This window comes from Schistocerca americana, chromosome 2, assembly GCF_021461395.2.
Source record: "Schistocerca americana isolate TAMUIC-IGC-003095 chromosome 2, iqSchAmer2.1, whole genome shotgun sequence".
Taxonomy (NCBI): Eukaryota; Metazoa; Arthropoda; class Insecta; order Orthoptera; family Acrididae; genus Schistocerca; species Schistocerca americana.
The window spans coordinates 403,987,319-404,131,497 of record NC_060120.1 but is presented as its reverse complement, the minus strand read 5'-3'; positions in this window follow the sequence as shown (position 1 = coordinate 404,131,497).

The window sequence follows — 144,179 nt, the reverse complement described above, 5'->3', positions numbered from 1 at the left end:
GGCTCGCTGAAGTACCTTCAACCTGCAAGCTGCCGTCCTCAGTGGTTGGGGCAGGGGAGCGAACTCACGGCCTCCCGGGCGCGGGGCTGACTGTGGGCACTGAACGAGCTGCACTGGGTGGACGGCCGGATCTGCTAAGGCTCACTACAACGACGGAGGTCGGCTGCTTCACTTCGGTGCTCTACATGAAGCCCACGAGTTGCGCTTGAGGGAGCAGTCAGCCGTGTTCCCAGCCACGGGCGCAGTTAACACACACGGCGGCCATTTAGCCGCAGCGTGAATAGGAGCACTATGTCCTCAAGAATGGGCGAAAGGGCACCGACGTTGCAGATCGCGGCATTGGCATGCTCTGCGGCGCCATGGCCGAGTTCAGCAGAACGCCCACTGTATACCTTAGATGAAATAAAGTCGATGACACACTTGTCTCACCCCCAAACCCTACCTGTCGGTATTACAACTCCCCCAAGTTCGGGGGGGGGGGGAGGGGGGGTTATGACAGTTTGCTGTCAGAAGAGGTCGTTTCGCTTTCCAATACAGTACGTTGCTTCGGAAAGTGTCCGTCCACTTCCAACACTACGTTTTCGTGAGAGAGTTGCTTTTGGTGAGTGGTGAGTGAGGCAGTGGCACTTGACATAAGTACCAGCTCAGCATACTGTGGTGCGGTGAGTCTCAGTTTAATTCATACTATTTTTTATATTTGCTCTCGTTGTCAGAGCTGGTTGTATGAGCTAGTGTACAAGGTGTTTAGAATTACTTTTGTGAAGTTACAGGAACCCGTGAACTTGTGATTGTTTGGAGATAATAGTGTACGGGATAATGTAGTGAAGTGTCCCCGCCGCCACAGAAGTATCCTAGTCGTTACTGTAGTCTTTTACCATAGGAAACCAGGGAGAGGATGTTACGGCTGGCCGGTATCCTCTTTCTACAACACAAATGCAGACATAGATTAACCCGGTTCTTTACTTACATGAACAGATAACTGCCACTTAAATAGAGTCCATGTGTTGTGGTACAAGCTCATCCGATTACTCATCTTCCAGACGGTATCAGTAATATTGCGGTTACATTAATCGGGTCGCTATATTCTAGCGTAGCCTGCTGAACTATGCCGCTCTGCAAATAAATGACTGGAGTAGTGCATCGAGTCAGTGACTGAGTCAGCGTGTTAGTGACTGAGTGACTGATACCCTCCGCTCAGTGGCATCGGCCTAAATACACTACTGGCCATTAACATTGTTACACCAAGAAGATATGCAGATGATACACGGGTATTCATTGGTCAAATACATTATACTAGAACTGAAATGTGATTACATTTTCACGCTATTTGGGTGCATAGATTCTGAGAAATCGGTACCCAGAACAACCTCCTCTGGCCGTAATAACGGCCTTGATACGCCGTGGCATTGAGTCAAACAGATCTTGGGTGGCATGTACAGGTACAGCTGCCCATGCAGCTTCAACACGATGCCACCGTTCCTCAAGAGTAGTAACTGGCGTATTGTGACGAGCCAGTTTCTCGGCTGCCATTGACCAGACGTGCTGGCCAGGGCAGCAGTCGAACATTTTCTGTATCCAGAAACTCCCGTACTGAACCTGCAACATGCGGTCGTGCATTATCTTGCTGAAACGTATGGTTTCGCAGGTATCGAATAAAGGGTAGAGCCACGGGTCGTAACACATCTGAAATGTAACGTCCACTGCTCAAAGTGCCGTCAGTGCGAACAGGAGGTGACCGAGACGTGTAACCAATGGCACCCCATACCATTACGCTTGGTGATACGCCAGTATGGCGATGACGAGTACACGCTTCCAATGTGCGTTCACCGCGATGTTGCCAAACACGGATGCGACCATCATGATTCTGTAAACAGAACCTGGATTCATCCGAAAAAATGACACTTTGGAATTCGTGCACCCAGGTTCGTCGTTGAGTACACCATTGCAGGCGCTCCCGTCTGTGATGCAGCGTCAAGGGTAACCGCAGGCATAGTCTCCGAGCTGATAGTCCATGCTGCTACAAACGTCGTCGAACTGTTCATGCAGATGGTTTTTGTCTTGCAAACGTCTCCATCTGTCGACTCAGGGATCGAGACGTGGCTGCACGATACGTTACAGCCATGCGGATAAGATGCCTGTCGTCTCGACTGCTAGTGATACGAGGCCTTTTGGATCCAGCACGGCGTTCCGTAATACCCTCCTGAACTATATTCCATATTCTGCTAACAGTCATTGGATCTCGACCAACGCGAGCAACAATGTCGCGATACGATAAACCGCAATCACGATAGGCTACAATCCGACCTTTATCAAAGTCGGAAACGTGGTGGTACGAATTTCTCCTCCTTACTCGAGTCATCACAACAACGTTTCACCAGGCAACGCCGGTCCTCTGCAGCTCGTGGTCTTGCAGTAGCGTTCTCGCTTCCCGCGCACAAGGTACCGGGTTCGATTCCCGGCGGGGTCAGGGATTTTACCTGCCTCGTGATTACTGGTTGTTCTGTGTTCTTCATCATAATTTCATCATCATTGACACGCAAGTCGTCGAAGTGGCGTCCACTAAAAAGGACTTGCAAATCGGCGGCCGCACTTCCCCGCATGGGGCCTCCCGGCCAACAATGCCATGCGATCATTTCAGTTTTGTGGTTGAGAAATCGGTTGGAGACTTTCCTCACGTCAGCAGGTTGTAGGTGTCGCCACCAGCCCCAACCTTGTGTGAATGCTCTGAAAAGCTAATCATTTGCATATCACAACATCTTCTTCCTGTCGGTTAAATTTCGCGTCTGTAGCACGTCATTCTGTGGTGCAGCAATTTTAATGGCCAGTAGTGTACTTGGGGTTGAGAGGGCGTTGGCAGTGTTTTGCTTACGAGTCTGTCTCTGGCTTCTCTAGTGATAGGCGCGTTTGATCGAGCGTCTAGAATCGACCTTCGCACCTTTACTGACCAAGGTGCTGGCGACAGCTTAAGCCAGCACATTCCTCGCCCCAACTCCCTCCCCTGCCCCTGAAATGCCGAACCTTTGCGAGCGACAAAGGGGACGGAAGCAGCTCTCTTGACGTAGAGATGAGCTGGAAGCCGTGACTGTGGAGGATGGTGTGCTCTCGACTGTATCCTGCCGTCTGACTTGCGAGGCAACAGGAACATCCTCCAGAAAACTGCTGCTAGGGCACACGTCCAGCCCTGATGGCGTGTCCTGGGGCGATGACGGGGACGGTGACGACGGGTCTGCGTCCATCGGGCTGGCGAGCGGGGACGGCGAGGGCGAGGGGGTATCGTCCATCCGCGCCTCCTGGAGTGCTCTGGTGGCACCAGGAGACGGCTGCGAAGGCTGCACGGTCCAGTGAATGTGGGAGAAGAAACGCAGCGGAATCACAGGGCAAATGACACGCACGCATTTGGTTCTCATGGCGGCGCTGCAAACCATCGGGGCCTGCAATATGGTACACAAAAGAGCCAATGCGTTCCTGCTTCGCGCCTCTTACCCAGCGCCCACAGTAGCCATAAACCCTGAAAAGCGATTCTTGCGGATCGTTGGCGGCGCCTGATTCTGCGGTGGTTGTACCAAACGTCGAAAATGGAAGCACTGCCGAAGGGCAAACGCAGATACTTGAACCGACCTAAGAGTGTATTTACACAGTCTTCATTCAATGTAATTTGCAAGTAGGAATAACGCAAATCTATCTTAGAAAATAACGCCCTGCACCAAGCCGTTCCATCGTTTCCTCTGGGAGAGGTAAGGGATAAGTGACCTCTCTCTGGGTTGACTGTAGATTTGAAGTCAGCACAATTTCAAATGATACCAGAAGGCTTAGGCAACAAGACGAGAGGACTTGCCCATTGACTAACTTGAATGGGAGCAATTACTCCGTTATATTACAATTCTTTCAGTACTCTGGCTACTTTGTCTCTTAAAGCAATTAGAACGTGGCGGGCACGGAAAAACTTAGGCTGTGCATTGGCTTTCAACGTAACATGCGCTACAAAGTTATTAGCTTTTCTAATTCCTTCTGAAAAATGTTCACGAAATTCTGTAGGCAACCTAGCTACAATTCCTTTTGATGGAAATGTAGACACTGAAAGTACATTGTCTTTGATGCTAAGTCCAAACAAATCAAAGGCACCTATACCGAATATGCTCTCACTGTCTCTTGATTTCAGCACAGTAAAATTCACCGCCCCAGTGTGAGATTTGTAAGTGGAAGGCCAACTACACTATCCAAGCACTGGAATTTCCTGACCGTTGTAAGCAGTGAGGTGCTTGCTAGATCTAGAAAGGCGTGGTGAGCCTAACTGTCCGTACTTGACGAGATTAAGCAAAGTTACTGAAGCACCTGTGTCCAACTGAAAATTCACACGACAGTCAGTAGTTCGTAATGAGACAAATAGTTTGTTAGAATGTCGTTGCGCAGCACTACGGTGAGGAGGAGCCACAACCTTAGCTTTACTTTTGTCAGAACCTGTTGTAGGTTTTGAAAACACAGCGTTCACTGCATGGGCTCGAGCCTGTTTTTCTGGGAGCGTGCAAAATTGGCGCTTTTGTGCCGTTGCAGACAAACTGCTTGGACATGGCCCTTTTTTCCACACGCGTAACACGTTGCGTTACGTGATGGGCGGTCCTGTCTCTTATGTCGAGCAAAACATCTAGGGCAAGTCTTCACTAAATTCACAGGTTTGTTTACAGGACTACGTGTCTATCCGCACGGCTGTGTACGCGCTCTTTGTGGCTGCGGCAGTCAGTACAACGGGCGACTCGACCTGACAAATCGGGACCTGATAAAACTTATCGGCCGCTATGGCACCACAATCATATAGATCTAAGGTTTTCAGTACTTGAGGAAGTCATGGATCAGAGTACTACAAGATCTGTTCAAGTATTCTACTAATTCTACTATCTGGGCCACTGAATGTTATAGTATCACGTATCATGTGATCACTGTAAAAGTTGCCGCAACTACACTAAAATTTTCTCTTACTAGTCATGCTCGTTAATTCTGTGTACAACTGGCGGTAGGACTGTTCAGGCCTTTTCTGCAAGCGACAGAAGTGATACCTAGCTGCGGCAACTTGCTGGTTATAATACTGAATTAATGCAGCGATTACTAGGTCATAGCTGAGTTCGTCGGGAGGCGCGGTTGGGAATAGTTTTGTATTAACCTGAACACTGGGAACCCCGCAATCGATTGTAAGTATCGTAACTTTACAGTACCCTGAACACGATGAACTTCCCAATGCGCGCGGAACTAAGCTAGGTATTCGAGTCATTCCTCTCCTGTGTCGTTAAATTTCCAGAATAATGGTCTGCTGATCGGCGGCACTTGTGTGGCTGTTTGGTTGGTCGGTTGTGCGGCCGACGCAGCTTGTGCAGCCAGTAGTTGTACCATCGTCATTAGGGTAACCATTTTGATGGTTCTGAAACTGAAAAACTTGTGTTGCATGCATCACATTGGCGCGGGGCAGCGGCCGGAGGTATGGTTAATTCATGGTTTACACAAATATGTAGAATCAAAAACCAAACAAAGCCTCTGATAAGTAAAATTTGATTAGTTATGCGGGGCCCTACTGCGATACATGCAAGAACGGAACAACAAATTAGGAAACACGTGAACAAGTTCACTCCTGCGAGCTAAAACACAAGAGAATAAGCAAAATCGTCAGCCAAGTCAATTAACTTTGATCGCCACTGGACTATCCCATCCCTGTCGCAACTGTAGTATCGTTGTCGTCAATGTAGAGTTTTGTACCGTACGAAACAAGGGAGAGGATGTTATGGGTGGCCGGTATCGTATTTCTACAATACAAATGCAATCGTGGATTAACTTGGTTCTTTATTTACATGAACAGATAGCTGCTACCTAACATCAATAGAGTCCATATGTTGTGGTACAAACTCATCCGTATTAGTCCTCTTGCAGACAATATCGGTAATCTTGCTATTACATTAATCTGGTCGCTTCGCACTGGCGTAGCCTGCTGAACCACGCCGCTCTGCGAATGAGTGACAGACGCTAACATGGAGTAGTGCGCCGAGTCAGTGACTGAATCAGTAAGTCAGTAACTGAGTGAGTAAGACGATCCGCTCAGCGGCAGTTGCCTAAATACTTGAGGTCGAGAGGGCGTTCACGGCGTGTTGCTTACGAGGCTGTCTCTGGCTTCTCTTGTGATAGGCATGCTCGTTCGAGCGCCTACCATCGGTCTTCACGCTACTTCTTTGCCGACCGTTGTACTGGCGACAGCTGACGCCAGTGCATGTAGTGCAAGGGAGTGGTTCGTTTTGTGACTTGTCTGGCCAGAGTTGCCGTGTACCAGAGCTGCAGCGGCTGTTTGTTCTGTATGTAGGCGTACTATTCAACTTTCTAGTAGTTTTATTGAATATAAAATGGTAATGATTAGCCAGAGGAATTAATTGGTGTTTACATTTTTTCTATAGCGTTGGAGTTTGTGATTTCCCTTGTTTGAAAAAGAAATCGGTTTTATTAAGGTGAAAGTAGAGTATACAAAATAGTGGAAACATGTGCCAAGTGCTACTACTGCATATACACTTGCTGCTTTAACTCAGCAAGCATTAACAGAGCAATTTGAGAGCATGAACGAGAGTAATTTCGAACTTAATCATGAGTTAGAGGCTCGTAAAGAGAGTCGTGGTCAGTCGCAATCGGAGTCTCCGTAAAGTAAATCGCACTGAGAGTGCCTTCTGTTCTGTATGACTTGGCAGTGGTCACATTGATTAATCCCTTATCGGGCAAGGCAATGGGACAGTTTTCGTAAAGGGTATTAGGGACACAGCGGAAGCAGATGGGTGGTCAGATAAAGTAGCCCTGTATGTTGGTAATTTACATTTGGTGGGGGACGCCAAAGCATATATTGTCCTCCATGAGACACTGAGTAAAGCACATACGAACCAAAAGTAAATAGCAGGATTGTGCCAGAGGTATTTAACAACCATTTCTTAAGTGTAGGTGAAAAACGTGCTGAGAATATTAAAAAAAAGCCAAGTAGTACATGGAAGAGTGAGCTTTGAGAAATCTTAGTCAGATTAAATTTCACCTAACAACCTGTTGTGGAATAAGGATAATCATTAAATATATGAAAAATAAATGTTTCATTGGAGTAGATGATAAGGTATTAAAATAATTTACAGCTGATGTTCTGCGTCACATACGTAATGCATCACTAACTCAAGGTATTTTCCTAAACGTTAAAATATGCCGTTGTCAAGCCCCTCTACAAAAAAGGGGACACCACATATGTCAATAATCACCTTACAGTGTTCTTGCATACAGTATTTTCAAAAATCGTCGAGAAAGTAATGTACTCAAAAGTGGTTGCCATCTCAACAGTAATGGGATACTTAGTAAATCAGAGTTCGGATTCAAAAATTTTGTTCCTCTGAGACAAGAATACACGAATTCGTTGCCAAAATATACAGTCTTTGAATAGTAAAATGTCATCAATAGGAATTTTCTATGATTTATCCAAAGAATTTGACTGTGTGAGCCATGACATTATGTTACGGAAATTACAATCTTATGGTATAAATGGAAGATCATATGAGTGTATTAAGTTATATCTACAGAACCAGAAGCAAAACTCTCTTTATATGGTTTAAGTGATTTAAAGAAGTTTACCACTTCATCTAACTGGGGTGAAATTACATTAGGTGTTCCACAGGGTTCGATTATTTGTCCCCTACTTTTCTTTGTGTATGTGAATGACCTCCCTTCGTATCTGAAACAAGAAGCTAATCTGACACTGTTTGCTGATGATACAAGCATCATTATTAATCCAGTAAGAGAAACTCTAATAGAAAATGCTACAAATAATGTCTTTGGAAAAGTTATTGATTGGTTTTCTGCGAATGGGCTTGCTCTGAACTTCGAAAAGACACACTACATCCAGTTTTCTACTATAAGGATTACAGTTCCTTCAGTACATATTCTCTGACTCCTCCAGTAATGGTTCCACCTTCTTTAACTCGTTGGTCCTCTCTTTACTTAACCTCTCTACCTTTTTCACTCCAATACTGTTCATCAATAATTTCATCTCACTAGCTTGTACTTTGCTTTTCTCTCTTCCATTCATAACCCAGGTTTCGGATGCATATGTCAGGGTCGGGACATAGTATGACAGTTATATAACCTTTTTACTGATTTGGGATACATCCTCGCTCCATCTCAGGCTTCTGACAGTCTTGCAAAATGCTTCTGCTTTTCTGCCCGCTCGTTTATTTCTCTGTCTTTTTTTCCATCTTCCTGTACCAGGCTTCCTAGGTACTTGAATTCTCCACTCTCCTCAATCGTTCCCCTCCAATTGTTATTCATTTTTTTTCGTAGATCCATATTTAAACTGGATGAGGTGAGGCAGAGCTGGTATAATTTTTATTAGAAAGGAAATTCCTCCAGCAGTGCTTAATATTTTATATTTACTTCGCTACCAGTTTCGACGTAGCATCAACGCTATCATCCGGCCCGTACACTTTGATGAAATCAGTTGTGTGTGGCTCAGTCTAGAAGACGTGCTCACATGGATGGCGGGCAGTAGCACAGTAACATTACTGAGTTACTGCCCGCCATCCATGTGGAGCACATGTGAGTGACATTATTGGGGAAAAAGTAATCCAAGTTAGTGTGGATAGCTTTGACGGAGGGGAGATGACTCTGTCAATGGGTTCAGTAATAGTCATTCTGCAAGTATTGGAAGGTGAGGACATCAATAAATTGAGCCTAGAGGAAAACTACGAGCAAACCGTCGATAAGGAAGTGTTACAAGGGACTGTAGATCATTTGAAGTGCACTGATCAAATGGCTATGGAGAACTTGTTGTTGAGGTTTAGTGATTTATTTTGTGCGAAAGGAAGGTTACCAGCAACTTCGCTGATGCATCACATACCGGCAGGGGATAGCGCACCAATTTATAGGAAGCGATACCGTATCGCAAAGCAGCTGCAACCACTGGTAGAATAATTTATTGAACAGTGATAGTCCCTGGGGTGAAATATTGTCATCGTGACAGAAAAGTCGGCGGTCGAGACACGGAAATACAGATTTAGCTGTGACTACAGATATCTAAGCGCGCGAACCATTATGCATGCTTTCCAATTCCAAATGTCATGGAAACTTTAGATAACCTGGTTCGGTGTCGGTTCTTAACAACTATGGACCTCAGGAGTGGATACTATCAGTTGTAGATGACGCCTGAAAATAGGCCGAAAACACTGTTTACCAGCCGAGCAGAACATTTTCATTGTAAGGGCATGCCATTGGGACTAAAGAAGCGCTGGAAACTTTTCGGATGTTGTTAGATGGGGCACTGAGAGGATTAAATCCAAAAACTTGTCTGATTTACGTCGATGACATAACTGTCTATTCAAAGGACTTAACGGAACACGTTTGGAGAATCCCTTTAGGAGACCGAGATCGGTACGTTTAACGTCAAGTGTGGACAAGTGACATTTTGCATAAACTCAAGTAAACTATTAGGGGAACATGATTAGTGAGTATCACGTATAGACCTGAATTCGTCTTACAGACGCAGTTCAAAATTATCCAATACCACAAGCCGCTAAGCGGGTACTGTCGTTCACTGGCCTCTGTAATTATTAGAGACAGTTTGTGAAAGACGTTGTGAAAATAGCCGGACCTTTGAACAAGCTACTGACGAAGGGGAATAATTTCCATTGGTCATAGGAATGTCAGGAAGCATTTGAGAAATGGAAAGAAATATTTGTTTCAGAGGCAGGTTTCTCCAGATTTCGAGAAAGAGTTTACCCTTTCGTGTGATGCTTCAAATGAGGCAGTCGGTTGTGTTTTGGGACAGATGGTAGATGGTCAGGAACATTCAGTAGCTTACGCTTCAAGGCAGTTAAACGAGTCATGGCGCAAGTACTCAGCAATGAAGAAAGAGATGTTAGTGGATCTATACGGTATTAAATATGTTTCGTGTCTTCTGTCTGATAGATCACGCCTCATTGAAATAGTTGCTTTATTTGAAAGATCCGTTTAATAGATTAACTATGTAGGCACTTAAGCTCAGTGAATTAGAGTACGAGGTGATCTATAAGCTATAGAGATCTCACGCAAATGCAGATTCGTTAAGCCGCTGGGTAGGTAAGGGCACTGAAGAGTGGCAGCAGGCACAGGTACGGAATAAGGAGTGCTAGCCACTTAAGTGACAGGGTTTGTAGCGTAGGTCGACGGGGTGTGGACCATGTGTGGTGGCTCCAGAGGGTGTTCGGAAGGACGTTTTGCAGCAAGCTCACGATAAAATGTGATGGGTGACATGCCTTTGACAGACGTGTAGCAGAGCAGTTATAGTGGACGAACAGGAGGCGCGACGTGGAGCAGTATCTTAAGGACTGTGTGCCATGCGCACAGAGGGCCGACATCACTCATCAGAAAGTACCGCTGCAAAGGTTACCAGAGGCATTCAGTCCATTTTCGGTGTTGGGGTTGGATTTCCTTGGGCCATTTAATGAAACACCAGCAGGATACAAGGATCTTCTCACGATCATCGATCATTTTTCTCGACTTCTGGCAAAGGTTCCGATGCCAGACTAACGGGATACTAGTGTTGCGCAATCGTTAGTGAACAACTGGATATTAAAGTTTGGGTTGCCTGAAACCACAATTATGGACCAAGGTACGAATCTTAGGTACGAATTTTGTCTTGATTTTAATGAAGCTGTAATGCCATGTCTTAAGTATAAGGAAGTTACAGACGAGTCCTTTTCTTCCGCAGAACAATGGGAGAAAGGAACTAATTCATAAGACAATTGCAAAGATATTGAGCTATTACGTAGGTTCCATAAACGACGATTGCGACATCTAAGTACCATATGTACAGTCTGCCTATAATTCTAACGTTCATACTGCAATGGGCTTGTCGACATTTAAAGTGGCGTACGGCGGGAAAATACCATCTCCCTTTGACTTTTTGATTCCTATATTATGACCAGATGATGAGTCAGTGAGGAAGTTTGCTACAAGAATTAGGAACGTGCAAAACGCAAACAGGAAGGTGATAGAACGCCAGGAACAACCAAACATACGCATGGGAAAGTTGTCGAAATACCTATTGGGGCATTGAGTACCTGTCACTATTCGCTACACGTTAAATGGGTAACCGAAGAAGTTTTTAACAAAATACCAGGGACCTCACCGGTCAACCTGAAGATAAAGCTCCCTACAAAAACGTCTGTCATACACGTCAGTCGCATAAAACCGTTTGAAGGAATGGTAGAGGGGATACAACAGTTCTTGGCAGCCAATCAGGAGGTGAAACTTATAAACGTTAAAAGGAAGGAGCCTGGAGGTGGTGAGCAACGTAATGTGCACGATATGCCGTATAGGTTAAGGTCAGTAAGTAGAGTGCATAATTGTAATCTAATTTATTGGATTTTTTAAAAATTTGGTTGAGGGTGACTGTGTAATTTGTGATCCGTCGCGGGGGGGGGGGGGGGGGGGGTAAGTACGGACTGATATGCGGAACATATGAAGAGAGTTTGTTTCTGGGGGAAGTAAATGGGACCAGTAGTGGAAGGGAGCTTCTGCCAGCAAGAACATACTTACAGAGGATGGGTACTCATTGGTTATAAGCTGGAAATTGTATGGTTGTTGCTACGAAGAGGGCTGATCGGTAGGGTTGAAAAATCTCAAGCTTCGGGAAAGTGGAATGATTATCAATGGCACGACTTGCGAGGTAGTCGCGACGGGTTATCGTCCGCCGCTGCGCTTAGAGGCTCAACTTTATGACATTGTCGCGAACTACCTTGTATTGGCCAGAAGGATCTCCAAGGGTGTTACCCGTTCAAAATTTAAATTGCACACTCAATCCAGACATACAATGAAGGCTTTCACGACCGGATGCTTCAGCTGCTGAGAATTTTTCCGGGTGCTATGGCCGTGGTCCATGGAACTCTTCTATCCCTGACGTTTCGTCCACCGCTACGTTGGACATATTCGCAGATGCTCCTGGTTGTGCTTAGTCTTCCCGACAGTCGGCAATACTCAGCACAACCAGGAGCACGTCCGAAAATGTCCAACGTAGCCGTGGACGAAACGTCAGGGATAGAAGAGATCCATGGACCACGGCCATAGCACCCGGAAAAATTCTCAGCAACTCAATCTAGAGTTTTTTCAGTCTCTGGACAGGTTAACACAGTCTCAGCAAGGCGGAATTTCGATGGAACAAATAAGCCAAGAAATAATTCCGGCAAGGAACATTGGCACGAAGTATTAGTGTTGAGCGTACTGGCCACGAGCTGTGGCGTGTTTCTAGAGGTTTTTGCATACTGCATTTCAGAGTGCGACGAAAGAGGGCACAGGCTGTGGACGCGCCAACACACCAATTACCAGTATAGTGGTTGACCGGCATTGGTCGGGGAAGCAACTACTTTTAAGGTCTTAATTAGTGTCTAAGGTCATGATAAGGGATACATGGTAGTAGTAAAACGCAAGCAGAAATCCTGTATGGTGAATTCGGGTGATTGTTCTCAATGTAAATTATTAGAGTTAACGCAGTTCAGTAGGAGCACGACGTTAAGGACTCAGGACTAATCTTCTCGAAAGGGAGGATATACGACCACATCTCTATAATACAGTAATCAATTATGTAATATATGCCGGCCGCGGTGGTCTCGCGGTTGTAGGCGCACAGTCAGGAACCGCGCGACTGCTACGGTCGCAGGTTCGAATCCTGCCTCGGGCATGGATGTGTGTAATGTCCTTAGGTTAGTTAGGTTTAAGTAGTTCTAAGTTCTAGGGGACTGATGACCACAGAAGTCCCATAGTGCTCAGAGCCATTTGAACCAATTATGTAATACACTTTAATTTTCACGTCTGAAATGTACAAAAATGGTGTAATTTATAGTCCTCCCTCATCCAAAATCTTGAAGTTTTTCAATAATGCATCAGCTCATAAGGCATCACTTTAAGGAGGAAGAAGATTATGCATCTTGTTCCACACTGTAAAGAAGTTAAGTGGTGATCCTGGGGGGCTAATACTGTTCCTACTAAATTTGCTGAAGGAATTCTCTAGATTACTTACAAAAGAAAAGTTTTGAGGCAGTTTATAACCTTAATCGGTATGATTTATGGTGCCAATTCTCTGCAGAAAGTTGAAAGACTGTTTTTCCAATAATCAACTACTGAAGAATAGCAAGATCTAATTGTAACCCACAACACGAGATAAATATTCACAAAACACACCCAAAGCCTTATGAACTGACCAAGTATCATTTACTGGGGACGAAGGTCTTTAAACTATACCGGTATGTTTATTGTGTTGCAATATTTCAGTGGTATATTTTCGTTAAACACAAGCAGATATTGAACTGCATGAAGCAAATGTGTAAACGTGGTCAAATTTCCACAAACAGAGACGAAGCTGAAGTACTTCTTTGTACCGCAGGTTTCTGATCTCGAGAGGAAATTCGATGTTTGCATCAAAACCGAATTATTTATCAAAAGAAGCAAATATTTCGCATACAAAAAGACAATAACAGATCGTGTTTCATAATACGCAAATGAAATTACATCTCTGACCACGAATGAGAATTTCAGTCTTTGCACTAAACTGAAATTATTTCGCAAAATATGGAAGATTTCGAGTGTAAGACGTACACGGCACTACCATCGTTACTTAATTAATGTGTAACATTATGATAAATACATATTGTTTGCATATTTCGAGTACTGATAAAACTTTTTGATGACTAATAAAGTCCAATTGCTGTACCACACCTTGCAGGACATGAAAATTGTCCGCATTACTTATTAAAATGCACGTGAATGACTTATTGACACTACTGAAACAAATCATCAATTATCCAAAGAATGAGTTTAATTTGCTCTTTGTGCCTCATGTTAAATTTACCAAAACATATAAAAAATTCTACAACAATACAAGTTCACATGAACACATGCAAGAACGATAATTACTACATTAATGGTGAAGCTCCATCTTGAAGTGATAAAACTGATCACATTGCCATTAGTTATTTCTAATAAAACATCGAACCTTTATTTGTAGAGTTTCAGTCTACTGCACTGACATGTCATATTAGAATCTAGAAATTAGTGGTAGCTCTACTACGCATCTAACTTTACAGACTAAAGTTCCCTCATCGATGACAATAGTTTTATCTTTGTACGAAAGTAAGGAAGTAAGCACAAAATGTTTATCTTCTTCGGCTATCGAATAGTGTAGGCGAAGTGACACTTTAGCGATTTCATCACAGTTTAACAGAAAAATTGTAGCAAATTGCCCCATTTACAGCCATTTTGTAACACACTGACTGTAATTAAGGTCAAACTGATCCTAAAAAATGTATCTAGAACCTTCGAATATATGCTTAAACCACTTAATTGTATTTTTACAAAAAAAGATCTATACATCATCATTATTTAACTAAATTTTGGTATTCAGTTTACATAGTAATTACCATTTCCCTGAAGACATGTTTTATGCTATTGAGGGAACAGATGAAGACAACCATTAACACAAATACAACTGGGGCCATACGGTCAGCTGACAAGGCGTCTGTATTTGCCCTGAAGGCAAGTGAGGCAGTGATGGTCAGCTGACAGGGAGACTGTCATTACCACACATGCAATTGTGGTGAAGTGATGGTCTACTGATATCGTGATTGGCACTCCTCTAGTAATGGTGTTTGTTAGAACAAGTGGTAATTAGTTGGAAGTGGTTGGAATAGGGCAGAAATACTCAGACCTAGATTGGAAGGGTAAATTAGTTCACATAATTATCATGACTACCATTACTCAAAAACCAAATGTGACAGTTATTACCACGAATTAATATTGAGTGGTGCCCTACATGTTAAAACGGAATAGTAACTATTTGACGCGTGTTTCACCAGAATAGGAACAAATCTCACTCTACGTTACAGAAACACTGTAACAGACTATACTATGTTACATTGAAATCGCAACAAATCGCCTCACATTTCACGAACATGCAGCAAATTGCCCCATCTTAGAGTAAAAATGTAACAAGTTACCCCATAATATTGTAACAAATTACCCCCTTCTGCAGCAAAACCGTAACAAATATCACCATGGAACTGAAACAGTACCCCAAGCATCCAACAAAATTGTAAGAGATTCCTCTATAAATCACCATTGTTACAAGAAATTGTAAAGAATGTCCCTATTCATCACCACTGTTAAAAAAAAGTAAAAAACCACATCATACATTATAATATACAAAATTGTAACAAATTGTTCCAGTCATCACCGACTAAGTAAGTTGAGACTTATTGAAGCAAACTGCTAACTGTTAAAAACAGACAAATGCGATTAGTCAACAAGTAGACACTTTATTTTAGAAATCGAAATGCTTAGTGATACTCATCTTGGTGCCGATCGATCCTTATCCACGATCTCAGAAACCACATCTCCTTTGCTATGTTATCTTCTTGCCATCACTATGGGTCACTGACCTCGACCACGTCTCAGTCCATGATGGTGGCATCCATGAAATCATGTGGATGTTCATATTAGTAGCAGGTAAAATACTGCACTGTGATCGGTTGATCTGTTTCATTACTATATATTGCCACTGTGCTGTCCTGAATTGAGCCATCTTTGGGTTTTCACTTCATGAGGTCAAAGTCAATGACCAATGAATTATATCACAAAAATTTCATAGAATGGAGGATTTGTCAGTGGTTTGCCTTCTGGAAGACATCTCAACCCATTGCTTGTTCCGACAAGTCCCAAATTCCCAGAACAAGTCTCACTCTGCGTAGTCAGTGATGTATGCAGCACTTTCTTACAATTTTATGCAGCTACACTAATGTGAGGGGAGACTGCCTTTTACTTCTGTGTTACACTGGTGCTGTAAGCGGCTATTTATTACGATTTTGAGAACAGTAGTGATTTATAAAGTAATATGTAACAATTGGATGTTTGGGATGCAGTTTCAAATCCACTGGGCATTGTATTTCTATTTTACATACAACATTACATAATTTCTTACGAATTTACTCTAATAAACTGCTTTTTGTTACAGTATCACTCTAACAGTGAAGGAAAATGGTTACAAATGAAGATATTGTTACAATTTTATTGTAACATAGAGCTGTTTGTTACAGTTACGCTATAAATTTCAACAGTTCGTTACATTTTTGATATATCATGGCTAAATTTGTTACAATTTTGCTTTGACGTTGGATCAGTATATTACAATATTTCTCCAGCATCAATGAACGTTTTACATTTCTGCTGTAATTCAGTTTTTTACAGTTTTACTGTAAATGTTGATTTTATACAGTTTCACTGTAATGTAGGGCAAGTTTCTTAGAATGAGTGATGCTGACACGAGGAAATTTGTTAAAGTTTTGTTATAACAGGGGGGATTTTGTTACTATTTTTCTGAAACAGGGAGGATAATTTCTTACAAATTATATGGAATATGAATTAAGTTGTTCCACTTTTGCAGTTACATAGATAACACAACGAAGTATTATCTAGGTGTGAAGTATTTGTGAAGTACAGCTTCTCCGTGGTCGAAATCCGGCTTGTTCTGATATGAAAAATGGTTTTACCACATCAGATAGTCTGTCAAAAGTCGTTCTTTCTAAGATTATATATAAATGACTCAGTGAGGAGATTGGTCGGTAGTTCTTGGGATCGCTTGCGTTCTTTACCAGGCTTGAGTATTGCAATAACTCTGGCTTTTCTATACAATTTTGGGATTTTGTAGTAGTTGATGCAATTGTTGAATAAGCACAAGAGCCATTGCTTACTGGCAGCACCAAATCTTATAAGTTGTTCAATGCAGATGTCATCCATACCTGCCGCCTTACCAGTTTTGCATTTATTCAGTGCTCTATTGAGATCTGCCATTGTAGTATGGTAAGAGAGTATACTTTTCTCCTGCCAGCAGTAACAAGGCTCTAGTCAAGGAAAAGCTTTCTCCATTCAACTCAAAGCCTGACCGAACCACCTTCGAACTTTAGAGTCAATTAATGGCCTTCCAGATCCAGCCACCTTGCAGGGTGGATGATCCCGACCGAAAGCCTCCCATCAGGTCACGAAGAAAACTGGTCAATATGGAAGACCCCCACAAACTGCGTTCTGGAGTTGGGAGAACGAAGACCAACTTGTAAAAGTGTGGATTTATGCGACTCCACAGTATGTGAATGTGGTGAAGAGCAGACAATGAGTCTTCATCTTGTCTGCGGCCTATGCCCAATGTCATGCTCGCCAAAGAATGTCATCTATGCCACCAAGGAAGCCTGTGAAGTTGCTGCATACTGGTCAAGACGCATGTAATTGTAATTGTAATGCTTATAGTAACATGTTTTGGAACATTTTGTGTAACTTTTAAGCAATAGTGTGTGTTTCTGACACTTGCTAGCTGACCATAGTTGCCTAGTTTATATTACAGAACAATGAAATATAAAAAACGGAGAAATGTCTCCATAAAGGCACTTCCTATGTTACAGAACAATTCGAGGTACAAGAAGTTATTAAGATAGTTATGGATGACGAAAATTTAATTATGATGGGAGACTGGATTCCAATAGTAGGAAAAAGAAAAGAAGGAAAAATATTAGGTGGATGTGCACTGGGACAAAGGAATGAAAGAGGAAGCTGCCTGGCATAATTTCGCACAGAGCGTAGTTAAATCATTGGTATCATTTGGTTTAAGAATCGTAAAAGACGGTTGTATATTTGGACGAGACCTGGAGACTATGGTGTGTTTCAGACAGCTTATATAATTGTTACAGATTTTGGAGTGAGACTAAATTATAAGTCATTTCGATGGGCCGATGTGGACTCTGACCACAACTTATTGGTTATGAACAGTAGATTAAAACTGAAGAAATTGCCGAAAGGTAGGAAATTAGGGAGATGAGACCTGGATAGGTAGAAGGACTCAGAGGTTGTCGACAGGTTCAGAGGAAACGTTAGGCATGGGAAAGCAATACAGTAGAAGACGAACTGGTAGCTCTGAGAGATGAAACAGTGAAGGCAACCAAGGATCAAATAGCTAAAAGAACAAGGCCTAGGAGGAAACCTTGAATAATAGAGAAGGAACTGAATTTGATTGACGAACTGAGAAAACATAGAAATGAATCAAATCAAGCAGGCTAAGGGGAATAAAAAAGTTTAATAAATGAGACTGACAAAGTGCAAAATTGCTAAGGAGAAATGGTTAGAAGGCAGATGTAAGGATTTAGAAACATATTTCACTAGCGGAAACGTAGATACCCCAACAGGATAATGAAAAAGGTCTTTAGAGAAAAAAGAAGCAGCTGTATAAACATAAAGAGCTCACATGTAAAACCAGCCCTAAGCAAAATAGAGAAAGCTGAAACGGGGATGAAGTATACGGAGGGTCTACACAAGGGAATTGGGGGAAGAAGTATACAGTGTGTCCATACAAGGGCGGTGAACTTGAAGGAAGTTTTATATAGATGGAAGAAGATGTAGATTAAGATTACATGGTAGATACAATATTACTAGAAGAGTTTTATAACAACAACAAGGCCCCTGTAGCAAACGAGATTCCATCAGAACTACAGATAGTCTTGGGAAAGAAAACCATGACCAGACGCTTCCATCTGGTGTGATCTGGTGTGCAAGATGTATGACACAGGCGAAATACCCTCAGATTTCAAGAAGACTGTAATACTTCCAATTGCAATGAATGCAGTTGTGGTAGGTGTGAAAATTACCAAACTATTAGTTTAGTAGGTCATTGTTGCAAAACACTAAACCGAATTCTTTACAGAAGAACTGGAAAACTGGTAGAAGCTAACGTTGGGGAAGATCAGTTTGGATTCCGGAGAAATGGAGGAACATAAAAGGGAATATTTATGCTATGACCTACCTTATAAGTTAGATTAAGGAAAGTCAAATCTACATTTGTAGCATTTATAGACTTAGAGAAAGCATTTGACAATGTTGACTGGACTACTCTCTTCGAAATTCTGAAGGTATCAGGGGTAAAATGCAGGGAACGAAATGCTATTTACAACTTGTACAGAAACCAGACGGCAAATGTAAGAGGAAGCAGTGTTTGAGAGGGGAGTGAGAAAATGCTGTAGCTTATCCCCGATGTTATTAAGACCGGATGTTGAGCAATCAGTAACGAAAGCAAATGAAAATTGGAGTAGGAACAAAAGTTTGGGGAGAAGAAATAAATAGTTTGAAGTTTGCCATTGACACTGTGTTTCTGTCAGAGACATCAGGACTCGGAAGAGCAAATGAACGGAGCTGACAGTGTCTTAAAAGGAGGTTACAAGAAAAACAACAACGAAAGAAAAACATGAATAATGAATTGTAGTTGATTGAAATGAGGTGATTCTGAGGGATATAGCTTTGGGAACGACGCACTTAAAGTAGTAGATGAGGTTCGCTATTTGTACAGCAAAATAACTAATGATGACCAAAAAATAAGTTCTACCTATCGATTGATTATGATCCTACAGGAAGTGTGTAATGGAAATCTTTAGAGCTTCTAATTTCCTCCTCCTTACGTTAAAAAATAATCAAGGGAGTAAGATGACGTAACTAGGTACCAACATGACTGTATGGTCTTCCAAAATTTCATAACAATGTCTGCCAGTCAGGTGATTAGTAAGCAACACTGGGGCTTCTAGATATGATATAGCCAAACATCTCGCTTCTTCGCTGAGACCATTGGTTGGCAAATGCTCACATCACATCTTAGCTCATGTGACATTATCACTTTACTGTGGGCTCTCCATCTAAACATTTTGGGCCGTTTAGTTAGCTTTATTGGGTACCACTTTTTGCAGAGGTCGCTCTCACAGATATCTTAGCTCTGACTAGAAATAAGTTTCAGATGGACAGCACTATTCTGCTTCGACACATCTTTTCCCAACTTATTATAAATTCAACGAAGAATGTTTGGCACAAACAGACAGATGGAGTTACCGTGGGCAACCGTATAGTAGCCAAACTTCTATGCTGGATTTCGAGGAGAGAGAATTTGAATCAGTCGCCCATAAACCAAGTGTATCTTGGAGATTTGTGGATTATAGTTTCATAGTGTGTCACCACTGAGAAGATAAATTAATGAAATTTCTACGTCATCTCAACTCGATTCATAACAACATTTGATTCACTACGGCAATATAAAAGGATTGTGGTCTGTCTTTCTTGGATTTCTTGTTTAGAAGGAACTATGATGGGGGCATCTCACTCCTACCGTTCTATATTTACAAGCACCAAGTTGTCATCACCCGTCACAAACTGTCCGTGCTGAAAACAACTTTCACACATACTGAAATAGATAGTTTGTCCACCAAAGCGTTCAGGCAAAAATGGATATCGTATCTGGCATAGTAACAGGGCACTATCAGCTAAAACGAAGAACCAGGAAGCGGATAAAGAGGAGAGCACGCTGACTAAATCCTTAGTTTTTATTTCTATTGGTGGCAGCATTATTATCAGTGAAATTCGTTTTCCTCTCACTACCTAAGATTTCCGACCTTCTGGCGACAGTGAAGGCCGACTTGTTCCTATTGAAGACCGGAATTCACATAATGCCGTGCCATTGTGGTGTTCCAAACATATTACAGATTACGCACTTCGTGAAAGAACGCTGCACTGAACATGAAAGCAGCACCCGCCTTTGCAATCTAGCTAGGCCGCTAATGCGAAATACTGTACGAGGGCGCGCTCAAAAGTAATTCATTTTAATTTTTTCTGTGAATACTATTAAATATATTTAAATAAAACACTTGTTGTCTACAATCTACAACTCTATTCTTCGTGTCTACATATTTATTTCCCGACATAGTCACCGTGACGGCGAACATAAACTACTGGCCATTAAAATTGCTACACCACGAAGATGACGTGCTACAGACGCGAACTTTAACCGACAGGAAGAAGATGCTGTCATATGCAAATGATTAGCTTTTCAGTGCATTCACACAAGGTTGGCGTTGGTGGCAGCACCAGCAACGTCCTGACATGAGGAAAGTTTCCAGCCGATTTCTCATACACGAACAGCAGTTGACCGGCGTTGCGTGGTGAAACGTCGTTGCGATGCCTCGTGTAAGGAGGAGAAATGCGTAACATCACGTTTCCCACTTTGATAAGGGTCGGATTGTAGCCTATCGCGATTGCGGTATCGTATCGCGACATTGCTGCTCCCGTTGGTCGAGATCCAATGACTGTTAGCAGAATATGGAATCGGTGAGTTCAGGAGGGTAATACTGAACGCCGTGCTGGATCCCAACGGCCTCGTATCACTAGCAGTCGAGATGACAGGCATCTTATCCGCTTGGCTGTAACGGATCGTGCAGCCACGTCTCGATCTCTGAGTAGACAGATGGGGACGTTTGCAACACAAAAACCATCTGCACAAACAGTTCGACGACGTTTGCAGCAGCATTGACTATCAGCTCGGAGACCACGGCTGTGGTTACCCTTGACGCTGCATCACAGACAGGAGCGTCTGCGATGGTGTACTCAACGACGAACCTGGATGCACGAATGACAAAACATCATTTTGGCGGATAAATTCAGGTTCTGTTTACAGCATCATAATAGTCGCATCCTTTTTTGACGACATCGCGGTGAAAGGTCGTTGGAAGCGTTTATTCGTCATCGTCATACTGGCGTATCACCCAGCGTGATGGTAGGGGTTGCCATTGGTTACACGTCTCGGTCACCTCTTGTTCGCATTGACGGCACTTTGAACAGTGTACGTTACATTTCAGATGTGTTACGACCCGTGGCTCTACCATTAATTCGATCCCTGCGAAACCCTACATTTCAGCAGGATAATGCACGACCCCATGTTGTAGGTCCTGCATGGGCCTTTCTGGATACAGAAATCGTTCGACTGCTGCCCTGCCCACCACATTCTCCACATCTCTCACCAACTGAAAACGTCTACTGAATGGTGACCGAGCAACTGTCTCGTCACCATACGTCAGTCACTACTCTTGATGAACTGTGGTATTGCGTTCAAGCTGCATGGGCAGCTATACTTTACACGTCAGCCAAGCTCTGTTTGACTCATTGCCCAGTCGTATCAAGGTCGTTATTACGGCCATAGGTGGCTGTTCTGGGTACTGATTTCTCAGGATCTATGCACTCAAACTGCGTGAAAATGTAATCACATGTTAGATCTAGTATAATATATTTGTCGAGTGAATATCCGTTTATCATCTGTATTTCTTCTTGGTGTAGCAATTTTAATGGCCACCAGAGTATTTCTCCACGAAGAGATCAGTTTATGATAAGGTCACTGTAGAATGTCTGACTTTGTTGACAGAGCCACATCGTCTCTTCTGTATCGCTTCATCACTATCAAAGAGAAGTCCTTCAAAATGTTGTTATATTTCTTAAAGAGATAGTAATCGGATGGGACCAAGTTGGGACAGTTTGGGGGATTATCGAACACAGTAAACCAAAGGCGTCAGATTGTTGCAGATGTCTCAGCACTCGTGTGTTGTCTGGAACTGTCACGCTGAAGGAGAGGGTGGTCCATGTGTGGAAGTAATCTTGGAACTCGAAACTCGATTACGGCATGCTGTTTCTCACGTGCCGACCTGGTTATGTTTCACAGCACCACGTTACACGTCACAATTTGGAGCACTCTAGCAGCAGCTTGCTGAAAATCTGTAGACTAGAACTATAAAGATGTAGAATGTTAATAAAGTTTGTTTCGTTTAAAAAGCTTTAAGAGTTTTCGTACAGAAAATTCGGAGGCATTCCTTTTTAGAACCATCTCATATTTCCACTGGTCATTCAGTGCAGTGTGATAAAACGATTATTCTGACCACAGCCACATATTTCTGGGGCTCCGTTATTTAAGAATTATTTGTAGTCTTTCGAATGCCAGCATGCGGCTGCATGCAAAAGTACATCGTTTCGTTCTGTAAGCTGACGCATCTTCTCATTAGAAGCGACTTATTCTCTATTTCCTCTGTGCTCTTTAGTTAAAACTCCTACATTACGTGCGTGTTTGTACATTTATTATGGACAGTTCTGCTCTTTATTAACTTTCTAGCATCTTCGTGAGGATAGAACCTGTGATTTCTGTGCTCACATGCGAGCTGAGTTGGTGACCCTTGGTTCGCTCACCGTCTCTCCTGACACAGACGATACAGCTGCTAAGCAGTCCCAACAGGTACACCACTCATACAAATATAGTTGGCGGAGATTTCAATCTACTCTCGACGCGCTGGTGATAACACATATTCAAAGCCGGTGTTAGGTATAAAACATCGTCAGAAATTGTACTGACGGGTTCTCCGAAAATTATTTTGAGCAATTAGTTCTGCAACAAATATTGCAAAAAACATACCTTCCTAAGAGACTCTCACCACGCCTTCATTTCTGACTGTGTAAGCGTAGACCAAATGTTGTTTGAATTCAAAGAAATAGTAGTGACAGCAGTTGAGACATATATGGCAAATAAACTAATAAGAAATGGTACTGACACACCATGGCAAACAAAACAGATTAGAAAGTTGTTGCAAGAGCAACGAAAAAAGCATGAAAAATTTGAAATAACACAAAACTCTCAAGATTGGGGAAGTTTTACTAAATTTCGAAATTTAGCGCGAACTTCATTGTGAGATACTTTTAATAATTCTCAAAACGAAACTCTGTCTCTAAATATGGCAGGAAACCCAAAGAGATTGTTGTCGTATGTAAAGTACACCAGTGGCAACACGCTATCAATACTTTCATTCCTCTACAATAACGGTGATGTTACTGAAGATAGTACCACTGACATAAAGTAACTAAACACGGTTTACCGAAATACGTTCCCCAAAGAAGACGAAGTAAATGTTTCAGAATTACCTTCAAGAACTGTTGCGACAATAACTTACAAGTGTATGCAGGGTGTTACAAAAATGTACGGCCAAACTTTCAGGAAACATTCCTCACACACAAAGAAAGAAAATATGTTATGTGGACATGTGTCCAGAAACGCTTACTTTCCATGTTAGAGCTCATTTTATTGCTTCTCTTCAAATCACTCATTTTGTTACTTCTCTTCAAATCACATTAATCATGGAACGGAAACACACAGCAACAGAACGTACCAGCGTGACTTCAAACACTTTGTTACAGGAAATATTCAAAATGTCCTCTGTTAGCGAGGATACATGCATCCACCCTCCGTCGCATGGAATCCCTGATGCGCTGATGCAGCCCTGGAGAATGGCGTATTGTATCACAGCCGTCCGCAATACGAGCACGAAGAGTCTCTACATTCGGTACCGGGGTTGTGTGGACAAGAGCTCTCAAATGCCCCCATAACATTACCTGCCAGACGTCACAATTTGTAGTAGTTGACAGAAAGTCATCAATTGGGCCAACTGGCGGTGAATAGAGGACGTACAGTACATACTGACGAAACTAAAATGAGCTGTAACATGGAAATTAAGCGTTTCCGGACACATGTCCACATAACATCTTTTCTTTATTTGTGTGTGAGGAATGTTTCTTGAAAGTTTGGCCGTACCTTTTTGTAACACCCAGTATACAGGGTGTAGTGTAGCAGCTTAAGCAAATGAAGTCAAGGCCCATGGTCCAGATTGTATACCTGTCATGTTCCCTTCAGAATACTCTGATAAGATAGCTCCACACTTAGCAATCATGTACATTCGCTCAGTGGCCAAAACATCTGTACCTAAAGACAGGAAAGTGGTACTAGTGACAACAGTACCCAAGAACGGAGATATGGTTCAAATGGCTCTGAGCACTATGACACTTAACATCTGAGGTCATCAGTCCCCTAGAACTTAGAATTACTTAAACCTGACTGAGCTAAGGACATGACACACATCCATGCTCGAGGCAGAAGTCGAACCTGCGACCATAGCGGTCGCGCAGTTCCAGACTGTAGCGCCTAGAACCGCTCGGCCACCCCAGCCGGCCACGGAGATAAGAGTGATCCTTTAAATTATAGATCCATATCAGTAACATCAATTTGCAGAGGTATCTGGAGCACACACTGTGCTCGAACGTAATAAATTACTTCGAAGAAAATGATTTATTGACAGACATCTAACATGAAATCAAAAAAATAGTTCAAATGGCTTTGAGCACTAGGGGACTTAACATCTGAGGTCATCAGTCCCCTAGACTTAGAACTACTTAAACCTAACTAACTTAAATACATCACACACATCCATGCCCGAGGCAGGATTCGAACCTGCGACCGTAGCAGCAGCGCGGTTCCGGACTGAAGCTCCTAGAAACGCTCAGCAACAGCGGTTGGCCATCATTGATTCCGAAAACATCCTTCTTGTGGAATGCTGCTAGCTCTTTATTCTCACGAAACAATGAGTGCTGTCTACAGGAGGTGTCAAACAGTTTTAATAATTTTAGATTCCCAGGAGATTCTACACACAGTTCCTCACAAGCGACTTCTAATCCTATTGCGTACGTATGGAGTTTTGTCTCAGTTGTGCCGCTAGATTCGGGATTTCCTGCCAGATGTCACAATTTGTAGTAGTTGACAGAAAGTCATCGAATAAAATAGAAGAAATATCTTATGTTCCCCAACGATGTGTTATAGACCCTCTACCGTACTTGTTCCACGTAAACGATTTAGGAGAATATCTGAGCAACCCTCGTAGACTGATTGCAGATGTTTCTGTTATATACTGATTTGTAAAATCATCAGATGATCAAACCCAATTGCAAAATGACTTAGACAAGATATATGCAAGGTGTGAAAAGTGGCCATTGACTATAAATGATGAAAGATGTGGCATCATCCTCATGAGTACCGAAAGGGCCACACAAATCTTAAGGCCGTCAGTACAGCTAAATACTTAGTGATTACAATTAGGAACAGCTTAAACTGGAACAACCACATAGGAAGTGTTGCGGGGAAAGCAAACCAAAGGATGTGACTTATTGGCAGAACACCTAGAAAACGAAACAGCTAAAGAGGCTGCTTACACTGCGCTTGTGCACCATCTTCTGAAGTATTGCTGCGCGGTATAGGATCCACATCAGATAGGGTGATGGAGGACATCGAAAAAGTTCAAAGAAGGTCAGCTCGATTGGTATTACCCGAAAAAGGTGAGCGATCTTTCATTGCGGTAGGATCTTCTCATGAAATTTCGGTCACCTACTTTCACCTCAGACTGCGAAACTAGTTTTTGGCGCCCGCCTACACAGGAAGAAACTATCATCTCCACCTTCGCGAAAGCTTCCGAACTATCAGTTTAATAAATCATAGAGCAAAACATTAACACGAAGAATGGAAAAACTGCTAGAAGTCAACCTCGACGAAGATCAGTTTTTTCTGGAGAAATGTAGGTACAAAGAAGGCAATACTAACTCTACGACTTTTACTGGAAGAGAGGTTAACGAAAGGCAAATCTACGTTTATAGCATTTGTAGACTTAGATAAAGCTATCGACAACGTTGACTCGAATACTCTCTTCAAAAGTCTGAAGATAGCAGGGGCTGAATACAGGGAGCAAAAGACTATTTACAACTTTACAGAAAACAGACGGCTATTGTAAGAGAAACTGTGGTTGAGAAGGGAATGAGACAGGTTTGTAGCCCATCCCCAGTGTTATTCGATATGTACATTAAGAAGTGCAAGAAACCAAAGAATAATCTGGGTTAGCAATTTAAGTCCAGGAAGAAGAAATAAGAACTCGGAAGTATGTCTGTAACATTAAAATTCTGTCAGAGACAGCAAAGGACTTGGAAGAGCAGTCGAACCAAATGGACAGCGTCTTGAAAGGAGGATGCAAGGTTAACGTCAATATGTATCTATATATATGCCTGGATGTGTGTGTTTGGTGAATTTTTCTGAAAAGGCAGGCAGAAATTTAGGTATTAAGACAGAAGAATTTTGGCTGATGATGCACAATTTTTGGTGATGTAAGTGTGTATCAGAATTCTGCTGGTATAGCATCTCGTCCCTGCATTGAGGCAAATCCCTTGTGTGTGACATGCATTTCTACTGAGCCTGTATGACCTTCAGCCATCTGTTTGAGGTCAACGTGCCCCAAAATCAACGTAGCAATTCTACTCTCAGTTTGTACGTTTGTCACGAAGACACACTACATATCTGCTTTCATCAGCTGTAGAAACTAAACAATTTCGAAGAGGAAGTTGGCACTTGACTTATGACACTGCTCAAAATATAGCAGTATAGAAGGGAAAGAAGGAAAATAAGCTTTACATCTGGTGGTTGCCCATGTCAGCCAGAGATTATTCAAACTTCTACTGAGAGCTGTAGTAAGAGCATTTCAGCTCTAATGTCTCCATGGGCTGGCCTACCGACTGCTACTTGGAAACATCCACTTTTAATTTTTCTTATCATATTTTGGTTCTTGGTTTTAACACTCTACATTCCTCCCTTGACTGTTGTCTGGAAAACTGTAGCAAAGCCATTTAGGGAGCTAGATATATAAGTATATAATCTTCTGTTCAATAGACAATTAGCTGTTGATACTGAGCTCTCTTAATCTTTCTTTCTTGCCTTTCTCCTTACATACTTGAATTATGTCCTGCTGTCGAATTTTTATTGTAAATACCCCGAGCCGTCAACAGACAATGATTATTATGTGAAGAGCGAAACTGCGAACTTGAAACGACTCAGTTGTATATCAAAACCAGAAGCTACAAATAGTTAAGGACAGATCAGAGCAAGTAGACAATGACTGTTATTTGACAAATGTGTTCAAAGGCTCTGATAATTAAACTGAAGTAAAAGCATATCCGAAACAGGCAGTAATATTACTCGAGAACACACTAGAACAAAACCCGTTGGTGAGACGCTACTTGTCAAATACTTCCAACAGCTCTGAAAATTACAAGTTACTTGTTAGTATATTTAAACTAGAACGCAAAAATAATGAAAAAAATGGTAGAAGATAAACACAAGTAATATCTGTTCTTTAACATAAGTATACAAGTTCCAGATCTTAAACTCAATTCCGGAAACCGTACAACATTCCTCAAGGAGCGCCAGCTAAATTAACTGATGCAATAAAGGAAGATGAAATAGCTCTCGCAATAAAAGCAGGTCGTAACTGCAATTCTGGGCAAGACGCAATAACCTGGTTCCATGTCAGATCAGCCAATACCCTCATCCCATCGTTTACTAGACTCTAAAATCAACCTTACAGTTAGTTGCATTCCAAAAGGAACTGTTAACAATGATGTCTCAAATGTTTCAGAATATCCTTGCAATTTGTAAAACGGAAAAAAATTGGAAGGTACGGCAAACCAGCGAATTAGAAAGTTCGCACATCATCTTACTGTCATCCCGAGGCACACACTTGGTTTAAGAAAATTAGTCATCAGGCCCAGTGTTCGGTATCAGTCGTACGAAGAGTAGCTACAAAGTACTAGTCATCACTTTGAAATATAGACTAATGTAATTAAAACTTTGGTTGTTTGCAACCATATGTCTGCTGTTATGGTAGAAATAACTGCGCCTAAGAATGACAGCGGGCCTCTAATGGAATGGCACCGTTGGTACAGTGTAGTATCGTTTAGTAATTCGTTCTCCGCATTAGAAGGAGAACAGCGCTTCAACAATTCATGTTGAATTGGCAGAAATGTAAGTCAATTATGTAGCTTCATATGAAACATTATGTAACACCCTGCTACACTTCCTGAAATTTTATCGGCTACTTCTGGTAATTTGGGTGGTTTTGCTGTTCTCGTAGCGTAAGATACGAACTGGAGAATAGTAATAAAATTAACCCTTCCATATTTGCGATAATGGCGTTTATTTTAACCCGTTTTTTAATAAAAGTTAACTGTTTGTAAATCGCATTTGAATACTGAAAAGGTTGTCGTCGATTTTAGGGAATGTCGGTGTTCGACAACACAACAATCACCTTTAAGTATACTTAGCAGGTTACCTTAGTTACCGTAAAATAATTCATTTTCCGCTAAATCACAACGTCAGTGTTTACAATTGAACAAATAACCTCATCTTGACTGTTTTCCTTTAGAAAATGAATAATAATGCCTACAAAATTCCGTTGCCAGTCATGACGGGATATATTTTGGAACAGTCCTTTCAGATGAACTTAAAATATTTCTTGAAATTTTCCTTTATAGAATGTAAGTTTACTTGTAGGATAAGGATGAAGATTGCAAGACATTTAATGCCAATCACTTTTTCAATCAAATTAACGAAGCTTTTCTAATAGAAGTGAAGTTATTCGATTTGCCTTATGAAAGAGAAATTAAGCTCGTCAGTTCTACGGTATATTGATAATTCTTACTTTATGGACCGTCTGACTGCAATTGAATGAAAGACAATTTTCGTGTCGTGCGCGTTTCACCTTTAATTTCTTTAAGGCATCTTCAGTGGCCCATAATATGTACGTATTTCTGCTATTTAGTTTACTTTTTTGTCAAGGTACCTATAGGTTATAAACTGTTCTGATGGCTGGTTTTTGCTATTATGAAGTAATATTTTTGAACTGCACTTACAGTTTTCGTGGACGATTTACTACATATTACGCTCCTGTTCCATTTTTGGTGTTGTTCCTCTTGTTATAAATGCCAATTTGCGGTTTTTCTCCCACATTTCACAACACTAGGAACTGAACACTTATCTTGATGCAATGTTTTGGTTTGTTTTGTAGACTGTCAGATGTTACTGCCAAAGATCTAATGTTATTACCAACTTTCGAATGTAATTATTGAAGTAACTGTGATCGTTTTGTGTATGCATTTTGTATGTGTGTGTGTGTGTGTGTGTGTGCGTGTGTGTGTGTGTGTGTGTGTCTTTGTTTGTGTCTGTGTGTGCGTCCAGAAGGCGAAGCGGGGAGTTTATCTATTTTAATTTTTTTTAATGCCTTACAGAATATAAAGCCGAAACGAGTATGACACGAAAATTGTGTTTCATTACGTTGTAGTCATACCGTCCATAAAGTAAAAATTATCAATATACCGTAATATTACACGAAACTGAGGAAGACAGGACTACAAAAGTTGAAGATGTTAAGCTGCAATGCGATCTTGGGCAGTTATTGCATAATTTTCTTCTCAAGTTACGACACACTGTCAAAGGTGTAACACTGAAAAGTGTATATAAAATAGACATAACTTACTTGTAAAAGATGATAACACAGGTTCCTGTTATTATTATAGTATTGATTCCTGAAATACACATCGCCACGCTCTTCGAAGTATGTCTCTCTATTGTGTAGCAACTCATTAGTAAAAAATAGAAAGTCTAAGTCTTGCCTGTAAGCCGCAGAGCCGTTTTGTGTATCGCAGACATTGGCTTACACGGTATCTTCACGTCACGAATTAGACCAAGCCCGGTATATTATCTACCTCCTTCAAGAATGCTTATGTCTGAGTGGTGCAGCGCATTTCATTTTTGCATGGAATTATTTTGCGTTCAAGGCAGCTTACTGCTGCAAAAGGTACTACAGCACCATTTTGTACCATAAAGAGCACCACATTTTTGCTCTAATATAAATTCTACATACAGTGCACTTTAATGTGAACTGTAGTCAATCATTGGTTGGTAGCGACTGTGTCTGCTACTGTTACCTGTTGCTCTGAGAAAAGTCATCAAGACACCAATAATCAAGGTGAATGGTTTAGAGATTAACAACCGTAGCAGTTTATCTAGTACTTCGATGCAGACCACACTTTCTTTAGAATAAGTTGGTCTTCCGGCATGAGGATAACTGACACCGTTTGGATTGTTGAAAATATTTTCATATACAACAAAGTTATAGTGCAATAAACTGTTAACTACAGAATATCTTTTCAGCAACCTAACATTATAGGTTTCATAGAACCAAAGTATCAGTCTAATCGACAGGGATGTATTATTATTACACACAACACAGCACAGAAGAGTTAATGTAATGCTGTTTCCTTGCAGGTAGTTAGATGGAGCAGACGCTTCCAGTGAGGTCAAACAAATCTGAATGGTGAAGAAGAAAGTGGAAGACAATATTTCTGTGAGGAATTGGAATCGCAATAACGAACCCTCCCGCTCGAAAAGTACTGTGTGTATCATTATGATACTGTGGTAAAGGTGGAATGCAAGCAGTTGAAACGTGACGAACGACTACTGCCGAAATAAACGGAGACCTGACCGTCATCTTGGAAGGTGCTGCATCTTTATTTTGGGGTACAATGATGTGTCACTTGTAAGGTACCCCTTATATGTTTTCAAACCTCATTTTATTTCCCTATTTTCCGGATCTGCATTTCATAGCGTGTCTGCAGGTATCAGCAGCACTCAATGAACTCAGACAGTACTGCACGGCGCTTAGCAGAAAGTAATATTTCAGTTACCACCTGGCTACTTCGTAGCCCCTAGACCATCTGGTTGACGTTGCAAGTAGGCAGTGGGGTGAGACGCTGTTTCTAGCTGTGAGAGAATCACTTGACATCAGCGCACGATACGTAGGAAAACCACAACCATTCTGGCGCGACGCTAGTGAGTTTGCTTCATAAATATTTACTGACAGAAGCCAATTTGTCCACTACGGATATTAGGAGAATCCTACAGGTCATAAGCAATTTCTTACAACAATATTACGGCGCAAGGAAGCAGTCGTTTCAATAAACAAATGACAGTGTTTCAGATATCGAATAAGTATGAACAGCTACGCTGTTTTTCGATTGTAAATACGAAATACGGGTGGCGCGTCGGAGTCGTCCGTCACCAATAGGATGCCTTTCGGACTAGGCCTGTCGCAAGAACGTACTCTCAAAAAATTGCTGGTTTTGAGTTAATATGTGATATATGGTTTCATTGCTGTCCCATTGTGGTGCTTTTCGTAAATGAACACATCATAAGGGTATCAAGGAATGTTATTTCAAGTAATATAGCTTCCTGCGTCATCACTTACAATTACAGGATATGGAACTGAGCTTTCCACAGAGTCCCATGGCGCTTGTACTACAACTGCGATAGACATCAATTACGAGAGCTTTGCGGCAAAACAGGTAAGGAAGAATCCTATACGACGTCTACTGGAGATAATCCAAGAGCGGGCAGTAGTAATCTCTGCAAATAACAGTCATACTATACTCCGGTTACGACATTTTCCATGCACTCACTTAACTAAACTGAGAAACGTCAGGAGGTTTAGGGAAGTGGAGAGATATTGCCCATTGACAGACTATGCGCGTCATGAGCAAACTGTCACAGGAGCATACTACAGAAATCTGACATGGTTGTAGGAGTCAGTCGAGACGAAGTGCAGCGGTAAGTTATTCAAGGGGGTCTTTCGCTCCACGAGACCATCCCAAGACATAGGTAAACATTCTGCTTCTTTGGACTGCCGAATTTTAGCTCATCTCCCCCCCGCTGAGCCCACCTCGGTCCCCCGTCATCCTCTTATTCTTCTGTCATGGTGGCACCAAGTGACATATTCCTCTTTTCACAGGTAATGAAACACCATTGTGTGGCCGGTAATTTTATAACGGCGACGAAAAAACTTTCTAGGGAGAAGGTTTCCAGAACAGTCAAAATGTAAATTTCTACAATGAGAGTTTCCTCCAAATCATCCATCGCTGGGAAAAATGTGTCGCATCGAAGTATGGATACATCTAGAAGGTCTGATACCAGGACCAAGCAGATGGTCGCAGTTTGACTTTGCGAACTCATGTTTACAACTTCATGACTACCATTCATCGCCTAGAGGACGACTGAACTGAACCAACCGTTTCCTGACATTACAAAAATAATGCTTTCATTACAAGTATCGGACCATGGAATATTGGGTCTCTAAATCGAATAGGTATGTTAGAAATTTTAAATAGGGAAATGGATAGCTTGAAGTTATAGGAAGAATTTCTTAAGTTCTGTGGTAGGGAGACCAGGACATCTGGTCACAAAATGAGATAGGGTTAATGAAGTACTGGATTTAATGACAGTAAGAGAATGGAAATGGAGATAAGCTACTAAAACAGCATTACAAGCACGCTATCGTAGCCTCGATAGAGGTGAAGGTAACACCCTCGACAGTTTCACAAGGTTATATACCGACTAGATCCACAGATGGTGAAGAGTTGGAAAAGTATATGGTTAAATAAACGAATTATTCATACAATGTTAATGAGAGGAAAATTTAATTATGGTGTGTCACTGGTATCCGTTAATGGGAACAGTACGAGAAGAGAAATTGTAAGAGAACATTGACTGCGAGGAAGAAAGTAAAGAGTTAGTTGTCTGGTAGTATCTTGCACAGAACATAATTTAATTATCGCAAATATTTTGTTTAAGAATTGTGAAGGGAGACTATATACATGGAAGAGACCTTGGGATAATGTTATGATTCATAATAAATACATAATGGTAAGTGAGGTTTACAAGCCAGTTAATGATCCCTAATGCATTTCCAGGAGGATATAATGACCACAATTTATTGTTGATTAATTGCTCATTAAAACTGAAGGAACTGAAAATTTTAGGAAATCACGCACATGGGATCTGGATAGACAGAAACAACTATATGTTGTTGAGGATTTCAGTGGGAACGTTAAGCAACGTTTCACTGAAACGGTGGAGAGGGTACAACTGATGAGAAATGGTGAGCTCTGAGAAATGAAAAGGGGAGACAGCGAAGGACCACACAGGTAAAAAGAGGCCTGAGCCATGTGCATGGTTTTATCGATTCCTGTGTTTGAGGCAACTCTTTGCCTAGCGTTGTTTGGATACAGCTTTCAACGCATCCAGTGTGGTGACACCCGGCGCAGGTCCACAAGATACTAAGTGCGCATAATGTGATAGGATCGAGTTTGGGTGGTACGCTGGAACTTCGCGTGGTATACCGTCTTATACCGTGGTGTTTCAATTTTTTCACCGGGCAAACCACTATAACTATATTCCCATAATTGCAACTGATACCTACCTCACTCATCAACTCATCTTCATTATAACTAGCATTACCATTTACACAGGCATACTATTAACATTGATTTCACCATCTATTTCATGATTAATATCGTTAACAGCAGCGCATCTTCTACTCTGAAGAAACTTACACGTACTATTTGTAAAATTCTCCACATCCTTCACAAAGGGCATAAACACATGTTACCACCTCATACTTCCTTTCATTACTATTAATTTACTTGTTCATTAAGTTCATGATAGTATCAGTACCCGTACATCCTAACATGCAAAAGTAATGTACATCACTCTTCTGTCTACCACTGGTTTTCAGTACTTACTTCCCTCTAACTTACACAACTGCCTGCTTCACTACCAGGACTACCCGCCCTCTTGCTTGCAATCGCTTGATGAGTTGCCATTTCCATCACCGTAAATGATAACAGCCAAACAGTTTCAGGATAAAGATTTATTGAAATACTTGATCACGGTTTCGGTGTATCTAAATATACCTTCATCGAAAGTAAAAATACACTAAAATCACACCCTGCAGTGGAGATACAGAACACAATCGTGACAAAGGTGTCGTCCGTAGTTAAAATTAAGTGTATCTCCACTTCAGGATGTGATGTTAGTGTACTTTTGCTTCTGATGAAGGTATATTTAGATATACCGAAACCGTGGTCAAGGATTTCAATAAATCTTTATCCTGCAACTGTTTGGCTATTATTGTTTACCGTAAAAATTTTCAACAGTTGCTGCTTCAGCCATGCTTAAAATTTAGAAAGTTTTCTTTCCGTTAGCTATGGCTGCTGATCAAGAAGACAAATGCAATGCAGCTGTGGTAGTACTTAAATCAAATGTCTCATATGTTGCCTCTGCTGCTCCGTGTTCAGTGTGGCGCGAAGCGAAAACCGACGCTTCGGATCATCACCTGCATGCTGGAGTTGGCAGATGTCAGAAGGGTTGTAGTCCACAGACATGGAGGCTGAGAGAAGTTGTGGCGTAAAGTTGCGGCGCTACAGAGACACTGTGGGAAGGAGTCGCAGAGGAGTTGAGAAGCTGGCACCGCTAATATTCTGAAGTACAGAGCCTGTGGTGCAGAAGTGCTGCATCATGGAGACGTTTTGGTGTGATCAGACAGTGTCATGTACACTGGGGTGCGAAAAATCGTGGAGTACCTCCTAATATCGTGTCAGATATCCTTTTACCCGACGTAGTGCACCAACTTGACATGGCATGGCCTCAAACAAATCGCTGGAACTACACTGCAGAAATACTCAACTATGCTGCCACTATAGCAGTCCATAAGTGCGTAAGTGTTCCGGGGCAGAATTTTGTGCACGAACTGACCTCTTGATGATGTCCCATAATACGCTGAGAATTTTGTCGGGTGATCTGGATGACCAAATCATTCACTCGAACTGTCTAGAAAGTTCGTGGGGTCTTCGCCACACTCTAAATCTACCATCAGCGATTACGAACTGAAATAGGGACTTATCTGACCAGACCACGGATTTGCAGTCGTCTAGGGTCCAACTGATATGATCACGAGCCCAACAGAGGCGCTCCAGGCCACGTCAGGCTGTTAACTAGGGCACTCGCATCGGTCGTTCGCTGTCACAGTGCATTAACTCCACACTTCGCTGCGCTGTCATACTTTCGTTGTACATTGTACATTGATTTTTGTGATTATTTCACGCAGTGCTGCTTGTCTGTTAGCACTGATAACTCTACGCAAACGACGCTGTTCTCGGTCGTTAAGGGAAGGCCGTCAGCCACTGCGTTTTTTGAGGTGAGAAATAATACCTGAAATGTGATATTCTCGGCACACGCTCTGACACTTTGGATCTCCAAATATAGAATTCCCTAATGATTTCCGAAATGGGATGTCCCATGTGTCTAGCTCCAATTACCATTCCGCGATCAACGTCTGTTAATTTCCGTTGTGTGGCTATAATCACGTCGGGCACCTTTTCACTTGTATCACCTGAGTAAAAATGACAGATTCGCTAATGCACTTCCCTTTTATACCTTGTGTATGGAATACTGCCGCCATCTTCGGGCAGCCGCTATCCCTTTACTTTTGTCACCCTTTCTGCAGTTCTCAGATGCTGTGGTATGGAGACTGTGGCGTGGAGAGACTGAAAATTAGAAATGCGGCATGGAGAATGTGGTGTAGATACTGTGGAGCAGAGACTTGGCAGTGCCTGGACGTGGCGGCATGGTGACTACAGCACGGATTGCCTGTGGAGACTGTGGCTGCGTTTGTACTACATCATGAAGACTGTGGCTCAAAGACACTGCAGTGTGGAAATGTGGCAGCACTGGAATGCTGCAGCACAGAAACACGACGCTGCATGGCAACGTGGCAGCACTGACGCACTGGCGGAGACTGCAGAACAGAGACATTGCGGCACGTATATTGCAGTGCAGATGCACTTTTAAGACAGCAGCATGGATGCACTGCAGCACAGAGAATGTGGTGTGGAGACGCTGAGGCATGGAAACCCTGTGCAGCACAGAGACTGTGGCAGGGAGATGACGTGGCACAAAGACTGCGATAAAAATTGTGACAGTATCCTTTCCTCTGGGGCCTGTTCTGGTTACTATAGAATACAGATAGTGTAAACTTTGACGTCGGGCTACTAAACCCGCCCAAAGATATAAACAACCATACATGAGCAGTGCCTATTAGACGGAGGGGGCCGACAGCCGATCAGTTCCAGTCATTCCACCAGAAAGGAGGTACTCGGCTCGTGGTATCTATAGTTCAACCATGCCTAGATGGTCAATACCGCAGTTCTGTCGCCTCCGCATTGTTACTTTGTGCCAGGAAGGGCTGCCAAGAAGGGAAGTGTCCAGTCGTCTCAGAGTGAACCAAAGCAATGTTGTTGGGACATGAGGAGATACAGAGAGACAGGAATTGTCGATGACACGCCTCGCTCACGCCGCTCAGGGACTACTACTGCAGTGCATTACAGCATGGATTGTGGCTAGGAAGAACCCTGACAGCAACGCTACAGTGTTGAATAGTGCTTTTCGTGCAGCCACAGTACGTCGCGTTACGACTCAAACTATGCGCAATAGGCTGCATGATGGGCAACTTCACTCCTCACGTCCGTGGCGAGGTCCATCTTTGCAACCACGACACCATGAAGCGCGGTACAGGTGAGTGCAACAACATGCTGAATGGACCGCTCAGGTTTGGCATCACGTTCTCTTCACCGATGAGTGGCGCATATGCCTTCAACTAGACAATCGTCGGAGACGTGTTTGAAAGCAACCCGGCCAGGCTGAACGCCTTAGACACACTGTCCAGCGAGTGCAGCAAGGTAGAGGTTTCTTGACGTTTCGTGTGGCATCATGTGGGGCCGACATGCGCAGCTGGTGGTCATGGAAGGCGCCGTAACGGCTGTACGATACGTGAATGCCATCCTCTGATTGATAGTGTAACCATATCGACAGCATATTGGCGAGGCATTCATCTTCATGGACGACAATTCGCGCCCCCGTAGTGCTCGTCTTGTTCAAAATGGCTCTGAGCACTATGGGACTCAACTGCTGAGGTCATTAGTCGCTCGTCTTGTGAATGGCTTCCTACAGGATAACGATGTCGCTAGACTAGAGTGGTCAGCATGTTCTCCGGACATGAATACTGTCGAACATGCCTGGGATAGTTTGAAAAGGGCTGTTTATGGACGACATGACCCTACAACCACTCTGAGGGATCTACGCCGAATCGCCGTTGAGGAATGGGACAATCTGGACCAACAGTGCCTTGATGAACTTGTGGATAGTATGCCACGACGAATACAGGCGTGCATCAATGCAGGAGGACGTGCTACTGGGTATTAGAGGCACCGGTGTGTACAGAAATCTGGACCACCACCTCTGAAGATCTCGCTGTATGGTGGTACAACATGCAATGCGTGGTTTTCATGAGCAATAAAAAGAGCGAAAATGATGTTTACGTTGATCTCTATTCCAGATTTCTGTACAGGTTCCGGAACTCTCTGAACCGAGGCGATGCAAAACTTTTTGATGTTTGTAAATGAACTTCTCCTCGTCCATGACAACGCAATGCCTCACATAAGTTTGCACACCCGAGAGGAGCTCACTTAACTTCCTCATCCATCCTACAACGAGGATCTCGCACCAGCTTGGCCCAATGATGGATGAATCTTGCGGGAAGCAGTACTTGGATGATGGGGAGGTTATTGATGCAGTAGGATGTTGCCCCCTTATTTGGATGTGATAACATACACATATGCGGATGTGATGTATACAGAAGTTACTGAACTGAAACTCTTGTATTATTTTTGCCACTAGGTGGTTTGTGGTCCTAAGACCTCCTTTGAAACTTGAGTATGTTCTTGGGAACAGGTGAGAAGTCTCTGAACATGTTGATTATGTCTTCGGATTTATATGATTTTGGGAACATCGTCTGTATACGTCAGTTGCCTCTTATCTGCAGTTGCATTGTGCGTACTACCATATGGGGATGTTTAAAATTTTCTATTTGCGGGATCCACAGCCTCCATATGCTTAATAAACATAAATACGGTCCGCAGTAGGCTGTAAGTGATTTTTATTTAATTGCGCAATTTTATCTAAATGTGAGGTGTGTAAAGTTTTGTTATGTATGTGATGCACGCTGATAATGTAGTGCTTTTCAGTGTTGGTTTTACAAGTGCTCGACAATGACACGTAATCGAAATTAGCTAATCGAACGATTAAATAAAAATCACGCTGCAATCTACTGCGGACAATGTTTACGTTTATATGTGGATGAGTCGGTGTGGTGTGGATGACCAAGAGAGTAAGACGAAATAGCCTACCCTGTGCTCTGCTTGCCTATTTCAGAACTTGGTCATGTGGCCCAGAGTCTTACTCAACATAGCAACTTACAGCTCGACCAAATTGCATGAGATTGCACATATTATAACATTTATACATTTAAATATGTACAATATACAACCTTGCTTACACATTTTTCACCACAGCAAATGTAATGGTTTTATTCAGTTTTATGCACCACAGACGGAATTGCACAAAACCCAGCCAACAGACCACTTTATTCACATTGGTGTTGCATTCCTCCGTTACACAAATTACATTAAGTTACCAAACTCTGGATAACCATAGGATTGATAGTATAATGGAACAACACCCTCATGCTGCCGATAATCGTTTGCGCACGCGTGGAGAATTCATTGTTTTCGCGTCTCTATACGTTTCCTTAAATAAACATTTCGGCATTGTTTAAGAGTAACAGAAACTTCGTCATTCCTGGATGACATTAAGATCTTTATAATTGTGTGTCACACGGATATAATGCGTTTGTATCACTTTTATTCACTTTATAAACAGTATATAGTGAGAATATGAATGATTTTGTTAATGATAATTTTATACGTATGGTAAGAATTTTAGCAAGCTTGCGTGACCACCACAACTTCGACAACGACTTTCCATTTTTCGTAGTTAGTAGGGAGGTATTTTTAGTATTTTCAGTGAATATTTTTTTAAGATTGTCAGTTTCTGGGACCTTTCGCCTCTTAACTTTAAGCATGCAGTGGCGTACTCTACCAACTCGGGACATCTACATCGCTGAGCTGCTGTAACAAGCCGAGTAGTCCCCCACGTTCGTTCACAGCGCTCTGCATATGCGTTGGTACTCTGCCCTGTGACTTATCTCGCCCTGACATTTTACGGTAACTTAACAGGCCTACAGCGATCAAGCAAAAACCCTTTTTTTTACACATAATGCCTAGCAGACTAACCACTCCTGATGTCACTGAGTGTGGTCCTCTTATTGCACCTAAGGAAACGCTAAATGCGGAAGAAAGTTGACACATTTTACATCACAGTGCATTGTGTGCAGCACAGGAAAATTTCGGAGATGATGATTGTATTAGCATGGAGGATCATCCTGTCGTATAGCTACATCTGTGGGGCAATGGCTGTGGACAATAACATTCATGAAAAGAACCGGCCTACTTTGAATCCGACCTGAACCGTACGCCGCCCATTTGGGGGAGTTAGAGTGTCAACTTTTTCAATCCATACCCAGGCATTCAACTACTTTCTATGGTACTTTCTCCTCAGGATGAATGGACTGCAATTCTTCCAGGGACACTCTGCCACCTCACTGAATGTGTCCCAACGGGTATCCAGCCAAAAAGTGGACACATTCTATATCAATGTCCGTTAATCGCTGTCCGGATTCTCTTCGCTGCATAGTGTAAATAGCACTGTTCATGTTTATCCTGAATTTAAATTTATTATTTTGCTGTTAAGTGACTGGCATTCCCTATCACACTTTTCCGTACATTTGATTCTTTTTTTTCTGAACACGGTATCTACAAGCTGCCCGCTGGTATCAGCGTCTGGTATAATGATTGGGATTTCCACCCCCTTAGCTGTAAGGTAAGAGCGTTTGACTACAATGCTGCGGGCACGGATTCGACTGGGTCGCACATTTTCTCCGCTCGCGGACTGGGTGCTGTGTGGTCCTTATCACAATTTCATCATTATTGACAAGCAAGTCATCCAGTATGGCGTCAATTGAAACGACTCGGCGGCGTAACCTCCCCAGGCTGGGACTCCCGGCCCAAAACACTACACGGTCACTTCATTTTAGTTTACTTGACAGAGGTAACGGAAGCAGACTGGTAACAACTGAAAAGGATGAATTATGGGAGACAGAGTAATGAAGTGCTCCATGGACTGGCTGAATGGCGTCTAAGCGTCTCGCAAAACCATGTACCTGTTGTTAAAAAGGAAACCTAGCAAGAAACCCTAAAATAAAATTAAATGATGTGCCGCTCAGCAGAGCATCATTAACGAGATATCTAGAGTTATTCTTGGACGAAAGTCGTAACATTGCACTTCACACGGAGGACGCAGGCAGAAACGCTACAAACGTGAGAAACAAAATTATAATAATTGCATATAGGTAATCTCGGCTTCCCATGAAAATTATAGCAAACTGCCAATCTATCATAACATCAGTCATAGGACGTGATGGGAGCTTTTTGGTGTATAGATTGCAGTTTGTGACGCCAGCAGCCTCTATAGTGAGAAGAGCTCAACGATTAGTGCCACTAAGATTACTGGTTATAGAAAGGCAATCTAGTGGAAGTACGAAGGATACTTGGAAATGAGGCTGATACGAAAAAAGCAATAAAAGGTCGCATATTACAAATATGGCAAAATGAATGGTACGCTTCGGTCACGGACTGGAGGGCATACGAATTACTCCCTAACATCAGACAGGGACTTAAAATCAGATTCTTTAAGCTGTCGAGTGGACTGATACATTATCTGACCAGTCATGACCTGTATGCTACATATCTCTACAAACAAAATGTGATAGTTGAACCTATGGCCTTGAGGGAATTCCAGAAAACACTTTGTGGAACTGTCCTCTCTAATAATGGCTGTGAGGCATTAAGAATGTTGGGTCCCAAAGCTGCACTAAAGAGCTAGATAACCTCGTGCATCTTTGACGATATTGCAATATCCAGGATGCCAAACTAAGATTTCACGAGGAATTCCACCACACGTCTGCATGCTGCCATCTCATCTTGACAACATACTCTGGAGATGGAGAGAAGACAGTTGAGACCGGCGAACACTGAATGAAATGGTTTCTAGAGAGTTTACATTCCGTTGGTGCAAAGTGATCATGGACATGTAGATTCTAAAATGTAAGATTGTACCATGGAATACTTGCTACAGCGAAAACGCTGCTGACGTACTGACGTAGGCCCAAGGAACCAAGCAGACGTTGTCTGTCGACCAGGATAATATGAGGGGGGATACAATAGCGAAAACAACAATCTGTAGCTTACATGCACCAAAACAAATGAACAAAAACAGAAAAGAATGAGATTTTCACTCTGCAGCGGAGTTTGTACTGATATGAAACTTCCTGGCAGATTAAAACTGTGTGCCGGACCGAGACTCTAATTCGGGACCTTTGCCTTTCGCGGGCAAGTGCTGTACCAACTGAGCTACCCAAACACGACTCACACACTGCCCTCACAGCCTCACTTCCGCCAGTAACTCGTTCCATACCTTCCAAACTTTACAGAAGCTCAGAAGTTTGGAAGGTAGGAGACGAGGTATTGGCGGAAGTGAGGCTGTGAGGACAGTGTGTGAGTCGTGCTTGAGTAGCTCATTGGTGGAGCACTTGCCCGCCAAAGGCAAAGGTTCCGAGTTCGAGTCTCGGTCTGGCACACAGGTTTTAATCTGCCAGGAAGCTTCATATCAGTGCACACTCAGCTGTAGAGTGAAAATATCATTCTGGAAACATATCCCACGCGTGGCTAAGCCATGTCTCCTCAATATCCTTTCTTTCAGGTTCGCAGGAGAGCTTCTGTAAAGTATGGAAGGTAGGAGACGAGGTACTGGCGGAAGTAAAGCTGTGAGGACGGTGCGTGAGTCGTGATTGGGTAGCTCAGTTGGTAGAGCACTTGGCCGCGAAAGGCAAAGGTCCCGAGTTCGACTCTCGGTACGGCACACAGTTTTAATCTGCCAGGAAGTTTCTAAAACAGAACAGATTACAACACTGTCCTTGCGTTTACAAGACCAATGTCAGCCTCTATTTGTACTACAGCAGCTGTACACGGTGAGACTGCCATTGGAGAGACGCAAGTCCAATCTCGTGGTTGTTGAGCTGAAGTTCACAAACCCGATTCTTTCAGATGATGTCTTAGTGGCAGTCGAAGCTATGATCGTGGGCTCGTGTGATCTAGACGCTACGCTGAATTGTGAAGGTGACCCTCAACCACTGAGTTCGCAATAAAGGATGTACAACGTTTTACAAAGGGACGCTGTATAATTTTCTAGCTGTAGTGTCGTTACGTACACTTCACTTTAAACTTCATTAGCTACAGTTTAATATCACACATGGCAACTAAGGTGAGATTACACAGAAGATACTTATTACGCACATATGTGACCTCATAATAACGAACTTGAATATGCAAATATAAACCCTGAGACTGACTGTAATTAACTAATTAACGAAAGCCTCTTCCGATCTGCTTATCACGGAGTCTACCATGGCCGATTCTACTTTTAATGCAAGAAATCAACGATTAATGTAATGAAGCCCCCCCGCCCCCCCACCGCCGCCCCCCCCCCCCCCAACGCACACCCACCTATGACTAACGTGCCAGCTCTGACCTTCATGCTGCGTCACAGTGCCAATCAACGCCTCAGAAATTTGGTTTCACTACAAACGTTGACAGAGAAAAATCACAGCATCAAGAAGGAATTGTGCGACAAGAACGAAAGTTCGTAGACTTGTTTCTATATCTGGAAGATCATGGTTATTCATATTCAGCGACAATGCATAAGAGTGGTGCTAGTGGCGCCACTATGAGGATGCGAATCAGCTTTGCTTGAAATACACGCTGTAACGGTCGCATGCGTTAGTTACCTTAGAGATTGGACAAGATGAGTTGAGGTTAGTGCAGAATTCCCGTAAGGCGACAAAGCCTCCATTATCAGCACCTCACTGAGTTTCAACGAGTATTTGTAATGGGGCTAAGACTAGATGGATGTTCCTTCTGCGGTATTTCAGAAAGACTTGACAGAGATGTAGCCACTGCACGTGACTGCTGGCAGCGGTGATCACGACAGTCTACAGTTGCAAGAAAGCCAGGCTCCAGACCACCATGTGGTACTACCAAAAGGGAAGACCATCTTGTTCGCCTTTGGCTCTAGCAATTCGCACTGCATGTGCAGCAGCAGTTTGAGCAGCACTTGTCACCACAGTGACATAAACGATTTATTTTAATGACAGTTCCGTGCCAGACGCCCTGGCATTTCACTGATGCCAAAACGCCTCCATTTGCGACTTCAGTGGTGTCAAGCGCGAGCTCACTGGAGGGCAGGGTGTGGGTCTGTTGTGTTTTCTGATGGAATCTGATCCAGCCTTGCTGCCAATGGTGCTACTGTGTTGGTTATAAGGAGTCCAGCTGAGGACCTGAAACCAACCCATCTGCACGCTAGATACATTGGACCTACACCTGGAGTTATTATTTGGCGTTCTACTTCGTATAGCAGTTGGAGAACTCTCGTGGTTATCCCACGCATCTTGACTCAAAAACATAAATCTGTATGTCAGCCTCGCGGTTCGAACTATTGTCCTGCCACTCATGAACCGAATTCCAGGGAGTGTTTTCCAACTGGATTATGCTCCCCCTCCCCATTGTAACTCAATGGAGTGTCGACATATTGTCTTCGCCTGCACGATCACCACATCATACCTCCAATCAAGCACGTATGGGAACTCTTCAGACGACATTTCCAGTGTTATTTACAAAGTCGTTTAACCGTTCCTGTATTGCCGAAGCAGGTGCAACAGGCATGGAACTCAACCCCACAATCTTACTTCAGGCACCTGTATAGCACAAAGTACGCTCGTTTGCATGCTTGCATTCAACATACTGGCGATTACATACTATCAAATTTGCAATGCCTCATCTCACGTTTAAATTAACATGTGATCGTGCAATTTTAATTACTTAAATATGTTATCTACACAAATGTATTCTCGAATTGCCATTACATTAGTTATATTTGGTGCTGTGAATTTTTTCCCGTCAGCTGCCTAGCTCAGCCAGTAGCGTTGTCTTACGTGGCTGAAGACAAGTGACGATAGCCAGTTGCCATGCTGGGAATGTAACGTCACCCAACACTGCCACGTCATCCAACACCATATTCCCTGTGTCTCTTAGAGTAGTCTGGCACTGTATTGCATAACATTACATAACAGTAGGTACCCATTATTTGACACACGTGGTACAAGATTCTGTAGAACTGACAGTAGTATTAGTAGTTGGGTAGCTGTATATGCGTTTCATCGTTCTTTTGTAGTGGTAGCAGTAATTCTGTTACTGGTAACAGCATTCCTTTAGTATTGGTTTCACTTTTATTAAGTGCTACGAATAAATAATTAATATATACATTTGTTACCATCCACGAAAATATGCAATGTATATGCTGTTTCAACTAGTCAGATTACATGTTGTAGTTATGAAGAATAAGTAAATAAATAAATAGTAAAATAATATTTTTGGCATGTCGATGAAGTAGGTAGGATGGTGATAAGATCTGGAAGATATTTGAGTGGAAATTTCCAATAATAGTGGAGTGTATGCGTGGCTTCCAACTTGGTCGTCTTGCCTTTCCCACGGAGTCGGCGCGTGCCTGACGTCACAGTTGCGGCGCAGCTAGAAGCCTGAGGGGTGCTCCAGGCGCCGCGGCGGCTCTCCAGGAGGGACAAAGGAGGCGAAGAAAACCTCGCGGCTGCCGCGAGTGGCGCCAGGTTTGTTAGCCCGGCACCTGCCCGTCTGTCTGCGGCGCGGCCTCGTTACTGCCAGTGGCCGCCCCGGCCAGCCGCACCAGCAAACGCCGCCCTCTTTCTCCTGGCGCGCCGGAATGTGGGTCTCATTACCGCGGCACAGGGTGCCGAACCTCAGCCGTTGTGTACTGTGGAGCGTTTCCAATGTAATTATGGGAGTCACGATGGCGACTAAAAGGCGCGAAATGACCACTTGATGAAAGAAGATTATTATTTCTGAAAAATTAGTTCTCGGAGTATGTAGGGTACAGCGGAGCTACTCTACTGACAGATCTGATCCGACTGAAATAAGAAATTTTGCAACAGTGCACTAGTTCCTCTCAGAGACAAGGCCGTTTTGCATTCAGTTTGTGTCTCTGTGTCACCGTGTGGTTGAAGTTAGGGTATTTTCTGTTATGCTACTCGCGGGACAGAAGAACTAACTCTAGAGGTAAGCGACTTGTGATGGATTATTTCCATAGTACATACAGCCGAAGAAATTAAGGTGGCCGCGCGGGATAAGCCGAGCGGTCTGAAGCGCTGCAGTTGTGGACTGTGCGGCTGGTCCTGGCGGAGGTTCGAGTCCTCCCTTGGGCATGGGTGTTTGTGTTTGTCCTAAGGATAATTTAGGTTAAGCAGTGTGTAAGCTTAGGGACTCATGACCTTAGGAGTTAAGTCCCATAGGATGTCATACACATCTGAACATTTGAATAAATTAAGGTGCGTCATGCACAATAACGTGAAATTTAAACTTTTATTACTACATGAACACAGGTAATCCACTGTGTGTATCAACAAATATTGCGTGCATATTCCGCAAATGTCTGATTTGCCACATTTTTCGAAATGTCTGCACATAGGGCTATTTGGTCCCTTACGCGTGGGGCTATTACCTCTCAGTCGAATTATTTGCTTAATTGGCGTTTAATAACGAAATTCCAGAGAACACGTTTTCTTGGGGTTTTTTTTCGGAAAGAAAAGAGACAAGGCCTTCTTTTCGAAATGTCTGCACATGGGGCTATTTGGTCCCCTACACGTGGTGCTATTTCCTCTCAGTCGAATTATTAGCTTAATTGGCGTTTAACTGCAAAATTCTAGAGAACACGTTTTCTTGGTTTCTTTTCGGAAAGAAAAGAGACAAGGGCTTCATGGACCAGGAAAGACATGAAACAAGCTGTAACAAGTGTCATAGGCAGCTGCTCTGGATAAAGTGCCAGGAATCTGCCACATGGTTTCACGAAGTGTGTGGGGATGCAAAAGGACGAGAAACGTTTACTTTTGGCAAATGCTTGTGATTTTGACACTAAAATACACTGGTCGGTATAGCCTCTTTACCACATGGAATATCCCCACCATTTTTACATATTGTGGTTTCCGCCTTCCTGAGATGTTCGTTTAATACTTCGTTCGTGTGAAGGAATTTCATCATTTTGTGTACTGTAATGTATTCACAATAAAATACCACATTTGTACGACACTGATAGATTTTTAAAAAGTTTCATCTCATGTTATATAGGGCTTACAGTTGAAACGATCAGAATAGCCCCACTGTACCTTACAACAATGAGGAGTGGCGATGTTGCCGTCACAGCTGCCCGACAATGCTTCATGAACAAGCCAGGTACGAATGTAAATCCAAGAAGTACGGCCACAAATACAGAAATGCTGTAGGCAGGGAGGAGCTGGAGAGTGAAGGTGCCTAGTTACAAAAGTGTAACATATGAAGCACAAAAGACAATTTATTTACAAAACAGATACTGCAATTATTTGTGTATTTCCTTAACACATCTGTGCTAAGGAGTACTGAGACTCTTCAATAAAAATAAGTAAAATGACAATACAATTTTACACATATAAACTCAACAACTGAACATAGGATAGGCAACAGTTGAGTTTTACCTCTTCTGCAGTTCTGTTCCAACATGATTAAACAAGCACATATGAACTGAAACACAGAGATGACATTTCCGTTAGCAAATATTACTGACAAGGCCCCGCAGGCGTTAGCTGGGGTAGATACAGGGGAAAACATCAGACAACGCCCGAAGACCAATACCTTGAATACGGGGAAGCTATGGGGAGTACAGGCAGGCACCGTTTCTCTAATAAAAGTGTATTTTTTTACCTTTAAAATTTTACAGCTTTGTTACTTGGTTTTAAAATAGTAAGTGAACATTCGTTATCACGAACAGCAAAATCCTGAATATAATTTCTTAATGACAGTTCCTGAAGCATCATTTAACTAACAGTCTGTTGAATAATAACAGATCAAAGAACAGCTCTCATAATCAATTTACAGTGCTTACAACTGAAAATCCCTTTTGAAGCAAAGGAAAAGAAATACAAAATTGCATAATTCAAGGTTAAACAAAAGGTTCCAACGCCACATGGCTACCAAAATTTCCCTAGGTACCACCTGTGATCTCTAAAGGCAAAGAAATATTAATCACACAAATGTTAATTTAAACAACAACTTAAATGCAATAAAATCTTATTACTATCAATGTACACTCAAACCCCCTAGCCTCTACAATGCGCACCGTATAACAAAATATTTTCCTTCCTTTTAAACACTGTACACCATAAATCACCCTACATGTGATGCATATGACGCCCAACGACTTATGACAAATAATCAAACACAGATGTTATAATTAACCAGGTATGTAAATCATTCCATTTCAAAATAAATCAAGGAAAATACACAAATCAACTTTTAAGCTCAGTGGTTACATCCTTTAAAAAAGTATACAATACATATGTTCTTATTTCGACGTGGCCATGTGCTGTTGTGCACCGTGCTGTGCTTCAGGATCACATGCGGCATGAGAAAGATTTCCCACTATACACAGGGCGCCACCAACTTACACAGTTGCATACTGGGATTATACGTCGATGTAGATGTGGCTCGCAAAGCTTAAAACGGGCGAGAGAGTAGATGCTGTACTACTGAACACTTCGACTATACCGCACCGCATCAAACAGCAGTACGGTGGGACAGGCAAGAGACAAATCGAGAATTGTTGCAGATCAACCTCAGGAAAGGCAGTAAGAAAATATTTGTGGCTTTAAACTCTTGGGAGGGTCATACCAAACCACATTATGAGGTCCGAAGCTAAATTATGAAAATACTAATGGCTATTTCCCCACGACAAATAAAATCGTAAAATACCATAAGATGTGAACTGCAATTAACACGATTAGTAAGCGTCCAACTGAAAAGCTCCACAGCCAATCTTTCCATTACAACAAACACTTAACAGGACCTCCAAAGTTTACTCGTGGTCACTACCACAGTGTCAAATTACTCGTTATATCTGTAGACAACAGAGTTTAATATGCTGAGGGCCGACTTAGGTTTCTTAATAAGACAAGCAATGACTCGGACCCTCACTTGGATCCACCTTCGATCCAAAACAGCCATTTATTTTAAAACAGGTAAATAGCTGCCAATGGCGATATCAACGCTCTCTTCCCAAACAGTGTTCTAACTAGAGATTTCAGTACCGAAGCAAAGCTCACACCACTCACAAACCTCACATACGCGCCACCAAAGTGCACCATTTTAGAATTCTTATGTTCACCTCATACACCAAACTTGCCGTAATTCTTCGTCGGAATCCAAGGGCAGAACTAAGAAATCACTTCTCAGCCGCTGAATGAGCACACGATGACCGTCATTGGGACAACACCAGACCTCCACACTAGGATCTTCGAGCCCACGGCGTTCCGTCCCAAACCGCCTGCTACCGCGGGGCCCTTAGGCCAAGCGGCCTTGCCCTCCGACACCGGGGTAGCTCCTCACGCACAATAAAGAGCTAACTCCCCGCACCCCCTTCTTCCTCCTTCTGTCGCCTCGCTGCGCGCGGGAAGCCAACTCGCCAAAGATTTGCGGTGGCCAGAGACTCCACTCCGATCTCGATACTGACATCGCGGGTGATTTTAAAAACAAAAAATTAAATAGCGATCCGCACCGGGTCAGAACGATGAGCCATTATTAAAGAATGCTGTAAAATAAATAGGCAACGGTTAAAGGAAACAAAACACTCAGACGGTATCAATGACAAATAATTCAATTAACCCTGCACGCCCAAGCTAGTGCTAATAATACTCCTAAATTACAAATTGTGGTCGCATCCAATGAAGGGGTGTAATTGTAACATCAACTGACAGAGATCATTAGCAGTGTGCTTTGCGTGATTTCAGATTCCACCAAAAGGCATGTAAATAAAATTTGAAATTAAAGGCCCACACGGTTTTAACTAATACAACTGAACTTGCCTTCAAGCTGAGTACACATTACAGGAACCACGCAAAATATTAATAAATCATCAAGAGTGCACAAAGGAAACAGTAGCAAACGAGAGTGGTATAAACACAAGTTTATCGATATTACAACCGGTAAGCGTCTCTTAACAAACCTTTGATTAATCGACACCTAAAGCACAGTATAAGAACACCACAGCGCAGCAGAAACCTCCATACAGCGTCACGTACAGTTTCCTCATTAAGAGCTCACAAAACAAGTCCATATGACTCTGCCAGTCCATACTGCCGGTCATTTCTGTAGATATGACACAGCAAACACATTGCCAAGACTGTCTTTCCCCTGTTTCGAGCGTCGTGTTTCTCAGGCACATAACTGAGGACTGGCAATGTAGCCTTTCGCTCAAGTGCTGCTTAAATCAGGCAGTTTCTCTTAGCGTCCATGTTTTACATAATCGCCAGGAACTGATGTCGGATGTGCAACAACTATTTTTGACCTATTTTGTATCTGTATCGATATTTCTATGTCAATTTGTAGTATTACCGATGTATCTGTCATGGAAATTCTTTGACTTGTACATATATTACAGTTATGAGAACTTTTGAACGATGTATTTCAAATTATGCTTGTCAATTTAAGTAACTACTGAAATGATTGTCATATAATGCACTGTAAATGAATTGGTCCATAGTTAAGGAACGTAGGGTTGAATGTAAAAGGACAACGTAGTTTTAATTAATGTAGTGAGTTTAAATAACTACTGAAATGACTGTTATATAACTGTAAATTACTTGGTCCATAGTTAAGGAACATAGGGTTAAATGTAAAAGATGTGGGGAAGCCGCGCAACTACCGAAGTAACCTGGCGGAGTGGAAAAGACGTGGCTGACGCGCAAGTGGCAACTAGTCCTTTGTGACGGACGGGTAAGGAGTGTGGGCTGAGCAGTGCTGTGGTTAACATCTCATTAGCAGTAGCGGATAATTGTGACACATATTCCTTAAGGTTTTAGGCCAGAAGAGCTTAACGGCAGCATTTATGGGCTTCGGATGCTGCATTTGGTGATTGTTTACATATGGCATTCAGTAAATGGACCAGGTATTTGTGAAACTTGGTTATGATAGTAATCGTGGCGTTGCTAAAAACACTATCTTACACCCGTGATTATAGCAAATCACAAACTTGGGCCGGAAACCTATTCAAGTGAATTTAATTCCCAGTGTTCTAATTTATTATGATAAAGTGGTTGAATTTGAATTTAATGTTGTGTTGTCAGTTGCACAGAAAAATTATATTTTCGATTAGGTCAAAAGACTGCTTATGAAAGCACATTTGTTATTTAAAGAGTTATAGTTTGTTGTGTTTTACTTAATTAATAATTAATGATAAGAATACTTACCATTTCCCGTACATACCGATGTAGGTTTGTTAACGAGCATGGTTTATCAAACCATGAAAGTTTAAGGGTCCTCGTGTACTAAGTTAGTTAGTTAATGAAGCAATGCAAAGGCTCCTTCAGAGACAGTGTAGTTAGATTTTCATTAGTTGCTTCAAACGGAGTTTAAGAAAGAATTATTTACTATGTTATCTACTGTAATGCAAGTCGGTTAATTCACAGGCATAGAGACCCTGTACTAAGCAATGAAGTTATAGATTATGATCATTAGCAGACCGCCCTGATTTAAATTCAAAATCATTTCAAGTTTCTTCCTATTCAGTATTTCCACTAGTGTCATGTGTGTCGGTAACAGGGTTATAAATTGTTACATCTAGTTCATTTAAGGTACGTATTGTTGAGAGGCATATGTTACTGTTTACTGTCTCGTTGGCCATTTGTTTGTCAGTAGCACATTTATCTGGAAGGTTAGGTTACTGTGTTGTAGTATGAACAGATATAAGGAAAGAGTTTAGTGTGTGTGTCGAGGAAGGTTAGGGTAGTCTTAGCACTGCCTTCTGCTTTATCATTTTGCTTAACACAAGAACGCCTAATCAGGCTGGCGACTGGTTTTAATATGTAATGTTACAACTTGCTTTTATGCTGGGAGAATGTCTATTCGTGACCCACCGTTTGCTGTTGGTTATACTCTGCAGGAGTGTTTCGGAAATGAATCCTAGTTTGATTGTTCTGTTTCTATTAGGTTATCTCACCGTCACAACTCTCAAAAATTCCTCGCAGAGGTATAACGTTAACATCGATTGCCGTTTAAGGTGTTCAGTGGTACCGTTACAAATGGCCACCTCTCTTTACCAATGAGCAACAACTGACACCAAGGAAATCTTGGGCGGGGTTAGTTCGACGCGACGGACGACACGAGTGCCCTCTGGTGGGATGCTAAGCAGGCTGTTTCTTGGCTACGAGCAGAGATGCCAAACATCACTTTCCATGCAGATCGAAAGATGCACAGCTCAAATACACTGGCGGAAAGTGTAACTGTAACTGCTTGAAAACTTTTACGGACCACTGACACTCAAGTATTCTCATGCCTCTTGGATATATTAATTATAATATAATCCTTGTGCAAGCTAATTTTCAGCACAGAAAACCGCCACTCCTTTAGATAAAGAACTATGTGACTGTATGATAGATACTTGGTGTGTCAAACAAGCCTGAAATATTTCAGATAAAGGTCGCAATACAGCACGCCCAGAGAACTTGCGAGTGAAGACTATCGCCATCTTTCGGACATTGATATAGTTTCAGTACTTGATTTCAGCGACATGGAAACATCGTGCCAACACCTTGGATGGACAATGGCCTCTGCAGTGACGAATGCAGAACGGCCTTTGACGAGATAGTCTCAGCACAATAGTGTGACAAGAAGAACTGGTATAGGTCGTTCTAGGAAGACTACAGCACTAGATGATGATTGTTGGACTGTTTCTGTTGAGGAGATGGATAACAACAGCTGAAATCTATGCAGAGTTTACAGCCAGTGCCAGCACGAACCGTAAGGGGCAGATTATTGGATGCTGGGTTAAGACCTCGAGTAGCAATGCGTCGTCCACTTTGTTTCTTTCTTTTTTTTTAGTGAGTCAGCAGACTTCTGACTTGTTTGATGCAGTCCCCACGAATTCCTCTCCTGTGCCAACCTCTTTGCCTCGGAGTAGCACTTGCAACCTACGTCCTCATTTTTTTGTTGTGTGTATCCCAATCTATGTCTTCTACGTACTCATTTATTTGCTGTGTGTACCCCAATCTCTGTCTTGCTCTACAGTTCTTGCTTTTTACAGCTCCCTCTATTACCGTGGTAGTCATTCCACGATGTCTTAACAGATGTCCCATCATCCTGTGCCTTCTTCTTTTCAATGTTTTCCACATATTCCTTTCCTCTCCGATTCTGTACAGAACCTCCACATTCATCAGATTATCAGTCCAGCCGGCCAGTGTGGCCGAGCGGTTCTAGGCGCTTCAGTCTGGAACCGAACGACCGTTACGGTCGCAGGTTCAAATCCTGCCTCGGGCATGGATGTGTGTGATGTCCATAGGTTAGTTAGGTTTAAATAGTTCTAGGGGACTGATGACTTCAGATGTTAATCCCATAGTGTTCAGAGCTATTTGAACCATTATCAGTCCACCTACTTCTCAACATTCCTCTGTAGCATCACGTCTCAAATGCTTTGATTCTCTTCTGTTCCGGTTTATCGACAGTCCATGTTTCACTACCATGCAATACTGTGCTCCAGGCATATATCCTCAGAAATATCTTCCTCAAATTAAGGCCTATTGTCAGTGCCAGTCTGCTTTTGATGACCTCCTCGCTCCGTCATCATTGGTTATTTTGCTGCCTAGGTAGTAGAATTCCTTAACTTCATCTACGTCGTGAGCATTAATCCTGATGTTATGTTTCTCGCTATTCTCATTTCTGATGGGTCTCATTATTTTGTCTTTCTTCGATTTACTCTCAGTCTGTATTCTGCACTCATTACATTGTTCAGTCCATTCAGCAGATCATGTAATTCTTCTTTACTTTCACTCAGGATAGCAATGTCGTCAGTGAATCTAATCATTCATATCCTTCTGCCTTGGATTTTAATTCCACGCCTGAACCTTTCTTTTATTTCCATCATTGCATCAGACTGAACAGCAGGCACCTAAGATTACGTCCCAGTTTCACGCCCTTTCTAATCAGAGCATTTCGTTCTTGGTGGTCCGCTCTTATTTTTCCCTCTTGTCTGCTTTAAATACTGTATACTGCCCGTCTCTCCCTACAGCTTACCCCTATTTTTCTCTGAATTTCGAACATCTTGCGCCATTTTATATTGTCGAACGTCTCTTCCGGGTCGACTAATCCTAGGAATGGATCTTGATTTTTCTGTAGCCTTGCTTCCATTATCAAATGTAGCGTCAGAATTGCCTCTGTGGTGCCTTTACCTTTCCTAAATCCAAAATGATCTTCGTCTAACACGTCCTCAAATTTAATTTCCGTTTTTCTGTATGTTATTCTTCTCAGCAATCTCATGCATGCGCTGTTAAGCTGATTGTGCCATAATTTTTCAGCATTTTTCAGCTCTTGCTGTGTTCAGAGTAATGTGGAAGATATTTTTCCGAAAGTCAGATGGTATGTCGCTAGACTGCATTCTACACAACAATGCGAATAGTCGTTTTGTTGCCACTTCCAGCCCCCCCCCCCCCTCCCCTCCCTATGACATTAGAAATTCTGATGGAATGTTATCTATCTCTTCTCCCTTATTTGATCTTAAATCCTCCGAAGCTCTTTTAAATTCTGAATGGAGAATTGGATCCCCCATCTCTTCTAAATAGACTCTGCTTCTTCTTCTACCACATCAGTATCGAGTGTTTCAATTTAATCTTTCCACTTATCCACTGTCTCCCTTGGTTTTAACAAAAAAAAAAAAAAAAAAAAAAAAAAAAAAAAAAAAAAAAAAAAAACTTCAAATGTATGGGAAATATTATGGGACTTAACTGCTAAGATCATCAGTTCCTAAGCTTACACATTACTTAACCTAAATTATCCTAAGGACAAACACACACACCCATGCCCCAGGGAGGACTCGAACCTTCCCCGGGATTAGCCGCACATTGGATTTAACATTGGATTTCCTGTTACACTCTTAATGTTACTATCCATGTTTGCAATTTCATCGAATGTTATTTATTTTGAGTTTCCTATACGCTGAGTCAGTCCTTCCGACAATCATTTTTCTATTTCAGTTTCTTCACATTTTTCACGCTACCGTTTCGTCTTAGTTTCCCTACAATTCCGATTTATTTCATTCATCAGTGATTTGTATTTCTGTATTCCTGAATTTCCCTGAACATTATTGTACTTCCTTCTTCCATCGATCAGCTGAAGTACTTCCTCCGTCATCCATCGTCCACTAGCGACATAACAATGGCTACTTGCACGGTATGAGCGAGGAGTCAACTGGGACACAGAGTAGCATTTTATGGTTTTTAACGACGAGTCTCGCTTTTTTTGTGGCAGTCAAACGATGCTCCGTCCGTAGACCACCTGGTAAAATGCTGCGATTCTCGAGACGTTTATCTCACCAGTTCCTGCAACCATTATGTGGGGAGCTGCTGTATATGTAAACCTTACTGATTTGGCAACTATTGAATGTACACCCAATATTCCTATCACACTGATTACTTCCCACTATGTGGCATGCATGGTTATACCCTCCAAAATCAGAGCACTCAAGCAATGATCCAGTACGATAATAGAAGACCCCCACACCTCAGTTCACACCACAAATACCTAAAGGACTGTAGGAGTCCTTGATTAGCCTGCCTGGTCCCCAGATTTGTCACCTGTAGAACATGTCTGGGATGAGATGGGATGATGTATACTTTCATATTAGCTTCCAGCCAGATATCTACATTAAGTAACCACAGCACGCGTTTCAGTCAAAGCAAGAAACGCTTCGTAATGACATTTATAGGTTGTTTGTTTGTCTGCCACAACGAATACGTGTATTCGTGCCCGTGGGGGATCACACATTGTGATTCATTAGTGGCAGAGGTCTCTCTCATACTTCGATACTAATGACCACAACAGACTTACCCACTCAGTTTAAGCGAGTCCAGGTTTCTTTTGCAATAACAGTAAAGGCAGCTCATGTCTGGATATTCATGTAAGTTGGAATTGATTTAAGATTAAAGAGTCTTTCGCATGATCAGTTGAATGTGGCCCTTTCACGAACTGGTGTTTCAGAGAAATAGTACAAAAAACAATTGTATTCTGAATTTTTGTAAGCGTTTAAAAACAGCATTAACTCTTGGTATCACGTATTAGTACCAGCCCACGGACGTGACAGGAGTGGAATTGCAAGCTTCCGTGAAAAGCCGAATCAGGGTCCGGCGGACTCAGCGGAGTGCGCTGAGCCTCGCTCTCTAGTGGCTTGGACCTCGAACGCCCTCTGTCGCTGCAGCAGCTAAGGACACTCGTTCTCGGAACCACATCACTACCGGAAGTTACGCAGATGCAGTCTAATCGCGACTCTGACATCGTCGTTTGTGCCTGAGTACAGAGACTCTACCTTGATGACATGGATAGCTGGAACCTAGGGTTGTGTTTGAATACAACTCGCACTGTTCGAGAAGTTTACGTCATAGTTCGGAAAATCTCTGGTTCCGCTAGACAGCTTAATTGGCCTTTTGTAGATACAGTACTATCATAAGAACCCATAAATAACTTTGAAATGCCGACTAAAATATGTTCTCGGGTGCAGGTAACCCGTAGCAATGACAACTAATATATAAATGAAAGGTTTGCAAAGAAGATTCTGTAAAGTTATAAAGCTTTTGGTCGTCCCGCAATCAGGTGATGCCTGATTGTATTGCCTCCAAGACGGATCTTGCCCCTATAGCTCATTCTCGTTAAAAAAAAATTGCTGTCACTTTATTACGACGTATTTCATCTGTTCATCATTTAATTTTTGACTGTTTTATCTGAATTTTGTCGTTTTGTTTTCAAACTGATTAAATCTGATAACGTTTTTACGTCTTATTTTAATACGTGAACAAGGTTTGAATTCCAGAATGAGATTTTCACTCTGCAGCGGAGTGTGCGCTGATATGAAACTTCCTGGCAGATTAAAACTGTGTGCCCGACCGAGTCTCGAACTCGGGACCTTTGCCTTCGCGGGCAAGTGCTCTACCATCTGAGCTACCGAAGCACGACTCACGCCCGGTACTCACAGCTTTACTTCTGCCAGTATCTCGTCTCCTACCTTCCAAACTTTACAGAAGCTCTCCTGCGAACCTTGCAGAACTAGCACTCCTGAAAGAAAGGATATGGCGGAGACATGGCTTAGCCACAGCCTGGGGGATGTTTCCAGAATGAGATTTTCACTCTGCAGCGGAGTGTGCGCTGATATGAAACTTCCTGGCAGATACTGGCAGAAGGTAGGAGACGAGATACTGGCAGAATGTAGGAGACGGGATACTGGCAGAAGTAAAGCTGTGAGTACCGGGCGTGAGTCGTTCTTCGGTAGCTCAGATGGTAGAGCACTTGCCCGCGAAAAGCAAAGGTCCCGAGTTCGAGTCTCGGTCGGGCACGCAGTTTTAATCTGCCAGGAAGTTTCAAGGTTTGAATTCCTCATTTGCAGCCTACTTAGTAAATCATTACCGTCTCTCACATGCGAATGATATATTGTACTGGGTTCAGTCATGTAATATTTTTTGGTGGACAAAATTTTCGTCTTTGTCTGGTGCCTTTACTTAAAATCCAGTATAGATGTTTATATATCCGTAAATACTTGTAGTGTATGAGAACGCGTATTGTAAATTTGTTCAAACACAATAAGAGTTTGTGCAGTGCTGGGATCTAATGCTACTTTCTCCAAGGATTCAGGAAACTGGAAAATTTTAAACAGAGCAGTAACTTATTGTTGTGGTCAGTTCGTTATTTCTCACGTGTCCCTTTCCCTTACACCTGCGCAGCGCTAGTGAACTGTCACGTGGTTGTTTGAACAAGCCCAATACTGTATCGAGAGCTGTGCCGTATTGGGAAATTTCCAGCCTCTTCGAACGCAGGTATCGTTTTCCCAGCCCAACTGGACTCAATTGCTTGTTGCATCATTGCTAATGAGTCGTCGTGCGTTTGGAGAAATGCAAGTTAAGTAAATCTTTGTTTGTTGTGTTAACTTGTTCGCCAATTATTTCTGCTTCTGTCCATTTTTCCTACGACGACAGTTACCTCACTAACTCACCACTCTCAAGCCCAATTCACCGTTGTGCACGAAATCATACACATCACCGGGCGGCGAGTAATCGAACCTACATGTGGCGGTCTTCTTGCTGTTCTGTCGTCTATTTGATTCGTTCTTGCTGTTATTGGCGTGGTTTTTTTTGGTTGCTTTGGTTGTTTATTGCTTAATTGTCCTGTTGTATGTGCGTGGCTTACTTACGATGATTACTCGGCCGCAATAGGCTGCTGCGCCCCCTGCAGTTAATCTAACTCAGTTTATTCACTTTCAGAGTTAACAAATGGGGAACTGGTTTAATCGCCTAATCGCCTCATGACGGCACAATGGACTTCACGCAAGACGCCGGAACAAACGCAGCCCCACCACCAACAGTGTCTGAGTATGTCCCTCAATTTCGTGAATTTGACGAGACGAGGTAAGTGCAGTACAACGTGCACATCGAAGCTCATCACACACCGGGTACTGACAAACATTCTTATATTGCCCACAGTAAGAGTGAATGTGTATCACTTGTGTACCAAACTATTTCCCATGTCCCGCCGTGAGCAAGTGGATTACGAGAATTTATTGCAGGCAATCACAAAGTGGTAAGAGTGCTGGGTACTAAGCAACAAGGAGAGGCACACCGTGAGTGAGTGACTGATTTGCAAGGCCTGGCTAGATATTGTAGATCCAGATGTGACTGTGGCACTTATTACTGCGATACCATGGCTTGTGTTGGCATCACGCACAATGTAGGTGATTCACGAAATCGGAAACAGATTCATAAATACGCAGACTCTTCGTTGCAAAAGATTCTACAGATTCTAAATTATCAGAATTCTTGGGAAAGTGCAGCAGACAGTTTTGAGGTAACGCCTGCTTGTTAGTAGATAGCCGCGGCAAACAGGCCTCGCCACCGTCGTGCAAACAGCAGTCCAGCCACAGCCTTGCGCTCACTTAAACACGTGTTGCATCCAGCACAGGGTGTGAAGTCTTGTCCTCGCCTATCTTTCAACTTGCGTGAAGCGATTTGCTTTTTTGCGGCAAACGGGTGCATGTACACTCTGTGTGCTTACAGAAGTGTAAGGTACCCCATTTCGCCACTCCTCCACGCAAATCTAAGTCACAGACAGTGTGTAATGTGTTTTCAAAGCCCCCCACTGTGTCAGTAGTGCAAAACAGCAGTGTAAAAGCCGTTCAGGAGAGGCTCCCACTCTTCTGCAATGGCACTTCTAGACAACCACTTTTTGTGTCTCTTTCTACTGTTGTAGGATCAGTCCATTGGCGATTTGACACTGGCGCTTCGGCAACTATCTCATCCGTAACATTTACGAATGCCTTGGCAATACGCTGACGACGTATAACAGCTAAGACATTCCTGTGTTAGGGGCTTGTAGCCCGACTGCAGTCTTCCGATATGCGACGAAGACAGTGAAATGCTTAGTTCTTTGCTCCGGAGACATTGCAATTATTTTGGTTTAGAATAGTTTTTCTGGGTTAAGCATTCAGAAAGATGTACTTTCTGTTTCTTCTTTTGATCCTCGAGACAGTGTTGCTAAGGTGTGTGCAGAATTTCAGTATTTGTTTTCTGAGGTTCTAGACAAAGCCAATAATTTTGTTGTCCATGTCACAATGAAGGACAATGCATAGACACGTTTTGTTAGAGCTCGTCTTGTTCCTCAAGCTCTTCGAGAACAAGTGGCTCAAGAACTCCCTGATTTCTAGACCAATGAGGTCTTAGCACCCATTATTGCCAGTTAGTGAACGTCCCCTGTAACTATTCCAATGAGACCGTCCGGCAGACCCCGGTTGAGCGACGATTTTAAGATAACTGTGAATCTCCGAACAATAATTACCAATTACTCCTGGCCTCACCAGGCAGAGCTGATGGATAAATTAGGCACCAATTGTTACTCTTCGAAAATGATTTGCTCGATGCTTACTAGCAAATCCCTTTGGATTAGCAGTGGCAGCAGTTCGTTGTCATTAGTATTCATCTGGGTCTCTTAAAATTTCTGAGATTGCCGTTTGGCAGTGCTACCGCACCTGTCGTATTACAACGATTTTTGGAGCAGCTGACTGCAAAAGTTTCTTTTCGCTCGAATTATTTAGATGACATTGCCACCTCAGGTCGCACTCCTGAAGAACAGATTAGCAATGTTTGCACTCTGTTTCAAGGTTTGGCCGGCCGGGGTGGCCAAGCGGTTCTAGGCGCCTCAGTCCGGAACCGCGTGGCTGGAACCGCGCGGCTGCTACGGTCACAGGTTCGATTCTTGCCTCGGGCATGGATGTGTGTGATGTCCTTAGATTAGTTAGGTTTAAGTAGTTCTACCTTCTAGGGGACTGATGACCTCAGATATTAAGTCTTATAGTACTCAGAGCAATTTTTTTTTTTTTGTTTTTTTTTTTTTTTTTTGTTTCAAGGTTTGTATGTAACTCAAATCAAATGTGTGTTTTCCTCAGAGTGAACTTGAGGTACTTAGAACATGTCAGGGTGTTCACCCATTGCAATCACATTTGCTTGCTATCCGGACCATCCACACCCCCCCCCCCCACCCCCCCACCCCCCATGCAATGTGCGGGAATTGCACTTTGTGTTAGGAAAGCACCAGTATTACGTCTGATTTATTCCTAACACCGCTTCAGTTGCGGTTCCCTTGCACCGCTTGCCCTGGACGAAAGCGTGTTTTGTTTGGTCGCAAGCGTTTTCAGTGTGCTTTCCAGAAGTTGAAATATGCTTTGCTTAGCGATGGATACCTTGTTTATTTTGATCCAGCCAAACCCGTGGTCTTGGCTGTGGATGCTTCCGCTTACGGCATCAGTGCAGTTCTGTTGGCAGGCCGATTGGCTTTTCTTAGAAGTTGTTGAACGAAACACAATGTAATTTTGGGCCAACTGAAAACGAGGCTCTCGCCCTTGTGTATGGTATCACTGAGTTTATCAGTACTTCTTTGGCAGAAAAGTTCTGATCATCAACTTCTACAGTCTTTGTTCACCGCTTCGCAGTAGTCCCAACTCGCACTGCGCAGAAGCTGCAACGGTGGGCTGTTCGTTTCTCAAATTACCAGTATGAGATTGTATATTGGCCGACCTCTAAGCCCGCCAAAGCAAATGCTCTTTCCCGCATCCTGTTGACCCAGATTCAACATTCGATGAGTCCTCTTCTTCTTGGTGCTACACTGATGCACAAGACACAGTTGTTTTACAATGCTTTCCGCTTAATCCCCGGAAAATTTCCCACGCCACAGCAGTGGACCCTGATTTGTAAATTCTGTTGTAATGCTCGCAATGGTTGCCCGCATTCAGGCGAACAGATTTGTAGTTCTGTGGTTCACTGATATTTTGCCCGTCGGAATGCCTTTGCATTTCACCAAGGCGTCATTCTGCTTCGGACTGATAATTACTAGTCACGCGTTGTGGTTCCGTAGGCCCTCCATCCTTCCAAGCTTCGTTTGCTACACCAAGGTCACTGAGGCGTCAATCGCACAAAGCAGGTGTCGAGACTTCATTGCACTGGGCATGGTCCGGATGCACAAATTGAACAGTTGACTTTTGAGTGCTAAGCCTATGCTGAACAACAGTCAGCTCCGTTTTAGCTGCAAGCCAACGTTTGCCCTTTGATTTCGCTGGTCGCTGCTGGAACACACGTTGACCCATCGTCGTTGAAGCGTTCAGCTAGTTTCCCTTCGTGGTTCCTATGCACTCTACAACGGCTCGTCCCACAATCCAGGCCTTGCCGTCGATCTTTTGCCTCCAGGGATTGCCTGAAGCGGTTGTGACTAACAAAGGAGCTCAATTTTGCTGCCAACGAGTCTGGACAGTTTTCTACCGCCTTCTGGCTCGAGCACATCACGAGTACAACATCGCAACTTGCAATCCAAAGGCGAAGCTGAACGCTTCGTTCGAACATCACATACATGGCATTAGGCTCTGTTGCTCTTCTTGTCTTCCTACCGCTCCCAACTACACGACGCATCATCACTGGCGGAGTCGTTATATGGACGACATCACGGCAAGTTGCTTCAGTTGCCGCACCCACCACGGCGGGTGGCTCCCATTCCTCTTGGACAGGCAAAGTACGAAACTAATGATTCGGTCTTTTACAGATTCTACCTTAGACGGAGACACTGGGAGCAAGGGACCATTTCTGACACATTGGACGTTCTATGCTTTTACTACGGGTCCGAGAGGATTACTGCGGCGACAATAGAATCATATTTGTCCTTGTGAACAACGTGAGCCTGCTTCAGGCTTTGTGCTTTCAGATCTCGTGGACGCAGCAGCTCTCGCTGCAGCACACTCCCATGTGCCCAACGCCATCGGCACCAGTCCAGGAGCCGTTGGGAGTCGACTTCCTATCATAGTGGTCGCCGTCTGGACAGCCACCATCTTTTGGGGATGCACCCCTCTTCCCGGCGGCTGTATCATGTGCTGGCCCGGTCCCCCCTCTCCACCCGCCACCTCACCGTTGTCGTTCATCTTGTATACTACACGATGACGGCGAGGAGGTTTGAAGAGTGGGGAGGAGGGAGAGATTTGGTATTACATATCGATTCACTTAACGGGTGTCGCAGGGACAGTGGAACTACAAGTTGTCTTCGAGACGTCGTTCGGTGTCTGGTGAATTGAATGGAGCACGCACGCTGAGCCACACCTCCTGCAACTCACGACCTCAAGCGCTCTCTGCTGCGCGACATGGCAGGACCCCGCAGCAGCTGCTCAGCCCTCTCGCACTCGCAGCCACATTCACAGTAGGGGCTCATAAGTACACATTGTGGATTTTTACCAATGTTGAAAATCAAATAAATCAGTGTTTTAAATTACTATTGACACCCTTGAAGTAATGTTTGTTTATGTATTAATGTATGGTTTGCCGTAGTTAGTAACTGTAATAATAACATGCACCACATATGTGAACAGCGGTTCTACGCGCTTGTCTGGAACTGCAGGACCGCTACGGTCGCAGGCTCGAATCCTGCCTCGGGCATGGATGTGTGTGATGTCCTTGGGTTAGTTAGGTTTAAGTAGTTCTAGGGGATTGATGACCCTAGAAGTTAAGTCCTATATTGCTCAGAGCCATTTGAACCATTTTTGACATACGTGAACAAGGAAGTACTTGTTTTTGATAAACTTTGTTTAAGGTTTATGAAATAAAGTTTAAACTCCCACTACTCTCCATTTCGCATTTTTGTGTACGTGGAGTTTTTCTGATTTACTCACACAAGTTATGCTTATTATACACTTCATTGCTCAATATTGTTTAAGCTTTCACTACTCTCCATTTCGCATTTTTGCGTGCGTGGGAGTTTTTGTGAGTTACTCACACGACGACTTATGCTTGTTGTACACGCCAATGTTAAATGTTTGCTTGTTGTCATGCTTATTTGATTTAGTCACTTTCTCATACAACGTGTCTGGTATGGCAGGCCCTCCTGGTAATTGTTTTTTTTTTCTGTTAGCACTTAAAACAGAGTTCATGTTGACAGTGCATAGGGAAGCCGACTCCTGTACAGTAAATGACCAACCCCAAACACAAACTGCCGTTTCAGGAAATAATTAAATTCAAGTAGTACTATCTACCGACTCTGGCTCTTGACTAGAATACAAATGAGGTGCTGTGACCCATAAGGGCAAAAAGCACACCGTTTCGACTCCACAGTTAAGTGAATATCAGAGGAACCAGTGAGACAACTTTTTCGTGAATGTTCATGTATAGGTATGTATATTGTGGACCTACAGTACAGATAAACGTGACTTATTAAGATCGACAGATGGCAGAAGCATGAATAAATGCTACAATTTCACAATTGACGATGATGTACTTTCCGGTTCTTAGACTCTCAAATGGGTTACTGTATAAAAGAAACCAAAACTTAAAACAGTGCGTCTCATTCAGAATCCCACATACTAGGTTTTTCTATCAGTATTATATACCGATGTACGATCTAGTTTTACTACATAGTGAATGAATTGTCATATCTGAGGAATCTGCTACCGTCTACATCTACATCTACATCTACAATTATACTCCGCAAGCCACCCAACGGTGTGTGGCGGAGGGCACTTTATGTTCCACTGTCATTACCTCCCATTTCCGTTCCAGTAGCGTATGGTTCGCTGGAAGAACGACTGCCGGAATGCCTCCGTGCGCGCTCGAATCTCTCTATTTTACATTCGTGATCTCCTCGGGAGGTATAAGTAGGGGGAAGCAATATATTCGATACCTCATCCAGAAATGCACCCTCTCTAAACCTGGACAGCAAGCTACACCGCGATGCAGAGCACCTCTGTTGCAGAGAATTCCACTTGAGTTTGCTAAACACCTCCGTAACGCTATCACGCTTACCAAATAACCCTGTGACGAAACACGCCGCTCTTCTTTGGATCTTCTCTGGTACGGATTCTACACTGATGAGCAATACTCAAGTATAGGGCGAACGAGTGTTTTGTAAGCCACCTCCTTTGTTGATGGACTACATTTTCTAATGACTCTCCCAATGAATCTCAACCTTGAACCCGCCTTACGAACAATTAATTCTATATGATCATTCCACTTCAAATCGTTCCTTACGCATACCCCCAGACATTTTACAGAAGCAACTGTACCAGTGTTTGTTCCACTATCATATATAAAGAATCCTTCCTTCTATGTATTCGGAATACATGACATTTGTCTATGTTACGGGTCAGTTGCCACTCCCTGCACCAAGTGCCTATCCTCTGTAGATCTTCCTGCATTTCGCTGAAATTTTCCAATGCTACAACTTCTCTGTATACTACAGCATTATCCGCGAAAAGCCGCATGGAACTTCAGACACTCTCCATTAGGTCATTCATATATACTGTGAAAAGCAATGGTCGCATAACACTCCCCTGTGGCACGCCAGAGGTTACTTTAACGTCTGTAGACGTCTCTCCATTGAGAACAACATACTGTGTTCGGTTTGCTGAAATCTCTTCAATCCAGCCACACAGCTGGTCTGAAATTCCGTAGGCTCTTACTTTGTTTACAAGGCGACAATTCGGAACTGTATCGACCGCCTTCCGGAAGTCAAGGAAAATGGCATCTACCTGGGAGCCTGTATCTAATATTTTCTGGGTCCCATGAACAAATAAAGCGAGTTGGATCTCACACGATCGCTGATTCCGGAATCCATGTTGACTCCTACAGAGTAGATTCTGGGTTTCCAGGAATGACATGATACGCGAGCAAAAAACATGTTCTAAAATTCTACGACAGATCGATGTCAGAGATATAGACCTATAGTTTTGCGCATCTGCTCGACTAATCTTCTTGAAAACTGGAACTATCTGTGCTCTTTTCCAATCATTTGGAACCCTCCGTTCCTCTAGAGACTTGCGGTACACGGCTGCTAGAAGGGGGGCAAGTTCTTCGCGTACTCTGTGTAGAATCGAATTGGTATCCCGTCAGGTCCAGTGGACTTTCCTCTATTGAGTGATTTGAGTTGCTTTTCTATTCCTTGGACACTTATTTCGATGTCAGCCATTTTTTCGTTTGTGCGAGGATTTAGAGAAGGAACTGCAGTGCGGTCTTCCTCTGTGAAACAGCTTTGGAAAAAGGTGTTTAGTATTTCAGCTTTACGCGTGTCATCCTCTGTTTCAATGCCATCATCATCCCGTAGTGTCTGGATATGCTGTTTCGAGCCACTTACTGATTTAACGTAAGACCAGAACTTCCTAGGATTTTCTGTCAAGTCGGTACATAGAATTTCACTTTCGAATTCAATGAACGCTTCACGCATAGCCCTCCTTATGCTAACTTTGACATCGTTTAGCTTCTGTTTGTCTGAGAGGTTTTGGCTGCGTTTAAACTTGGAGTGGAGCTCTCTTTGCTTTCGCAGTAGTTTCCTAACTTTGTTGTTGTACCACGGTGGGTTTTTCCCGTCCCTCACAGTTTTACTCGGCACGTACCTGTCTAAAACGCATTTTACGATTGCCTTGAACTTTTTCCATAAACGCTCAACATTGTCAATGTCGGAACAGATATTTTGGTTTTGATCTGTTAGGTAGTGTGAAATCTGCCTCCTATTACTCTTGCTAAGCATATAAACCTTCCTCCCCTTTTTTTATATTCCTATTAACTTCCATATTCAGGGATGCTGCAACGGCCTTATGATCATTGATTCCCTGTTCTGCGCTTACAGAGTCGAAAAGTTCGGTCCTGTTTGTTATCAGTAGGTCCAAGATGTTATCTCCACAAGTCGGTTCTCTGTTTAACTGCTCGAGGTAATTTTCGGACAGTACACTCAGTATAATGTCACTCCATGATCTGTCCCTACCAGCCGTCCTAAACATCTAGTGGGACATAAAACGAGTGAAGGCGGATAAAAGCCTGTTGCAGTGTGCTACCAGCTGGTGACTCTGATCTAAATTTCCAGTGGAGTACTAACGGTTAGCTGTGCACACCGTGAAATGTACACGTTGCTTACCAGATCCTTACGTATTCAGCCCGTCAGGAAATTACGTCATGCCAGTTGCGGACGCGCAGAAGCTCCTTAAAACGAGCACAAGTAAAGCTGTGCTCGCGACCGTGCTGCCAAATTTCGCCGACTCAAGAGGAGTTTAGCGCGGCAGCTTTAGTGGCCTGTGTTTCAGATTACCGCATCTACAACACGTTTAACAGCACTCTAAGAGAAATAACCAATAAATCCGGTAGGTGTCGCAAGCTAGGGTGTTCACGTGTTCTTGTGCTCTTATACACCAGCCGCCACTAGCCACATCGCTACAGGTTGCCTACTCTTGGCACAGATATAATCGTTTGCACTTCAGTACACAGAGTCTCTTCCCTGTTGACATCGACAGCTGTATTCTACCTCTTCTTGCATCATTTGTGATGAGTCTTCCTGAATTTGGAGAAATACGAGTTACGTTGATCTTCTGTTTGTTGCGTTAACAAATGGTTCAAATGGCTCTGAGCACTATGGGACTTAACATCTGAGGTCATCAGTCCCCTAGAACTTAGAACTACTTAAACCTAACTAACCTAAGCACATTACACACATCCATGCCTGAGGCAGGATTCGAACCTGCGACCGTACCTGTCACGCGGTTCCGGACTGAAGCGCCTAGAACCGCACGGCCACCGAGGCCGGCTTGCGTTAACATGTTCGCTAATCATTTCTGCTCACGTCCTGCTTTCCCATCTTACCCTTGTGTATGAAGTCGTGCACCGCATAACCATATAAATGAAAACAAAGGAGTCTTTTTCATCCTTATTCTGAATGATTTTGCCGTCTGTTGCGACAAACGTCGGTCGCCTTGTTACCTTATTTCGTAATTATCATCAAGCAGGCAGTCTCCAGAGAAACATTTAAGATGTGGAAAAATGCGTATAAGGGAATCATTCACTTCTGGTTCTAGGCAAGTCACAGATATGATTGTGTTTCTGTTGTTTCTTCGTTTAGAGCGTTAAGAAAAAGAATAAGTATGTGTTATATGAGGAGGTCATTTCACGAGGTATCGCGTTTATAAATGCTTCAACGAAGTACACGCAACACAAATCAAAATATTGAACATTCCTAGTCAAAAGCATAATCTTCCCTTAGAACATGTGCTAAAGGGCACCCATACTCAGTAGCGAGAGGATACTGAAGTGTAACTTCTTTTCTGCATAATCAGTCGTAGTTCTTTATCGCCGTGACGAACTTTTGTTGTTGTTGTTGTCTTCAGTCCAGAGACTGATTTGATGCAGCTCTTCATGCTACTTTATCCTGTGCAAGCTTCTTCATCTCCCAATACCTATTGCAACCTACATCCTTCTGAATCTGTGTAGTGTATTCATCTCTTGGTCTCCCGCTACGATTTTTACCCTCCACGCTGCCCTCCAATACTAAACTAGTGATCCCTTGATATCTGAGAGTATGTCCTACCAACCGATACCTTCTTCTAATCAAGTTGAGCCACAAATTTCTCTTCTCCCCAAAAATGGTTCAAATGGCTCTGAGCACTATGCGACTTAACTTCTGAGGTCATCAGCCGCCTAGAACTTAGACCTAATTAAACCTAACTAATCTACGGACATCACACACATCCATGCCCAAGGCAGGATTCGAATCAGCGACCGTAGCGGTCGCTCGGCTCCAGACTGTAGCGCCTGGAACCGCACGGTCTCTTCGCCCCAATTCTATTCAATACCTCCTCATTAGTTATGTGATCTACCCATCTAATCTTCAGCATTCTTCTGTAGCACCACATTTCGAAAGCTTCTATTCTCTTCTTGTCTAAACTATGTATCGTCCACGTTTCACTTCCATACATGGCTACACTACATACAAATACTTTCAGAAAAGACTTCCTGACACTTAAATCTATACTAGATATTAACAAGTTTCTCTTCTTCAGAAACGCTTTCCTTGCCGTTGCCAGTCTACATTTTATATCCTCTCTACTTTGACCATCATCAGTTACTTTGCTCCCCAAATAACAGAACTCATTTACTACTTTAAGCGTCTCATTTCGTAATCTAATACCCTCAGCATCACCCGATTTAATTAAACTACATTCCATTATTCTCGTTCTGCTTTTGTTGATGTTCATCTTATATCCTCCTTTCAAGACACTATCCATTCCGTTCAACTGCTCTTCCAGGTCCTTTGCTGTCTCTGACGGAATTACAATGTCTTCGGCGAACCTCAAAGTTTTTATTTCTTCTCCATGGATTTTAATTCCTACTCCGAATTTTCTTTTGTTTTCTTTACTCCTTGCTCAATATACAGATTGAATAACATTTGGGATAGACTGCAACCGTGTCTCACTCCCTTCCCAACCACTGCTTACCTTTCATGTCCTCGACTCTTATACCTGCCATCTGGTTTCTGTACAATTTGTAAATAGCATTTCGCTCCCTGTATTTTAACCCTGCCACCTTCACAATTTGAAAGAGACTATTCCAGTCAACATTGTCAAAAGCCTTCTCTAAGTCTACAAATGCTAGAAACGTAGGTTTTCCTTCCCTTAATCTATTTTCTAAGATATGTCGTAGGGTCAGTATTGCCGCATGTGTTCCAACATTTCTACGGAATCCAAATGGATCTTCACCGAGGTCGGCTTCCACCAGTTTTTAAATTTTCTATCCTACCTGCCCGACCCCTGGAACGCCAGTTTTCTTTCTCCTGATAACAAAGTCCTCCTGTGATGTCCCCGCCCGGAGATCCGAATGGGGGACTATTTTACCTCCAGAATATTTTACCCAAGAGGACACCATCATAATTTAACCATACAGTGAAGCTGCATGCCCTCGGGAAAAATTACGGCTGTAATTTCCCCTTCCTTGCAGCCGTTCGCAGTGCCAGCACACCGAGGCCGTTTTGGTTAGTGTTACAAGGCTTGATCAGTCAATCATCCAGACTGTTGCCCCTCCAACTACTGAAAAGGCTGCTGCCCCTCTTCAGGAACCACACATTTGTCTGGCCTCTCAACAGATACCCCTCTGTTGTGGTTGCACCTACGATACGGCTATGTGTATCGTTGAGGCACGCAAATCTCCCCACGAACGGCCAGGTCCGTGGTTCATGGGGGAGTGGGGGGGGGGGGGGGGTGACGAACTATAGAGACATATAATTCTCCAATCGAATGGTGAATCCTCCTCTAAATACGAGGGATGTCCAGTAAGTAATTTCCGATCGGTCGCAAAATGGAAACCACAGGGAAAATCCTGTAAAGCTTTGCACAGATGCTTGGGCATTGTCTCTAGTATGTCCGGCGATCGTGTCGCGTCGCTCTTTTCAATTCTGAGCTCACAGTGAGCACGTAAAGATGCGTAGGGAATAGCGTCTCCCGCCAAGTATGAGGGCCAAGTTAAAGATTTCGCCTGTGTCATGCAGCCCACGTAACCCAACTGTTGAGCAGTTCCTTCTTCGTAGCAGTTCTCGGCAATGAAGACGCTCCTGCAGCGTTTCTGATGAGAAGTGTTTGATCACCCACAACACAGTTCGTAATTGGCATTCCCTGAGTCTCATCTGTGCTCACAAGAACCGCTGGCTATAAAGACAACACTTTTACACAGACAACGAGCTGCAGACCAGTGCAGATAACTGGCCGAAAGCACAGGCGGCTGCTTTCTATGACGAGGGTATTGGAAATTTGATACAACACTACGAGAACACTCGAAGTTGGAGCGGCGACTGTGTAGGGAAGCAGATGGAAGGTGTACCTAACTGTTCCAAATAAAACGTTTCTGGTTTTCACTGTGGTTTCCATTACGCGACCGATCGGAATTTATTTTCTGGAACCCTCGTATTACATTCGTTAAGACACTACGTTTCTGCGTACAAAGGACATTTATAGTTTTCATTTAGCCACGTTGCACATGTCATTGATGTTATGGAGTTCTTAAAGAGGAATAACTGCCTTCTAGTCGTCTGTGGCGGTTTTATCTCCTATATAACTTTCTCTCGTGGGCTAGCAGTTTTAATACACTAACTTTTAAGCTTTTGTTGCAAACATAGCGCTGTATTTTCCCTCCGAAAATACAGTAGATACAACACACTGGTGAACGCCAGCTGCAACGGTGACCAATACGTTGGTTTTCTAAGGAACGTGATTACGCGGTCACGTAGTTTGATTACTAAACAGTTTTCCTGAACAAGAATTGAAAAACAGTCCCTTTCAAAAATAATCTCACATTTCTTTCTTAGGTCTTAGGTTACTGGGAAAAACAGTGCTTTACAGTAACAACAGCAGTCAGTTTGCTGCAGACATCACACGATTCATGGGTTTCAGATGTGTGGGGTGGGAAAGGTATCACGTGTGCGTGGTACTTGTTGGACGCGCGTGGCTGCAACAACGCCCGAATGGACGAGGTGTCCCTCAGCAACGACTCGATCTGGTGTATAAACTTACGCTCACAAAATAAGTTTTAGTAGCTTTTTTTTTCAGTGATCAGTCTGCTGAAGGGTTTGATGCCGCTAGCCACGAATTCCTCTCCTGCGCCAACCTCTTCATCTCAGTGCATCACTTGCATTCTACGTCCCCAATTATTTGTTGCGTGTATTCCAATATCTATGACAATATTTACCCTCTACAGCTTCCTCTAGTATCATGAAAGTTTCATCGTAACAGATGTTCTATCATCCTGTTCCTTCTGCTTGTCAGTGTTTTCCATATATTCGTTTCCTCGCTGATTCTCCGGAGAACCTTATCAGTCAACCTAATTTTTAACTATCTTCTACAGCACCACATCACAAATACCTCGTTTGCATTTTGTTCTGGTTTTCCCACAGTCCGTATTTCACTACCATAGAATGATGTGTTCCAAACGTAGATTCTCAGAAATTTCTTTCTCAAATTAAGGTCTATGTTTGATAGTGGTAGACTTCTCTACGCAAGGAATGCCATTCTTGCCAGTGGTAGTCTGCTTTTGATGTCCTGTTTGCTACTTCCCCCATGCGTTATTTTGCTGCCTAGGTAGAAGTCCCACTTCTTGATCACCAATCTCGACGTTATGTTTCCCACTGTTCTCATTTCTGCTACTTCTCATTACTTTCGTTTTTCTACTGTTACTCTCAGTCCATATTCTGTACTTATTAACTGTTCATTCCATTCAGCAGTTGCTGTAATTGTTCACTTTCACTTAGGATACAAATGTCACCAGAGAATCTTATCATTGACATCCTTTCACCCCGAATTTTAACTCCACTCTTGAACTTGTCTTTTATTTCCGTCATTGCTTCTTCGATGTATGGACTGAACAGTAACGGGGACATACTACATCTCTTACACCCTTTTTAATCCGAGCACTGCCTTATTCTTCTTCCAATCTTATTTTTCTCTCTTGGCTCTTGTATATATTGTATATTACCCGTCATTCCCTACAGTTTACGCCTATTATTAACAGAATTTCGAAATTCTTGCTCTATTTCACACTATCGAAAGCTTTTTCCAGGTCAACAAATCCTATGAACCAACATCAGAACAGGCCCCTTGGTAGTTTCTATCTTTCCTGAAGCCAAAGTGGCTGTCATCTAACTGACACCCTTGACCAGTCTTCTGTATATTATTCTTGTCTGCATTCTGGATGCTTGAGCGGTTAAGCTGATTGTGCGGTAACTCTTGCAGCCTTCAGAATTGTGTGGATGATGTTTCTCCGAGTGTCAGGTAGTATAGTGTGAGACTCGTGTATTCTACACATCAACGTGAATAGTCTTGCAGTTTTCAGAATTGAGTGGATGATGTTTCTCCGAATGTCAGATAGCATACGGTGAGATTCATGTATTCTACACATCAACGCCAATAGTCGTTTTGTTGCCACTTTCCCTAATAATTTTAGAAATTCTGATGGAGTGTTATCTATCCCTTCTGCCTTATTTGATTTCAAGTCCTCCAAAGCTTTCTTGAATTCTGATTGTAATACTAGATCCTTATCACTTCTAAATATACTCCCGTTTCATCTTCTATCACATCAGACCCATATTATCCCTCATAGAGGTCTTCAATGTACTCTTACCACCTATCCGCTCTCTCTGCTGCATTTAACAGAGGAATCCTCACTGCACCCTTAATGTTACCACCCTCGCTTTTAACGTCACCGAAGGTTGTGTTAACGTTTCTATATGCTGTGTCAGTCCTTCCGACAATCATTGCTTTTTCGTTTCCTTCACATGTTTTATGTAGCCATTTCGCCTTAGCTTCTGTGCACTTCCTATTAATTATATTCCTAACTGACTTGTATTTCTGTATTCCTAGAACTCCCTGAAAATTTTGTACTTCCTTCTTCCATGATTCAACTGAATTATTTATTCAGTTATCCTTGGTTTCTTCGTAGTTGTCTTTTCTTTTGTATTTCTGCGACTGTCCTTTTTAGAGACGCCCATCCCATTTTCACTGAGCTGTCTACTGACCTATTCCTTATCACAGAATCTATAGCCTTGGAGTACTTCAGCTGTATATCTTCATCCCTTAGCACTTCCATACCCCACTTCTTTGCGGACTGATATTTCCTGACTGGTCTCTTACACTTCAATCTAGTCTTCATGACTATTACGTTGTGATCTGAGTCTATATCTGCTCCTGGGTAAACCTTACAATCCATTATCTGGTTTCGGGATCTCTGTCTGACAATGATGTAATATAACTGAAATCATTCCGTATGTCTCGGCCTTTTACAAGTACGCCTTCTCCTCTTGTGATTCTTGAACAGAGCATTTGCTATTACTAGCTCCAATTTACTGTAGAACTCAACTAGTCTGTCACCTCTCTCATTTCTAGTACCGATCCCATATTTTCACTTTGCCGTTTCCTTTAGTCCTTTCCCTTCAGCCGCATTCCAGTCACCCAGTGGCTATTAGATTTTCATCTCCAATTTATTTACTGAATTACCCTTTCGATTCCTCATATACTTTCTCTGTCTCTTCATCCTCCACTTGCGACTTCCGCATGTATACCATAACTATCGTTGTTGGTGTTGGTTTGGTGTCGATTCTGAGAACAACCCTATCACTAAACTGGTCACAGAAATTCACTCTCTGTTCAACTTCCCTATTCATAACGATCCTACAACCATCATACCGTTTTCTGCTGCAGTTGATATTACCCTATACTCATCTGATCAGAAATCCTTGTGTTATTTCCATTTCCCTTCAATGAGCCCCGCAGTGTCTACAGCTACCCTTTTCCTTTTCGGATTTTCTAGCTTCCTTGCCATTTCTAAGTTTTTACATTCCACGCCGCAGCACGTAGAACGTCGTCTTTTTGTTGGTTATTCAGTCTGTTCGTACTGGCCGTCTCCCCCTTCGCAGTCCCTCCCGAAGATCGGAATGGGGGCTATTCCGGAATGTTTTGCCAATGGAGGGATCATCACGAAGCCTTCTCAGTTACAGGCCATATGCCCTGTCGATACGCATTATGTGTCTTTAATGCAGTGGTTTCCATTGCGTTCTGTATCCCCATGCCGTTAATCACTGCTGAATCTTCCTGCGTACAGCGGCCGTTTCCCACCCCAAGGACAAGAGAGTGCCCTGAGTCTCTGTCCGCTCCTTTACCCTTCCTGAAAAGGCGGTTGGCTGAATGAGGGTGTCTTCATAGGCGAAATGTCTTCGGCCGCGATTACTGGTGGCTTTCATTCAAAATTTAAGCAGTGGTGGTATTCGAACCTGGGACCAAGGACGCTGCCCATTAACCACGAGGATTATCTACGAAAGATAAAAATGTATCATATATGGCGTAGGTGTGAGACTTATTCCGTAGTGTGTGTACGCTGAAATCCCCTTTCTTCTTTCTTCCCTCGTGAGCTGCAGACCAACTAATGCTTACCCAGAATAGAATGATGTGACGTGTTGTGAGAGAGACGAACGGCTCGATACCGGGATAGAAAACTAATAGATGTGTTTCTTTATAAAGTAGATTTGTATTCGGGTGTGAGGCCCAATCTGAATGCGAGACATAATTTTCGATACCTTATCTGCCACACGCTTGATGATATGGAAAGTACTTCAGTACTCCGTTGACTTGCTGTAGGATGCATGAGGCTCCTACAGCTAGTGCGAAAATCAAACCGGTCGCATAGTACCCTAGCTACTCATATTACTTAACGAAACTGTCACATTGCCGGTACATTAAGTTGACGGTAGTTTTAATGGATACTTTTGGAACAGAAAAGGCTTATTTGTAATAAAACATTGTAGCAAGTAGAATTAATGCCTTAATATAAGCTTTTTTAAGATCTGAAGATAGCAAATGTGACTGAAATCGATTATGATTTCTTCATAAAAAAGTGATTATGTAAACAAGTGAAGAAAAGTTTTAAAAAGTCCATCGCCAGCTCCTTAAACGAAATATTATTTTTCCAATAAATTCGCAACAGTTAGCTTAGTGTTGGGTCTAAGGAGAAACAAGTTCGGAGTGATGCACACTGTCACAAATGTCGTCGCCGATAGACGACGACGTCACCAGAATATACGAGCATTTTAAAAAACAACGATAAATGTGTGTGTGTTTTTGTAAGATTTGTTTTCGAATGTAATTTAAGAAAGAGATTTATCTAGTTAGCTAGTTGATGGAACATCAGTAACGACAACGTTTAGACAGTAAAATCTTGCATTCTGAAATCTTTTTCCTACAGAGAATCAGTTATGTTGGTAGAGTTTACATGGGTTATTCTAATGAGACCTTCCTGAAATGATTGTATGATGGGAATTGCTTCAGGGCACGTAACTTCAAAAGTATACTGTGTTACTATAAATAATTTTTTCGTTTCCTCAAAAAAATAGTCATAATTAAGAAATTATACGGTTAAAACCCCCTCTACAAAAATCAGTTCATGGATAAACGTGTATTATGAAGCTCTCTGGACCTAATTACACCATAAAACAATAAACAATTAAAAAACGAATAACACGAATGAACAGAAACCGGTAGATCTGACGTGCATGTCCAGGAAACAAGGATTACAATTTCAGAAAAAATGGTTCATTTATTCACGATAACGAGTTTGACAGACTGAACGAGTCACTAACCAGTTGTTCAACCTCTGAAACTTATTCTAGCAATTATTCGGCTCGGCAATGATTGATATTGCTGAATATCGTCCTGTGCGATATTGCAGCATATTATGTCCATAGCTGGTTGGAGAGCCCTGCCCATAATGCTTCAAATTTTGTCAATTGAAGGCAGATCTGGCGCTCTTGCTGGCCGAGGTTGTACTTGTAAGTACGAAGGCAGGTAGCAGGAAATCACACCGTGCGTATGCGCGTTATCTTGCTCAAATGTAAGTACAAGGTGGCTTGTCATCAAGGACAACAAAAATATCGTTGACGTAGTGTAAAGTTGCAGCAGTTGACAACCAACACACTCCTGTCATCATCATCATCATCATCATTAATTAAGACTGATTATGCCTTTCAGCGTTCAGTCTGGAGCATAGTCCCCCTTATAAAATTCCTCCATGATCCCCTATTCAGTGCTAACATTGGTGCCTCTTCTGATGTTAAGCCTATTACTTCAAAGTCATTCTTAATCGAATCCAGGTACCTTCTCCTTGGTCTGCCCCGACTCCTCCTACCCTCTCCTGCTGAACCCATGAGTCTCTTGCGTAACCTTGCTTCTCCCATGCGTGTAACATGACCCCACCATCTAAGCCTGTTCGCCCTGACTGCTACATCTATAGGGTTCATTCCCAGTTTTTCTTTGATTTCCTCATTGTGGACACCCTCCTGCCATTGTTCCCATCTACTAGTACCTGCAATCATCCTAGCTACTTTCATATCCGTAACCTCAACCTTATTGATAAGGTAACCTGAATCCACCCAGCTTTCACTCCCATACAACAAAGTTGGTCGAAAGATTGAACGGTGCACAGGTAACTTACTCTTGGTACTGACTTCCTTCTTGCAGAAGAGAGTAGATCGTAGCTGAGCACTCACTTTGCTACACCTCGCTTCCAGTTCTTTCACTATGTGGCCATCCTGTGAGAATATGCATCCTAAGTACTTGAAACCGCCCACCTGTTCTAACTTTGTTCCTCCTATTTGGCACTCAATCCGTTTATATCTCTTTCCCACTGACATTACTTTCGTTTTGGAGATGCTAATCTTCATACCATAGTGCTTACATTTCTGATCTAGCTCTGAAATATTACTTTGCAAACTTTCAATCGAATCTGCCATCACAACTAAGTCATCCGCATATGCAAGCCTGCTTATTTTGTGTTCACACATCTTAATCTCACCCAGACAGTCTATTGTTTTCAACATATGATCCATAAATAATATAAACAACAGTGGAGACAGGTTGCAGCCTTGTCTTACCCCTGAAACTACTCTGAACCATGAACTCAGTTTACCGTCAACTCTAGCTGCTGCCTAACTATCCATGTAAAGACCTTTAATTGCTTGCAAAAGTTTGCCTCCTATTCCATAATCTCGTAGAACAGACAATAACTTCCTCCTAGGAACCCGGTCATATGCCTTTTCTAGATCTATAAAGCATAGATGCAGTTCCCTGTTCCACTCATAACACTTCTCCATTATTTGCCGTAAGCTAAAGATCTGGTCCTGACAACCTCTAAGAGGCCTAAACCCACACTGATTTTCATCCAATTGGTCCTCAACTAATACTCGCACTTTCCTTTCACCAATACCTGAGAAGATTTTACCCACAACGCTGATTAAAGAGATACCTCTGTAGTTATTACAATCTTTTCTGTTTCCATGTTTAAAGATTGGTGTGATTACTACTTTCGTCCAGTCTGATGGAACCTGTCCCGACTCCCAGGCCATTTCAGTTATCCTGTGTAGCCATTTAGGACCTGACATTCCACTGTATTTGATGAGTTCCGACTTAATTTCATCCACCCTAGCTGCTTTATTGCACTGTAATCTATTGACCATTTTCATCACTTCCTCAAATGTGATCCTATTTCCATCATCATTCCCATCCCATTGTACATCGAAATCTGAAACATTACTGATCGTATTTTCACCTACATTGAGCAGCTCTTCAAAATATTCCCTCCATTTTCCCAAGGAATCCACAGGATTCACCAGCAGTTTTCCTGACCTGTCCAAATACTTGTCATTTCCCTCTTACCTCCCTTTCGAAGACTGCTAATTACACTCCAGAATGGTTTTCCAGCAGCTTGACCCAAAGTCTCCAACCTGTTTCCAAAGTCTTCCCAAGATATCTTCTTGGATGCTGCAATTATCTGTTTGGCTTTGATTCTTTCTTCTACATAACTTTCTCTGTCTACCTGAGTTCTAGTATGTAGCCATTTTTGATACGCCTTCTTTTTCCTTTTACAGGCTGCCTTGACTGTGTCATTCCACCAAGCTGTTTGCTTCATCCTACCTTTACACGCTACTGTTCCAAGACATTCTTTAGCCGCTTCTAGTACTGTGTCCCTGTACCTTGTCCATTCCTTTTCCAATGACTGTAATTGACCACATTCAACTAACTGGTACCTTTCTGAGATCATTGTTATGTACTTGTGCCTGATTTCCTTATCCTGAAGTTTCTCCACTCTTATCCTCCTACATATGGACCTGACCTCATGCACTTTCGCCCTCACAATACCAATTTCGCTGCAGATTAAATAATGATCAGTGTCATCAAAGAATCCCCTGAATACACGTGTGTCCCTCACAGCCTTCCTGAATTCCTGATCTGCTATTATATAGTCAATGACAGATCTGGTTCCCCTGCCTTCCCAAGTATACCGGTGAATGTTCTTATGTTTAAAAAATGAGTTTGTGATTACTAAGCCCATACTGGCACAGATAGCCAAGAGTTGCTTCCCGTTCCTGTTGGCCTCCATATCCGCTCCAAATGTACCCATAACCTTTTCATACCCTTCTGTTCGATTTCCAATCCTGGCATTAAAATCACCCATGAGTGGAACACTGTCCTTGTCTTTTACTCTAACAACTACAACACTGAGTGCATCATAAAAACTATCCATCTTATCTTGATCTGTCGCTTCACAATGCGAATATACTGACACAATCCTAATTCGCTGTCAAATCTATCCATATCAGTCGTTCGTTTACATACCTTATTGCAACTACGCTGGGTTTCATTTCTTTCCTAATGTAAAGCCCTACACCCCATTGTGCTATTCCTGCTTTGACTTCTGACAGACCTTGTATTCTCCCACTTCCTCGTCTTTCTCACCCCTTACCCGAATGTCACTAACAGTTAAAACGTCCAGCCCCATCTTACTTGCAGCCTCTGCCAGCTTTACCTTCTTCCCAGAGTAGCCCCCATTGATATTAATAGCTCCCCATCACATTACCATTTGTTTGCCCAGTCGTGTCATAGGAGTCCCTGGTTTGTCAGTTAGAGGTAGGACTCCGTCACCTCCATAGGTCCGAGGCATTTTGCTCTGATTGTTGCCAGCATCATATTTAAAGTACCAGGGAAGCAGGTTGCTAGCCTTACTTGCCCCGAGTCCCATTGAGTTTTACCTCTAACGGTTGAGGGACTAACCGGTGGATTTGGTAGTCTTTGCCGTATGGGCACAAAGGTGACCACTACTAAGAATATGTCCGAGATGCCCAGCCTTATTCCAAAGTAACTGGTATCCCGACTGTCGGGACCACTTACTCGGCCACTCATACGTTGCCCGTGGTTCATGAACTAGGACATGACTACAGGAACTCACACCATGAACCACAATCTATCCTGTTATGAAACAAAATGGCAACCCAGACCATCACAGCTGGTTGTCAGGCCGTACGGTGGGTTACTGACAGGATGGTATTCCATCCCTGTCTGGGCCGTTTCCAGACGCGTCTTCGGCCTGAATTCTCTTTGACTGCAATAGAATTGTCTCGCTTATAACTGAGCACCGATTATCAGCGAAGACGCCCCGGACAGAGGTGGGATACCAACCTGACTGTCGCCGGCTATACGATCCGGAAACCAGGAATGATGGGAACATTTACAGGCTCAAAATTATTGAAATCGTCATGACTTCTGAACAGTTTGCGTTAAGAGTTCAAACTGCACGGTTGGCCGCGGGTCATGATGGGAATTAGTATGATTTGATTTGGTTTAGTTTTGCGGCGAAGTCTACTTTCATTCGGATGGGTTCGTTAATAATCAAAATTGGCGCATTACGGATACTGAGAACCCGCATTTTTCCATCGAGAAGTATCTTCACCTTACCGGGTGACTGTGTGGTGTCACGGAATAATCGGAGCCAAATTTCATGATGGCACGTTGACTACCGAATGATACGTGACGCTTTTGGAAGATGATTTCATCCCCACTATCCAAAGTGACTCTCATTTCGACAAGATATTATTCATGCAAGACGGAGCTTGACACCATGAGAGCAGGAGAGTACTTCATGTCCTGGAGGAGCACTCTGGGTATCGCATTCTACCTATGGGATACTCAGAAGCCAGTGGCATGGGCCTCAATTGACCGCCATATTCATAGGGTCATAATTATTGAAATCGTCATAACTTCAGAACGGTGGATTCTGTGCGGCTGAATTAAAGACAAACTGTACACCAATAATCCCAAAACTATTGCTGAGCAGAAAACAGTCAATCTGGAGTTCATTGACACGATCGGTGTCCCGACACCACTGAACTGTTCATAGTAACAAAATCTCTGTCCTGCTTTTCTATTCATAACGAATGCTTCTGCTGTTATACCATTTTGTGCTGCTGTTACTATTACCCTATACTCATCTGACGAAAAATCCTTGTCTTCTTTCCATTTCACTTCATTGACCCCTACTATATCTAGATTGAGGCTTAGCATTTCCCTTTTCAGATTTTGTAGCTTCCCTGCCACTTTCAAGCTTCTGACAATCCACACCCCGACTAGTAGAATGTTATCCTTTCATTGGTTAGTCAATCTTTTTCTCACGGTCAGATTCCCCTTTGCATTCCCCTTCCTGAAATCCGAATGGGGGACTAGTGCGGAATATTTTGCCAATGCAGACACCATCATGTCACTTTTTCACTTACAGGCCACGTATCATGTGGATACACGTTATGCGCCCATAATGTAGTGGTTTGCATTTCCCTCTGCATCCTCATCCCGTTAGCCATTGCTAATTCTTCCGCTATTAGGGACAGTTTCTACCCAAGAGAGTGCCCTGAATCTCTGTTCGCTCCTCTGTCCTCTTTGACAACGCCATTGACAGAATGAGAGTGAGGTGTTATGCTGGAAGTGTTCGGCCGCCAAAGTTGATTATTAATAAAAAATTGAGTAGTGATGGGTTTCGAACTCGGGACCGAGACACTACCCCTAGATCACGTTTTATTGTCCTTTGTGGCAGGCCACTATGGGCCCTACATTTCAGTAAGATTATGCCGACCAGTACGGGGTGAGAGTTCTTAATGTTGGTCTTCGTGCTTCCCAAACTGTACATTGGCAAAAAATTTCACTGGATCTCCCCCAATTAAGTACATTTGGAGAAATATGGGTAGGGCCCTCCATCTATGTCGTGATTTTGATTGTCTAACGCGCCAATGGACATTATTTGCCATTATGTTCCTCTGGAGGACAGGCAACAACTCAGCCAATCAATGGTGAGCCGAGTAACAGTTTTCATAACGGTCAGAGGTGGACCAACGCATTATTGACTTGCTCAGTTTATGAAGGTCTTTTGTCTTGAAAAAGAAAAACACCCAATGTTTCTGATATTACGAGGCCTGTTCAGAAAGTAAGCTCCAATTGATTGCCAAATTGAAACCACAGTGAACATCAGAAATGTTTTACTTGTAACAATTAGCTACACCTTTCAGCTACTCCTCTACGTAGTCGCCGTTCTGACTTTGACTTTTGTCATAGCGTTGTACCAACTTCTCAATAGCCTCATCATAGAAGGCAGCCGCCAGTGCTTTCCGCCAATTCTCCACGCTGGCCTACACCTCGTTGTCTGTGTCAAAATGTTGTCTTCAAAGACAGCGGTTCATGTGACCAGAGATGAAACTCAGGGGGAGACAATTGCGGACTGTATTGTGGGTAATCTCACATTTCCATTTGAAAACGATGCAGGAGCATCTTCATTGCCCCTGCAGAATGCGGCTGAGAATTGTCTTGAAGAAGAAACAGCACGACAGTTATGTAATGTTAGCTGCATAGCTTCAGGCGAAATTTCTCACCAGGCCCTCGTACTTGGCGGCAGACACTATTTTCTAGACATCTTTACGCACTCACTGCGAGCTCAGAAATGAGAAAAGCGACGTGATGGTAACTGGGGTTATACTAGAGACACTACCCAACACATCTGTGCAAAGCTTTATCGGATTTTCATAGTCGTTTCCATTTCGCGACCGATCGGAGCTTACTTTCTGCACGCCCCTCGTATATTCAGTTGCTTGTCTGTACACTTACACTACATTTACAGATTTTCGTCCCATTCGTAGAAGTCCTTTGTGGTTCGCATTTTCTTTTCTTTTCTTCTCTCTCTCTCCTTCTGCGTGTATAATTATTATCAGAAATACAGTTGCGTTCGAGAGGAAACTAAAGAGATTGTTTACTAAGTAAATTAGTTCATATCTGGCAATATTTGTGTAATACTATTTTTGTTCAAAACTGCCCTAATTCAAGTTTTTGTGTATCGATTCTAATGGTTGACGTTCGGCGTGACTTCGGCCCTTTCACCTACGTAATAAAATGAAACGGCTACAGCCGTCGTTTTCATGTTGTTTTATTATAGCGCAACCACGTTCGGAGACTCTACACCATCCCCGTGACTTAATTGACGCCGAGTACGTGAACTTCAATCGTATACACGGTCCCATCAGTGCCCTATATCTATGAACTGGCTTCAGAATAATACTGTAAAAGCCATGTTAAGGCTGCAACCATCGCCTACTCTGTAACTAACAAGTGCTATGCAAATGGGCAGCTCACACGAAAATACCATGAGAAAATAATTGAAAGCTATCTGGAGGATGAATTACGACGGTTTTTTGTAAGTAGGGATTGGAGATAACCCGTTATGATGAATACGTCTAGTTTTGATAATCTATTGCTGTTGGCTGGACGTAATACTATTGCTATTTGAGAGCTTCAGTCTCAGGGTCAGTATGAAGCAAATGCATGTAAGTGTTCATACATCTACTGTTTGTAGATAGTATTGCTTAGCTTTATTCAAGTTTGCCGGCCGCTGTGGCCCCGAGCGGTTCTAGGCGCTTCAGTTCGGAACCGCGCTGCTGCTACGGTCGCAGGTTCGAATACTGCCTCGGGCATGGATGTGTGATGCCCTTAGGTCAGTTATTTTTAAGTAGTTCTAAGTCTAGGGGACTGATGACCTCAGATGTTCAAATAGTTCAAATGGCTCTAAGTGTTATGGGACTTAACATGTGAGGTCATCAGTCCCCTAGACTTAGAACTACTTAAACCTAACTAAGCTAAGGACATCATAAACATCCATGCCCGAGGAAGGATTCGAACCTGCGACCGTAGCAGCAGCGCGGTTCCGGACTGAAGCGACTAGAACCAAACGGCCACAAGGGCCGGATCCTCAGATGTTAAGTCCCATAGTGATTTGAGGCGTTTGAACCATTTTTTCCCCTATTGAAGTTTATGTTCAGAGGTATTCACCCAACCAATTTCTGTTATAATGCAGTTTACATTAGCACTGTAATGTTAAAGCATTTCTTAACTTCTAAAACTAAACAGCACTTGAATGAAACCTTGTTACATCCCCTCACCACAGACTCTTCGAAATAGGATGAGCGAACGTCATTCTCGCGATGTAATGACCCAGTGTTAGTGCCACACGTGAGCGGCAGTTACTTGTAATGACGGTTCCAGCTGGTAACCATTGCTCTCAGCACAGTGGAGCGGTCAGCGCCGCCCGTCACGCCGCAACTAATGGGGTCCAGCGCGCAGAGTCTGAGGCGGCGCCCACTGCGCGTGCGCCGAACGTCCAGCCGCCGGCTATGACGTATTACGGGGAGACCCCGTCCGCACCGCTCCACCGCAAGCCCTTAATGAATAATTTCCGCGCGGAACTAAATCAGCGTAAAATTAATTTAATCTGCACATCGCCCTCAAAGGCGGCACGCAGTTGCCCGTTACTGCTGCTCGGGCGCAGATAAAAGTAGAGGGCCGTGCAATAATGTGCGTGCGCGTCTGGGTGCGTGGGCAGAGAGTGCGTGCGAGCAGGCGGGAACTGCCCGACCGTCAGCTCATCGCGCAGCCACCGCCACTTTTGCCAACTCGCACGTCCGTCTGGGGCCGGCCGCTCTCAAAGCGGCGGTGCACTTGGCTCACCGAGACGTGTGCTCGAGAGTTGTTTCCAGTTTAATATCTACTCAGGCGCGCCGAATCCTCCGCAAAGCCCGCCACTCGAATTCGCCGCACAAACACGACGCCTGAGAGTATCAGCGGCGGCGCTGTTCCCTCCCCAGTGGGCGGCGGCGGGAACCTGCGCTCGGACACAGACGTAAATGACAGTAGCGGGAGTAGCAGTGACGTGCTTGGCTCTAATGGCGCCAATCTGCCGGCAGCCAAGTACCTCACAATTTCGTTCGCCACAATTTATTGATAAGCAATAAACGTTTTGCCGGATCGAACAATAGGTCACAAACAAGTATAAAAATCTCATTCCGGCCGTTTGTTTAACCTCTCTTGCAGCACTCTCGGCAAATGTATTCGCTGACACTCAAATTATAGGTACTATAAACATCAGACGACTTACAGGGAACAAATTGTTGGTAACAAACTGTATGCTTTCAACAAAAGTTTTCCGTAACCAAACCACACAATACGAGAGACAGTCGCTTTGAGAGCTGGTAAAAGTTGGTTTTAAGTGACCACATTACTGCTTGTAGCCTACCGATTTACGAACTGAAAGATAAACTGTATTACATGTAGATTGGCCCGTCCGGTTGGCCGTGCGGTCTAGCGCATGGCTTTCCGGGCGGGAAGGAGCGCCTGCTCCCCGGCACGAACCCGCCCGGCGGATTTGTGTCGAGGTCCGGTGAACCGGCCAGTCTGTGGAAGGTTTTTAGGCGGTTTTCCATCTGCCTCGGCGAATGCGGGCTGGTTCCCCTTATTCCCCCTCAGTTACACCATGTCGGCGATTGCTGCGCAAACAAGTTCTCCACGTACGCGTACACCACCATTACTCTACCACGCAAACATAGAGGTTACACTCGTCTGGTGTGACACGTTCCCTGGGGGGTCCACCGGGGACCGAACCGCACAATAACCCTGGGTTCGGTGTGTGGCGGCGGAGGGGTGATGTGGACTGCGGTAGCCATCGTGGGGTTGTGGACCACTGCGGTTGCGGCGGGGACGGAGCCTCTCCGTCGTTAGTAGGTCCCCGGTTAACATACAATACAATACAATAGATACAGATTACTTGAAGATAAGTATTTTTTCCATCTTCAGCAACTGTAGTATTACATAATGAAAAAATAAGCAAAAGTTGAATATAAGAAATTTAATTTCTCGACCAGATTGGGGTACTTAGTGCCCTTCTTCAGAAGGATGTAGTTAACAGTCTATGCAACTTGAAGACTTATACTCACAAAAATTATTTCTCTTGTCCATCATAGGTGAATCCAACGTTCTAAGTTAAGGTATTGCCGTTTTGAGGATACTGTCTACAATTCTGGAAAAAAAGGAAAACTAGACGAACGAACCGAGAAGGTTTCCTTCTAACCGGAATGAAAAATGTAGTCACAGAGAAAGTGTATCCTGTAGCAAATATAAGGCAGCCTGTGCTTACTGTACTAAATGTAACGGTTGTCCCAAAAACCACATAGGCAAACAGTTAGGTCCTTCAGTAAAACGTTCGAGGAACAATTTCATTTAATAAACTCCAAATCTGCATCAATATCGCACCTACAAGAAGAGGGACATGGCATCACAAGTCTTGCTGAAAGTCTTGTAATCCTCCATGGAAAAAAATCTATTGGAGGCAGTGAAAATTCTTAAATACAAAAAAGATAGTGTACAGAATATCATTCATCTTTTTGATTTGCAGCTCTTGTGTTTTTCCCTGTTTGCAGTTGAAATTATTGGATATAGGTTCCGCCTTTTACTCAAACATATTTCGGCACCTGTGGGCCATCATCAGCGGATTTTGTTTATCGAACAGTTGTGAGAAGGGAACATATTTTAGGTTGTAACTGACCAAACAAAATGAGGCCTCATTTTCTTAATATCAGTTAAAACCTAAAATATGTTCCCATTCTACAATTATTCGATAAGCAAAACCCATTCATGATGGCACAGAGGTTCCGAAACATGTTTGGGTAACAAGAAAAAACAGTGTTTTGCTTAGAAGGTGGAACCTAAATTCAGTAATTATGCAAAATACGTTGAATAGTTAGTTGGACTTAAAGGATCATAATGCTTTGACGAACTTTGGCTGGTTGTAAGCCACCGACCAGCGCTCTTAGTCACGTGCACATTGCGACACAGCGTCAACGCGATAGTTATTACTTACCTGGGCTGTCAGTGTTTCCTGGTGGCTACAGAAGTCAGGGTCCACATTTGCAAGCTGCAACTCCCGTGCCTGGTTTCAGATACGCAAGAAAGTAGCGTACCTAATTTACTCAATTTTCTATCTTCTGTCTTGCATTATTTCAAGCGTTAACTACTTTGTGAGCTATATCTTTGAAGTCAATTTTAACCTTCAGCTTTGGTTCTTTCTTTTTTTCATAGGTACCGTACTTGCACTTGCAACGAATGGCGATTATATCGTTTCGATCTTCACGACAACATTATTGGAGGGTATTACATGGATCACCTTCTCAGTTATCCTTCATTCGCATAGTTTCTTAAATACTGACAAACTTCTCATAAAGTCAATTACTCGACGAAGAAGGCCGTTTTCTCTTCTGATGGATTAAGATAAACATTTTTTAAGCGTAAGTCTTCAACTAATTATAGTATAGTGCTGCAATCTTCTTATCATGAGCTGAGTGGTATTCCTTATCACATTGACACTTATCGAAGTGCATGCTCTGACAATTCTCTCTCGCATATCTTCAGGTATAGTCGGAACGTCTTAATAAGCAATATCTTTTACGAATCCCCACAAGAAAAAATCCAGAGGCGAACAGTCTGGTGAACGAGCCGGCCACGACACATCAACTCCGCACCCAATCCAATGATATGGGAATTGTCTCTGCAACTCACTTCTAGCCATCAGCGAAAAATGTGCCGGACACCCATCGTGTTGAAACCACATTCTGTTCCTTGTTCCTAGAAGTATTACTTCCGGTAACAGACCTAATGTTTCTTGCAGGAATGTGATGTACTTCCTACCATTAAGATTTCCTTCAATGCCGCGCGGGGTGGCCGCGCGGTCTCAGGCGTCTTGCCACGGTTCGAGCTGCTTCCTCCGTCGGAGGTTCGAGTCCTCCCTCGGGCATGCGTATGTGTGGGTGTTGTCCTTAGCGTAAGTAAGTTTAAGTTAGATTAAGTAGTGTGTAAGCCTAGGGACCGATAACCTCAGCAATTTGGTCCCTTACGAACTTACCACAAATTTCCCAATTTTCCAATTTCCTTCGATGAAACAGGGGCCTACAATTCTGTCCTCCCGAATTCCACACCATACATTCACAGACCACGGTTTTTGGTGTACACTTTGCCGCAGCCAACATAGGTTTTCAGTTGGCCAATAATGCATTTTATGCAGTTTAACATTTCCATGGTTCGTGAATGTAGCTGCGTCAGTAAATACAATCAAATTAACAAAGTTGTCATCCCTCAAAATCTGAAGTTGTGTCCATGCGTATAGTTCAATGCGACACATACAATCCGTGCCAGTTAATTCTTGGTGGAGACTGATATGGTAAGGATGATATTTATGGCGGTGAAGAACACGAACAACACTGCTCTCGCTCATGACAGGTTCCCTTGCGATCTGACGGGAATTAACACAATGATCTCGAACCACAGTGGCAAGAGTAACAATTTCCGTTTCCTCGTTAGTAACTTTCCTTTGCTGGATATGTTTCTGATGCGTTAAAGGTCCAGTTGTTCTCAATTTATCATACACATATTTTAATGTAAGACGTGTAGGGTCAGTACGTTGAGGATATCTGTCAGCGTATAAGTCTCTAGCTCTCACAGAATTTCTTCTGCAATTTCTGTAAATAAGAAAAACATCGATTTTTTATTCGAAGGAATACATCATTCACATTCGCTTGATTCGACGGTACTAATCTTACCGTTTCTATTAGTGTTGTATCACGAAACAGTCGAATGGTGTTTACATGTCAATGACACAGTACATGGATACGTCATATTCCGTGAATATTTATTACTAGCACGATATACGAGAGGGAACTGTCAGAGCATGTGCTTCGATAAGCGCCGATGTGCTAAGGAATACCACTCAATCCTTAATAAGAAGATTGCAGCACTGCATTCATGTCAATGGTCATAACTTCGAACACCTTCTGTAAATGGACGTTCGTGTCACCTTTGAGAACTTCGTTAACCTTCAAAACCTTACTGTTACAGGTTATTGTATTCCTTTCCATAGCCGCTATCAGAAAATAAGTACCAAACTACAACATCCCATTGAAAAAAAACAAAAGTTTCCCTTCATATCTCTGAAGCGACCCCACCTAGCAAGAAAATGGCAATAGTTAGTGACTCAGCCTGTATTGTGTGTGTGTGTATGTGTGTGTGTGTGTGTGTGTGTTTGTGTGTGTGTGTGTGTGTGTGAGGGGGGAGGGGGGAAGGGGGGGCGTAAGTGAGAATAGGTTTCAAAAATGTCTGAAATTATTTGTAAAATTGGCTCGATGCCGCTAAATGCTCTCATGTTTAAATATTGGATGAACAAAATTCCGCGTATTTTCGCGTCGTCAGTTACACTTCCTCAAGACGAACACAGTGTTTCTGACTGTAATACTTGTGTTGTTGTGTTAAGCTTTTAACATAAGGTTACACCTCTTAAGTACAGATTACTGCACCATATTAATTCTTTAAATTCGGACAATAACTCCCCGAAATACTGTCAATTATGTTTTCGTTCCTCCTGCAAACCGTTACATACGCCACCTGCAGCTGGTATTTGGTTCCGGGTTCCCGTGGAGTCGCCTAATAATACACACTGAAGAGCTGTAATATCGTGTAGACCCCCCCCCCCCCCCCCCCTCCAGCACGCAGAAGTGCTACAACACGACATGGCATGGACTCGACTAATGTCTGAAGTAGTGCTGGAGGGAACTGACACAATGAATCCAGCAGGGCTATCCATAAATCCATAAGAGTACGAGGGGGTGGAGGTCTCTTTTGAACAGCACGTCGCAAGGCATCCAAGATATGCTCAATAATGTTAATATCTGGGGAGTCTGGTGGCCAGCGGATGTGTTTAAACTCAATAGAGTGCTCCTGGAGCCACTCTGTAGCAATATGCACGTGTGTTTCATCGCGTTCACCAGCTGGAATTGCCGAAGTCCGTCTGAATGCACACTAGAAATGAACCGATACAGGTGATCAGACAGTATGCTTAAGTATGTGTCATCTATGTCATCTGTCAGAGCCGTATCTAGACGTATCGGGGGTCCCATATCACTCTAACTGCACACGCCCCACCTCATTACGGAGCCCCCACCAGCTTGAACGGTCCCCTGATGACATGCAGGTCCATGGATTCATGAGGTCGTCTCCATACCCGAACACGTCCATCCACTTGATACGATGTGGAACGAGACTCGTCGGACCGGACTACAGGTTTCCAGTTATCAACAGTCCAATATTGTTGTTGATGGGCCCAGGCGAGGCGTAAGGCTTTGTGTCGTGAAGCTCAAATGGTTCAAATGGCTCTGAGCACTATGGGACTCAACTGCTGTGGTCATCAGTCCCCTAGAACTTAGAACTACTTAAACCTAACTAACCTAAGGACATCACACACACCCATGCCCGAAGCAGGATTCGAACCTGCGACCGTAGCAGCAGCGCGGCTCCGGACTGGAGCGCCTAGAACCGCACAGCCACCGCGGCCGGCCCTGTCGTGAAGTCATCAAAGGTTCACGAGTGGACCTCCGGCTCCGAAAGCCCACATCTATTATGTTTCGTTGAATGGTTTGCACGCTGACACTTGTTGATGGCCCATCACTGAAATCTGCAGCAATATGCGGAAGGGTTGCACTTGTGTCACGTTGAACGATTCTATTTAGTCGCCGTTCGTCCCGTTCTTGCAGGATCTTTTTCCCGCCCCAGCGATGTTGAAGATTTAATGTTTCACCGGTTTCCTGATATTCGCGTTTTACTCGTGAAGTGGTCGTACGGGAAAATCCTCACTTCATCGCTACCTTTGAGATTCTATGTCCCATCGCTCGAGCGCCAACTATAACACCACGTTCAGACTCACTTAAATCTTGATAACTTATCATTGTGGCAGCAGTAACTGATCTAACAACTGCGCCAGACACATCTTATACAGGCTTTGCCGACCGCAGTGCCTTATTCTGCCTGTTTACATATCTCTGTATTTGAATACGCATACCTATGGCAGTTTCTGTGGCACTTCTGTCTAGATAAAAAGAGGAATGGATAGAAACTGATCTCATTAAAAGATGGTGTCAGGAATGACCAACACCAGTTCAGCGTGCAAAATTACTATGAACACCTATAATGCAAAATTTAGACTACGCCAGTCAGTGATATTCTCTGAAGCATTATAGGCAGCAGAGAGTCTTAAGGCTCTTAGACCTGGATTACTTAACAGGCTAGAACATTAGGAACGAAAGATTCTCAGGAGAATTTAGGGACCTAGAATATACGTCTCTAGGAGTACTAGAGACGGTACGTATAGCAGACAAGCAAACCAAAAACTGTATACTCATGTAAAAGGGATCTCTGATAGCCGGCCGGTGTGGCCGTGCGGTTAAAGGCGCTTCAGTCTGGAACCGCGTGACCGCTACGATCGCAGGTTCGAATCCTGCCTCGGGCATGGATGTGTGTGATGTCCTTAGGTTAGTTAGGTTTAATTAGTTCCAAGTTCTAGGCGACTGATGACCTCAGAAGTTAAGTCGCATAGTGCTCAGAGCCATTTGAACCAATTTTGATCTCTGATACCGTCAGCAAAATAAGGGCCATGTTCCTCGGCACATAATTAAAATAGACATAGGGATATTAGCACATCAAACAGTTTCTTGTGAATAAGATGCGCAAAGGGATTTGTAAGAAATGGCAATTCAATTAACAGAGATATAACAGGATGACTTGCAAATAAAAATTTCTGGCTGTCATATTTTTCATCAAACAATTAGATACGGATAAAACCACTATGGACCGAAGAGCGAAGAAGTTTTAATTTGTATCCATATTTCGCAGTTGTGGGCGTGACTGTATTTTGTACACAGGAAGTGTGGATTATAACTACTTCAGTCCCAAGGTAAGGACCCAGCCATCAACCTGGTGTAACAAGAAAAGCGATTTATTCGACTAGCTACACGTCTCTATTGATCCACGGTGAAAACTCAGTGATGTTGTACCCACTGTAAACTCCATGTCGTTGGGTCAACACAGGCACACGTAGGGGTCGTGTGATACGGAGCTCCATGTTCAACAACGGCCTTTGAACGGTCCGCTCCATAACACTTCTGCCTGCAACAGTATTGTTTATGTCGTCAGATCTGCCACAGATCGCTGCCTATCCTGGATTACACAGTGGGAGATCCTCCGACCTGAGACGTGGTCGTCCAATACGGTACGGCCTACTCATTATTTCACCATGCTTCAGCCGCTTTCTTTAGGTGCTCACGATAGTAGTACACCGATAGGCGACCAGTGTCGCCGTTTCAGAGATAGTCGTTTTTAGCCACAGCACCACAATAATGTTTTCTTTTACGAAAACTCTTACATCTGTAGATTTCCTCATTTGCGGCCCGTATCTTCGCTGTACTGACCGCCCACTCGTTTCTCTTCCGCTTACATTCCTTCTTTACAGCGTCACGTGTCCGCAACAGCACCATCTACATCTACATCTGCATGGATACTCTGCAAATCACATTTAAGTGCCTGGCAGAGGGTTCATCGAACCACCTTCACAATTCTATATTATTCCAATCTCGTATAGTGCGCGGAGAGAATGAACACCTATATCTCTCTGTACGAGCTCTGATTCCCCTTATTTTATCTTGGTGATCGTTCCTCCCAATGCAAGTCGGTGTCAACAAAATATTTTCGCATTCGGAGGAGAAAGTTGGTGATTCGAATTTCGTGAGAAGATTCCGTCGCAACGAAAAACGCCTTTCATTTAATGATGTCCATCCCAAAACCCGTATCATTTCTGACACTCTCTTCCATATTTCGCGATAATACAAAACGTGCTGCCTTTGTTTGAACTTTTACGATGTACTCCGTCAGTCCTATCTGGTAAGAATCCTACGCTGCGTAGCAGTATTCTAAGAGGGGACGGACAAGCGTAGTGTAGGCAGTCTCCTTAGTAGGTCTGTTACATTTTCTAAGTGTCTTGCCAATAAAATACAGTCTATGGTTAGCCTTCCCCACATCATTTCCTATGTGTTCCTTCCAATTTAAGTTGTTCATAATTGTAATACCTAGGTATTTAGTTGAATTTACGGCTTTTAGATTAGACTGATTTATCGTGTAACTGACGTTTAACGAGTTCCTTTCAGCACTTATGTGGAAGACCACACACTTTTCGTTATTTAAGGTCAACTGCCACTTTTCGTACCATTCCGATATTTCTTCTAAATTGTTTGCAGTTTTTTTTTTTTTATCTTCTGACTTCGACAAACGACAGCATCATCTGCAAACAATCGACGACGGCTGCTCATATTGTCTCGCAAATCGTTTATATAGACACGGAACAGCAAAGGGCCTATAACACTACCTTGTGGAGCGCCTGAAATCACTTCTGTTTTAATCGATGACTTTCCGTCAATTACTACGAACTGTGACCTCTGTGACAGGAGATCACAGATCCAGTCACATAACTGAGACGATATTCCATAAGCATGCAATTTCACTACGAGCCGCTTGTGTGGTACAGTGTCAAAAGGCTTCCGTAAATCCAGAAATACGGAATCTATCTGAAATACCTTGTCAATAGCCCTCAGCACTGCATGTGAATAAAGACCTAGTTGTGTTTCACAAGAGCGATGTTTCCTAAACCCATGGTGACTGAGTGTCAATAGACCGTTTTCTTCGAGGTAATTCATTATGTTGGAATACAGTATATGTTCTAAAATCCTGCTGCATATGGACGTTAACAATATGGGCCTGTAATTTAGTGGATTACTCCTACTACCGGTTTTGAATATTGGTGTGACCCGTGCAACTTTTCAGTCTTTGGGTACGGATCATTCGTCGAGCGAACGGTTGTATATGATTTTTAAGTATGAAGATAATGCATCAGCATACTCCGAAAGGAACCTAATTGGTATACAGTCTGGACCAGAAGACTTGCTTTTATTTAGTGATTTAAGTTGCTTCACTACTCCGAGTATATTTACTTCTACGTTACTCATGTTGGAAGCTGTTCTCGACTCGAATTCTGGAATATTTACTTCGTCTTCTTTGTGAAGGCATTTCGGAAGGCTGTATTTAGTAACTCTGCTTTGGCAGCACTATCTTCAATAGTATCTCCATTGCTATCGTGCCGAGAAGGCATTGATTGTTTCCTGCCGCTAACATACTTCACATACGACAAGAATCTCTTTGGATTTTCTGCCAGGTTTCGAGACAAAGTTTCTTTGTGGAAATTGTTATAGGCATCTCGCATTGGAGTCCGCACTAAATTTCGAGCTTCTGTAAAATATCGCCAATCTTTGGGATTTTGCACCTGTTTAAATTTGGCATGTTTATTTTGTTGTTTCTGCCACAGTGTTCTAACCGTTTTGTGTACCAAGGAGGATCAGCTCCGTCGTTTGTTAATCTATTTGGTAGAAACCTCTCGATTGCTGCCGATACTATTTCCTTGAATTTCAGCCACATCTGGTCTACACATACATTATTAATTTGGAATGAGTGGAGATTGTCTCTCAGGACGGCGCCAAGTGAATTTTTATCTGCTTTTTTGAATAGGTATATCTTTCGCTTCACCAAGAGGCATTCAACGTTGCGGTGGGCTGTGGTCATAATGTTTTGGCTCACCAGTGTACACTGAGGTGACGAATATATAGAAGACGGTATATATAGAAGACGGTAGAATCGCGTACACTGGCTATAAAGCAGTAGAGAATTTGCGGAGCTGTCGTTTGTACTTAAGATTCACGTTAAAAGGTTTCCGTTGTGATAACGGCCGCACGACGGGAACTAACAGACTCCCAACGTGGAATGTTATTTGGAGCTAGACGCATGGGACGTTCCATTTCGGAAATCGTTAGGGAATTCAGTATTAGGAGATTCACAGCGTCATGAGTGTGCCGAGAATACCAAATTTCAGGCATTCCTCTCATCACGGACAACGCAGTTACCGACATTCTTATCTAAATGACCGAGAGCAGCAGCGTTTTCGTAGCGTTGGCAGTGCTAACATATGAGCAGCATTGCTTGAAATAACAGAATAATTCAATGTGGAACGTACGATGAATGTACCGTTAGGATAATGCGTCGAAATTTGGCATTAATACGCTATGGCAGTCAACAACCGCAGAGAATGCCTTTGTTTAGAGCACGACGTCTCCTGCAGCGCCTCTCTTAGGCTCATGACCATATCAGTGGGTCTTACCGACCGTAAAACCGTGGCCTGGATATATGAGTACCGATTTCAATTGGTAAGAGGCGATGGTTGGGTTCAAATGTGTAGCGCAGACCCATGAAACTACACTCCAGGCAATTGAAATAAGAACACCGTGAATTCATTGTCCCAGGAAGGGGAAACTTTATTGACACATTCCTGGGGTCAGATACATCACATGATCACACTGACAGAACCACAGGCACATAGACACAGGCAACAGAGCATGCACAATGTCGGCACTAGTACAGTGTATATATACCTTTCGCAGCAATGCAGGCTGCTATGCTCCCATGGAGACGATCGTAGAGATGCTGGATGTAGTCCTGTGGAACGGCTTGCCACGCCATTTCCACCTGGCGCCTCAGTTGGACCAGCGTTCGTGCTGGACGTGCAGACCGCGTGAGACGACGCTTCATCCAGTCCCAAACATGCTCAATGGGGGACAGATCCGGAGATCTTGCTGGCCAGGGTAGTTGACTTACACGTTCTTGAGCACGTTGGGTGGCACGGGATACAGGCGGACGTGCATTGTCCTGTTGGAACAGCAACTTCCCTTGCCGGTCTAGGAATGGTAGAACGATGGGTTCGATGACGGTTTGGATGTACCGTGCACTATTCAGTGTCTCCTCGACGATCACCAGTGGTGTACGGCCAGTGTAGGAGATCGCTCCCCACACCATGGTGCCGGGTGTTGGCCCTGTGTGCCTCGGTCGTATGCAGTCCTGATTGTGGCGCTCACCTGCACGGCGCCAAACACGCATACGACCATCATTGGCACCAAGGCAGAAGCGACTCTCATCGCTGAAGACGACACGTCTCCATTCGTCCCTCCATTCACGCCTGTCGCGACACCACTGGAGGCGGGCTGCACGATGTTGGGGCGTGAGCGGAAGACGGCCTAACGGTGTGCGGGACCGTAACCCAGCTTCATGGAGACGGTTGCGAATGGTCCTCGCCGATACCCCAGGAGCAACAGTGTCCCTAATTTGCTGGGAAGTGGCGGTGCGGTCCCCTACGGCACTGCGTAGGATCCTACGGTCTTGGCGTGCATCCGTGCGTCGCTGCGGTCCGGTCCCAGGTCGACGGGCACGCGCACCTTCCGCCGACCACTGGCGACAACATCGATGTACTGTGCAGACCTCACGCCCCACGTGTTGAGCAATTCGGCGGTACGTCCACCCGGCCTCCCGCATGCCCACTATACGCCCTCGCTCAAAGTCCGTCAACTGCACATACGGTTCACGTCCACGCTGTCGCGGCATGCTACCAGTGTTAAAGACTGCGATGGAGCTCCGTATGCCACGGCAAACTGGCTGACACTGACGGCGGCGGTGCACAAATGCTGCGCAGCCAGCGCCATTCGACGGCCAACACCGCGGTTCCTGGTGTGTCCGCTGTGCCGTGCGTGTGATCATTGCTTGTACAGCCCTCTCGCAGTGTCCGGAGCAAGTATGGTGGGTCTGACACACCGGTGTCAATGTGTTCTTTTTTCCATTTCCAGGAGTGTATGAACCCAAGTTATCAATAAGGCACTGTGCAAGATGGTGGAGGTTTGATAATGGGGACGGCTCTGTTTACATGGAATGGACTGCCTCCTCTGCTCCAATTGAACCGATCATCGACTTATTCGGCTACTTGGAGACCATTTGCAGCCATTCATACATTTCATATTCCCACACAACGAATGAATTTTTATGGATGACTATGCGTTGTGACGGGGCCACAATTCTTTCCAATTTGTTTGGAAACTTTCTTGACAATTCGAAATCGTCCGACATGAATCTCATCGAAAATATTTGGGAAATAATCGAAAGGTCAGATCGCGCACCAAATCCAGCACCGCCAACACTTTCGCAATAATGGACGGCTGTTTAGGCAGCATTTTCTTCAGTGTGTAACTAAGTGAGGGTGGCGAGACAGAGCTGGAAAGCTGAAATCACTGAAATGTCCGGACAGAGGATGGACAACGGATAGGGGACGTGGAAGAGAGAACCCAGGCTGAGCACATCATTTTTCCTTAAGAAACCATATATTTATTTGAAAATATGACAACAGTCAGAATTATGATTAAAAGTACAGTGTTCTCTTGCACCGGATATGTGGTGTCACCGCCAGACACCACACTTGCTAAGTGGTAGCCTTTAAATCGGCCGCGGTCCGTTAGTATACGTCGGACCCGAGTGTCGCCACTATCAGTGATTGAAGACCGAGCGCCGCCACATGGCAAGTGTAGTCTAGAGAGACTCCCTAGCACTCGCCCCAGTTGGACAGCCGACTTTGCTAGCGATGGTTCACTGTCTACACACGCTCTCATTTGCCGAGACGACAGTTTATCATAGCCTTCAGCTACGTCATTTGCTACGACTTAGCAAGGCGCCATATTCAGTTACTATGTCTTCTGAACAGATAATATTGTGACATGTACCGTCAAGAGTGAAGTTCATCTTTAATGGATTAAAGTTAAGTATCAAACTAATTACGTCCGATTTCTGAATTCTAATTCCTTGTCATTTTCCAGACCTCGCGTCAGTATAGTTCTTCCCTCCTCACGCCATCCAGCATGAGCTAAAACGCGTGCATTTCGGCCTCCCCTAGTAACACGGTGTTGGCTCTTCTACCAACCGAACAGGATATATACTGAAGATCCAGAGAAACTGATATAGCCATGCGTACTCAAATACAAAGATAAGTAGACAGGCGGAACACGGCGCTGCGGTCGGCGCCCCTATATTAGACAACACGCATCTGGCGCAGTTGTTAGATCGGTTACTGCTGCTACAATAGCAGGTTATCAAGATTTAAGTGAGTTTGAAAGTGGTGCTGTAGTCGGCGCACAAGCGATAGGACACACCATCTCCGAGGTAACGGTGAAGTGTGGAATATCCCTTACGATAGATCCACGTGAATATCAGGAGTCCGGTGAAACATCAGATCTCAGACCTCGCTCCTGCCGGAAAAAGATCCTGCATGGAAGGGTCCAACGACGTCTGAAGAGAATCGCTCTGCGTGACAGAAGTGCAACACTTCAGGAAGTTGCTCCAAATTTCAATGCTGGGCCATCAACAAGTGCCAGCGTGTGAATCATTCAACGAAACATCATCGATATGTTTTCGGAGTCGAAGGCCGAATCGTGTACCCATGATGACTGCGCAACACAAATCCTTACGCCTCGCCTGGGCCCGTCAACACCGACATTGGACGGTTGATGAGTGGAACACGTTGCCTGATCGGACGAGTTTAGTTTCAAATCGTATCAAGCAGATGGACGTGTACGGGCATGAAGACAACCTCATGAAACCAGGACTCAGCATGTCAGCAGGGGACTGTTCAAGCTGGTGGATGCTCTGTAATGGTGGGCAACATGTGCATCTGGAGTGATATTAGACCCCTGATACGTCTACATACGACTCTCACAGGTAACACGTACGTAAGCATCCTGTCCGATCACCTACAAACATTCACGTCCATTATCCATTCCGACGCACTTGTGCAATTCCAGCAGGACAAGGCGACACCTGACAAGTCCAGAATTGCTAGAGAGTGGCTTTAGCAACGCTCTTCCGAGTTTAAAAACTTCCGCGGCATGTCTTGCAACGTGCTGTTCTGAAGAGCTCTCCACCGCCTTGTACCCTACTGGTTTATGAGCAGCCATGGAGGATTGATGGTGTTAATTCCTTCCAGCACTGCTTCAGGTATTAGTCGAGTCCATGCCCCGTCGTGCTTCGACACTTCTCCGTGCTCACGGGAGACCTACATGATATTACGCAAGTGTAACAGTTTCTTTGGCTCTTCGATGTATAACAATGAACAGCAAGTTTCTCTAACATAAAGGTGTCTTTAACATAGAGAAATGTCAATTTGAGCACTACGCTTAACTTTTTTTTTTTTTTTTTTTTTTTTTTGGCTATCAGTCTACTGACTAGTTTGATGCGGCCCACCACAAATTCCATTCCTGTGCTAACCTCTTCATCTCAGAGTACCACTTGCAACCTACGTCCTCAATTATTTGCTTGACGTATTCCAATCTCTGTCTTCCTCTACAGTTTTTGCCCTCTACAGCTCCTTCTAGTACCATGGAAGTCATTCCCTCATGTCTTAGCAGATGTCCTATTATCCTGTCCCTTCTCCTTATCAGTGTTTTCCACATATTCCTTTCCTCCTCATTCCTTACCTTATCAGTCCACCTAATTTTCAACATTCGTCTATAGCACCACATCTCAAATGCTTCGATTCTCTTCTGTTCCGGTTTTCCCATCGTCCATGTTCCACTACCATACAATGCTGTACTCCAGACGTACATCCTCAGAAATTTCTTCCTCAAATTAAGGCCGGTATTTGATATTAGTAGAATTCTCTTGATCAGAAATGTCTATTTTGCTATAGCGAGTCTGCTTTTGATGTCCTCCTTGCTCCGTCCGTCATTGGTTATTTTACTGCCTCGGTAGCAGAATTCCTTAACTTCATTGACTTCGTGACCATCAATCCTGATGTTAATTTTCTCGCTGTTCTCATTTCTACTATTTCTCATTACCTTCGTCTTTCTCTGATTTACTCTCAAACCATACTGTGTACTCATTAGACTGTTCATTCCGTTCAGCAGATCATTTAATTCTTCTTCACTTTCGCTCAGGATAGCAATGTCAGCAGCGAATCGTATCATTGATATCCTTTCACCTTGTATTTTAATTCCTCTCCTGAACCTTTCTTTTATTTCCATCATTGCTTCCTCGATGTACAGATTGAAGAGTAGGGGCGAAAGGCTACAGCCTTGTCTTGCACCCTTCTTAATACGAGCACTTCGTTCTTGATCGTCCACTCTTATTATTCCCTCTTGGTTGTTGTACATATTGTATATGACCCGTCTCTCCCTATAGCTTACCCCTAGTTTTTACAGAATCTCGAACAGCTTGCACCATTTTATATTATCGAACGCTTTTTCCAGGTCGACAAATCCTATGAAAGTGTCCTGATTTTTCTTTAGACTAGCTTCCACTATTAGCCGTAACGTCAGAATTGCCTCTCTCGTCCCTTTACTTTTCCTAAAGCCAAACTGATCGTCACCTAGCGCATTCTGAATTTTCTTTTCCATTCTTCTGTATATTATTCTTGTAAGCAGCTTCGATGCATGAGCTGTTAAGCTGATTGTGCGATAATTCTCGCACTTGTCAGCTCTAGCCGTCTTCGGAATTATGTGGATGATGCTTTTCCGAAAGTCAGATGGTATATCGCCAGACTCATATATTCTACACACGAACGTGAATAGTCGCTTTGTTGCCACTTCCCCCAATGATTTTAGAAATTCTGATGGAATGTTATCTATCCCTTCTGCCTTATTTGACCGTAAGTCCTCCAAAGCTCTTTTAAATTCCGATTCTAATACTGGATCCCCTATCTCTTCTAAATCGACTCCTGTTTCTTCTTCTATCACATCAGACAAATCTTCACCCTCATAGAGGCTTTCAATGTATTCTTTCCACCTAACTGCTCTCTCCTCTGCATTTAACAGCGGAATTCCCGTTGCACTCTTAATGTTACCACCGTTGCTTTTATTGTCACCAAAGGTTGTTTTGACTTTCCTGTACGCTGAGTCTGTCCTTCCGACAATCATATCTTTTTCGATGTCTTCACTTTTTTCCTGCAGCCATTTCGTCTTAGCTTCCCTGCTTTTCCTATTTATTTCATTCCTCAGCGACTTGTATTTCTGTATTCCTGATTTTCCCGGAACATGTTTGCACTTCCTCCTTTCATCAATCAACTGAAGTATTTCTTCTGTTACCCATGGTTCCTCGCAGCTACCTTCTTTGTACCTATGTTTTCCTTCCAACGTCTATGATGGCCCTTTTTAGAGATGTCCATTCCTCTTCAACTGTACTGCTTACTGCGCTATTCCGTATTGCTGTATCTATAGCATTAGAAAACTTCAAACGTATCTCGTCATTCCTTAGTACTTCCGTATCCCACATCTTTGCTTATTTTTTCTTCCTGACTAATGTCTTGAACTTCAGCCTACTCTTCATCACTACTATATTGTGCTCTGAGTCTATATCTGCTCCTGGGTACGCCTTACAATCCAGTATCTGATTTCGGAATCTCTGTCTGACCATGATGTAATCTAATTGAAATCTTTCCGTATCTCCCGGCCTTTTCCAAGTATACCTCCTCCTCTTGTGATTCTTGAACAGGGTATTCGCTATTACTAGCTGAAACTTGTTACAGAACTCAATTAGTCTTTCTCCTCTTTCATTCCTTGTCCCAAGCCCATATTCTCCGCTAACCTTTTCTTCTACTCCTTCCCCTACAATTGCATTCCAGTCGCCCATGACTATTAGATTTTCGTCCCCCTTTACATACTGCATTACCCTTTCAATATCCTCATACACTTTCTCTGTCTGTTCATCTTCAGCTTGCGACGTCGGCATGTACACCTGAACTACCGTTGTCGGTGTTGGTCTGCTGTCGATTCTGATTAGAACAACCCGGTCACTGAACTGTTCACAGTAACACACCCTCTGCCCTACCTTCCTATTCATAACGAATCCTACACCTGTTATACCATTTTCTGCTGCTGTTGATATTACCCGATACTCATCTGACCAGAAATCCTTGTCTTCCCTCCACTTCACTTCACTGACCCCTACTATATCTAGATTGAGCCTTAGCATTTCTCTTTTCAGATTTTCTAGTTTCCATACCACGTTCAATCTTCTGACATTCCACGCCCCGACTCGTAGAACGTTATCCTTTCGTAGATAATTCAGTCTTTTTCTCATGGTAACCTCCCCTTTGGCAGTCCCCTCCCGGAGATCCAAATGGGGGACTATTCCGGAATCTTTTGCCAATGGGGAGATCATCATGAGACTTCTTCAATTACTGGCCACATGTCCTGTGGATACACATTACGTGTCTTTGATGCAGTGGTTTCCATTGCCTTCTGCATCCTCATGTCGTTGATCATTGCTGATTCTTCCGCCTTTAGGGGCAATTTCCCACCCCTAGGGCAAGAGAGTGCCCTGAACCTCTATCCGCCCTCCGCCCTCTTTGACAAGGCCGTTGGCAGAGTGAGGCTGACTTCTTATGCCAGAAGTCTTCGGCCGCCAATGCTGAATATTTATCAAAATTTAGGCAGTGGCGGGGATCGAACCCGGGACCGAAGACGTTTTGATTATGAATCAAAGACGCTACCCCTTTTTTTCCCGCCTTAGACCGCTTTTTTTTCTCTATCCACTTTTTTTATCCATCCTTTTTTTCCAGCAATCCAATTTTTATTAACCACTTTTATTTTCTTTATTTTTCTTTTTTTTATTATTTATTTATTTATTTATTCTGTATTTTTAGGACGCCCAGGGCGTGGTACACGCCGCACTAGCAGTGGTGTCTGTTCACGGCACTGCCAGTGCGTCGAGGACCAAATCCCTCCCACCCCTTTTTCTGTTCCCTGTTGGGTCATAGCACTAAGTGTGCAGAAATTGTAACACAATATTCCCATTCTCCGATATAAGAAAGTCAAAGAAACCTCTTCTCTGAGTAGAAACTGAAACACTGATAAAAAAAAAAAAAACTTAACAATTCTTCTCGAATCACACAAATACTTTGGAAGTCGAACACGAGTAATTTTGAACAAAATGTTTTGAAAAAAAAAATGTTCTGGAAGCAAGGTGATAGTAAATAACAATAAGAAACCAAGTGACTTTTAATTTTCTTCTGTTCGTTCTCGTTCAAGGTGTTGTAGTGGTTCCACATATTTAACCAACACCCATTCTTTCAAAAATAATCTTCAGCATGTTGCCGTAGTGCTTCTTGTGGTTTGATACGTGCTGATTTTTGCATATTCACACTTCATGTAAACGCGGAATTCTATCTCGTTGTCAGACCCAAGTGTGTGGATGACATAACTAACATATTTTCCCAGTAACCAGCTAATGGCGTTGGGTTTTAATTTCGGAAAGTATGTCATGTCTGGTCTCAGGAGGAGCGATGGCATTATATATTCCGTAGAGAATCTGGTGAGAAAGGCGATTTGTTGCCTGATCCTATTCCATTTATGCACATTGCCACCACAGGTGAATCTGTGGCTGAATGTATCCACCAGACTGCATTTTCCACAAAGGTGTGTCTGGTTTAAACCGATCCCATATAGTCTCTCGTTGGTGCTGATGACATTATTAACTGTTTTGTACCATGCGGAAATTGCGTCTGTAGATAGCCCGGCATAGTTGATGTTCCGCCATACAGCTTTTCAGTCACAATTTGGGAATTTCGTTTCAATTTTGTTTCTACCTTCATTTAACTTCCTTTCAAGTATGATGTCGCGCGCTGTGATACGTGTGTTGCTTCTGATTTCGTCACTAAGATAACTTGCTTCGAGGAAAATGTTCCTCACATACTGCAGACGGGCATTAATCCTTCGCACATCAATCGGTGCTTGCAGGCTATGGGGCGTCACAGCCTCAAAGAGCTTTGCGGTTAAACATTGTGGAAGTTCTCTTAGTATATGGAAACTCCGTTTGAGGAACAGAGCAGACGCTTTATTGCGAATATCCACCAAACCGAGGCCCCCGTTTCTGACATCCAGTATAACGGTAGTCGCACCAACCCTGAATATGTCTCCTCGCCATAAATAATTGGTAACAGTGGACATGATCCCTTTCGCTACTAGTTTAGGGATTGGAAATACCTGCGCAGTGAAATACGCTTTAGACAAAACGCAGGAGTTGATGAATCTGACTTTTAGCACCAGGTCCATAGTTCGATGGATGTTCTCCATTACAGCACCACGAACTTTCCTCCTAGTTTCCGTCCAGTTAAAAGCAGCCATCCGCATCGGACATGCCATTAAGGTTATTCCCAAAGTTTTATGTTTGTTGTCTTGTTTTGCCCATGCCAGTCGAAGGTGATCTAGGCCCCGTAGATTCAATATTTGACTTTTGTTTTCATTTGCTGTCGCCCTCGATGCTAGACTATACCTTTGGATTTCTCTTTCCAGTGTAACTGTCTCCTCCTTATTCCTTATTACAACTGTCCCCTCCTTATTCCTTATTACAACGCCCACGTCATCAGCATAAGCTCGTATGACAGTTTTCTCACAACTCAATGTTATGCCTGTTAATCTTGCGTGGACAGTGCGGAGGAAGGGCCCTAATGATACGGAAAATAAAAACATAGGTAAGGGACTGCCCTGTGGAACCGCCGGCCGCGATGGTCTAGCGGTTCTAGGCGCTCGGTCCGGAACCGCGAGACTGCTACGGTCGCAGGTTCGAATCCTGCCTCGGGCATGGATGTGTGTGATGTCCTTAGGTTAGTTAGGTTTAAGTAGTTCTAAGTTCTAGGGGACTGATGACCACAGATGTTAAGTCCCATAGTGCTCAGAGCCATTTTTGAACCCTGTGGAACCCCTCGCCTTATCTGTACGGGTTTAGATGTTTGGCCATTGATTGCTATTTTCGCATTTATACCTGTTGCAATATTCCTTAGCACGTTCACAATCTGGGGGTGGAAAGCCATTCTTGACAGCGTCGCACAGAGGTATCTATGACTAAAGCGGTCAAAAGCTTTGTTGAAATCTATAAAGATTAACGCACATTTTATACTTGTCACTGAGGTAATTTCAATGACGTCTCTGTATGCAGATAGACTTTCGAATATCGTTCTGGTCGGAGAACAAGATTGATGATGACTCAATATTTTGTTGGAAAAGGCAGAAAGTCTTTTGTTGATAATACGCGAAATTATTTTGTAATCAGAATTTAGTAGCGAAAGAGGCCGAAAATTGTTTAAGTTGGTTTTGCCTTTACTCTTAGGAATCAGAACTATTTTACTTTCCTTAAACTCTGCAGGGACCGGTTTTCCGTTCAGGACCTCATTTGCCATGGAAGTGATCTTGTCCCCAATTATAGACCAGTAGCGGCCATAAAACTCCACAGGGAGGCCATCAAGTCCCGGAGATTTTTTTAGAGGTGAGTTACGCACTGCCTCATGCACTTCATCTTTAGTAATAGGTGCCAGGATGTCAGCGTTGTCTGTTCCCGACAATTGTAGACCTAAAATAGTGAGAAAGTCCTCGAGAGCTGCATCTTCCACTGTGGTAGGGGCATATAAGGTTTCATAGTACCTGTGGACTTCGTCCAGTATTTGTTTCCGGCATTTGAGCCTCGTACCAGTATGCGTCTGGACTTCATCAATTAAAGTTAGTGGTCTGTTTTTAGCATACCGCACCAAGTGATAATGAGAAGCTGTTTCATCTGCTACGAGTGATGTGGCTTTCGATTTATTTTTGAGCCCCTCCATCTGTTGCCGTTTAATGCTTAATAACTTGGCTTTTTTTTTTTGATATCATTCAGACGAATTACGTCATCATGGGCCTGTTGATATAAGTCTCTTAAAACTTTATAATAAAACTCCATTGTATTCCTCAACTCCCTGTGCCTCGCTGCACTATACTGCATGACAACTTTCCGCAGCCTTGGTTTAGCCCTCCTAGTCCACCAGTCAATGACTGTTGGGTGCTTGTCTACTGTGCGGAGGCACATAGTCCACGCTACACTTATTTCCTGTACCAGTTCTTCGTCAGTTAAAACAGAGATATTTAAATTCCATTGGCCTCTGAATCGACGGGTTGACTGTACACTTAAATTAAAGCAAGTTAAAAGTGTACTGTGATCGCTAAAAAACACGGGAATAGTTTCAACGTTTCATAAATAATTTTGCAAATTTGGTGACACGTAAATTCTATCTAGTCTGCTGCGGGAGTGGCTGGTTATATACGTGAACCCGTCTGACGTCGGGTGCTGAAGTTCCCACACATCCTTAAGGTGTAGATCACTTACAAACTTTTTTAACTGTGGGAGTAGTTGAAGTTGGGTTGTTGATCTTTCTAGTTTAACACACAGTTAAAATCTCCACCTAGTATAAGAGAACACGGATTTTTCCTCAATAAATAAATCAGTTCATCTTGAAAACACTTCGCACGATCCAATTTGTGGGAATTTCCTGATGGGGCGTAAAGATTAAGCACTGTCACATCGAAAATATTTATGCCTATGGCTCTTCCTGATTCTAGTCGTTCGATTTCAGTCACCGGAATGCCTTCCCTTATAAGAATGGCTGTACCGGTATTGGCTTCCGTAGAAACATTAACAATTTCAAAAAAGCCTGGGATCCGAGATTTCGTTATTGCAACTTCTTGTAGCAACGCTAAATTTGTCCCGGACTGGTACAAGAATTCTTTTAGTGCTGCCAATTTCAAGGGTGACTGTATTTTATTAATGTTAATAGTAGTAATGCTATAAACTTGCATCACAGACATACCAGAAGAAACTATTTTGGATGAGGATCGGTATGATTATAGCAGCAACGTGCTTCCCTACAAGGCACGATCTTTACAAGCTGTGTGCCCATTACATGTACTAACTTCCTAGAAAAATTTGCACTGCTTTTAAACAAAGATCTTGAGAAGAAAAGTATCCTGAAATCCTGACAATGCATTGCTATAAGTCACTGTGGCCATTCTCTTTCTCTTCGTCAATGCTGGCCCTGATGACGTCATATTTAATATTCTTTTTCTTGATGTCTTTCTTCTCTGGTGTGGCTTTCGCTTGATGACGCGTGACAGCAAGACCCGGTGTCGGTCGCAGCCGCCGGCGGTGGCTGAATGGGGCAACGGCGGTGGCTTGCGAGTCGTCAATGTTTGGTTCCGGCGTGGTGTCTGTTGTGTTGTCTTGCTGGCGAAGCGGTGATGCTTGTTTATTTACTCCTTCGTCGCGGCGTTGCGCTTCGGAGTCAGCAGGTTGTTTACTTTGTACTTCCTCGTACTGTTCGCACTCTATGGGTTGTGCACTTGATGCGGTTATTTCAGCCGTGACCTCAGGCTCAGGGTCACATTTCCGTGAAAGGTCACTACCAGCTGCGTTACTATTTGTTCGTGGCGGTATAAGTCCTTGTGCGGAAGTGGGAGCCACATCGACCTGCATTCCGTCTCCTTTTTCCACTTCCAACAGATCTTCAGGACTGGGCTTCGGCCTCCTGGCAACGGGTGTTTCACAGGAAGAGTCCTCATCAACATTTTTTTCAGTGTCCTCTAGAGGATGCTTTTTAGTGGGAATCTCGCTATCACTGGACGGAATTTCAGCAGTTAATGCGGGTTTTAAAGACGGAAAGTCATTAACATTAAGTGCAACATTTTCAGAGGTAGTAACAGGATCCACGACAGCCGCCGGCTCTGTTGTATTACTGGCTGGCAACAAATTGTTGAGTGTTAATTTCCGGCGTTGCGTAAGGTTATTTGTTAGCACAAAAACACGGCGAGGGCAGTCCTGACGTAGGTGACCAGACTCGTTACATACATGACATGTAGGGGTTTGCCCTGAGTACATAACATGCGCCTTGTGCCCGTCAACAAAGATGTGGGAGGGAATGTTTGCCTTCACTTCCATCTCCACGGAGCGAATGCCGTTAAAGCACTGCAGCTTGAAATGCGAAGCCCACCTTTCGTTGACTATTTGCCTGACAAATCCATACTTTGAAAGGACATCTTTAATTTTCGAGTTGTCTACTTCTATGGGAATATTCAAAACCCTAACATTCCTAATTACAGACTCGGAATTCCGGAGTTTGACAGTACGTTTAGTACCATCATGGTGTATAAATTCCGTTTCATAACCAAAGTTTGCCAGAAAGCTGTCTACACTCCACGGAATCGTTAAACTTTACAAAAATGCAGTTTTCATCAGAGTCTAGCTGCATGGTATGAACAGATTCAGAATGAAGGCCAATTACCTCGGTAATCCAGTCGTGTATTTCAAGTGCAGAGGGCTGTACTCGACAGGTGTACTTGTCGAAGGTGAAAATCACGGTGTTCTTTCTCACGGAGTTTGCCATGGTGTTCTGCAGCGAAGAAATCTCGGAGAACGCCGAAATCCCAACGGCACTACGTAGAAAGATGACACGAACGAAGACCAAATGCTCAATTGATAACGCTTAGTCCACGTGCAAATCGTCAAAAAACGAGCACGAAACACGAAAACACTGGTGTAAGCACTGAACGTTCACGGAGCAAACTTGAGGAGCGTGGACCGCAGCGACAGCTAGAGCCAGACTTGCCACACAAGTAAATTTAAAATGAAATAACAATAATTAGACAACTGCTGTTCATCACAATAAATAGGACGAAGCTACTCAAAAGCTTCAGGGGTCACTCTTAAAACTCAGTAGACAATAGGTTAAGGTAATCCAAAATTTTAAACTGACGTGAGGTCCTTAAATAAAACCTAAACAGATATAACAGTGGAGTTAAGTGAAGATTCCTACATTAAATGTTTGGCGACTCCATGGAGTGCTGTGTGCACAACGACCGTATGTGTTAAATTAAAAGGAAGGTCAGCGTTAGCCGTGATATTGATGTTGTGTCTGAGTTTAATTTGTTCACCACACCACTGAAGATGATCACTATGTGATCGAAAATCGATTCTGCTATCAATAAAACATCAATATTACGGCCAACGCTGACCTTCCTTTCAATTTTAATTCCCACATTAACATACACAACAACGAAGAACAAGAATCAATCCTCCGAGAAAGAGGACAAATTTACACTTTAAGTCTGGTAATCTTCCAAGGAGATTCAAGAAGTGTGCGACAAGTTCGGCCAAGCTGACAGTCAAATTACATTTCTGATTTAAACGTTCAAATTTATAGTACAGTAAACGTTCGTGAACTCAAGTTCGGAAAATAGATTCTTAGGTTCTTTACGTTAGATCACAAGACAGAGCAAGCTCGGAAAGGCAGTTACATAAAACCACTCCTCAAACAGAATATCCGGAAGTCTTGTTAAATAGCTACGGCTGGTATCCAAACTCTAGCGAGACCTAACGGCTAGCATAGACGCCATCTGGGCACCAACACATGCCGAAATACGGAGTACATACACGTAGGCAAGCTCCGCGCCAATTACAGTGTCACTGCTCAGAAGCCATAGCTGTCAATAAATAGCATACACATTACGACACCAAAGTCAAGAGCTCCTGCAATAAGGTGTTCATGTTTTTCAAGACTTAATAAAGCCCTTAAAGTAGCGTAATGTTGGATAAGCTATTACTAAACTCTAAGTTAGGCCCACTCGGTTAACCGAGCAGTCTAACGCAGACTTGGGTCGAGGTCCGGGGAGCCGGTCAGTCTGTGGATGGTTTTCAGGCGGTTTTCCATCTGCCACGGCGAATGGGGGCTGGTTCCCATTATTCCGCCTCAGCTGCATTATGTCAGCGATTTCTGCGCAGACGTTCTCCACGTACGCGTACACCACCATAACTCTAACACGCAAACATAGGGGTTACACTCATCTGGAGTGAGACGTTCCCTGGGGGGTCCACCGTTGCCCGAACTGCACAATAACGCTGGGTTCGGTGTGGGGCGGCGGAGGGGTGAAGTGGACTGCGGTAGTCGTCGTGTGGTTGTGGATCACTGCGGCTGCGGCGGGGACGGAGCCTCTCCGTCGTTTCTAGGTCCTCGGTTAGCATGCGAGACAATACAAACAAGCTGTAAGGTAAGTGAATAAGGCTTAATCCGTATAATTGTAAAATTTCAATTACTATACTAAATCTTCTAAACTGAAAGGTTAAGAAACTTTCGATAACCAACAGCAGAGTTATCAACAGACATAGAATACACTTTTGAAACTACAGAATAATAGATACGAGCTTGCTCGTCTGGCGAGGACTTCGGGTTCAGCATTTGCAGATATTATTGAGGTTGCAGATCCTCAAGATTTAAACCCATCTAACACAAATTTAGAGGAATATTAGCTTAAAACATCAAATCTGATTCAACATTGCTCAGACTTACAACAGGTAAGGAATGACTTAAAGCTAAGAAACAACAAATGGAAACACCAGTGCGCATGAACAGATGAAGCAGAACAGTTCAGAGACAAATTTAGCACCTCAGTCAGTGGCTCAGCTATCTCAACATTCTTGTAACCCGAGAATGACTTGGAGATACTAACAGACCAAGTGCTTATACATACGTAAGTGGAGATATTAACAGACCAAGTGCTTATACATACGTAAGTAGAAATCACTAAGTAAATCAACAAAGTAAGAGTTGCAGCCTCAAATAGATTACAGTAATTGCAAAAAACTTTATCTTCAAACTCCACAGGCGAGGGAATAAACACAAAACGCACCATAACTACTTTAGTACTCCATATGCCATCATTCAGAGCACTTCTCCGGTCGCCAACATCCACACTGCACACCGCGAGAACACCCCAGAAGCCAAATTTCCGGTGCACTCTCTCTCGAAAACCTGGTATGCTATCGTGCATACGGCTCCGAAGACATGAAGTGGCTCCAACTGCCGCCGTCTCAGCAGAGCGGCCCCTCAGTCCGAACCTGCTGCCTTCTCGTACCAACACCAACTCCGACCGGGACACGGTTCCCTCCTTTTCCTCACTGGCAAACAGCGATAAAACGAGCGAATCAGTTCTCGCGCCTCCTACCGGGACGCCAGGGAATCAGAGGATCCAAAGATAGCACAACGCCGCCGCTGATAAAATACATGCCGCTGCTGTACTGGCCGGCCGTGTCGCCAAGTTTTCACGCAGCAAAGCGCGACCTGGCCCAGTTCGCTGCAGGGTTCCCAGCTGCCTCAGTGGCGATACGCCAGCGCTGACCTGACCAGATCGTTTCAGTCATGATGGGGAACGTGAGTTATGTGGACTAAGAGCTGTTAATTCTGGAGAAGTGTCGGTGAATTTACTAAATACTGAGGTCAGTAGAAACAGGGGCATGAGCACAGAGTGGTGGAAGCAATTACCACAGAACTCATTAATAGAGAGTATCAGAAGATGGAACTACAAGGTCCAATCACATTAATGTGACCCTCGTCTATGAACAGCGTCAATGTGCAATAACCACTTACGGACAGCAGGTGACAGCACTGTCAGTGGAGGGTATATAACGCTTTCAGTCCTTGACATAATGCGGAGGCGGAACGATTTATCTCACATCCAAGCGGCTGTGCTCATTGGCTGTCGGACAAAGGGTGGAAGCATTTCCGATATGGCTAAGATTGCAAACCGTTCGCAAGGCCATCGTCGTTAAGGTGTATCGTACATGGTAAAATGGCGCTATCCAAAATCAGCACCACAGCAGCTGCGGTTCACCGCGGGCCACAACTGACACGGGCGAATGACGGCTGCGGAGATGAGTGAGGGCGAAAATACTGGTAAATGTTCAACTGTTGGCTATCTGGGTGCCCAGATGAACAAAGGGGCTATCAACGGTGTCTCCTCAACGACCGTTCTGCAGACGTTGGTGCTTGTGGGCCTTCGCAGCAAGCGTCTGGTCCATGCATACATGCTGAGTGCTGTTCATCGGAGACGAAGGCTGGTGTTTTCAAGCCAATATCGCAACTGGATGTCCACTGACTGGTGACAGATGGCCTTCCCAGACGAATTGCGTTAAGCGTGTACGGCTTGAATCGTCTGAAGCAAAAAGCGTCATGGTCCGCGAAATGCTTTCGTGTCTTTCCCTGGATGACCTTGTCATTCTGGAAGGCACAGTGGATCAATAAAAGTATGTATCTAGCCTTTCAGGACCAAGTACACCACTACGTTACGTTTGTTTTTTTCTTGTGGCGATGTCATCTACACTCCTGGAAATGGAAAAAAGAACACATTGACACCGGTGTGTCAGACCCACCATACTTGCTCCGGACACTGCGAGAGGGCTGTACAAGCAATGATCACACGCACGGCACAGCGGACACACCAGGAACCGCGGTGTTGGCCGTCGAATGGCGCTGGCTGCGCAGCATTTGTGCACCGCCGCCGTCAGTGTCAGCCAGTTTGCCGTGGCATACGGAGCTCCATCGCAGTCTTTAACACTGGTATCATGCCGCGACAGCGTGGACGTGAACCGTATGTGCAGTTGACGGACTTTGAGCGAGGGCGTATAGTGGGCATGCGGGAGCCCGGGTGGACGTACCGCCGAATTGCTCAACACGTGGGGCGTGAGGTCTCCACAGTACATCGATGTTGTCGCCAGTGGTCGGCGGAAGGTGCACGTGCCCGTCGACCTGGGACCGGACCGCAGCGACGCACGGATGCACGCCAAGACCGTAGGATCCTACGCAGTGCCGTAGGGGACCACACCACCACTTCCCAGCAAATTAGGGACACTGTTGCTCCTGGGGTATCGGCGAGGACCATTCGCAACCGTCTCCATGAAGCTGGGCTACGGTCCCGCACACCGTTAGGCCGTCTTCCGCTCACGCCCCAACATCGCGCAGCCCGCCTCCAGTGGTGTCGCGACAGGCGTGAATGGAGGGACGAATGGAGACTTCTTCAGCGATGAGAGTCGCTTCTGCCTTGGTGCCAATGATGGTCGTATGCGTGTTTGGCGCCGTGCAGGTGAGCGCCACAATCTGGACTGCATACGACCGAGGCACACAGGGCCAACACCCGGCATCATGGTGTGGGGAGCGATCTCCTACACTGGCGGTACACCACTGGCGATCGTCGAGGGGACACTGAATAGTGCACGGTACATCCAAACCGTCATCGAACCCATCGTTCGACCATTCCTAGACCGCCAAGGGAACTTACTGTTCCAACAGGACAATGCACGTCCGCATGTATCCCGTGCCACCCAACGTGCTCTAGAAGGTGTAAGTCAACTACCCTGGCCAGCAAGATCTCCGGATCTGTCCCCCATTGAGCATGTTTGGGACTGAATGAAGCGTCGTCTCACGCGGTCTGCACGTCCAGCACGAACGCTGGTCCAACTGAGGCGCCAGGTGGAAATGGCATGGCAAGCCGTTCCACAGGACTACATCCAGCATCTCTACGATCGTCTCCATGGGAGAATAGCAGCCTGCATTGCTGCGAAAGGTGGATATACACTGTACTAGTGCCGACATTGTGCATGCTCTGTTGCCTGTGTCTATGTGCCTGTGGTTCTGTCAGTGTGATCATGTGATGTATCTGACCCCAGGAATGTGTCAATAAAGTTTCCCCTTCCTGGGACAATGAATTCACGGTGTTCTTATTTCAATTTCCAGGAGTGTAGAAGCAGGACAATGCAACGCGTCACACAGCTTTTAATGTGGTTTGAAGAGCACCAGCATGAGTTCACCGTACTCCCCTGGACGTTAGATTCCCAGGATTTAAACCCAGTCTGAAATCCGTAGAAAATCATCGATCGGGCGGATGCTCAAAGTATCCCCAACCGGAAAAGCTAGTGCAGCTGGCCACGGCATTGGAGTCGGGATGGTTCCACATCTCCTGTCGGTACCTTCAGAACCTCACTGAATCAGCACTGCAAAATGTTTCACCCTTCTGACAGGTGATTATTTAGTCGGCGCATACTTCTTTTTCGAGGCGTGCAATTTTGTCAGAAAACAATGCTAAGGAACCATCACATATGACAAATGCCTCGTCAGTAACAAATACGAATTGAGTAGGTGTACGGATAGGACAGTCTGCAAGAGAACGAGAATCCCTTGCACTGTATTGGCTTTCGGACTATACGTTTTCAATACAGATAACAGTTACACGAATGAGTTAACTAGAATTCGGCAACGCTCAACAAATGTATGGATATATTCCATCACTTCATAATATAAGACAAATAACCTTCCCTTTGTTGGCTTGTCGTTATAGGGTGGAATTATCGTTTATTATGCCGTCTTTAACATCGACAATGACGAGCTTGTATTAAAGACAGTGTGAGAACTGAATTGATGTACAGCAAAGCAATGTCCAATGCTTCCGCTGGCGTACGTATGCGGCCGTCTGACTGTCAACGCCTTGCAGTTTTTAGTGATCACACTTGCTATAATTCCTGCAGCGCTTGTTTTAGCTCGAATCCCTCTGGAAATACCGCATGTGCGCCCCAACAAAGGGAGAGATGACGAGCAGGTCAGCCCGAGGAACGATCACCACCAGAATGGACATTATTGTCTAACTCGATATTGTGAGATTGTGCTGATGAAAGGAAGGTCGGTAACATACTTTATGTCGTAGACATATAGGAGAATGCAATTTAGAATGCAAATATGTATAAGGAGTCTTCAGTTGTGTCGACACACCTACATTTTCATTAACGACCCGAGATATAAAAATCAAAATATCGACAAGGGATGAATTTAATTGAGACAAAAATTCCAGAATACAATAAGTAATCCCTCCATGAACCAGGGTCTTGCTGTTCGTCGGGGTGGCTTGCGTGCGTCTGCAGAGCTGATAGCCGTCCCGTGGATGGGACAGCAAAGGAGGGTTATCTGTTAAGAGACCAGACACACATGTGGTTCCTGAGGAGGGGTAGCAGCCTCTTCAGTAGTTGCAGGGGCGACAGTCTGGATGACTGACAGCTCTGATCTTGAAAGATCAACAAAAATTGCCTTGTTGCCCATGTACTGGGAACGGCTGAAAGAAAAGTGGAAACTACAGCTGCAATTTTCCCAGAGGGCATGCAGCTCTATTGCATGGTTAAATGACGATGGTATCCTCTTAGGTTAAACATTCCGGAGGTAAAATAGTTCCTTATTAGGATTTCCGGGCGGGGACTACTCTGGAGAATGTCGTCATCAGGAGGATTGTCAATGGTAGAAAAAGTATAGAAAAGTACCGAAACTTATTAACATCAAATATAGATTTAAATGTCAGGAACTCATTTCTGAAAGTATTTGCATTGGGTATGGCCATGCATGAAAGCGAAAGAAACAGAGACGATAAAGACTTTAGACAAGAAGAGAATAGAAGCTTCTGCATTGTGGCGCTGCAGAAGAATGCTGAAGATTAGAGGAGTAGATCTCGTAACTAATGACAACCTGAATAAATGAAGCTACCGGTTGATACAACACATTCTGAAACATCAAGGGTTCACGAATTTAATATTAGAGGAAAGTATGGTGTAAAACTCGTAAGGGGTGTCCAAGAGATGAATACAGTAAGCTGATTCAGATTGCTACAAGTTCCCATAGTTATTCGGAGATGAAGAGGCTAGCCGCAGGATAGATTAACATGGAGAGCTGCATCAACCAGTCTTCCCACTGAAGACGACATCAACACTACTGGTAGTTTTTTATCTGCTGTAAAGGTGCCACCAACTTCCGAAATGGCACTATTTGATTCTTTGTCGACGACATTCATCCATTGTAAACAGTAGTCTATTAACGCTTGGTATTTTTTGACGCACATAATGTGAATTCACAAGGCCTGGCTGAAAAAGGTAGCAAAACGGTCCTTCCATTTTCCAAAGAATGCGAATTAGTCCACCATTACAATGTCCGGTAGGAAACCGCAAATGGGGATGTCATCATGACAAAAGGGTTGAGTAACCAGCGGAAGGGTAACGTTTTAAGAGTCAGAGCATGGAATGTCACAAGTCTTAATGTGGTAGCGAAGCTAGAAAATCTGGAAAAGGAAGTACGAAAGATCAATCTGAATGCAGTGTGGTGTCAGTGATGTTAAACGGAAAGAAGTACAAAGTAATATCAATAGCAGCAGAAAAACATGTAACGGAAGAAGCATTCGTCATGAATAGGAAGGAAGGCGACCAAAAATAACAACAATAGTTCGGCTGTATACGGCGATGTCGCAAACAATTAAATTGAAGGTATTAGGACAATGGCAGGAAATTTGGTACGTAAAGATCTAACCTCTGTAAGTATGTAATCGGTCCTTTTTTTTGGCCTGGGCGTTCGCGTAGGGAGAATCGAGCGTTCCTGTATTGAGTGGCAAAGAAGATAGATCGTACCGTGTGATAGACGAACATTTGAATACAAACCAAAGAAAAGTACACACGCATTTAGTTCACAGGTGCGAACTGTGAAACGTGTTACTTTGTAAATAAATGTAACGCTTCAAATTTGTGCGGGATACAGCGAGCATAAACCATGTAACATGAAAAATGTGAATAAATTATGAAACAAAATGGAAAAAACAAACAATCTGTCGACTGATTGATGGTATGCTTCCCGGTGTTCTGCCGAATAGTTTTTTCCAACAAAAGTTCGCAGTCCGGTTGGAGTCCAGGCAGCCAGTACACAGACAGCAAAATTCGCGGCACATGAAGAAGGCGGCTAAGCCGACCGTCGAAATGTTTTTCATCAAACACAAAGACCCACTCGGCACGACACCCAGAAGCACATCATTAGGAAAACACGGGTGTCGGTAAGAGAGAAGTCAGGCTACCTTTAGCTCTGGCCGCATCCACGCCCAAAGAATTCCATTCAAATAACATAGGATAGGTACTTACAAGTGCATATCTTCAAATTACGAAAACTGAATTTTATGCAAATAAATCTATGGCTTCTTAACCAAACCTGTGAGCCAAGAATTCGGCCTAAATTTGTCTACTAATTGCTCTAAATAACTCTAAGTAACAGAAATGTAAACGTAATATGACTAATTTCTAGATACATTAGCTGATCGAAGAATTTCACGTGACTGCTGTCTACAGTCTGTTAAGTAAGGTCATGGTCGGGCCGATCAGTAAAAAAATTTTATGTCAGCAGACTTAAAAAATATACTTGCAATGCACAGGAACAAAACAAAAATGTAGTTACAATTAAAAATACGTCCTGTAATCCGCAGCATCGATAATTGCTAGGCATCAGCGAGGCATGCTTGAAACGAACTTCTCCTCGTATTGACGTGGAAAGACCTCCAAATGCGTCGAATTGGGTTTGAGAGCTGTTTCAAAGTGAGCATCTTTTTCCTGCAGTTTCTTTTTTATGTAGTAAGATACATTCTCAATAGGATCACCGTCAGGCGACTGTGAGGGCCAATCCACTAGCTCCACATCTATCTCCTTTTTCCAGCCTCCGAAAAGCCTGCTACGGTGTTTTGGATCATTGTTCTGCAGTATCCTATCTTCATTTTTGTCCATTAACCAGCGTTTGGTAGTCGTCATCAAACATTTTTATAAATTTGTAACATCTTCTGTGCATTTACGTTGTCGGTAAACAAGTGCAAATGTCAGTGAAGGATTCAAACTAAACTAATGTTTAACGGACATTGCATGAAGGACAGCAGTTCCCTCTAGCGGGCTGCGAAAGAACTACGGCGATTTTTTTTATCACACGTATGTAATACTGACCATAATCTCGCTTAACAGGCGTAGATGTGGTACCACAGTCAAGTGGGCTCTAGCTGATGTCTAATTCATTAGTTTCCTCAAACGTTGTTGGTCATAAATGACTTCTTTAGGTTCTTCTTCATTCTCCAAGTGAAAAAGCGACAACCACTGTTTCCAGAAAATCCAAGGTTACGGCAGATAACATGCTTTACTGGAACAAGTAATTCTCTGTCATTAATTATGGAATCAGTCACTACACTGTAATCTGAAAACTAAATAATCACAACGATCTGTCTAATATCGTTACGTGGATTCGTCGCTTCCACTCGTTTCTTTATACGCGGTATTTCGTGAACTACTGTAGTTTCTCCGCTTCATTGCTCTGGAAAGTTGACTGCTTCTGGTGACACACTGACAAATCTCACTCACGTGGCAGAGCCTCTGTCTTTTCTAGGTAACTTCTGCATTACAACAGTTTCATCTTGTAATTAACGTGAAAACTGTGTCTTTCCTTAAGGAAATACACCATAGGTTGTCTTTTTCGACGCCATTGTTTCTGCAACAGAGCTATTAATTAACAGTGTAGGATCACACAACGAACCCCATTTACCATGTGACACATCTGTCCTAATTAATTATAAACTTCCGTTTCTGGAAATTACTGCATTCCTCCGTAGATTTCATATAAGTAAACATTAAATCATGTCACGAAAGAAAGGAACTGTGCCCGCCATAGACAGAACTCTTTCGTACTTAATTGACCGTTCTTCCAATCACAAGGCGAAAATCCATAATATTCGCTTCGTAGTAACAGGTGGTAAGTTTTCTGGGGTATAAAATGGCGAATGGGTATGGAAAACGTTAGCAAGAAAGAACGTCACGTCAACGACGAGTTCATTAGAGGTGGTGAACTGCAAGTTATTTCGAAGGTGACTAGTTGTCCTTATTCGGGAATCCATAAAGCTATTTCGTCAGAGGTTTTTTACATTAAAATCCATGCGAACCTTTGGCTCACTAACAGTTAACTATTCATATTTTGGGAAATACGAAGTAACAATAGAAACTTTTACTCATATTTCATAACCTGTTTCAACAGATATGATTTCCGTCTGTTACATCAGAATCAAAACCTAGGGTAGTTATCTGCACAGTAGACAGTGTCCCTCGACAAATTTCGGGATACTGTATGACCTGCTGATGAAGTCGCACACGTGGCTGTTCCTGAGGGCGCGCAATTATTGCATGATTTAAAGCAGGAGCTCTTCTCAAAAACATTAAACTTTTATTGTGCACAACACTGACACCATGAAAATAATTAGTAACACTTATTTTTGTCTACTATGGTGCGCCGGACTACAGAATGTTGGGATAACTTCAGAATATATGGAAATATGTGAATACCGATTCTTATTTTGTCTAGTTGGTAAAGGCAGTGGTCGCAATAATATGCTATTAACGTTTTATGCTCGTCCATGGAGTAATATGTTCAAAATTGAGAGATTATACACAGTTAGAAAGAGTTTTTACTAAATATAAAGATTCTACGAAAGAAAACTCTAAAGGGACTCCTATCAGTGGAAGCTACAGTATGTGATCAAAAGTATCCGGACACCTGGCTGAAAATGACTTAAAAGTTCGTCGCGTCCTCCATCGGTAATGCTGGAATTCATGGTGTTGGCCCACCCTTAGCCTTTATGACAGCTTCCACTCTCGGAGGCATACATTCAATCAGGTGCTGGAAGGTTTCTCGGGGAATTGCAGCCCATTCTTCACGGACTGCCGCAGTGAAGAGAGGTACCGATGTCGGACGAAGAGGCCTGGCACGAAGTCGGCGTTCCAATCCATCCCAAGATTCAGGTCTGGACTCTGTGCAGGCCAGTCCATTACAGAGATGTTATTTTCGTGTAACCACTCCGCATCCTGATCGGAGCTAATGAGCCGTAGAGGAGGTGACATTGAATATTTGTTGGAACGTAGATCTAACAGGTGCATCAGGAAGGAAAAACTCCTAAAGTGATTAAGTAAGTCTGTAGGTTATCGTGGCCATTGTCACTAAAGTTAAAAGCTTCTGGGTTATTAGACCGCGTCATATTTCCTCTAAAATAATCGACATTTTGACCGCTCTGCTGGGATCTTCTTCAGGATCTTCCGGTGTCCAATACTGCTAAAATCATTATTTCACTGGCCTAGTTTTAGCATACATCTATAAGACTGGGTCGAACTAATATCCAGTAGAAGTACATGATGAAGAGACTGTAATTAATTCACATAGGAGCTACAATGAAAAAAGCCCGCTTTGGACAACCTGGAAGTGGGCTAACGTCATACAGCGTACAGGTGAAGGTTAATAAATCGCTTGCACGCGATAGCCTGACACACCGACTGAATGATGAATGTGAACATTATCGCATACGTGACGTAAATCCTGCTTGCGTTCTCACTATAAGAGGATTGTGTTAACTCTGGCAGGGCGGTGAAATAATTAAAGTCTGAAATCTCTTGACCCTAAAACTATAACAGTAAATCCAGATTTTTCTGAGTGCAACATTATTTTTTAAATCACTCTCTGCTGCACCACACGGCAGAGTAGCTACCAATGGGAACTACATGTGAGAGTACTGTTAGCCGGAAATACAAATCTATTACAAAACTGCAAGTATTTTGCTCCCTTCCTTCCTTCTAAAACATAACCCTGCCGATAGCTCCACTGCATCGTGAAGAATAACTCTACCTTGGTGTGAAAAACAATGAGCACAGCTTTATATGTTGTATCTGCCAGATTACAGCTTTGATGTATTTCTGCCGACAGTCAGGAATCTACAACGTACACATACACCTGTGTCAAACGGGACATGCAAACATAGCAACAAATTTGTGTGCTTTGACTATACTTTATCTTAGGCTTTTAAATGATCTTTCACCAGTTTCTTTAGTGATAAGGAGTGACGTGATTATTTGAAGTTTGCAGCCATCTAATGTCTAAAATACGTAGAATCTGAAAGTGCATTTTATAGCAGATGTCTTTATTTAATTCAGTTATCTGTTATCTTGATCCAACTGTCTCTCCTGCTTGATGCTTAACTGAAGCGAACTTGAACAGCGTTACAAAAAGACATTACAAACAAATATTGAAGAACAACATTACATTCCTTCATCAAAGGCCATTCCTCTTTCTTACAATTAATTCATGAAAACTGTAACGCATCATTTATATACCAATTCACTTCAGCTTTCTAGTTACTTTCAATACTTAATTTCTTCTATCAGATATAATTTCCATTTGCTTTTTCTATCGACAAATAAACCACAAACAATGTGGGCCAAATTCTTGTTTAATTCTGAGTCTTTATACATTATCATAGAACAATTCTTCTGTTTGCAGCCAATTATTAGGCCAATATATCTTATGTGGCCATTCTACTAATGTTATAAATCTTCTCCTTCACCTTCACTTCTTGTCTGATGATTAACATCGCTTTTTTCCTGATGATTAACCTTTCGGTTGCTGCTTAGTGTCACTATTCTTCCTACGATTTTATTTACCTTTTACAACAACTCTCTCACCTACTATACCATCTGATTTTTCTGCATAAGCGTACACAAAGGAGTGCTCACCTTTACCATTAAAAGTTCTGCACATCATATTCCTTTTAACCTACAAACTATCTTATCCCATCATACCATTCTTAATTTCTTAACTTTGTGTGGTCCTACCACTACTTACACATCCTGGAGATTAAACATTTTAATCGTCTGCAGGAAAATCTCTTTTTTGCTTATATCAGCAAGGGTTTCCTCCAATAGTTCAGATGTACAATCTCTTTTTTGCTTATATCAGTATGGGTTTCCTCCAATAGTTCAGATGTACAATCCTGTTAACAGGAGATGGTTCAAATGGCTCTGAGCACTATGGGACTTAACATCTTAGGTCATCAGTCCCCTAGAACTTAGAACTACTTAAACCTAACTAACCTGCGACCGTAGCAGTCCCGTGGTTTCGGACTACAACGCCTAGAATCACACGGCCACCGCGGCCGGCTGTTAACAGGAGAGTAAAACACGAAAAATATTTGCAAATCCTACACTCGCCAGATTTACGTATCTTCATTTAAAAGTAGCGCCTCTTCCTACTCATCAGCCTGATACCAATGGTACAGTGGTACCTCACAAATGGCTCAGTCACGCAGATCCCTATTGGAATAGGGCTACCTCACAACTGGCTCACTAAAATTCATTATCAATGATATACATATCATCCTTATCATTTAAATTTATCCTATGTCTTGTCTAGTGCTTCTTGTTGTGGCACATGATATGCAGTCTCCTTGACCTAATCTGACGATGTTTAGAACTAGCCCACACACAATAATACTAAATACGATCTTACGCTAACCAATTACATGGATCTATCTTCTGTTCACAAATACACGTTTTTTTCTGATGGAAATGAGATTGGATGTACTGTCTTCGCATCTCTTAAAGAATTTCTCACTCCTTAACCTTCTTGCTGTGAGAAACATGCTGTCTCCTCGTTGAAAGGTCTCCAGTGCTAGAATATTGTCATATAGTATTCTTTAGACATGGTATGGTTCACAAAATATGTAAAGGAAATATATGCTTTGGTTCGATCTTCTCCTCGAGTTCAGTAACACTATTTCTCCAACAGCGAACTTAATGTTTTATACTGACCCTTCCTAATTTTCCCTGCATCTTTCGGTCTATTCGTACATCATTTCCAGCAGTAGGTGGATCTCCCAAAGGGTCTCTTAACATCTGCCAGTGGGTGCTACTCTTAGCAGCACCCCTAAAGCCCCATGTGGCAATGATTTATTATCTTGTGGAAGTTTACTTAGTGTTCAACCCACGATCTGTGTTGATGGTGGCAGCACAACTGGAATATCTTCATTATCCTTTTAATGATCCATACTGCAGGATTTGAGACTGGATGGTAAAGTGATATACATATCGTTTTTATCCTATTCTGACTCATGAAATTCCTCCAACTCCTGAAATGAAACTGTATATTGTTGTCCGATAGTACTCTATTTATTCTACTGACCACAGTGAAGAAGCCCGTAGTGAAAGCATTCGTTATTGATCTACCGATTGTGTTCCAGCATGGTGTGAAGGTCACGAACTTAGAACTGAGTTCTACGTTTACGAGTACATACTGATAGCTTCGATGTGTTCTCAGAATTAGTGCTAAAATATCTGCGGCACTGATATTTCGTTGTCCACTGCGTACAGCTGTAAACATGGGTACTCAGTGCGTGACTGTTCCAGGCTTGACTCTATGACCAGACCCAAAAGTACTCAGCATCCTCCTTATAAGCCTATCCATGTTGCTGACGTGAACTGATTCACACAATCTACTTTAGCATTTCCGTGGCCCCAAATACACGTGACCTAGATCTGTGTACCACTTTCATTTATTAATCAATTCTTCTGGCATGTAGAACAATCACCTGCTTTCATCATAATTCATCTATATGAACAATAAATTATTCTTAATTAGTTAAAATTGTCTGCATCGTATCTTTCCATTTCACATTAACTTCGTTTAAGATGGGATCCTTGTCCTGCTCCTTGCCATTATCAGCAATCGTGGTTCCCACAATATATGTGAATGTTCCCCTCTTCATGTCCTACATATCAAAAGTAGTTTCTTTTAACACTTTATCATTCTCATGTATCACTCCATTATTTGCTCATGACAATGCTTCTGCTACAACGTTTTCTGTTCCCTGGGAGATGCTCAACATAAAATATGATTCTCAACCTAGTTCCCTTTAACACTTCAACCTCGCATTTTTCTACTTCACTCCAGTTCCACGTCACATTCTTACTAATTAACCCTCCGTTGCTCGCGCGGGTGACATTCGTCATCCACATGACTTTCCCGCTCAATTTTTTCTGACTGGGCTAGATTGAGTTCGCGCCATTTTCAGTACCTTTCTGTTAATTCTTCGGCTGTTAGCTCCAATCATTGTTATCTTTCAGCTGCGAAAGACACATTATTTATGAAACATTACTGTAGTCTGGAGGACACTTGTCAACCGCGCGAGCTCTGCTGCCACAATCCGAAACAAAGTAAGTCTGTATTACTTTATTGCTTTCCTAGAGTCAATCGATCTTTCATGTGCGTAAATTTAGACGTGTTGAAACTGATTGCAGTTACCTTCCGTGTTACCTAGTATTATCTTTATTTTTTAAATTGTGGAATAAATGTCATAGGCAATAAACCTCGGACAGAGTTTAGTAGAGATCCTGATGTATGGCTTGAATGGTTCAATGAGCTGGGTGATGAAGATGCTCACAGTGATAGCGATGACTCAGAGACTGAGCATTGTGTTCATGAAAGCCGTCATGATTCAGGAACAGAACAAGAAGTGTCAGGCAATGATGAATATGAATCACAGGAAGATGTAACTCAAGAGGATGCCTATTTTTAGGTAAAGATTGAATAACTACACGGAGGAAAGATGAATAACCTACCAGAGTCAGAAGCAGATCTTGTAATTTTATTACGCATTTCCCTGGACCAAAAAACAAGCTCGTATAAAAAAGGCAGAAATAGAAATTCTGAATTTGTTCTTGGATGAAAACATAATAAGCATTATCGCAACATGCACAAATATGTACATCAATTAAGTTCGTGGTAACTGCTCTAGGGAAAAGAACGCTAGCCCGCATCTCGTGGTCGTGCGGTAGCGTTCTCGCTTCCCACGCCCGGGTTCCCGGGTTCGATTCCCGGCGGGGTCAGGGATTTTCTCTGCCTCGTGATGGCTGGGTGTTGTGTGATGTCCTTAGGTTAGTTAGGTTTAAGTAGTTCTAAGTTCTAGGGGACTGATGACCATAGATGTTAAGTCCCATAATGCTCAGAGGCATTTGAACCATTTTTGAAAAGAATGCTAAACAAACAGATGCGATAGAGATCAGAGCTTTCATTGGTTTGTTATATCTATGTGGACCTTTGAGATGTTCTAGGAAGAGTATATTGAAATTGTGGGATAACTCAAAGGGAAACTGACTTGAATCATGTTATTTATGCACAAGTGAAAACCGATTCAGGTTTCTGTTGACATGTCGGAGGTTTGATAAAATCCGTGATAGAGGTGTTCGCAGAGAGATTGACAAGTTGGTTGCTATCATAGCCATCAGAGAGGTACTTGAACTATTCACGAACAACTGCCAAAAATATTTTTCACCTAGTGAATATCTTACTGTTGACGAGCAGCTTTTGGCATTTAGAGGAAACTGCACGTCCACGCAATATATTCCTAGCAAACCAGCAAAGTATGGGTTAAAAGTGTTTGCTTTCGTTGATGTACAAACAGCTTACACTTTGAATGTGGAACCGTACATTGGTAAGCAACCAGAGGGACCATGTAATGTCAGTAATTCGGCTGAAGATATTGTTCTTCGAATGGTCAAACTGCTTCAAACGTTAGAATATATTATAATGTTTACAAATATTAAATGTATTTTATTTAGATTTAATAAAAAATCATAAAACCAGTCATAAAGACCGTTCAAGGTGTACAAATACACCGCTTGCTTTGTGGATGACACCAGTCATCCACGCGAGTGACGATGTCACGCAATTTCACGCGAGTAACGGAGGGTTAAACAACACAAGTTATTTGTGGTAACTGTCTCTTTCACGAAACGCCTATAAAAATTCACCATTCCCACGAACTAGTTGTTTCGTTCTTAGTACTGAAAGACAAGGGATGATGCAATGAATAACCGCAGTTTTCGTCATGAACTCAGCATTCGTATTCAAAACTTCTACTTCCATTATAGGAAATTACGTTAGTCACTGACCAAACCTCACTCAAAAAATACTTTTGAAACACATTGACCATTGTCTTTCTTGCGGCTTTTTGCAGGGGCACAAATGCAACTTATATGAATGGCTTCTAAACGGTTACGAAAATGTATGCAAACACATAGTACATTGTAAGAGTCGGCCAAAATGAGTCAGTTGCCATGAATCTGTAGCTGTGTAATTGGGTAACCTCTGTTGATGCTAGTCAATTGTCAGGATGAGCATCACTGCAATGGGCATTTGATTCTAAAGCATTATGTCAAGATGAGAAACACTAAATAAATTACTTTTTCTCTCTTCACAATATGTGGGCAGGCTGGGTTCTTCCTTGGCTTGGGTATAAGGTAGAATGAAACAGAATTGTTACATAAGATAACTTTTACTGAAGATTTGTACAATAGTTTCCGTACTGGATTGTTCTGGCTGGGAGAGCGGCAGCTGTGTCGTTTACGAAGCCTTCTGCTGCGTGGGCGGCGGCGTCTGATTTCGCCTTGCGGTGTGCCTCGTGTCGCTGTTTCGCCCAGTTGATTGGAGACGCGCATCGTGATGTGGCCCGTTTGATTACTGAGAACGAAGTCATGAATCGGATGGTGATACCTTGCATGTGGCATCCCTATGTTTCTCTTCTCTATGCGGACGCGTGTCAGTGTTGTGCGTCGGCCAGCGGAGCGGTGCAGCGATGGGAGGCCAGTGTCCCGGACTCGAACAACGGACTCCAGCTTGCCCGTCTTTGGCTGTCAGATATTCATCCCAGCTCACAGGTGACTGCTGATGCGAGGCCGTCTCCTTCCCATCCTCACAAGGCACCCGGGTACGTAAAAATCTTCTGTCTTCTGGCAGCGAGGCTGCTGCTTGCTATTCCATTACAGTGGCGGACTTGATGCTTCTGTGTACGATGTAGTCTCTTCCGGCATGACGGTCTTCAGCACCGAAACTGAACTGAAAACTACTACTGTCGGGCCCACTGCGTCTTGCGTATTTATTAACTTCAGTTCACTGGAGGTGAACGACTTCACGGTCATTGCCTCTTCTGTCACGTTGAAAAGCTTCTCGAAGAATCTTCTTAACGTCGGTCATTGGCTCTTGGAATGTAGGCGAGGGCCTGTCATCACATGTGACAATTCAGAAACACGTGAGCCGGTCGGGCGATGCCCCGACGGCTGAATCGACAGCGTCCGTTTCTTAGGGGATGGCGATGGCTTCTCCTGAACGTGCTGACTTCACGGTCATTGCCTCTGCTGCTCTGCCCGCTGTTTGCCAGTGTGTAACTCTTCTAATTTCTACTTCACTTCGCATTGATTTCACTAATTTATTTACCTATCTTAAGTACCTCTCAACAGCTGGAATCATCAGATATATAGAAGCAGACTAGGATATGCTTGCTGACTTTGCTATCTGAGAGAACTTAGATTTTGTGGATAACCAACATATTTTCCTTAGCATTGTGCTAAAATAGCAAGCCTCTCTTAGTTTCTAAGGTAATTTGTGCATCACAAATTGCGAATACCCAAATCAATTTATTAATCCATCAAGTATTACAGATAACCAACTAGACTTCCCTCTCTCCTGTCACTTGAACGACATGTTTTCCTTGATCAAGTAATATTGCTCTAAGGCAGCCCACTTTCCTTCAAACACTTCATTTTAACATCTTGTAGTATAGGTTTTTATCTTTTCTGAAAAATATGGTCAAGTGACTTCGTCACATAATTCTGGAACGTTACGTTTTTCGAATAAAACATGTGAAATTTTAGCCTTGTCTGTCATTTCCGCTATAAAATTCCAAACCGTTAAGTCCCCATGGTAATTCATCCAAAATGATTTTCTGTTCGCTAGGGGTGTATTCAATATCGAAACGGAACTCTAGTAAAAAGAGCACCCAGCAAGTGAGCCTCCCACGAGTGGGTTTGACAGTCGTGACGAACTGAAATGCCTAATTTTCCATATATACTTCCATTGTTCATTGAACTAAGTAATATGTGAACTGTGTACAGGCCTCTATAAAGGCCAAGTCTTCCTGTTCAGTAACCGAACATTTACATTTGCACCTGGAGAGGAGCTGACTAGTGAACGAAATAGTTTCCCAGGACATGGCTGACTTCCTTTAGTTTCTTGAAACAACACTGCACCAAACCAGCTCATGAAATTTCAGTCATTATACAGAATGGCTTACCAAAGTTCTTGGTGTACCTAAGTGTTAGCTAATGAATTCCTAATACTATCAAACGTTGATTGTGCAATTTGGTTCGAACTGATAACCTCGCCATTTCATGTCAGGGTAGATCATCTTCAAGTCAACAAAATACTGGTTCACAAAACCACTTAAAAAATTTACTAATCCTACGAAAGTTATCACCTGATTTTAGTACATGATTTGACTATTCTCTAACTGCCTTGATCTTATCTGGAGTCATAAAAACTTAATGATATCCTTCCAAATTTTAACTACTCCAGATTCACTACTTAACCAGCTCGTTCAAAGAAACACAATAACTGATCTGGAATATTATTATGCTCATGCCATGACTCCTCAGCAATTAGATTATTCTCTACGTACAGAATTAACTTCGATCTCAGCTTATCTGTAAGGACACTGTCAACATCATGAATGATTGCAGTGGAAGATACAACATAGCTCAAAGGAAGATGTTTGAACTGACAATATGTTCCATAATAGATCAATGCTGTATATTGTATGCACATAGGATATAACAAGACTTGCCAGTAACTATCTCACAAGTCAGCAGTGGCTAGCAATCACAGTTTGTAAAACTTTTGTAACAGCTCGTTCAAACCTTTAGCCTTTTCTGTTTCAGGTAAAATTATTGTTTTAATTTATAGTCTAAAACTAGGCAGACGACATCATGACTTTTCGTCTCTGTCAGTAAAAGAGTATTGTATAAACTTAACTTCTCTCTCAGATGTACCCTTCCTTAGGTTATCTTGGCTCACTCTATCTTTACCTTCTTTGCCAAGGGCATAGAATAGGTCTATACAAGTAACGTTTGGTGACAATTTACTCGAAATTCATAAATGAAATCCTTCAGTGTACCTCAAACCTCAGAAAATACCCTATTATGCTTCAATAATACTTGATATAATATCGGTTGCTTACGTTTGCGCACACCTCCAACGTGACAAACATTGTTCCTCACGATACCGGCAATACGTCTATTTCCTTTGCCGCTCAGACATAAGGTTTCATAGTCCTAAACACAATTGCCGAATCTTTCAGATTTTTAAATTATGTTTGCCATCTAGATTCAGCAACAAAATTGAGGAAATTCGTTTCTAAATTTTCTCTCATAACACAATCATCAAACTGAATTTTCTCTTTTACTCTCTCTATATTCAACGCCACCCCCACTCAACCTAGGTCCAATATTGTCTGGCAGGAATCTAAAACGTCAACGTCTAATAACATCTCTGTGTTCATAGATGGTACAATCATAAATTACTTTCTAGTACTATACCCCGACTGGTAAAAGTCATCTAAGATTGCATTTTCACTTCTGAACTTCTAGCAGAGATCGGTTCTATCACTTCACTTCCTTGCAATTGAAATATTGGCCAGGCTCCGACTTAACATCACTGAAATCCGCTTTCATTGACAACCGAGGATGGCCATCATATGGCAAAGACCCGACTAAACGCCTACGATCCAACAAAAATGCATATCACGGGAGTCATAACTCATACTCTGCCACCATCTGCCTGCTCTAAAAGAATTTCTCTCGCATCTTCTTTGCCAACTCAGATACCACTAAATGTTCCCTATCATGCCACTTTCCGAGCAAGTTAGTTTTCATTGTGATGTTGATGGCCTGTTTACATGCTGATTACTGTTTAGGTCTTCCAACAGAATTTCTACTCCCTATGGAGCAATGAATTTGCTGTTATTGTTCCTGGACTTTGGTCGAAACTGATTCACAGTCCCAAACTTTCACTTGGTCCAGTTTCCCCCATTAGCGCTTTTTGACGATTCCTTCTTAATTCTTGAACACCACCATGCTTCCCGATTTCTGATCTGACGTGACTGCTGGTCTTTTCCAAACCCTCCATGTGTACAGGCTGTTTCACGACCAATAATACTATAACTATGTCCTCTATTCTACAGTGAATTCTCACTGTAAACTGATCCAAGCTGCTGTCACTTTGGGGCCTAACTCCAGTATCACACTTAAGCACTTGCAATAAATTCTTAAAGACCTCAGTGTCGTCTTTGCATTGGCCTGCCATTACGATGTACTGAAAATTGAGTGTCAGCTTGATAATGTATGTGCTGATTTGTTCTGCCATACTGTTTGGTTGATACAGCAGCTGCTTTTGTTGCACTATATGCTCAAAGAACTTTTTTGTCCTCAAGAACCTCGACTGTCTATAATTTAGCATCATTATTATCCAAAACGTCACTCAATCCTGTCCTGTCTCAGACCAATACCCATATAAAAAACTCCTTGTAGGTTGCACATTCCCTATCAAGTGATCTCATTCTTAGGGCAGTTCCCCCTCCGAACATCCACACAGGAATTCCATTCGATATTCTTCTGGCCATGTGGAAGGGTGAGAATAAGGAATCTGCCCTAGCCATGCAAATGTGCGTCACATTTGTAGCATTGTGATACACATCGAATTCTCTCACAAACGTTTCAGATCGCAGAACTCTAGTGAATAATACTTCGCCATGTTTAACAGACTTATCAGTCATGGTGGCTAAGGCTGTTGGCTGCTAACGGGAGCAACAGATTATGAGACGCTCTTCCTAGTGATCAGAATTATATCATAGCAGGGTAAGCTACGTATAAAGCTTCATATCAGCGGGTGACGTAAAAGCACTTCAATTAATTAAATTCTGTGCTTCATATGCTACAACATGTGAAATATTGCGTGACAGTTTGATTCTGATTGTAAACGAACCTCGTAGAAATTCAAATATAACCCAGATAAGATAGGGGGGGGGGGGAGGGGGGACAGGCATACCGTAACTGCACTAACAAAACAGATGATTATGGATCTGGCTGGCAATGGACAACGACTACTCTACTACTTCAAAGTAAACAGGAATAGTCCAGTTGCAATATTTTTGTCATGGTGAGGGCCAAACAGTGTTTGCTGTGTAATGGTGTAATACAAGTGGCTTTCAATGGTTCATACTGAAAAACTGAAATCCTGATTAAGTGGGGACGTTCGTAAGATAATTATTGGAGACTGCTAAGAACTTCCGTATGGAATTTATTAACAGACCAAGAAAAAGTCACATTCAACATCAACAAAACGAAAAAAGTGAATGAAACTGGTCTCCAGCAAATAATGATAAGAACAGATATAGCATTCACACAAAAACATTGCACTTTTTATGTGAAGAAAATAGCAGATATTTCAACAAAAGATTGTACAGGAATTTGAGCATTAGACAGATTAAATAACTGAACCATTCAGTAGTGGTTAAAATTAACTCGGTATGATACCTTACTCGGCGCACGTAGACATGAAATCAGTACAAGGGACAACCGCCTATATCGTCTGACTCACAGAGTATCAGCAATTTCGATCTTGCTTTGAACGCAATTACTTTTGCAGATGTTATTCTCAAAGATGATAATGAATTTACATTGATAAACTTTACGCTAAAGTGCGGTTCCTGTATGTAAACGAAAGTACAGGAGCCCTCTGACCTCCCGCGAAAATTACGAAAAGACATTTAATTACAAAATCACTCACATTTCCACCATTAAAACCTCAACTAACATCCTAACGCTGTAAGAAAGCCCGTCTTCGTAAGAGGTAGTTTAATCTGCGTGAAACAGGCTACACTGGAAGAATGTCGGTTTAAACTGTCCAATATTACGTACTAACAAGACCCTGGAAGGGGAAATGATTGCGCTAAAGAGCCTCGTCGCACCTTCGTCAACGTAGCAGGACAGTTCTTGAGCCCGCATCAGTCGTGCCGTCATAGCGAGCTCCTCTGTCCCCCCTGACCAGCTGCCATTCCAAAGGTTTTTAGAAGTCTACGTTAGCAAAATATGCGTCCCATCACCCACAGAGAAACATGTCCAACTCATTCTTCATTCAAATTCACACTCGGAAATGAGGAAAAAAAACCTTGTTCCGCCTTATGGCAGGTCTTGTCATGGGGGAAGCCTCATCAGAGAGGTCCACCGCATAAGAGGCTGGTGGTTTCCCGTTGCATTCAACTGATGATAAAGAAATGATAATGAGGACAACACAACACCTTGTCCCTGAGCGGAAACATCTCCGACCCATCCGGGGCTCGAACCCGGGCCCCTTGGTGTGGCAGACCGCCGCGATGACCACTAAGCTGTCGGGGAGGATTCAGAAATGAAAAAGAGAGAAATAATACTGACACTCTTTAGACTGACGTAAAATAAAGAAACAGAGATTTCTCGTTTCTCGACATCCCCTACTGCCACAAACACGTCGTCAGAGGCAGTAACAACATAATGATAACACAATTATTGAAAACGATCTAACGTGCCCCTGTCAACCGTACAATGCATGGAGGAAGGTGCCTTCTAAAACTAGCTATATTTCCCTTTCTTGTTCAGTTCGCAAATAGAACGAGGGAAAAAGCGAATGTCTGTGTTCCTTTATAAGGGCCATAATTTGTCTTGTCTTTGTGGTCCTTACGAGAAATGTACTTTGGCATGGAACTGTTCTGCAAGCAGAAACAAAATACCAATTATCTATATGTTCTCAATACTGTTTCGCAAAAGAGCAATGTTTACCCTCTGGAGACTCCCATTTGAGTTCCCAGAGCATCTCCACTGTAGTCGAGTGTTGAGCTAACCTGCTGGTAACAAATACAGCAGCAGGACGCTGGATTGCTTATATTACTTTAATCCGAAGCGTTGTTGCCTCAAACACTACAGACGTAGTCAAGAATGAGTGGCACGATCGTTCTACACGCAGTATGCTTTATACATTAGCTACACTTTCAAAAAAATCTCCTTATAAACTGAAGTCGACCATTTTCCTTCTTTACTACGGATCTTACATACCCGTTCCAATACATATCGTTTTGCAAGTTTGTGTACAGATAATTAATCGTCATAGCTGTTTCAAGAACACACCGTCAATATTTGTTATTTATCTTACTCATTTGTATTAACTTGACCTTCCTACCATTGGATCACGTTGTCGTTCATCATACCAAATAGAAATTCTGTCTGACATCCTGTATCCTCCTATAATCACTCAACGAAGACACTTTCCCGTAAACTACAGCGTCATAGATAAACACACGCAGCTTGCTTCTCATCCAATACGTCAGATGATTTACGAACAACCACAGACCATAAGAGCTGTCCTGTCGCACTTCCATGGAACACTCCTGAGGATACCCTTGTCTCTGATAAACACTCGTCATCGAGAGCAACGTATTGGCTTCTGTTACGTAAGAAGTCTTGGATACCGGCTGTACGTGAACGTTTATCTAATCATGTGTGATCGTAATATCTTTTGTATGCAAACAGTACCTTACAGTTCGATAGAACTGACTTTCAGCAACCGTGTATGAGTTTCAGTGGAGAAATAATACAGCCAACGGGTTCAGTATAATTGTTTAATATATTTACCTACGTTTCGACACCTCTAAGCATGTCTTCAACAGAATGAATATTTAAAAGCCACACAAAATAATACATAGAAATATATGTTTGAAAGAAACATTAAACAAGATGAAAGGATACTTACTTAAAGTTACGTTGCGAGATGGCAGAAGTCAAAGCTTAGAGCAAACATTCTCAAGTCAGAAACTAAAAACATAAAACGTTCCAGCATTTGGTACTTACACCTCGCATGGAACATCAGATTGAGTGGCCCAATGACTTACGTTCCTGCTACGAAAACAAGACAAGCTGCGCCGCCTATCGGGCCCTTACTGTCACGTATACTCATTTGAGTCTCATAACAAAAACAAAGAATAAGAGCTTAAAGTATTGTTGAAAATACAAAGCAATCAAGTAAATGAATTTATCAGGCTTTACTGAAAGGCCCATTACGTAAAGCGCAGAGTATTGTGAAATGTTTTTTATTAACAGGTGCGCAGTCCAAAAACACCTGCATGAAGGAAACTTTAGTAGAACTGAAGAAAAAGTCAAGCAGTATCTTTCAGATTTTGCTCTTCAATATTAATCTGGGAAATCTCATCTTTCTGTTCAGATTTTCCAGAGCACTTCCTAAAGCTCTTTTATATATGTTATTCGGAGCTTACACAATTTATAATTATTTTCTGTGAGTGTTCCAGTTATAAGCGAACATCAAAAGTATACAGTGACAATTTACTGACGGAGCCGTCAATGAAGGAACACTATGGTCTGTTGATAATGACGGAATTTTATGATCATAATCTGCAGCTATATAATAAGGATGCATCAACATGTGTTCATCCATATCACCGTAAAATAAAATTAAGAGCTCAGTGGCATACAGCATTATCAATCATTCATTACTTACTGAAATTCAGAAAGAGAAAGAAAATCACGGTTTGTTTTCGTGAATGTTTACAACACTAGAATTAAGTTACAGGTCATTAATTATAAACTATGACCGATAACAACTATAGACACGAGAGAATTGACAGAAGAGACATAGAAATGGGAGCGTCGTAAAATATTGTGAAGATACAGGAAAAACACTGTGACGTGACTGATTGATAAATGAAAAGAGCAAGACACATAACCGAGAGAAGACGGGCACATTTACTTCATGTTTTGACATAAGAGAAAACTGGCCATACGTCTTAACTTTTAGGCAACCGTTACGGGTGCGTTGGGATGAAGGTTCCAGCTTCTATTTAAATGCAACAGGGTAATTGATTCTGGGCAGAGTGCAAGGTAGATTGTTAAACAGGTGGAAGACCGCAACAGAGTAGGAGTTTTCGAATGTTTCTGTTTCATAGAATGGCATAGCTAGGGTACCACACAAGAGAAACCCTATGTTTCGATAATGGTAAGACGACAGGTATTCAACTTTTGATTCAAGGTACTGTTGTGCTCGTGAACTGAGGAACCGGTGAGGCAAGCAAAGCGTGTAGTAATCACGTAATTTGTCTAGCCAGACTGGACGTATGAGGCACGGACATGGTCGAATAGACGGATGTTGCAGATGTAACGCGCGAAAGCGTTCGTGCTCTATTCTAAGCATCTATAGATCGCACAACTCGCTCTGTTCTGCTTTACATCGCATTAGTGGAGATTTGGTAGGACTAGTGACTTCACAAATTTACGTTTCACGTTATGTGAAAATGTTTTCTATAACTTCTTAAGGGCATATAGGCGAGTGAAAGCCATCCTGCATGTGGCAACAGAGTTTTACGTCCGATTGAGATGCTTGTCCGAAGTTACAACCAAGTTCTTCGCTGTTTCTCGGAAACTATTGGGATTCCATCTAAAAGAATAGGAGGCAATATTCGGAAAATTAACAGGTAGTATAAGTCTCAAAACTGTTGTAATGAGGATAATAAATGGTAATCAGGAACTACACTCCGCAAATGGAAGGGATTGAAAATTTCGAACACTGAACAAACCTCAATTTGTAAATACAAAAATGATTCATTTCTGGATATCTCTTCACTTGTTTATGTGAAATAACATACACAAAATCAGAACCATATGTGAAATGCGTAGAAATCTTGGTATATTTTGCAGGGGAAGTAGAGCAGAGTCATCATTCCTTTTTCAAAAAGCTGATCGGTGAAACTTCTTCCACTAAAAGATAAGTAACACAGTTGTGGATCCACTACAAGCATCCGCAGCGTGCAAATGCAAGACTCACTGATACAGTGTACCACAGGTCACGTGCCAACATAAGAAAAGTTGTCCCAGTGTCGGACAAACAAGTTTGCACTTTTGCAAGAAGCATATAGATTTCAAGAACCGCAACGTATAAGGAATTACAGTAAAACCATTTCATGGTGAAACTATATAAAATTAATAATACAGTATCACAGAAATGAATCACAACTCAGTAGGTTTTTCATAATAATACTGGCCAACTAAATTTTTTTTACCTAACTAGTACGAAAACGGCTAATCTTTATCTTTTCGGGTGTGCCGATAGTTAAAACGTTTTAAAGTTATGACAGCATTACGTTATAGTCTATATAAGCTCATACGTGAATTTACCTTGGTGTTATACGTCGGAAGAAGGTCACTGAAAGCGTAAGCGCTTTGCCTAGTGTTTTCAGTTTTCTGCTGGTGCTTTTTTTTAATTCTTGGGTCAAAATACAATCGTCATACAACAGAACCCAGTACCTAAACTAATTAGTGGGTCATAGACTTCTACATTTAAAATTTTAGCTACATAAGTTCCTTAATGCCTAACTCTATGGACAAAGTTAATTTTAGTGCTTGTAATGTTAATGTCAGTGCTACTAACCTATTGTACAAGTGTATTAATCAACCTATATCCTTTGCAGCGTTTCATGTGTACCAGCAGGTCTGTAAACCTACGGTACTGACATGCCCATCGAGCTAATCCCATTGGGTGTGCCCGTGGCACTGTGCTGGCCCATATACTTTACATCACTGCACTTCCTAACATGTTAAAGGTTGCTAGTTGATGAAACTTCCTGGCGGATTAAAATTGTGTGCCGGACCCAGACTCGAACTCGGGACACAGTTCGAGTTCGAGTCTCGGTCCGGCGCACAGTATTAATCTGCCAGGAAGTTCATATCAGCGCACACTCCGCTGCAGACTGAAAATCTCATTCTTGCTAGTTGTTATCAACGTTCTATTCTAAGTTTATTAGAACCTAAAAATTACTAAGTGCTGTTGTCAATTCTGGTTTGACTACTCACCTGCCTACCTATTAGAGGAGCGCGGCGGATTTCGTCATATGAAGTTCCTCAGAATCTTTGGTGATACCTCGTTTGCCAGTGTATTGACTTCTGGAAGATATCTTTAAGTAGCAATACGGAAAGATGTCATTAAGTAGTTGCAGTCTTAGATCAGTTGACACATCATTATACATTGGGCACTCATAGACCACGTGATCGGGAGAGCCTTCAAATGCAACACAATCAAAAGCGGGTGTCAAAAGTATCCGGACATACCCAAAACATACTTTTCCATATTAGGTACATTGTGCGACCACCTACTGCCAGGTACTCCGTATCATCGACCTCAGTAGACATTAGACGTCGTGAGAGAGGGCAGAATGGGACGCTCCGCGGAACTCACGCACTTCGAACGTGGTCAGGTGATTAGGTGTCGCCGGCCGCGGTGGTCTAGCGCTTCCAGGCGCTCAGTCCGGAGCCGCGCGACTGCTACGGTCGCAGGTTCGAATCCTGCCTCGGGCATGGATGTGTGCAATGTCCTTAGGTTAGTTAGGTTTAAGTAGTTCTAAGTTCTAGGGGACTGATGACCATAGATGCTAAGTCCCATAGTGCTCAGAGCCATTTTGATTAGGTGTCACTTGAGTCATACGTCTGTACCCGAGATTTCCACACTCCTAAACATCCCTAGGTCCATTGTTTCCGATGTGATAGTGAAGCGGAAACGTGAAGTAACACGTACAGCACAAAAGCGTCCAGGCCAGCCTCGTCTGTTGACTGACAGAGACCACCGACAGTTGAAGAAGGTCGTAATGTGTAATGGGCCGACATCTATCCAGACCATCACACAGGAATTCGAAACTGCATCAGGATCCAGTGCTAGTAATACGAAAGTTTGGCGGGAGATTATAAAACTTGTACTTCATGGTCGATCAGCTGCTAATAAGCCACACATCAGGCCGGTAAATGCCAAACAACACCTCGCTTGGTTTACGGAGCGTAAATATTGGACGACTGAACAATTGAAAAACGTTGTTTGGATTGACGAATCACGGTACACAGTGCGGCAATCCGATGGCAGGGTGTGGATATGGCGAATGCCCGGTGAACGTCATCGGTCAGCGTGTGTAGCGCCAACAGTAAAAATTGAGGCGGTGGTGTTACGGTGTGGTCGTGTTTTGTCATGGAGAGGACTTGCACCCCTTGTTTTTGATGGAACTATCACAGCACAGGCCCACACTGATGTTTTAAGCACTTTTCATGCTTCCCACTGTTGAAAAGCATTTCGGGGATGGCGATTGCATCTTCCAACACGATCGAGCAGTTGTTCATAATGCACGGCCTTTGGTGGAGTGGTTGCATGACAGTATCAGTGTAATGGTCTGGCCTGTCATCCTAAGGGTGGGCCGACACCAAATGAAATTCCACCATTACCGATGGAGGGCGCCACGAACTTGTAAGTCATTTTCAGCTAGCTGTCCGGATACTTTTGATCACATAGTGTATGTCGGATATGCTCCAAGCTCTGTAACGAAATGCAAGTCTTCTACTTGGCTTGAAATGCCTCATCTGCAGTCTCTCTCTAATATCAGGCAGCAACTGGAAAACCCTTCACCCTGTTTCCTCTCTTTCCCACGATTTCTCTTTCCCTCTTCATCTAACTGCTAACTAGTCTCCCATGTACCCCGTAATTCGCCAAGTCTTTTCAGTTTTGCCTTTGGTTATCCAGTAACACGCTGATTATTCTCGGATTTTAATGTCTAGGGGACACAGCCACATCAACACCAACAGAGTCCCCGCAGGAGTTGTTCTGTACACCCCGACCAAGCGTAACACCGTATTCCGCTGCACCCTCCTCACAGCCATGGCAGGCATCACCATCGTGGGCCTGTGCGTCCACACTCCCACCGCGTATCCTGCTATGGATGTCAGTATACTGTTGTGATAGAGTGTGAGTAAGACTGGTGGGAGATGGAGCCTATGATGCCCGATGTTATTTAAGACCTCTCATGATCGGTGTTGGTGGTTGCCTCATTAGTGCCCAGCAGTAATCGGATGCACTGCACTTTCCCTGGTATCTCATTTCCATGTCCGAAATTTGCTGACGGACGAGTTCTCCGTGCTCCTAGATTACAGCACCACAGTTATCAGAAATGATGTCCAAGTGACAGTCTAGGAAATTTAACTTTAACGACATGTTGCACCCCACTCTACTGCAGAAGTGCAGAATATTTGCCACAATACACTTGAACAAAGGCATCATTAGCTAATATTTCGTCACCTCCTGCCTTGCACATCTTGTATCTGGAGGCCCACAAAAACCCCTCTTTTATTTTCACCTTAATGAGACGTGGAAATTTCTCGCGCAAATAGTGAAACCTTTCCCCAGTTTTGTCCATGGCCATGGCCATGGCCAACGTTTTTCATTAGGTCCAAATTTATAAGAAGAGTAGGGAGAATTATGTTCTTCAATTCAACAAGTGCTTCGTGCTGAACATTGTGAGATCTTGATTTAACTTTCTGACGGGCTTAGGAATTTTTTTTGTTTTTTTTTGTTTTTTGTTTTGTTTTTTTTGTGAAGTGTTTTGGTGGCTGTCCCAGAGGCACAGGAAGCTAGAGAATTTGGTGTAAGCGCGTTGTAGGCCAAATAACATCCCTATGACTTTCAGATCCCCGGAAGTCTGCCATTTAAACTTGTCTTAATTCAAGCGCAATAATAACTGCTTCATGTTACCATACGCTACTCTATTGTAAGGTGCATATCAAAATGAAATCGATGGTAATACGTTGACATTTTGCAAGTAGCACAGACCTCCGACTTCAATGATAACTTTTATGATCAATGCCTACAATTCTCATTAGTCCCTGTACATCACTACGAAATATCAAGTTCTTTTCACTTTCTAAAAATAGGAGGAATGGCATATTGCGGTTACGGAAAGTAGTTACATTTATTCTCTTATCAAGACAATTCCGTTGTAGTAGTCTTGAATACAACAGTTCAACTTTATGTTTCGGCAGTTCCAGATTTCTCGCTAGATCATTATGTTCACACTGCTTTATTTTGTGGATCTCTGTACACTCTTCGTTACACACAGAACCAGTATTCTTCGAAGAACTGCGTTTTGAAGGTGATAGCGCCGCACTAGCCTGGCTACCACTCACATTGCTATCAAGTGATGTGGGACAGGAACGTGCAGTCCGTCTGCGTGAGGCACTGTCGCATGGTCGACGGTATGATAGGATACGTCAAGGAAGACTGCTTGTTACTGGAAATAACATATGTTAATGCAGTTTCTATACAAAAGTAAAGATCATTTGATGTTTTGATGGTTCTCACCAGAACGTGAGTATAGCAAAGCCCGTGGAAGAACCTTTATGATTCGACCACGAATGAAAACTCGAGACAGAAGATACTCCGCATGCTTGAGGAGACAAAGGTTTGTCCTGGTCCTTGAAAGTACCATCTGTGCGTCTCTCTAACATACGACATTACTATCCTCCTCTGCGAATTCAGAGCAGTCTGTCAGCAAATGTAATAAAAATTGCCAGCACCATTTACGCATTTGAATCACAGAGATTGCAATGACCACACGCACCAATTACACTTCAGTAATACGTTCTTCCATCACACTAACAGACCACAACTTGTAACAGAGTGAAACTACGCTTAAATGAAACATGCTTCGTTCATCCATTTCTACTCCCCATCCCCTTATTGCGACGAGCTCGGGTTAAAAATAGCGACAAAATACACATGCCTGAAACTTTCCTGCTGAAGATTTTGGAATGTATTGAGAAGGGATTAAGAAATGAAAGCTAATAAGATATAATAATTAAATACACTTTATCCCATTTAACTTGGTAACTAGAGCTAATTCGAGTTTTCCATTGTCATTTTCATTATCAGCATGGTCGATGTAACTAAAACCATTGATACCATCCCTGTAATATTTTGACTGTTGGCTGGTGATAATTAGTTACATTTTAAAAATGTGTTTACAACTGCAATCATAAAATAAACTGCTTGAAAATTGCTAAGCCAGAGAGCCATTGTTGGACAGGAAAAATCACAGGCAGTAATACACGATATGGAAACAGTACAAACTTATTAGAACTGGAGTGCTATATTTATAACCAGAAATGTTACAAACTCCACCACTCAGGAAAGCAAGATCGCAGACATAAATGACGTCGATGTTTGACACGTGTCTGACTCGCAACATTAAGGTCGATATCTGACTCTCAGTACGAAATAGGCGCTCTTTGGACACTAATGCACATGTCGCGCTAGGTGTCTGCTACGAAACTGTCCAGGAGTCCTTAGGGGATAATGTCCCGCTTTCCTCTTACTCCAGAACACGTCTCTATTACATGCATAAGAAAGAACCAGAATGTGTTACAAACGCGATGATGACAAAAAATGCTTGCATAGAGCGCCAAACGAACTTGCTTCTCTCAGTGCGATAGCCTCACATCTATGACCACAACAACATCCTCACCACACGCGAATCGGCCCATTGGTATCGTTTCCACGAGGATCTCCTAAAGGATATTTGCTGCCGGTGTGTCATTAACTGATATTTGATTGCTACGTTTCTGGTACATCTTCAGTGTGCCATTGCCTTGAAACAGTGTACTGTCTGTTGTGTACGACCTAGAACACAACGGTAAGGGGGGGGGTGGGCTACAGGGTGGTGCTGCAACTGTCGTCATGGGAAGACTGGACTGGACCAGATATGATTGGCAAACAAGTCAACAGAGCAAACACAAGACTTACTTGTGTTTCTCCAAGCATACGAAGACTCATTACGAATAATACAGCCGAAAGCAGAGTCCAACTGTCACACCATCAACTCGGATGAGGCTCCTCGCAGTAAGGCACGAACGATGGAACCAGAGTGGTCTGCAGCGAAGTGGCTCCAAGCGCGATTGGGATGAGCGAGAGCCGCGGGCCGTTCTGCACAGTGGCGGCAGAGGCTGCGAGCAGTCCAGAGCCGTTAGTGTCGTGCTCTGTTGAGTCCACCAAGTTCAGTACTGCTGCTACCGGTGTCGAACGGGAACTTGCTATTCCGTTACCAACATTATGTCGCCTGTGGAGTGGTATAGATAGGTGGTGCCAAACTCTCATAACATGCAAATAATAGCTGAGAAATAACAAAATACGAAAATTGAATATGGCGTCTCCAAAGTGGCAAGTGAGGGACGTCACATGACCAGACCCGAATGCCAGTTGTAGTTCCTGAATTTTAATCACTCGACTATCACCCATCCACCTTGCCTTCTGTTATATCCACAGATTAACGCCCATGTGCGAACAAAATTTTTTATTAGGGGGAGCAAGGGCACCGCTTAATTTTACAAAAAGATAAACTTTCTTCGAAAACAAAACGCTTCTTCTCCTACCAAAGAATATGCCACCTTCCTGAATTGAAATATTAGCAACTGAACTGAATTTACCTTCATTTGTCGGGTTTTCTCTCGACGCCTTCCGGCGGATGCCGAGGAAGCAGACGGGCGCAGAGTCCGGGGTCGATGGCCGGCGTAGCGAAGACGTGGCACCTGGACGTTCCGGCTGCGACGAAGTTTCTTCCGGGCGGCAGTCCGCGGCGGGTCGAAAGACGCATGCTTCCCTTTCTTCCGGCAATTTAACACAGCGGCTCCAGTCTTCCTCCACTGATTCCGGAGCGATAATTGGCGGCCGTAGGCGATGCCTGACTGGTGGATGGTGATGTCATAGTGTGACCATCCGCGCCGGAAAAAAGCTCGTGGTCATTCATAGTTCGCGGCTGATTCAATGTTTGGCGAGAACGCCTCTGGCGCCAGATGGCGGAAGGCGCCGGCACTTACAGTTGCAGGCGCCGCTTAACTTTGCCGCAGTAGCCGACCGTTGCGTTTGTGTGGCTGTGCGAGCCACGGCACCTTATACACATGCCTCATTTCGTTCCTCCCTGAATAATTCCAGACGCTGATATTGCACCTACATGAACAGAACACCGTGGCTGTCCTGGGAACTAATGATTTCTGATGACAAAGGCGGAGACAGCTATCGAATGCTCGAATGATCTATTCGAAGTGACGAGACTTGTAAACCTAGAAGATTTTATAATACAGCATAGTGTGCTGCGCATAAATAGGCAGAAAGAGCCATTTCTGTATTATCACAGGACTCCAGAGTAGTCACTCAAGCAGCCGCACCCACAAAGTACGGAGGAGTATGGATACAGAGCCATTTAGAACTAATCGCAGGTAAGGCAGATACAGAACTGAGATTCATTTGAGGAATCCTCACGTGGTCTGGTACACTTTCCGACGTCGGCTACGGAACCCTCGCCCGACAAGTAGTTAAACATGGTCCGTCAACCTGGGACCTGTAGCAGACAGCACTGATAGAGGAAAAAGGAGAAGATCCAAGATCTCGCAGCGTGTTTCGTTATACGCTCGTTTAGTAACTATGAAAGTCTCACAGATACGCTCAGCCAGCTTCAGTGCCAGACGTCACAAGTGAAACCTTCTGCATCACGGGGGAATGGTTTACTGCTAAGGTTCCGAGGGCGTACGTTCTTAGAAGAATTCACCAAATTCGTTAATTTTTCCTACGTATATCTTGTGGAAAGACCATGAAGGTTACATGAGAAAAATTAGAACTAACACAGTCTCACCAACAATCGTTCTTCCCGTGAGGTACTCACAAATAGAAAATGGAAACGGGAAAGTGACAGTGGTGTACAAAGAACCCTCCACCACACATCGTAAGATTGCCTTCAGAGCTATGCGTCAGACAATTCCCACACTCGTTAGCGAAGATAACCTGGCGCCATTGGTCTAGGATTCACTTCACGCTTTTCTTTGCCCGCTTTGATCATGCATCACGCTGCTACAGGCTCTGTACTGTTGTTCATACGCGACGCTTAGGGGGCTTACTGATCCTCTGGAGGCGACACAGTCTTCTCAGCTGAGTCCAGAACAGTGCCGTGCAGGTCCGTGGCATTCTCCTCACGGTACCTATGAGAAGCAATTCATATGTGGCGATCACCAGTCGGCGCTGTTGGCTGCGGGCGACCAGTACGACGTGGATCTTCAGTGCCTTTTGCAACTATGGCGTTCCAAGGGTGGTACGACGTCGCTATAGTGCACACCAAATTCCTGCGGGCATCTCCGTAATCCTATAACTATGCTTGCTTTGAGGTAACAGTTCAATTACTATATACTCTTGAATCCACCCTTTGAAGCACGCTGACCTACTAAACAGCTTACACAAACCACGTAAATACAGGAGGAACAGAGATTTAATGAGCAGTACCGAAATTTCAGGTTTCTTTTACCTCCGCTATGCAGGTAGATATTCATAGCGACTTACTTAAGTCAAAAGAATATTGAGAAAAACTTCTGAGAAAAAAATCTGTGAAAATCATGACAGTGGAGGAAAGATATTTTTGGAATTCAACTTTGCCGCTATAGACCATACCCGGTTTCGTGCGGATGACACTAACAAGGGAACCTCCCCAACGCACCCCCCTCAGATTTCGTTATAAGTTGGCACAGTGGTTAGGCCTTGAAAAACTGAACACAGATCAATCGAGAAAACAGGAAGCAGTTGTGTGGAACTATGAAAAAAATAAGCAAAATATACAAACTGAGTAGTCCATGCGCAACATAGCCAACATCAAGGTCAGTCTGTGCTCCGGAGCGCCGTGGTTCCGTGGTTAGCGTGAGCAGCTGCGGAACGAGAGGTCCTTGGTTCAAGTCTTCCATCGAGTGAAAACTTTACTTTCTTTATTTTCGCAAAATTATGATCTGTCCGTTCACTGTTCACTGTAGTAAGTTTAGTGTCTGTGTTTTGCGACCGCACCGCAAAACCGTGCGATTAGTAGACGAAAGGACGTGCCTCTCCAATGGGAACCGAAAACATTTGATCGCAAGGTCATGGTCAACCGATTCTTGCACAGGAAAACACGTCCGATATATTTTATACGACGCTGGTGACTGCATGTGCGTCACATGACAGGAATATGTTGTCGACCCACCTAACTTGTACACTTGGCGAATGGGTAAAAATATTCTTCTACCTTGCCCGATTTAGGTTTTCTTGTGGATGTGATAATCACTCCCAAAAAAGTGATGAAAACATAAGAGTTTGTCACATAAACTGCAACTAATGAATGCAGCTGCTAGCCAGGAAGCCTCGTTAGCAGGAATACTCTCTCTTCCGTGCGCTGTAGTCGAGTGACGTGTGTTTCGATGTTTGTTTAGGTGTACCTTACCTCGCATCGGACGGACAGATAATTATTGTCTGAAAATAAAAAATTTAACTTTTCACTTGAACCAAAGACCTCTCGTTCTGCAGCTGCTCACGCTAACCACGGGACCACGGCGCCCCTCCGACCACACTTTCCTTGATGTTGCCTATCTTGCACATGGACTACTCCGTTTGTATATTTTGCTTATTTTTTTCATAGTTCCACACAACTTCTTCCTGTTTTCTCGATTGATCTGTGTTCAGTTTTTCAAGGCCTATCCACTGTGCCAACTTATAACTAAATCTGAGTGGGGTGCAATGGGGATGTTCCCTTGTAAGTACGTAGAGCCGGACGATTTGTTTGGCATAGTAATAACAATTTATACACACGATCCTTTCAAGTTAACCATAGCCAAATTCCGCTTGTAATTTCTGAGATTAATGCTCACATAAAAACGTGACCTTCAACTTAATATCTAAACATGTAAATCTTCTGGTCGAAATTAGCTGCTCTCTGGAGTTATGACACCTGTTTGCTTTATTGTTTCTCCCACCAGATACGCCTCTTCTGTAGCTAAACAGCTTGTAGTTCTCATCATTGCCACGAGATGTCACTCCAGACCCCAATTAAATATGTAACAGCTAAGAATTGATATACTACTCTCTCGTCATTACAATAATTATAAATGATATACACAAATTAAATTTATCGGGGAAGTCTCAGATTTTTTCGAAATCAAAACGAGGTGGGCTGTCTCCGTGATTTTCAATGGCGAACTCGAGGAGGTGATACGAGAATGACGCAAACAGAAATCAGAAGTCGACCATGACAAACCAATCACTATACACAGAGGTAGGTTATCAACAGATTTCCTAGAATATGTTGATGATTTAGCAACATGAGATCTCGATATTTCATCAGCTCAAAATAATCTAATTTCTTGATAGAAATTGTAGCAAAAGTTGGTCTCAAGGTATCTTTTAATAAGACAGAGTAGAGGACCTGCAACAGACAAGCACTATAAATCATGGAGAGATATCAAAATGAAGCGAGTTCCGCAATTTAAGTGTCTCAGTGAAAACATTCAGGAAAGTGGAATAGAAAAAAAAGCGACGAAATCAGATTCCAAAATATGGAAACTGAAAATCTACTTACCCAAAATATCTACAACAGGAAATGTATCTCGAGAACACAAAACTGGGACACTACAATACAGTAATTTTACCAAGGTGCATTTAGAGATCACAAACACGAATTTTGGCCAGGAAAACAAACACGCAAAACAAGGAAAAAAATACTAAACCGTAAGTAAAGCTCTGTGTTCAAAACGAACATTACGGACTCATGCAATCAGGAAATCAAAGGAGACTCAAATATTCCTAGTCACATTAGAACACGCAGGTTCAAATTATATGGACACATTAAAAGAATGAATCTAGGTAGACATACAAAACAAATAATCGTTTCTTTTTTGACAACACAGGCACAGCCAATACGGACACGATGAAATGGAGTGG